Below are 121,896 nucleotides of genomic sequence, written 5' to 3'. Positions count from 1 at the left end.
TAGTTACCTCCCTTACGTAAGATTTATAAAGGAAGTCCCAGCCTTAGGGCCTTGTGGACTACGTCACTATATTTGTTTTAATTATAAATTGTTTGAAATAAGTAAATGTACTAAAATGGCACGAGCCAAGATGGCCGAATTTGTCTGTTTTAAATAAAATTGTTTATCACACTATTAATGTAATAATACAGAAGGATAAGCGGCACATGAACATATTGAAAATGAAATATAGTATATGAAAATGATAACAAATAATAAAATTGTCCAAAGTAATGAATTGTAAATAGTAAAAGTTGAATAAAAAATGAGAGCAAAACTCCCCCATTTAACAAATTGTAAACCATTTATGAAGTCAATCTGGTTGCTTACTAATAACGATTGAAAACGTTTTCTTAGGTTTTAATTTTACATCATATGATACAGATCAAAACACAGTTTTAGCATCCTGAGATACAGATCGAAACTCGAGTTGCTGCTTTTCCAAAATATCAAGTAATGCGCTAGGTTCATGTTCAGTTTAGTGGCACATTATACGGTTTTTATTAATGCAATTAACATATCTTTCTAATCTCCCAACAATCCTATAAATATTTTAATGCATCTTGTTGAGTTACAGATGAACAACAAGGTTAGCTGCCTCTCACATGAAGGCAATTAGATTTAGAGCACATGAGTATGAGAAATTTTTGTTTAGAATTACGTTTCTTATCTCCTATAATAATTACATTTGTTCCTGAACCCTTTACATGTAATTCGAACAAGCTGTAGGCACATGTATTTACTGTTGATATTGTTTTGTTGACAGTAGAATTTAAGAATAAAAAAAATAGTGATAGAAATGGCGTTTGAAGTAGATATATATTAATTATAAGAAGACAGTAACGGCCCTCGTAGTCTAGTTGTGAAGAGTGAAAAAGAAGTAAGCGAAGACGGCAAAAGGTTTACATTATCGGAGGGCAAATTCGAAAATATCTGTAGTAACACAAGGAGTAAGATAGGATTTAGAGAAAGGAAATAAGAGAGATATGTTTGTGTATCGTATGAAGTATTGTACGCAATGAGAGAATGACCGGAAAACTTTTTACTGATCGTGATTCCGTAGGAAAAGAAAATAAATTCAAAAAGATGTGGAAGGTTACAACAGTATGTCCTCTATCTCATGCGAGCAACATTTCAAGTACTTCTATTTAATTATTTATATGACAAATTAAGAAATTGGAGTTACCATAGAGTTAATTTAAGAGGGGAGAAGAAGATAATTAGAATATTAACTGTAGAAAAATAAAAAATAAAAATAAAAATCCTACTTTGAAATATGCAAAAGATAAAATTTGTGTAGTTTTGTCACCTCCTCCTTGGCGCGTGTGAAGTAAACTTGACGCTACATAAAAGACATGATGTATTAATATGTTTGTTCCTCATGTAGATAGTATGATTTTACAATTTGATAGTAAGATTTTCTTCTCTTCCCATCACTTTTAATCTATAGGGTGACAAAGAACTTTATACTTTATGTATCCTATGAAACAGGAATTTTTGTTCATATGCGCCAAGAAAGAGGTAAGTAGTACCTGAAAACTGCACGCGCATTTTATATCTTTTGGATGTTTCAGAATACGAGAACTTTAATTTACAATAATAGAGGTACATTCCATTATAACAATTAGTAGTTTGTTAAGACTTATTTGATAAAAAAAAAATGTCCTAATAGGGATGTGAAATAAGGTAAATGAGGAAAACAGATTTTAGTTGGTTGATGATATTCTAATGAATAATTGTTCCATCAAAAGTAAAAGGTTTCTGGTGAACAAAAGTGCATTGAAGGTTCTCAATTCTCAACAAGTGACTTATCTGCAATATCAAAATAATTGTGATAATATTGTAGAATATTTTTGTTGTTAATACTCAGTTTTAAAAAGTTCGTTACAACTATAATCTTCACGGATATACTTTTTTTTTTTTTTCAGTGAGAAAGGAAACTGTGCACCAAGACTCAACAAGTGAATTTTGCTCTAATGCTCTGTTTCAGTAAGTATAACATATTCCACATATTGGTTTCTTCTATCTAAACAGTGCACATATATCTTGCAATTGCATGCAGCATGACTTTTCTAGTCCTTTTTTATTAAGGCTATTAAGTTTTGTTCTTATCTCATAATATGTCTGTATTCAAACTTCCTTTGTAACAATTATAATAATAATGAAGATCAGTGATTTAAATCAGCTACCATTGATTTAATTCAAATTATCTTATCCATAATCGTTTTCATTTAAGCTAAACCTATTGCACTAAAAGAACTACTTACTGCTTGCAGACTAGCGTTTGATATTATGTTTAATATTAAGGTTAATGTATAAAATACAATGTCCGTAAAATGATGGTGCACTTTTTACCGGTCACAGGAAATCAACGAAACAAGATAGAAACGTAAAATCTTCACCGAATAAAAGGAAAACTTTCAAAGTGTTATACCTATTCAGTGCAGTTCGATGTGGCTTCCATTTGCTGCCCTACACACATCTAAACTTTATTCAAGTTCTTCCCACACACAGTTAAGGAAGTCTGGTGTAACACAGTGAATTATGTCTGTGATTCTCTGTTTTAAATGATTAATGTCGTTGATACCGTAGTAGCAGAGAAACTTGCAAACCGTTTGCTATCTGCTTGAATTGCAAGTGGTCCAAGCATACATCCAGCTTGATTGAAAAACGCAAGCATGCTGAAGCTGGATTCCAGTAACGAAGTTGCATGGGGGGAATCTTGCACTCAGTCTTCCATTCAAGTTCGATGCAAGCGTTTACACGACAAGTCAGTAGCCAATGAACGACCAGTGATGCTATGACGCTCTGAGAAGGGACTAAAGCATCGCTTGCAAGTACAACAAAAGGCAGATTGCATGAAAGCATGCGTTTCAAGTGCAAGCGTACAAAACTGAAAGCCAAGCACGCGCCACCCGGCCGAAACCTTTCTTGCTACTAGGGTAAGTTCACTGTATAGATGTTGCTTCCCATAACCCCACAAGTAAAAGTCTAAGGATGTCAGATCCGGGGATCATGAGGACCATGGCTTCATAGAACCCCTGCCTCTCCACCACTGGGAATATTGTATCCAGAAACTTACGAGATATGTCGGCATAGTGTGGAAGAGCGCCGTCATGTTGAAAGATGATAGCTAGAAATGGTGACACTGCATGAAAATCCAACGCAATTATTTGCCATCATAGTCTCTTCCGCAAAGAAAAATGGGCCTATCACTTTAGAATGCATCAGGCCACACCTCACGTTCACCTTAGACGTGTTACTTTCGTACTCAACATAGATATGAGGATTTTCAGCAGCCCATACTCGGACGTTATGGAGATGAACATGTCGATAGACATGGAATGTCGCCTCATCACTTGAAACAATCTTCTGCAGAAATCGTTCATCACTGACGATCTCATGTAGCATATCTGTAACAAACTCGAATCGTTTGAGTTTATCCGCCGATTTGATAGCATGCAACAGCTGCACTTTGTATTCCGAAGAACTCTGACGTTTCTTTAACACCTCATGAACTGTGGTCTTGCTTAGGTGTAATTGTCGAGCACACACACGCACAGATTTTTAAGGGCTCCTTAGGTAGCTATACAGGAGAGCCTCTTCAGATTTGTCATTTACCGATGGACTACCAGAACGAGGTTTGTCCCAACTAACTGCCGATATCCTTCAACTGCTTATCCCACCAAGTAATGTAATTCGTATGTGGTGGCGCTTCGTTGTACATGTGACGATATTCACTTTGCACTTTGTTCACAGTTTCAAATTTAGCAAGCCACAGGACACACTGAATTTTCCTCTGTACGGTCCACATTTCAACAGACATGGGCGTGGGCTGCTCCGCTGCAATGCAGTTCATGATATTGCGTCATCACCTGTGTGCGCACACGCATGCATATTATACTACGGGAACTTTGAAGGTTTTTCCTTTTATTTGGTGGCGTTTACACTTTTTTCTTCTTTTGTTGCTTTCCTGTGATCGGACAAAATTGCACCATGACTTTATGGACATACTATATCATCTTCTTAAAGTCGTCCGGAGAGTAAAGAACGTTTTATTTGAAAACATGCAGGACAAGTTGTGAGTGAAAAAGAGTTATTTGACACATGTCAGACAACTAACTACGTATCCAGTTACCATGTAAATTCAAGCATGTATCGCAGCGCAGTATTAGTTTTCATATACTGTCGTATTTCATTGCTATGAAGTATTCAGGGAGTCTGAGGCACCTTTGATCCTTGCTCTCAGCTCGTGTACGTGTTTAACCAATTCCCTGTACTTGTAGCTCAGTTTGAAACAGAGCGCAAGACACTGCAGATGTTTATCCCTATCAAGTTTTTCGCAGATAACAAAACATTGACACGGTCAATCGCCCCGGGGTTCTGAAATGTGGATTCTCTGTAACAAAATCCATCGAATCCATACTCTGGGGTTCGTGTACAGAACTTTTGTTTTCTGTTCTTTTACTTTTTTTATTTATTTATTTTTTTGTGTGTGGCTATGTAATCAATATTAATAATAAAGGGAAATAGTGCAATGAACGTAGAAGTAATATCAATACATACAGATAAAATTATTCCAACTATAATACATCATTGTTCCGTTACCTGCCTTTCATATTAATTATTGTTCAATTGTACAAAAAGACTTCAAAATTTATTCATTATATGTAGTGATACACGATAGTACGATTTAAATACATGCACACTTAATTACAATATTAATTACCAGCTTATTCTTCAATGATCATATATTATAGCTTACACACAGTAGATGTCATCTTTGGTTCGTAAGAAGGTTCTTGGAAATTGGTTGTTACCTTCTTTTTTTTTTTTCCTAACAAAATATATCTACAAAGTACGGGGAAACTTTGCCTGAAAATGCACATCAGACATCCTGAGAAGACAATTCAAAAACTCCTGGTGAAATATTTAATAGTGATGGCAAACACGTAGACGAGCTTTAAAATATAACATTAAATATTGTTCTTTAACTTTCCTTGGTCTAGACTTTATCAAATATTACATTTAATCCTCTTCTTAATACAATGATTGCATGAGATACTTCGAAGTACATACCAAAATTACGTGTCGAGCTCCTCGTGGCAATTTGGTCATCGTTTGCGTCTTGGGCGTGGGGGACATGGGTTCGTTTCTAAGCACAGGAGCTCATGTGGTTTGGTTTATACGTTAAGCTGTAGATCTACGTTTCATATAGTTTCGGTTCTGAAACAGCCCCTAAACCCTAATTCAAGCAACTAACCAACCAAATTTACGAACTGTTGTCCCATAATTCTCGTAGTTTTCAATTTTCGAGTTATATATTTCTGTTACTTTTCAACAGAACTCCCTTCCACATCTACGCGCCATTGCAATCTTTGTATTTTACCATCAAAATCATTTGAAAAGTCTTTGGGGTGAAACGGGGGGGGGGGGGGTTGCTTTACACACTAGAAAGTAACACTTCTGAGGGACTTCTTCACGCGAGACATCTGCCTCGCAATAAATTCTTCAGTTTTGAAAACAGACAGAGGCTACTGGAAATAGTACTTGGCAGCAGAGTAGATGAGAAACCACTTCAATATTCTTATCTTGTAAAATCCCTCTTCTTATCGGGATATCTTTTCTTCATCCAGCTCTCAAGGAGTCAAACGGGAACCAACCTTGGGCAAGTTCAAGTTATCTACTAATATTCTTTTCACGATGCAAGGAGAGAATTCTGTAAGGCTACATACAGGATGTCGAAGAATTTACGTAACTGTATTAGAAAACATTTTTTTTATTATTTTTTACGTTTTCTATTTTAAATGCTGGAAAGGAATGCCGTTTTGTTCTTGACACAAGTACACAGGACGGATCATGATGTTGAAAACCTTTTTCAAATTTTGAAATGTTACAATTAGAGCAAGAAATATTGTTTCAATTATGGAACACTTTGTGGATGATTAATGTGGAAAAAATCCTTAAAATAAACCCTCAAGAAGTTTGTAGGCAATAAATGTGAAAATCGCGATGGCTATAAAACCTTTGAGATCGATTGTCCGGGTGGGATCTTCCATAAGGTTGCGTAAATTTTCGAAGACTCTTTGTATCCTCAACAATTCGCTTTGTCTTTCATAACCATGACCTAAAAAGAATCAATGTATTCTGCGGTGTTTACAGAAATTGGGCTTCAGGACTTTGGCGGAACTTCAGTAGACCTCCCTTCTCATATATATCCACGCACAGACTTCTGCACAGTACAGTCAGTAAAGGCAATTTCTCCAGAAACATCCTTCAACTGGTAATGAATATCGACATCTATTTCCGAACATGTAGACAATAACGTTATTAGGTGTCTCTATGATGAAATTCACTCTTTCGTGCCTGTATCAAGAAAGATGAATTTATTAAGAATGAACACAAAAGTTTGAAAGTTTGCACAGTTGAGACTTTGACCTTATTATTCGTGTGTTAATTATTCGTGTTATTGTATTAATCTACCCTTATTAGTTTTTTAATTATAGCTAAGTGTAATTTGGGTACGCACCACGTACATACTAACTCTTTAGAGATTACATTGTATTTTAGGAAGAAACCAGCTTCTCATGAGCCAAGCAACAATTCGAAAACTCCTGTCACGTCACAAAAGAAGGGACTAAACATACAAGAGAAGCAACAAGAAAAACAGACGGGAACAAAAACATCCGAAACGAATATACGGAGTGACGAAAAGCACTCAACGAATATACGGAGTGACGACTTTGTGGCACGCAACAAGTCTCCGGTTAAGTCTGCCGCATCCGTTCAAGAAGTTGGTAAGCTACAAACCCAATCTATTAAATTAGTATAGAATATATATAACATAAAATTACCTGATAACAGACCAAAAATGGTAATTTATTTTAGGTTTTTAATAATATATATTAAATGTGTGTTCCTAGATCTCATTTAACTTTCTACTAACAACGAAAGTGTTAGAAATCAGCCATTTCTGGCTTCAGCATGTTCATTATAAAACAAAAGCGGTAATAGCAAAAAGCATATTTTTGCAGTGGACTCAGCGTCCGAAGAATAGGATCCAGTTTCATCCTTATCTCTTTAGTATAACATGATTTGGTGGAAACCTGCTACCATTTACAGTTCCAATATTGACCTCCGTAAATTAAAAGAGTAAGAGATAGCGAGATACGGATTTTGATATAGTTGTAGCGTCAGAAGAATATTTTATCTCCACTTTATTTATCTCTATTCAAACCGAAAATGGTAGAAATTAATCATTTTCGGTTTTAACGTTGATCGTCATAGAACAAAAACAACCATGGCCTTTGGAGACCTGTGATTTGGCTCGTAAATGTGAGGAAACGCCTGGAAAACAGGTGCCATCGTAGCAACGAGTCAAACTCTGGGGCTATAGATACTCGTGCAGTGTGGGTGTCCATAGTGCTCTATTTTGGACTATGCCATAAAAAAAATGATAACAGTGAGATGGACTTTGTGAGAGTATTGGAAACCAATTGAAAGCTCTACCAATATGCCCTTCTTTCTCTGAACAGAATAAAGAAAGTAACAAATGGGACGTTTTTCGAGTTGGTAATATTGATGAGTATGTCGAAGGTGGAGGATTCAAATTTGCATGCTGTCCGAGTGGGAACCAAATTCTTCATTTTACAAGTAGTATGTGCGTATTCCACAATTAGGAAAAGTCAAATTACAATAGATACAGTGTTATTTATTTGTTTGAACTTCCGTTAAGGAGGAGAACCATGTGAAAAGATGAAACGGGGATGGGACTAAGCTATTTCTTGGACGTTCCCCCGTTCTTCCCGATAGAGAGACTCTGCCATTCAAACATTGTAAAATAGCAAGTGTGAAGACATCGAGTGCTATCGAAGCGCCCGTCAAGTATGAAATACATGATGTAATTCTATTGGTTCAGGCAGAAGGGCATGATAAAGGTGCAATTCATTGTCGAATGTGTAAGCATTACGGCTACTTAGGGTTGCCGACTCTGGAAAATAAAATTACCGGCATCCCCTCAAAATTTCCTATAATATAGCCCTAAGTGTGAAGTATCTCTGTTCGGACTTATCCATGGGAGGGAAATGTACTATCAAGGATAAAAATTCATTAGCATCTGTATTCTGTATATCCTTAATAAAATCACTAGTAAGCTTAATAGATACATTGTGTTAAAAATGAGAAACTGAAGTCGGTATTGATATTTTTTTAAAAAATTTTCCAGTAACTGTCACTTCTTTAAAATTATCGAAACAGGTTAACAAAAGCATATTAATCCTTACGTGACAATTTTGAATTTGCAAAATGAAATTTACTCTTTAGACTTATGCTTCAACTACAGGAAATCCTTTTTCACTCTCAATAACTGTATAAAATTCCTTACAAGTACATTTCAAATTTTCCCTAACACAGTTCCTGTCATTTCTTTAATATTACCGTACCTGAAAAGATGAACAGAATATATTAATCGCTGATAGGCAATGGCGGAGCGTACTCTGAGGCCGGGTCTATCCTGTTTTCTACTGTTTTTTTTCTTTATCTTCGGTTTCTTATGAAATAAAGTCAATAAATACTTCAACATTTCTGTTTTTTCGGTAACAAAATAGTAGGTTGGAAACACTCGGAAGTCCTTTCAGTCTGAGCCTCACCAGCTCGCTAGACAGGTTTACAGGCTACGCTGCTCAGGAAGCGAAACTATTTTCGCCTTGGGATTGCACGCATTATTGGGAAGGTGCAAACAAAAATATACACAAAAATAAATAGAACTTAACTCTTGAAACACCCAACCGATCTCTATCAAATTTTCAGTATAGATGAAGCTCAAACCTGTGATGATTTTTATTATTTTACTTTGACGGTGCAACATGGGAAGGAGGTATATATATATATATATATAAATGAAAGTAACTGTCTTTTTGACTTCACCACTCTTCAACCACCCGACCGATCTCGATGAAATTTTCATCATAGATGAGGTTCAGACCTGAGATGGTTTTGTCATATTACTTTGACTGTGCAATTAGGAGAAAGGAGGGGGAGGAACATTTATAAATGATCGAAAACGACCGATATTAGTGTCGAGTCTGTAGTTTTCGGGGTCGCTGAGATGCACAGTGATACTTCTGATGCTGATTAAATCCAAATTCAGCACTGCAACTTGGGAAAGGTAGATATATATAGGTGGACAAACCCACTACACTTCCGATCCCATTTACATCCAAATTTAGCCCGACATTGTCGGGGAGGGGGAAAGGAAAATAAATAAAACTGTCAAAAATTACCCATATTAGTGTCGAATCCATAGTTTTCCAGGTCGCTGACATGAACTGTGACACTTTCGATCCTGTTTAATCCAAACTCAGCCCCGAATTTTGGGAGAGGGGAAAGGGAAATACATAAGGCTGATCAAAAATAACCCATATTAGTGTCGAATCCATAGGTTTCGGGGTCGCTGAGATGAACTTCCGATGCCGTGCCCCGCAACATAGAGGAAGGGATATATATATATATATATATATATATATATATATATATATATATATGTGTGTGTGTGTGTGTGTGTGTGTGTGTGTAAATGATCGACAGTGGCCGATATTAGCGTCTAATCCATATTTTTTGGGGTCACTGAGATGAACAGTGACACTTCCGATCCGTTTAAAACCAAATTCAGACCCGCAACTTGGGGGAGGGATATATATATATAAATGATTGAAAATGACTTATATTAGTGTGGAATCCATAGTTTTCGGGGTCGCTAAGATGAACAGTGATATTTCCAGTGCCGTTTAAATCGATGCCACTAAAAATGAAAACAGCATATTTCACGGGTACCGAACACATGAGATACGGATTTGTGCATTTCATTTTCATTTTAACTCAGTGAAGCGGATGATCGACGCTAGTATGTTATAAAATGATTCCTTAACACAGAGTAAGAAGTTTCTGTGTGGAATTATGTATTTCTGTTCGTGATAACTTGTCTAATTTAGGTATGTACTCTCAGGAGTTATTCAGAGTAGGGTTTTTTTTTTTTTTTTTTTTTTTTTTTTTTTTTTTTTTTACATAGGGCATGGTCTATAATAGCGTATAAAATATAAGTCTGATACATTAAAATATGTATAAATTTACAAGTGGTACCGTACAGGATAAATTAACTATATTTGTGTGTAATTTTAGTTGAGTTTTCCTTTTCATAGAATCAGTGGAATATTTACGATTTTGTTTCTGGGGCTTTGAGTGTTTCGGGGGGAACTTTGCTAACTTTATTTCTGGAAATGTGAAAACTCTGCAATATATATAAAACAATAAAAAGTTGCGATAAAATTTCGATGAGTGCTTAAGCCCGGAAGCCAGCCCCTTAGGTATGTCACAACATTAGATACCTTGCGTTGATTCAAATGAAGTTCCTTGTGAGCATTGACATGTCTAGTAAAGTCATTATTACGTGATACATTAATTAAATACAGTATTGTACTTACTCTAAAGTGGAAGATGCAAGTAACAAACACTTAAACAAGAAATTTGACAGCTAACTGTAAGAATGTACTTATTTTTTCTCTTCCTCTATTTTCAAATATGCAGGAAATGGAAACAGCAACTTGAGAGGAAATTCCCCTTATCCCCCCGCTGCAAATACCAGACAGATTAAAATATGAACTACACTTCAAGATATTTGTAGTGGAGCTAAATGAGAATATTCCATTAATACATATTGCGTGTTTTCCTCATGCAAATATTTGTTGAATAATAATAATAATAATAATAATAATAATAATAATAATAATAATAATAATAATAATAATAAGGACCTACTTTCAGTCTACTTTTGCTTATATAAGGCGACTAGAATCAAACTCCACCAAATCTTCTTACACACTTTTGTGGAAAAGTCACAAAAACTGTCACACATAAACCCTTGGAAATACAAACATAATTTTGTTACCGAACATGTTGTTAATTGTATTGTGTCATAGTGACAATATATGAACACAATCCAACAATAACAATTTAAAATATAAGGAATAATAGTTGAAAATTCGGATGTGGCGGGTTTTGATACTAAATGAAGGATTTGGCGGGTTTTGATACTGACATGACTTGTCTGATATTGAAAGTCAGAACACATGCTAAATTTATGCTTTTGCTTCAAAGGGAGTTTAAAACTAAGTACGATTTAACAATAAAATGAGGGAAAACCAACAATTTATGACATTATAGGATATCAATAATATCATGCAAAGTTGAAAAATACTTTATTGTGTTCTCAAAATTGGATTACACGGACATTAGCAATATTAAAACTAACTCAGATTTGAGAACATAATGTTGTTAAACCTTACGAAGAGTGGCTTTTTACATTATTTTTCTAAACGACATCAAGATTATCATCATCTTCTTCCTCGACTATGTAGGAACACACGATTTCTTTTGATTTTGCTTCAAAATAATTCGTTTGGATGGGCTAAATTTGAAATACAAATTGCCTGGCATCTTTTATACCTTTTCTACTTCTGATTTCCAATCTTTAACTGGTACTGTTACCCATACCTTATGAAATGCTTACTAAGGATGTTCTATATTGTTCTGGTCTGAGAATTGTGTCTTTCTGTTTCAAGTCTTTTTTTATTAACCCAAAATCGCTAAGCATTCTGGGAAGTTACATGACTAACCCGGGCATTCTTATTGGCTGCCGTGGATATGGCGGAGTTTGAAACCAAGGATGGCCTAGCTCTGTCCGCTGGCGGATGTTGAAACCGAGCCACGTTTTCAACATTGTTTTACAGTAGAATGGGTGGGTTTAGCACGAAGTAATGTTTTCTTTGAATTCAGCATGTTTAAAACTATAGGATAGTATGTATAAGTCAATTTGTATGAAAAATGGATTTGACGGGGTTTGATTCTAGTCGCTTGGTACATTCATTCCTTCTTGTTAAATTAAACAATAATAACAACAAAAATAACTACTATGTATACATGCACATAAATTCAATTCTAAACAGTGTTAGAAATGCAGCTAAGAAAGTTCTTTAAAATAAATAGATTTGGTAGTTTTTTTTTTTAAACTCAATAAGGAAAATATAATTCTGAGTGTAATTTTAAACATTTTATGATACATTAAATGTTATTTGTGTTAATAGTTTGTCGGGCCTACCCTACTTTTGGGATTACGCTTCGCCACTGTTGATAGATGATGAAAGGTAGAAACGTGAAACTAAACAATGCAAGAAACATTGTACTAACGAAATTCCTAAGAGCTATTTGCCAACAATCGATGGACAACTTAAATTTACAGCTATATTTATGCCGGACAATTATGACAAATTATACACTTCTGTCTCTATTGTTGAAAACAATGCTTCACAATAAAATCTAACTGTTATAAAATTTCTTATGTTAAATAAATGAAAAACTAATATATATATATCGCTGTATGTATAATACAACGGAAATTTGTATTTTTAAAGGTTGTGAAGACTGTCGAAGAATTTCGATGTTCGATGTTTTATTCTGAATTACAGATTTCAAAATACCGATCATAAAGGGGCTGGTAAGAAATTTTACCAGTCACCAATGTTAATCAAAATAACAGCAATATTTCCGGCCAGGCCGGTGAAATACCGGCCAGTTGACAACCCTACGGCTGTTGTAGGACTGTATGGAGGATTGTTGTAGGGACTCACTGGTTTGCACGACAAAGGTGGCTAAGGTTGGAAACTAGTGACTACAGACAACCTTGCTGAACGTGTGAATCGTGTGATTAGCAAAAGACATAGATTGTTATTTCTGAACTGTCTGCTGAGTACTTTAAAATTTTCGTGACATTTGAAGAATGGAGAAATTGAATTACATTTGGGTTTCGGGCACATTGATTGCACTCGATATGTTTTAGAGTTTGCTACTGCACAATTAATGGATGATAGAATCTGTCTGTCGGTGAGAGAGGTGATCCACGTTCAATGAACAATGTTGACTTCGTCATCTCACGTAATAACGCAAGTGAGATCAACGAGGTAATGAACATCCGAAGTAAAGTGCAGTTCGTTTCAAAACATATCGTTCTGATCATCAGAAGTCATTTCGTAGAACTCAGCTGCCGACATTTCCTTAAGGGTCTTTACTACAGCAAAATTAAACTACCGCTAATTTTAAAATTTTTCTGTAATATATTCAAACCAAATAAAAATATTGGAAAAGCAGAAACGTAGTGAACTAGACAACACGATTTTGCATGTGATACCTTTACCACAATTCACCTATCTGCTTTTGGTATGCCGCTATTTACAGAACCCGCAAAAAACGCTAAATCTATCTACAGTTGCAAATCGAAAGCAGATATATGAGTTGTGATAACGGTATTACATGCAAAATAGTATTGTCTAGTTCATTACGTTTCTGCTTTTCGAATATTATTTGATTTGAAGATATTACAGAAAAACTCTAAAATTAGCGGTAGTTTAATTTCACTGTGGTGAAGACCCTTAACACTGAATGAAGTACGAAAATTAGAAGGGCACCACTTAATTGAAGATATACTAGCATATTACAGTTATATCTCTTACAAAATTATAGCTTCCTTCAGAAGAAGGTATGTAACGAGGACTTTATGTTTTGAAACAGACTTTACCTTAGTATCAAAAACTAGAATCACCATATGACGTATTTCGAACAAGAAGAAATAGTCACAGATTAAAATATGACTTTTTAAATAGAACTTTATTCCGGGAAAAAAGTGTTTAAATAAGTATCACATCCAATTACGTAGATGGTTTTCGATAAAGACCATTGTGCTGTTTATAGGAATTTGATATTTAAAACAGTTTCAGAGATAGAAAAAGAATGATAAAATTTGATATATTGCTCAAAATAGTTTATTTAAGAGAATTTTTTAAAGCAAATTTTATTTTCTTTGCTTCTGTAGTATTATAACAATACTTTTTGCTAAGTATAATTACAAATTCTCGGAAATACATAATTTTAACCAATGTTGCAAACTTTGCGAGTGTTTACCATATCTCCAGAACTTCTTGAGATATCAGATTGCTGTAAACGGTATTATGATCTTCACATTTATTGAAAACAATCTCTGTAATAAAATGAGATACTTATCTAAGGGAGTTTTTAAAATAAAGGCTTTAAAAAAAAAACATCAAATTTTCAATCCCTTATGACTTTGTTTCTGTTTACTTGAAATCCGTCATATCGTAACCATAGTGTTAGTCACTAAACTATTTTAAATGTGCATTGCTACACACTTTTCACTTGCGTTATTATTTATGTAGAGGACTTCAAAATTTGGATATTTGTAATACTATACTTTGGATGTTTATAATATAGCGTCCTTAGTTTACAACAGTGAACAACAAATGCGATATTATAAATCTTCGTTTAACATAGCATATTTGAAATATGTAATAACTTGACGTAGTGCCTTTTAAAAAATATATATAACTTTATGTTGGGTTGACAAACTCGTGATATTACAGAGTATGTCAAACAATGTCCATCTGCGGATATTTGTAAAAGTTGCAACGGTGTATCAAGACAATGGTCTACCCTATATATATACGAGTATACTCACGAACAATTGAATTAGAGATTCTTGCAGCGTCTAGTACCCCTTTTGCTTTGATTGGGTCGATGCAACGTGGCATGACCTCCAAAAAACACTGGAAGTTTTGGGGAACTATACTGATCGATGCACAGCCTCCCATAATCCACGAAGATTGGTCGGAGTAGTATCTATGGCAAGAGCTTGGGATCTTAACAGCATCCCAAAGTGTTCGCAGCAAGCAAGCAAGCAAATGGGATTGAGTGATTGAATCCAGGATTCACCAAAGACCAGACAAGCAAGTTAACATGCATGGATTGCTTATTGAGCCACAATTTGGAAGTGATGAGCTGTAACATTGTCTTGCTATATATATAAATCGCCGGGAAGGTGCTGGAGTCGAACAAAGGAATGAACATGATCTGGCAGCAGGCATTTGTAACGTTCACCGATGAGAAACGTTGTCAGATACATCAGGAGTCTCATTTCATCCCATATGAACAATCCCATAGAAGATACCACTACCACCAACCTGAACTGTACTCTGCTCTTAAGAAAGATACATTGCCTTATGTGGTTGACAACGCACTCGTATCCAACTATTGGCATGAATCAACTGGTACCTCGACTCATTTGTCTAGGGAACATTTTCCATGCCTCTAGCGGCTAGTGGTGGTGTTATTTTACTCATGTCAGTTGTGCCTTGTAACAGATGTTGAACAGTGGTACTCTCGTGGGACACTTTCTTCTCTATCTTATTATGAGGAAGTAGTTCTGGATGGTATAGCTGTTTAGACATCGTTCTTGTCAAACATTAAATTGAATAGTGAATTGCCGCACTGTGGCCCGTCTAACAGCATTTCCATCTGATCTAGCCGACAGCGACCCTTATTAATGCGTCGTACACCATGACGTTAACCCTGCCGACGGTGTTTTTGGCCAAATCCATGTCTTCATAAGATAAAGCCAAGAGCCTGCCCATGGACAGCCCGAAGCCTGCACGACTTTAGAGATAGAGTAGCCGATAAGTCTAGTCGAGGCAATCTGGCCACTATATATATTAAAACACATTTCTGACCAGAACAAAATGAATTATTTAATAACTATACGATTTTTGTTACAGTTTCAAGGACCTAACGTCCTCTTCATCAGACATTGAGAAAAGACAGATGACAGCAAATCTTATATCTTCCTCAGCCGTTAGTTAGCATATTCATTTTTATAATTTTAATTGATGTTTTTATATATATAAAATTTAAATTTGTAATATGTAACAATATCATATAATTATATTGTTAATACATGTTAATTGTCAATGCAATTTTACAATTCTATTGATCTTTATATAAAATAAAATAAAATAACAGAAATTTGGAAATATTCAAAATGCACTAATAGCTTTTATGCATTTTTCTTTTCTATCACTTCTAAAGATTTCTCCCATTGCTCATGTATATTTATACCACTTGTCTAGCTCATTAAGTTCTTCTCTTGTTCTTTCTTTATTCTTCTCGCTTCCTTTTACTTCCTAATAATCTTTCTTTTTTCTCTTTCTAAACCTCTAGCCCCTTCCCAATCTATCCTATATCCCGTTTCTTTCACATGTTTGTAAATATCATTATTTTCTCTTTTCATTCGAACATCATATTTATGTTGTTTGAATCTGTCCATGAGCCTTTATCCCGTCTCCCCTATGTATTTCATGTCACACTCACTACATTTCACTTCATAGATAACTCCTTCTTCTTCCTCCTCTATATTGCTTTCCCTCCTTTTCTTTTTCTTCCTTATACACCTCAACAACGTTTCTTCTCCTTTTCTATATGTCTTAATACCTCGTTCTCTTAATAACTTCTTTAGCACTTCCGTCTTTTCTCCTATGCTCTGAATTCCATACCACTTCTTATTTTCTTCCTCTTCTTTCTTTTTTATATTTTCTTCTTTTTTCTTTCCTTTTATCTGTTCTATCCTATATCCACTATTTCTAAGTTGTTTATAGAAATTTTCCAAATCTTCCTTCTTTCCCTCTTCTTCACTATTGATGTTCTCTATCCTCCTTTCCATGTTCCTAATGAAGTTCTTTTTAGTTGCTCTGTCTACATCACTTCTCCAGTGACAATAAATACCTGCCCAACACGTTTTTTGATACCAACTGGTAATTCCTTTCTCACCTTGTTTCTCTATCTTCATATTCATAAAATTGATGGATTTGTTTTCTTCTACTTCTAATTCTAACCTTATACCTTTTTCTTCGTCTTCTATGAGTCCAACATATTTCTCCAGTTGATCTCTATTCCCTGTCCATATGCCTAAACAATCATCTACATACCTGCTAAAGAAGATTAACTTTTCCTTTGCTTCTTTTGTCACTTTTTTCTCCCACCTATTCATCACTATTTCCGCTAAAACTGGACTCAGCTTGGACCCAATGCTTAGACCTTCTTTTATCCTTACTAATCTTTCTCCAATTATACAGTAGCTATTTTCCCATAACGTCTTAAGCGCTCTTATAACTTTTTCTTTTTTCCATTGACCTCTAACTTTCCCTTCCATTTCTTCTTCTATCGCCCTTAAAACATAATCTCTTTTTATACAGGGTGTCTACTGGTCATGAAAGTCATGAAAAAGTCATATATTTTGCTTAGTGTTCATGAAAGTCATGAAAAAGTCCTTTATTTACCCAACTGGTCATGAAAATCTGAAATCTCAGAGTATATTTTTATACTTCATGCTTTAAACCTCATACTGCATGTACTGAAACAGTTGTATCAGGTCAGTAATTGTGAGAATTTCCCCCACCAGTTAGCTGGTACTTTACTGTCTTCCTAGCTGCTCCCCATTTCATCTTCTAGTCTCTGTAATATAGTAACAACTTTTTACTGTCCAACTTTCTGATCTAGGCCGTTGCAGTCACAAAGCCTTTGATACTATCTGTGCGAAATGCATCGTCACGAAGGCGAGAAGTCCTCAAAAGGCAAAAAGACACCTACGAAGAACAAGAGAAAGCGAAACGCACCATGTTGAAAGACTTAAAATGTTTGGAACTGAAACGTAAAGCTCTCAATGACTCAGTAACTTCAGAACTTGATGGAATTGATGTTCAAATTAACTCATTGAAAAAGAAGTTGAACTTGTGATATTCAATCAAGATGTCCATTTTTGTGTTCACTTTTTTTTTAAGTTTTGATGTGATACTAGTATGCAGACTGTGAGAAAAAAATATTTGTAAAAGTACCCTTGAAAAAAGAGAAGAAAGAAGGCATCAGACCCCATCCAGGATGAAGGTTCCATTATGAACAAATTCAGTAGGTCTTATCAGTATGTTTATGTACGCTAATTTCAAATATGACACGATGGAAAAGAATTGTATATTTACGTAATCAGTCTTTTCTTGTAAACGAAAATTATAAATGTAGAATTCAGAGTACATAAAATGCAGATAAAAAACCTAGCTGAATGTAACGGGACTGTTCACAAGATTTTTTTTAAATCTATAGAACCTGGTAAGCCTTAAACCTATACTTGAACCGCAATTAAAAATTTGTTTACTGCCTTTTAAATTGCTCTTGCATTTTAAAATTAGTTGTCAGCTAATCGACATTATGTACATTAGACAAATAAGAACATAATGTGATCTTCATCTTAACCGATGCACCACTGATGGTAGGGGTTTATTATTACTAATGGTAAATTTTTATCGCCATGGTCATGAAAATTTGAACAAAAAGGTCATGAAAAGTCATGAAAAAGTCATGAATTTACTTTCTGATATTCCAGTAGACACCCTGTTATACTTGTGAACATGGCTTTAACATCTACACTAAACATTAACATGTTCTCTTGATTCCACTTAATCTGATCTAGCTTCTTCTTCAATTCTTCCGTGTCCTTAATTCTGTATGTCTCTTGCTCTTCTCTGATTTCATCCATTATCTCTCTTAATTTTTCTTCTAGTGGTTCAAAATAGTTACCTCTGCAGTCCATTACTGGTCTTAGCTTAATTTCTTTCTTATGTATTTTAGGAAAACCTTTCATTATAGGAATCCTTCCTTTTTCATTTATCAACTTTTTAATCCCTTCTTTTTTCCCTTCTTGTACTATCTTCTTCATCACTTCTTCTTTCATGTCTTTGTTACCTACTTCCTCATAAGTTTGTTCACATAGCTCTCCTAGTTTTTCTTGGTACCACCTTTTCTCTAAATTACCAACGCACCTCCTTTATCCGCCTGTTCCACTACAATGTCTTTTCTTTTTCTTAGACTTTTCAGTCCTTCTTTTTCCTCTTTCCTTAAGTTAATTTCTTTCTTGTTCATATTCTGTCTAACGATGGATAATGCTTTTTTCCTTATTTTCTCCCTCTCCTCCTTGTCCTTTATATCTGCTATTGCTAGTTCTACTGTGTACACTAATTCATTTTTGTCCACTTCTTCTTCTTCTTTAACCTTAAATTTATGTCCTAGACTTAAGCACTTCTTCTCTTCTTCTGATAATATTATGTTACCTATAACTGCCACTCTGTTTCTATTATCCTTTTCTTCTCTCCAACCTAACAATCTTCCTTTGTTGTCTAATCTCATCTTTACTTTTCCTTCAAAACTCCTTTCCCATTCTTTAATTCTCTTATTACTGCTTCCCTCACAAAAATAATGAGACCTTACTTTATATGTTCTATAATTTGGTTAGACATTCCTTCACTTTTTCTCACTTCCTTAGTTCTTTTCCTTATGACATCCCATATCACTTCTTTCTCAATTTTCTTGACTAGTTTCTTGAATCTTATTGATTTACACATTAATCCTTTCTTCCTCACCCTTAGACCTTTTGGAGTAACTCCCTCTTCTAGACATCTTCTCAAAAATTTTATCTGCTGCATATACAATATTACCTTCCTCCTTATTATAATGTTATTAAATAATTCATTATGTTCTGGTCAGAAATGTGTTTTAAAATGTTATTGTGACTATCCAGAACCATGGAGTTTATATGTATATATATATATATATATATATATATATATGTGTGTGTGTGTGTGTGTGTGTGTGTGTGTGTGTGTGTGTACACACACACACACGTACGAAATACAATAATCTTCAGTATTTGCAACTTCATCGTTACAAAGTCCATGAGTCAGGGATTTCAAGGCAAGTTGGAACTATTTTAGGGAAATAATCGTGCATTATTCCTTTTCATAGTGGAACCCCTCTTGAAGTTTTTAAAATTATTCATATAAAGTTTCTTGAAAATTAACTATTTCTTATAGTTTTCGAAAAAATTTAATTCGTTAAATTAAAAACTAACAATTTGTAGTGATTAATTTAATCTTTAAGAATTGTAACGGACTAATTACAAGCCTGTTCAGTTCCCGGTGGGAGCTCATGTAACGTGAATCTCATGTTAACCTTTTAAATTCATGTCTCATATAGCCTCAGAGCTCAGAGGGACGTTAAACTCCAAATATAAACCAACCAAGAGACCTGTTCAGATCCTTCATTGCATTAGGTTCCACCTCATAGTCTCAGTGTTGAGAAGAAATACTAAATTACATTCAGTGAGTAAAATAAACAATGTGTAGGGTCGTAATTCGATCCTAGACCATGTAATAATTAGAATGGATAATATCATGTTCCTATGTTTCGTTATGTACTTCCTTTACTTTGAACTTAGTTATATATCTATTCTCGTCTCTCTCTCTCTCTCTCTCTCTCTCTCTCTCTCTATATATATATATATATATATATATATATATATATATATATATATATGTGTGTGTGTGTGTGTGTGTGTGTGTGTTTATTTATTTATTTATTTATTTATTTATTTATTTTGTTAGTTGCTGTAATTTCCAAACTTCGCAGACTAAATCTAGATGAGAATACTGCTTGGGATAATCAGTTGGTAGAATATGAGTTCACTCATGGACATGGAAATTCGTTCAAAAACATTTTTTCTCGAATTCCAAATAGCATCACCGACCAGGTACGTATTTAGAACTACTTGCGATATTGAGGTACTACAGAGGGATAATTTGTATATATATATATATATCCGACCAATTTCAAAACACTGTTGTCGTGTGAGTATTTATGCTAGAAACATGTAACCATCCTCATCATTACTGTAATGTGACGGGAATGTCAGAGCGTCGTGGTAATGCTAGTGAATTACCGCTGAAAATTATCAGTTATTAGGAAGGATATATACAGGGTGTAACAAAATGAAATCTGAAATGAAATCTTTAAGTTTTATGTCCCACGGTTATGCCGGTTAGGCTAAAGGAGACTGTGATTATGAGAGATGAGTGAAATGGTGGAATGAAGATAGTGGGAGGAAACGGGAGAACCCCGAGAAAACCCACGAGCACGATGTTTGTCTACCACAAAGTCCACACGGCGCGAGCTGGGATTGAAAGTGTGTAACAAAAATGTACGGCAAAATTTCAGGGGTGAATAGATAAGCAAAAAAGTTCATATGTGTTTTATGTATGTGGAGGGTACCACGGTGGACAGGAAAGGGTAATTACGTGTTTCTTTTTTTTCATTGGGATTTTGGGGATGGCATTTCTTCCCCCTTGGAGTACACTCATAAAATGCATATCGGCGGAAAGCTTCATCCTTCAGAAGCACATTGTTACTAAAATAATCTTTCTCGCTTAATTAGGATCTGAGTTATTGAGGTTCAAATTGAGTCACATTAAGGAGCGACCAGAATGTGACTATTTCACACCATAAGGCGGCTCAATGGCCTTAACTCTGTAACAATGAATTCCCCGTCATATGGTCATATGAACTTTTTTTTTTTTTTTTTTTTTTTTTTTTTTTGCCTGTCTTCTCATAAGAAATCCACCCCTGAAATTTTGCCGTACCTTTTTGTTATACCTTGTATATATCGTGGCTCATATAACCGAATAGTGAAACAGTATCTGAAAAACGTTCAACCTTAGGAATGCCTGCAGGTAAAGAGATCGTGGCAAAGCAAACGCAGGTGGGGCTCATCAACAACCATTCGCCAACAAAAGGGGCCCACTCGAATTTAGCAGCGAAAGTGTAGCCTGATATGTTTTGTGGAGTTCGCTGACTAGGAGGCCAGGAGATTCCCTTCCGAACGTGACATAATCCAGAGATTAAATCTGATGGAGTCCATTGTCAACCTTGTCATTTTCTTTGTCTTTTGTTGTGGTGTCTACATAACGGCCAGGTTCACACCCTTTTCCCTAGCTAAATTTCGAAATGTAAGACAAACTGTACGAAAGACATTTGACAAGGAAAAGGAGTCAACAATCAAATTCAAAGCATACTATCTCAATTCACCGTCTTAATTCAGATACGGGAAATTTTACGTCATAACTGTTTTAAACATTTTACGATTGAATATAAAATGTCATAACTTCGAGAGACGCGCATCATCATACATTAATGAAGATGTCTTCCATATTGTCAATTTTTTTGAGTTTCCCTAGTAGGTAGTATTGGAATTTTGTCAATTTGCTTTACTATTAATATATATATATATATTTCACCAGAAGGTATCTAGAAACTGATCTAGAAACTCTTGAGAGCAGTTAACATTTTTTGACAGCATTTACAATTGGATTTACAATTGGTAAAGCGACTGAAAATAAATATTTATTTAACAAACATTAAGAACGAATATATACACCGTTTTTAGGTGCCCATCAGGTATGAACTGGTTTCATTCCACGCACTTCCTAGAAAAGGAAAAAGAAAGTATTCCTGCGCATTATAATTATTGGTCACCACAATTAAACTGAAATGCAAGTGAGGACAGGTCAGACATAAGTACCCCAAACAGCTTCTATCTTTTACGAGTTTATAAATTATAGTGAAACGAGAGAAAAATACGACAGTCAGTCTGTAGGGCCATGGTAAGTAGTGGACATCACAATGATTCTTTAACAAATTTAAGAACTGCGATAAACCCCTCCAGGAACCACCACGCACGGGACATCTACAAACATAGACAACATACACTCGAGGTGGCTATTGAGGATAATAATGGCCGAAGATATGAGCCATAAGAGATGCATCCATTTATAGTATAGAAACCGTCTACCAGCTACCAGCTTGCGAGCTGTATAAAGTGGGACGATGTATTCCATATGAGTTGACAGTGGCTCGGAAAATACAACCAAATGCTTGTGTTTCATTGTTGTCTCGTCAGCGAAAAGATACGTTTCTGCACAGAGTGCTGACATGCAATGGAAAATGATTTCTTTACGATATTCCACGGTCTCCTTCATTGTTTGTTAGCTCCGTATAAATTCACTTACAAACAACCAAAACACCCGTTGCAGCAGTGAGTTATGCTTGTTTGGTGGGACTTCTCTGGATATTGTGCATCGCGGATGCTGGCGAATGAGCATGACGATCTATGTAACTGTACATTTAACCTGAAACCACAAAGACAGTGCTTGTTATTCTGCTTCAAGATAACGCAAAGCTACATGTCATCTCATTGTCCATCTTGAATGGGAGAAGTTAATGCATTCCTTATACCTCCTTATCACTGCACTATCGGATTACCATTTGTTTCGTTCGTTACATATCCACAGTGGTGCGAATCGCTAAAAACACGGACAAAAGCCATTTTCCGAGTCTTATATTAGAAATTCAAAATCATTGTAGAAATCATCTTTTGGTGCCTTCCATTTCAACTCAGGCAAAAAAATATAAAATTGTACCATCACCATCTCAGATATTGTTGAAACTTTTTTTATAGCAACTAGACATGTTTTTAAGAGACCCATATTTTTTTGTTTTGTCGAAAAAAATTTTCCCGCCAAGTAATGGACCATCAAAGACGGGGAGTACAATTTATGAATTGTAGAAGACATGGAAAATGGTCAATTTCGGAGCCTCACCATTCGGCTATGGAGACAGGTAGAGTTATAATTCTTGTTGTGGTATGTACATAGGGATATAAATAAACTATATTTTATTATAGTTTGGTTTGCGCATGCGTATCTTTTTGTACATAAATTAACAAATGAACGTCAATTTATCTGAAAAGTCGAAGTTTGCGAATTTTTTTCGAGCACTTCCGGTTCGAATTTTAAAATTCTGTTTTCACGGTTGGTAAGACCTAGTTACCCGCTTTCCGAAAAAAATTTTGTATCGCTTCTGTGGTCAACCGTTTTGTCGCAAAAAATTCGAGAAATTGTAAAATTTTCAAAAATCGCCATTTTTGGGCGCCATTTTCTCGAAAACACCATTTTTTAAAATTCTGAAATTTTGTCAGATGGTTCAACTTTACCTGAATAATAAACACACCAAATATCATTCTCGACCAATGCTTCATGGATTAACTGCAGCCTTTTAAAGTTAGCGAAGTTTCGCTAATTTTGATGTCACAGTTAGCAACACTGGGAACAATGAAAGTGCAATGATTTGATGATGTTTGTGGTTCACATTCATTAAGTGAAGAATAAATGGTTTTCTTGGCTGTTTCTTTTTATTATTTTGATTAAAAAGGCTCTCTGAAATAGTAAAATGAGCCTGCCTCTACTCCCCCGTTTTCTTAAACTGAAGTAATCTGAGGTGGAAATTACGATTACGAAACACACAAATTTCAAGTTCACTTACTTAAAATGGTCTTCGGAAACAAAATTTCACTGATTTTTTTTTTTTTTTTTTTTTTTTTTTTTTTTTTTTTTTTTTTTTTTTTTACATGGACCAATCATTTGCTTGGTTGTTGTCTTCTTTGCTAATAGCATGTAATCATACATATGCTCCAATAGATGTTGGTTCACTCATAACTCATCCAGGAGTGGATCTAGGGGGACGATTGCCGCCGCCCCCCAGAAGAAGAAACTTTCTTATATGAATACGCGACAAAACGTACCACCGACAAAACGTACCACTTACCCTGAGGGCTGCTTGTGAAGGGTTTTCTAAAACCACTTACAATAATGACAAGCGACAAAACGTACCACTTGCCTGGAGGGCTACTTGCGAAGAGTCTTCCAATCAGCCATCAAATAATGCCAGGCGACAAAACGTACCACTTGATAGGACGGTATATAAGTATCTATATATCGGCCAAAATAAGGTTAAAAGTTGAACAGATTGGTGGTGAGAAAAGTACCGATGCAAGGCCAAGACTAAGACTAAGACCATACCTACAAGATTCTCGCAACACCAAGACCATACCTGCAAGATTCTCGCCAGACCAAGACCAACAAGAATCTTGCATATGCAATATTTGAATATTTGCTGATTTCCATCACACTTTATCCAGGCTTTGGACCAGAGACGGATAGGCATTATTAGAGGGGCGCGGGCCCTTTCTCCCACAAGGGCCACCAGCATCTCAATGTCACAAATCAACTGCAGTTTTCTTTCTACAGTAAGTCAATAGTATTGACAATTGACAATTAAAACCTGATATTCTTTCATCAGTATATTATTCTGAATTGTTCAAAATATTATATGAAGTTCAAGGACAACGTATACTATATTACAAAATTAGCAGATGTTTTAGTGTACTAGTTTTTGATGCTACTGTATCTATCACTTTTGCATTCGAAATATTTTTTTTAATAAATCTTTTTCAATAGACATCAAAAAAATGTTTTCAAATGTTCCTGAGACATGGTACTCGTTAGCCTATTTTTAATGTATTTCAGTTTATTTCAATTTTGAAAAATTTCTTTCATATGTTACCTGAGTTACGGGCAAAGTCAATAAAATGTTATGCTGGAAACCTGGATAAGTATTACTGCACAAATTACAATTCTGCAAAATTAAAAAGCAGCACATTGGACAATTTTGCAACACATTTTGCATTCGCTTTCCTTGTAAACAAATGTATTTTCTCCTAATTCTGAATCACTTGCACCATCAGCACAGTTATTTTTTCTCGGTTGTGCTCGTCATCAAGACTGACTTTCAAGGATATCCACGTCCTTCAAAAGTCCAAGAGAATACATTTATAGCATCCTTGGAAACTTCTTAACTGAAGTTTTTCAGAAAATATGTAAGTTTATCGAAAGGCATGTCTGGAAGTTCTGTTACTTGGTTGAAGTGGCTAGGGTCCAAATAATCCATAAAGTACATTGCTTCTTGAATCTTGAAGAAATACTCAAAACTACCATGTCCAATATTGTGTTGAATGCTTCGATGCAGTACCTGGTCATTGGATAGAAGCAACTTCATCTTCATATTCACAAGAAAATCTTTGTTCATCTCTGAAGGCGAATTGTCGATAGGTCAATAGAAAAAAAGAAAACACGTTCTAAGTCTTCAAATTTGTTATTGGCAAATTCTGCAAAGCTTAATGCTGCATTCTTAACGGATTCAAAATCATCTCTCTACTCTTTCAGTTCGAACAGAGTAGTCTGCATCATCCGATAGGACTACACTAGCAGCACCCTCTATTTGGAGATAGTTTGACAGAGAGGTCGTCACTTGAAATATTTTAAGGAACATATCTGCTGTCTGAATTGTTTTGAACTTGAGAAGATCTTTTATATATCCTTTCGCTTTACACCTAGCTTTTGGTTTGATATTTTCTGTAGAAGCAATTTTCTTAATTGTTATTGTCAACTGTATATACAAAGCATTTTTTGGGTTCGAAAAATGACCAAACTTTTTCTGAAAAACAGTGTGTTTTCTACCATCTTGTTTCCGCAATAACTGTAAGACGCCTTTGTTAACATTTGATCTTCCAAATGTACATTCGCTGATAAGACTCACGCATAAATATCGCACAGTCATTCAGCAGAACAATGACACAGAATCAATGCAATTTTTTGTCAGCTCACATATGACATGATTGAGTATATGAGCGTAACACCACACGTGTAACTGAGTTTCTTAGTAGTTAAGCGGTTAGCGTATGCGCCTTTGTCGTGGGAGACCTGGGTTCGATTCCCGGCGGGAGCTCATGTGCTTCGGATTTCCCGTAAATCAGTATGTCCCGTCTCATATAGCCTCGCTGCTAAAAGGGCCGTTAAACTCAAAATCAACTGAATCACACGTGTAACTGATCATAGGCTAATTGAAAAAATCCGAATATTGTCCTTGCATGTTACTTGAGCCATCGGTTGAATTTCAAATACATTTCTTAATATCAAGGTTCAACTTCTGCAGAATTTTCAGCAGTAAACCGCAAGGACACTGGCCTGTGGTAGATATGCATTTTACAATGACAACAATATTTTGTTTAACAACCATTTTAACAACATACCGTAAAACAACAGAGCACTGGCCTGAAACTACTATATCTTGAGTAGTGTCTAATAGAACAGAAAATATTGAAGCTTGAGAGACTTCTTTCGAAATATCTTCTCTGATAAGTGTGCTGATAGCATTCAAAACATAATTCACCGCGTTTAGTAAAAGTTATGCGACCACTATCCTGCTTACTTCCTCGTATATGACTCTTCTCGGTGACCTTATCTAAATTACTTTTAAGCGGAAGATCAAATTTGCTTAAGAAAGGAATAATATCCAAAAAGTTTCCATGATCTATAGCTGTGTCTTTGAGTTTATAGGCTGCTACATTTCCTCTGTAAATGAGCCCTCTTTTACCAATGAGTTTCTGCACTTTGATAACTCGATACATTGTCTGTCTGTTCTTCTCAACCTTATACTGCCGTTGTTTTACCTGCTCACGAGGAAGTAGTTTCTTAACATGAAGCAGTACGTTTTGTCGCGGATTAAATATCCGAAATGTTTTAATTAGCCCATGACAGGTTGTAATTTATATAAGTGGTACGTTTTGTCGTGGAATAAATATCAGAAATGCTTTAATTAATCCATGATAGGTTGTCATTTATGACAGGTCGTCAAAAGTGGTACGTTTTGTCGGGACACCTCTTATATATATATATATATATATATATATATATATATATATATATATATATATATATATATATATATATATAACCCATCCCAGAGTTTGGAGCTCTTAAAAGTAGCTCTAAGTAGCAGTATTACAACCCCCCCCCCCCCCAGAAGTCCGTCCTGGATCCGTTCCTGCGTAGCACATTGTCGATAGTCATAAAACACTTATTTTCACTTCTCTTATGCTCTTCTGGAAACCTGTACCTTGCTGAAGGTTCATGTGGAAGCATAAACAGCACTTAAACTTCACGTAATTCATGATTTATTCATAATATTTCTGCTACGCACCACTGGTTATTATACATATATGTATATAACAAAATTTCCTTTTTGCAGATTTCTTAAATCTACACTTTGAATTGCAAAAGTTCGATTTTGGGGGAAGTATGAAGTTAGTTCATGGTGACCCGTTACTGCCATAAAAACTTCGCAATTTTCCGAAAGCCAAAGATAACTTCGTTGAATACCAGTTACCGGTCGCATACTTTCCCTTTTTTCTTCCGGAAGTCGTCGAATTCAGTTCCAGGTAACAAAACGAGAGTAATACCCGGAGTTTGTACTTGCACTATACTCACGAATTCTCCTGCGGTTTTAGTGGGGACGCGGTGGCTCAGTGGTAGAGCGCTCACTTCCAGTGGTTGGGGTCCCTGGTTCAATCCCAGCTTGTGCCGTTCTGCATTCCACCATTTCATTCATTTCTCATAATCACCGTCTCCTTTAGCCTAACCGGCATAACTGTGGAACGTAAAACTTAAAGATTTCATTTCATTTTTTTCTTCTGCGGTTTTAATATTGTGTATCTGTTTTAGCCTAAGGCTATGGCGCGTTGCCACATTCTTTGTCCCCCACTACCGTCGCAGAGACCCTTGCATGGCCGGTTTCACTGCAAAAACACTGCTTTATCGGACCTGTCTGCATCTCGAACATCTGAAAGCGATTTTTAAAGTGGGATGCAGCACCATCAGAAATCACTGACACGGTTTGGGAAATTGTAGACACCTATTTTCACGTATTCAAACCTTTTTCTATAAAATATATTTTCGCTTTTCTTCGAGTATGTTTAGAATCTTGTCTATGACTATGAGTACATCAGCCGAATTGTGTGTTTTATCGTCGTTTATTACAACAAAACTGTCAATTGTTTCATATTTCGGTGATAACTCTGAATTTCACTTCGCAGAATAACAGTCCAGTTTTCAACGAAGTCCACATGAAGTAAAATAGAATTTGTATCTTGAAATTTTATACGGTGGTTTTCGGTAGCAATTGATTCTCTTTGGATTTTCTTGATGTAGTCATGAATTACAATTCTTACAGTTAAACCGGCAATGTACGATACGAAAACAGAAAGTGGCACAGTTTTTGTTTTTTTTAACGAGATCATTATTCTCCCATATGGTATACGTAACCACTTTCATTTTCATCAGGATCAATAATTAAAGACACCACGCTTATTTCTTCCACTCCAGGACATTCACCACATTCTTGAAGAAGACAGCTGTCATTTTCTACGGATCATACTACTAAAGGAAATAGGTCACTCATGACAGCTTCAATACAGGTTGCACCTTTGATTTGTAGCAACGCAGTAGCAGCTAACTTAAAATTTGCACAATACACACACACACACACTTCCCTCTCAGGTTGCGGACTGACACACTTTAGTCGAATACTATAAAATTCCGAGTGACCCATTTTTATGCTGGGATTGTTCTGTTTAAAAATTCAGTAAATTTCTTTGGAACGCGTAAGAAAACGTTTCGATTTTTTTTTAACTTTTTGTCATTTTTCGATCACTGTAATGACATCGCACTTAATTGAGACTTTGTCTGGAGCATTCCAAATCATACTGAAGTAATAGTTTAGGCCTTTTATAGATCATCAGAATTCATTGGATGGCCATTTCAAGTAAACTTAAAATTTGTGTTTTTCGTAATCGTAATTTCCACCTCAGATTACTTCAGTTTAAGAAAACGGGGGAGTAGAGGCAGGCTCATTTTACTATTTCAGAGAGCCTCTTTGTTCAAAATAATAAAAAACCAGCCAAGAAAACCTTTTATTCTTCATTTAATGAATATGAACCACAAACATCATCAAATCATTGCACTTTTATTGTTCCCAGTGTTGCTAACTGTGACATCAAAATTAGCGAAACTTCGCTAACTTTAAAAGGCTGCAGTTAATCCATGAAGCATTGGTCGAGAATGATATTTGGTGTGTTTATTATTCAGGTAAAGTTGAACCATCTGACAAAATTTCAGAATTTTAAAAAATGGTGTTTTCGAGAAAATGGCGCCCAAAAATGGCGATTTTTGAAAATTTTACAATTTCTCGAATTTTTTGCGACAAAACGGTTGACCACAGAAGCGATACAAAATTTTTTTCGGAAAGCGGGTAACTAGGTCTTACCAACCGTGAAAACAGAATTTTAAAATTCGAACCGGAAGTGCTCGAAAAAAATTCGCAAACTTCGACTTTTCAGATAAATTGACGTTCATTTGTTAACTTATGTACAAAAAGATACGCATGCGCAAACCAAACTATAATAAAATATAGTTTATTTATATCCCTATGTACATACCACAACAAGAATTATAACTCTACCTGTCTCCATAGCCGAATGGTGAGGCTCCGAAATTGACCATTTTCCATGTCTTCTACAATTCATAAATTGTACTCCCCGTCTTTGATGGCCCATTACTTGGCGGGAAATTTTTTTCGACAAAACAAAAAAATATGGGTCTCTTAAAAACATGTCTAGTTGCTATAAAAAAAGTTTCAACAATATCTGAGATGGTGATGGTACATGCTCTGCCTGAATTGAAATGGAAGACACCTTTTGTAGCCAATCTACTATTGTAGAATGAAGTTATTCTTTTCATAATTATGTAATGGTCATTGTAATTTACTGTAATTCCTTTCGTCTATTGTATCCAAATACTTTTCCATCCGTTTCGCTACTCGAACCACTGTGCAACAGTTTCAGATCCTCTACAACAACGGTCTTCAATGCTTACACTGCAGCGCTCCATGCTTTGCCGCGTGCCCTCTTTAAAAATTAGGCACTTGAAAATTCGATTTCATATATATATGTATAGGGTGTTTCAAACCAACACCAACAACGTTTGGGAGGTGATTCCTGACTGCAAGATACAACAAAATGTATAGACCAACCTGGGTGCACAAATTCTTCCTTTCGGAGTTATAGGCTGCCGAAAACACGAAAAAATTAACTTTAAAGGTTCAAAGCTCCAATACTATGGGACCTACTGTAGTCGGGTCAAGACTTCACTTAGGAACTAATATCTGCGCTATCCAAAAATCCATGTTTCAGAATCCTGCTGTACTCACGCAACAATTTTTATAGATGTAGTTTGGCTACGGGCATATAATTTGAAGTACTCACCAACTACCTCTATAAAAATTGTTCCGGAAGTACCGCAGAATTCTGAAACATGGATATTTAGATAGGGTACATACTGGGACGATTTTCATCATTTTGCTTTGACGGTGCAATGTAGGAGGGGGGAGATATACGTGACAAAAATGAAAATGACTGTCTTTGTGGCTTCATCATTCTTGAACCACCAGATCGATCTCGATCAAATTTTCAACATGGATGAGATTCGGGCCTGGGACGATTTTTATCCTTTTACTTTGACGTTGCAACTTGGGGGAGGGGGAGAAGATATATATATATATATATATATGGGGGGGGGTGTAATCTATTATATAAAAGAGAACGCACAAATCCTTTGTTAGCTCATCACGCTAATACGGCTGAACCAATTTCTTTCATTTTTGGGGGGTTATTAGGATTTGGACCCTAGATGGTTTTTATCATATCACTTTAATTTTTAATTACCAGTGTCTTGAGATAATTGACCATTCAAGTGTCCATAACGTACAAATCCTTTGTTAGTTCATCATAGGTATAAAAATAAACGTATTTATATGCAACCCGCATGACCGTGTCACTCGGCGGGTTAACATAAATGACAGGCGATATAATGTTAACATTTACTTGAAAGCGAAAAAGTAAAAATTATCTAATTAACAAGGTTTATTGCGTTCCGGGGTGACCCCAGCGAAGCGGGGTGAACGCTGCTAGTATGTATATATAAATAAAAGTAACTGTCTTTGTGATTTCATCACTCTTGAACCAGTTGACCGATTTCGATCAAATTTTCAATATAGATGAGGTTCGTACCACATATGGTTTTTGTCATATCACTTTGACGGTGCAACTCAGGGCCCTCCCCTCGGAGAGTCATTTAAAAATGATCAAAAATTACTGATATCGAATCTATAGTTTTCGGGGTCGCTGAGATGAACAGTGACATTTCCGTTGTTGTTTAAATCCAAATTCAGCCCCACAGCTTGAGGGAGGGGAGGGGGAGATATACAAATAAATGGTCGAAAATGACGAATATTAGTGTCAAATCCACAGTTTTCGGGGTCACTGAGTTGAACGACACTTCCGATCCCGTTTAGTCCAAATTCAGCCCCATAACTTAGGGGAGGGGGAGATATATAAAAATGATCAAAAATGACCAATATTAGTGTCGAATCAATAGTTCTCTGGGTCACTAAGATGAACAGTAGCACATCCGATCCCGTTTAAATTCAAATTCAGCCCAGCAACTTGGGAGAGGGGGTGGAAGGATATATATATATATGAAAATGATCGAAAATGACCATTATCAGTGCCGAATCCATGATTTTCGGGGTCAATGAGATGAACACTGACACTTCCGATGCCGTGCCTCGGAACATGGAGGAGGAAGAGATAGAAAATAATCGAAAGTGACTGATATTTATTCTGAGTCCATAGTTTTCGGGGTCGCTGATATGAACAGTGACACTTCCGATGCCGTTTAAATCCAAATTCAGCCTCGCAACTTGAAGAGAAGGAGATATACAAAAATGATCGAAAAAGACCGATATCAGTATCGAATTCATATTTTTCGAAGTCACTGAGATGAACAATGACACTTCCGATGTCGTGCCCCACAACATGCGGAGGGGAGGAAGCAGATATTAGTCCGGATCCATAGTTCGCGAGGGCGCTGTAATGAATAGTGATACTTTCGATGCCGCTTAAACCTAAATTCAGCTACTTAATATGGAGGAGGAGGAGGGGAAAGAAATAAAAATCATCGAGAATGACCGATATCAGAAAGCGCTTTAGTAATAGTAAAATGTGACTGATTAAATGAACGTATTACTATTTTCTTTTAATTTAACCCACGGTACTTGATGCTAATTTGTAATAAAACTTCGAATATCGGTGCATCTCTCTTCATGATAGATGAATAGATAGAAATTTATGCTGGTGTTGTAATTAATTTCGATTTCATGTTTCGAGTCACGTTCGATTATCAGATTAGTCAGTTATTCTGATATTGTTCCATATTTGTCATGTATTTGTGTATTTCTTTTTTCATAATTGAACTACTTATAAGCACAATTGTGATGAACCTATATATATTTTGTTCATAAGGATACGGAAGAACCTTCACAAGCGAAAGGATCTAACAGTAAATACGCTACCTCGTCGGAATTAAAAAGGAAAGTAAATGCAACAACGACTTTGCAGGTCAATCCCGGTATTAAAAGTTTGAGTAATGAGGGAAGCGGAAATAGATCCCAAGTTCCGGAGGTGAGTTCTACTTGTAATTCTGTCTATTTCATTTTTCATTTCCATCGAAAACAATCTTGGCAATCAACAACATTACAGTAATTATTATTGTAGTATGTGCTATTAATATTATCCAAAAGCGCCTCAGTTGTTAAGTGTGCTTCTACCTTTCAATGCGATGTGCATTTTTGTGTCTATGTATCTGTTTGTCTCTTCCGCGACAGCGTTCATAAATTCTTTATTTTGATTAAATTTCGTATGGTTTCTTTGATATTTCATAATCAGGCCTATTAATTGAGGTTAGAATCGGTGAAGGAGGAGGCTTGAATGAAAAAAATGGACTTTGGTATTAGTTGTTAAAAATGAACATGATCTACATACAAATGTTTTCTATTGTAATGTCCATGTTCGAGCGGAAGGAATCATATTTGACAAATTGAAGATAAATTAAGTTGCTATATTTGGTTCTGCACAGGGCATACAGCTTTGAAACAATCAAAGTAATCTTTTATTGATGCTCGAGACTGTTGTAAAAATGATAGAAATTGGAAAAATTATTGCAGTGGTTTCCAAACTTTTTCGGATGACGTTGTATCAGGTTTTTTTTCTTCTTCTTCTTTCCAAAGACTAAGAATAAACGCTATACAAATTCTAACAGCGAGTGTTATTTCACGGTACTAAAAAGACTAAGATTAAATCCTATTAAAATTCTTACACCAAATGCCTTTGGCGGAGATATAGCGTATAAATTATTATTATTATTATTATTATTATTATTATTATTATTATTATTATTATTATTATTATTATTATTATTATTATTATTATCTCCACTGTTTTCCAGCAGACGATATAATAATATACGGGTTATCTAAGTATATCACTTGGCGCCTCTGTTTTTTCCTTTATTCTGGGGTTTGCAGAAAGTTTCTTACAGATCTTTGTGTGTCCACTATTACGCTCTTCTGTATTTTCTTTATGACTTTTTCTTCAATTAACTTACTTCAAGTATATTTTTCAACATCTTGTGGACCACCCTGTATTCGATATTACTACTTATATTATTTTCACAGTTTGTATTCCATTGTTCTTTTATGCCATTTTTTTTTCTCTGTGTGCTTTTTGCAGTTTTTTTTTTTTTTGTGTGTTTGGTGTTGTGATGTGTATAGAACAACTCTCCCTTCCCTTTGCTTATCACTGTGATATCCGGCGTGTTATGAGTACATTATTATTATTATTTAGGATTGCAGTAAAAATTCAATTGTATAAAAGTAAAAAAAAATCTTAATATATTTTTATAACTATATACTGGAAGTATTATGTCAAAACATTTAGCTTTCGAATCACGAACAGACTGTCGTCAGTGTGCAGGGAGATTTACAAAGCTTCCGTTACTATTTTGAGTATTTTAATGGAAGAACTAGTAACCAGGTAAATTGGAGGAAAGTTTCAAGAAAAGAAATAAAACACTTAATAAATAGATAGATAGATAACTGGATAAATATAACATCTCAAAATTTCGAGATGTATTTATACCTAAGAGAAGAGAAAAAACTCTGAAGAGCATGGATCGATAAATGTTTCCGTTAACATCAAGAAAGCTGTCAAAATTTCCAAAAATAAATTTCTTAACTGCTCTGATCTACAAAGATATATCTAAACGTCCTAAAAAGTTACATGTAAAAAAACATTATAAATCCTGAGAACTTTGCGGAGTCTACCCGACGAATTTTAGAAAATAATGTTTTACATTGTAATGATTTTCACCAATTCCTTAATTTCCTCTTGCAAAATTAATACGGTACTGAGAAATCTGAATCAATTACCGGTACTCATATTTTCGTTTAATACCCTCGTGGATATGGAGTACCTTTTTGTTTAATTTCCTATCTTTCGTAATTGGGCTCGTCCTTAGTGGACGCTCTAGCCGTTGGGCATGAAACCTTTACGAATATATCTGTTTGATGAATTAGGATCTAACTTGCTTATATAAGCTTCAGAAGTAAATATTGCTACTGAGTTAGTTATGTATCACTGAGAAAGGATGTAATGATACATGTGACTGATTTTCAGTTTTCTAAATGTGGTTGAAAATATCGCTCGCTGTTTTTCCAACTTTCTAGCGTTATTACTGGTATCTGGTTTTCGCAATCATTCTATTCCATTAAACGTGTACGGATTACGTGTCTCCCTTTCTACAAAAATAAGATTCTTTCATTCTCCTCCCAACGGGCAGTGTTGTAGCCTCTAGAACTGTGTTCAGTTTCCTGACCGGATTAGGTATATTATAATTTAATTTAAGTTTTCCGTAGTACTGTTCTTACTCTCAGTGGAGTTATGGTGCTGACAACTTAGGAAAAGTGTTTGAGAGTTGAGAAAAGCTGCGATGCATGTTTAGAATTAGTAGGAGAATCGTACGGTTCATTATAAATAAGTAATTGTCAGTATTTAATATGTAATTACTATAGTACATATTATTGATCAGCTATTTTTAATTCAGTTGCAGAACACAAATCAGCTGCAAGATTCTTCACGTGTGAGAGACAACTTGGAAAACAATACTCCATTTCATGAAACAGGTACTAGATTTTATAACAGATGATTAGACCATTTAAATAAAGTAGTTATACTTGGATGAGTAAGGAAGTTGATTACGTATTTGCGCGATATTTTAATGTATCAAGACTATTATTTCGGTTGCCTATCGCAACCAGTTTGGGTACAAAATCTCAATTAACAGAAATCTCTCCTGGCCAGAACCTCGCTCTACGAAATTACGCGTAGAACAAAATCTTGCCAGGACATCTCGACATGGTAATTTCTTCAGTGTATAATGTTCAATATATATCTGTGTATATAAACATTAAAATAAGATATAACCACATAAAAATATTTAACCACATTAATGGTAATATGCAACACTTGCTTGAAAAATAATTATCATAAATAAAGGACCAGATATAGTAAGTTATTTTAACATAATAAGTTATTTTAATAACTATACAGAAAAAAAGGAAGATAGCTTAGCAGTTAGGATGGACTATTTATCTTGAAACGTCCTTGTAACTCTTAAATGGATACATAAAACAAGTATGGAATTTTATAACATCTAAATATCTTTAATACCAAAAGGAAGATAACTTAGAAGTTAGGATGGACTATTTATCTTGAAACGTCCTTGTAACTCTTAAATTGATACATAAAAGAACTATGAAATTTTGCTATGGACTATTTATCTTGAAACATCCTTGTAACTCTTAAGGGGACAGACTACTAAAAATGATGCAAAAACTAACCATTTTTCTTTTGCTTGTTTTTCGTAAGTGAAAAGAGATAATGAAATGTAATTGACTACAGTAATAGATAATATTATACTACAACCGAAAATATGAATCAAAAGAATTTTCAGTGTTGCAATCCATAGAAATTACAGTGTGGCCAGAATATGAAATACCCAAAAATTTAGGTTAAGGCAGCGACTAGAAAAATGAATTCAACGGTAATCGATGACTTACTATGTTGTCTTGGTTCCTTGTTTACTACTTTTTAAATAATATTTCTATTTATTTTGTACTGTTTATTACAAAGTTATTTATTTTGTATTGTTTTTATTGATTTCCGCTTGCGTTATTTTGTATATCGAGATTTTGTCTTGGGAGTTTTAGCCAGGCGAGAATTTGTTCCGTGAGGTTTTGGCCACACGAGAAATTGGTTTGCGGGTTGTGAATGTCAATGTTTAGGCTACGAGATTTTATTTGTATACCCTGCATTCGTCTACAGGCCCATTTTAGAAGGCGCTGGGAATCCAAAAGTTCAATTTTATTGATTGCAAAGCTAGTATCCTTGGTGTGTAATGTCTAATTCTGAAATTATAGTATAGCTTTTACATAATTGAAATTAATAGAATCATTGAATTACTATTAATAGAAGCGAAATTATGATTTTGGAATGTTGATGTTTTGGTACAGAAATTTTGCATATATCCTTTACAAGTGGAGGGTCCATTTTCATCAGTTTGTACATTAGTTATTTCAAACTTCGGTTTACTAAAATTTTATTATATAAATTCAGAATCACACATCACACACCAAGGATAGTATGTAGCGATAAAAGACAACACATTTCGATTCTAACAAGTTTCTGAGGTGAGTCTGTACTAATGGTTGCAGATAGGCAACCAAAATAATTGGCCTGATAAATTAATTCACTGTGCAAAAATGTAAGCATTTTTGTGATTTTTATTTATTAAGATTGCACACTGCACGAATTTCAACTTAAAGCGATACTTGTTTAATTTGACTTCCCTTAATTAAGGTAGAAAAAAAGAAAAGAAAAAAGAAAATACGACACAAGACGAGTTACTAACGTATAGAGTAATAAAGTATATTCAGTGGAATTTCCCTTAACGGACACCTGTCAATAACAGACAGATTTTTGGGCCTGGTAAAATATACAGGTAAGACTGTCTTTTACGGACACACTCAGATTCAGATGTAAATAGCCTTTTCCACCGAACGTTCAAGCAAGGTTTTCGTAATGAATAAAAATTATCTTGAGTTCATATACCCTTTTCAGTTTAATAATTCGATCTGAGACCATGTAATAATTAGGATGTATAATATTGTGTTGTGTATTTTGTCAGGTAGTTTCTGTACTTCGTTATATTACTATTATTTATTGATTATTGTTATTATTATTTTTTGTTAGTTGATGCAACTTCAAAGTCTCGCAAACGTAAAGGCTCTCCTAAAAAGCGTGTGGCTCAAGATAAGGAGTACGAAAAATACCAGAACTTCCCTCATGGACATGGAAATGCGTTAGAAGGCCTTTCTATTCGAATGCCAGATAGTGTCATGGACCTGGTAAGTATTTAAAACTACTCATGTACTTGAACATTAATTAATGTTACGCTGCTACAGAAGGATGATCGGTTTATATCCGACAGACTTCACAGTGCTGCTGTCATGTGAATATTTGCGATGGAAACATGAAACCGTCGTCATTGTCTCAATGTAATGTATCTGCTTGCCGATGTCACAGTGCTAGTGAAATGCCACCGAAAGTGAACGGTTATATAGTTACTCTAATTTGACACACATTTTTCGTATAACAGACTAGTGAAACTGTCTGAAAAATGTTTAACCATGAGAGTGACGACAGCTAAAGAGATCGTGACCAGACGAAATCAAATGGGGACCATGCAGAAATATTCGCCAACAAATGTTTCTCACTCGAAGTCATTATCAAAAGTGTTCCCTGAGTTGCTTCGTAAAAATCATCGACTGATAGGCGAGGAGAATCCACATTCCGAACCTGACGTGATTTAGAGGTTAAATCTGGGGCAGTTCACTGTCAACGATGTCATTTGCTCCGTCTTTTTTATGAGTTCTATTTAAAGGCCAGGGTCACAACTTCCTTTCTCATCATATATCTGAACGTAAGACAAACAGTAGTAGAGATATGGGGTTTCTGGGACAATTTTCTTCTCCAAATGCTTTTTGAAATTGAATTTATAAATAAAAAATTCATAAACACATTTTACCAAAAAAATACTATGCTAAATTGTCTATTTTAAAATTAGATTAAATTATGTTTGATTATAAGATTTTCTGATTAAATATGTTTCCATATAAAATTCTTGATTTTGTTATCTTGAACATATAATTTTTTCTATTGAACAGCGCATAGATCTTTAGAGCTTATAAACCAAAACGAAAATACGTGGAAGCTATAACACATTACTACTCTATCTTTAGAACGTATATTTTATTTAAAAAATTTGAGACATATTCCTTGAAATACCGCCTAAATCCTGAGAATGTATTAAAAAATAAAAATAATATATGCTTTGGAATGTGTGTTTATCGTTTTCAAGACGCATACCCATACACAAATTGTTTTACTATGTATTTGCACCAAAACAGATGAGAGCAGTCTTTAACCAGTTAACGAAAAAAGAAAGGAAAAGTTTACTTTCTTGGTTACCCTATAAATGATCATGTTTCCTGCGTGATCTGTTCGTAATGTAAAAAACAAATCCTTACCTGTTTTCCAATTGTGTACAACCTAGAAAAATATAAAAACAAACAATTTGTCACATTATAAAATAACAATGATTGTCACAACTGACTGCGTATAACATGCATATGAGCCGAGATTTTTTTTTTTAATTCAAGGCATTCGCTGTGGAGAGAACGAAATCAAAATCTCTAACAGCTTTGTCAAGTGTTTACTTCGGAAGACATCGGCTTCTTTAGACTGGTATCATTGTACTTTCGCAAAATGTGTTTTTAAAGACATGCAGTGTTGTCATTGCACTCGATGAAATTATCATATTTACACCTAATATTTTCAGGGTGGAAATTTTCACGTACGTAAATTTCAAAGTGATATTTTCAAAAATAAAGATTATACTATTTTTCTAAAAAAAGGTTAGGTGTACTGGCAACATTAACAAAGAAATCTCAAATTATATAAACGTTAATATATCCGCCATTTATTAACATATAAAAATTCAAACGAATGTAGAAATTAGATTCAGAAGCGGAATTTCTCCATATAATGAAGGTTGCCTATATCTAATAAGAAAATTACAAAAATTTAAATATTTTTGTTAATTATAACGGAATTTCAAATACGTACTACTCATAAAATACCAAGGCTTTTATAGAGTAACATCTTTTTCAAAAGTAAAAAATAACCGCGTAAAACATTCCCGAAATTTTTGATTTGGTACATCTCGGCTACTTGAAGACCGAATTTAAAAATTTAAACTGCAATCAATATAAAATTAGAAGTGGAACTTTCTCGGTGTATTGATAGGTTCACAAGTCTAAAACTTCGAATATCGGTGTATCTCTCTTCATGATAGTTGAATAGATAGAAATTTTTGCTGGTGTTGTAGTTAATTTCGATTTCATGTTTCGAGTCACGTTCGATTATCAGATTAGTCAGTTATTCTGATATTATTCCATATTTGTCATGTATTTGTGTATTTCTTTTTTCATAATTGAACTGCTTATAGGCACAATTGTGATGAACCTATATATATTTTGTTCATAAGGATACGGAAGAACCTTCACAAGCGAAAGGATCTAACAGTAAATACGCTACCTCGTCGGAATTAAAAAGGAAAGTAAATGCAACAACGACTTTGCAGGTCAATCCCGGTATTAAAAGTTTGAGTAATGAGGGAAGCGGAAATAGATCCCAAGTTCCGGAGGTGAGTTCTACTTGTAATTCTGTCTATTTCATTTTTCATTTCCATCGAAAACAATCTTGGCAATCAACAACATTACAGTAATTATTATTGTAGTATGTGCTATTAATATTATCCAAAAGCGCCTCAGTTGTTAAGTGTGCTTCTACCTTTCAATGCGATGTGCATTTTTGTGTCTATGTATCTGTTTGTCTCTTCCGCGACAGCGTTCATAAATTCTTTATTTTGATTAAATTTCGTATGGTTTCTTTGATATTTCATAATCAGGCCTATTAATTGAGGTTAGAATCGGTGAAGGAGGAGGCTTGAATGAAAAAAATGGACTTTGGTATTAGTTGTTAAAAATGAACATGATCTACATACAAATGTTTTCTATTGTAATGTCCATGTTCGAGCGGAAGGAATCATATTTGACAAATTGAAGATAAATTAAGTTGCTATATTTGGTTCTGCACAGGGCATACAGCTTTGAAACAATCAAAGTAATCTTTTATTGATGCTCGAGACTGTTGTAAAAATGATAGAAATTGGAAAAATTATTGCAGTGGTTTCCAAACTTTTTCGGATGACGTTGTATCAGGTTTTTTCTTCTTCTTCTTTCCAAGAACTAAGAATAAACGCTATACAAATTCTAACAGCGAGTGTTATTTCACGGTACTAAAAAGACTAAGATTAAATCCTATTAAAATTCTTACATCAAATGCCTTTGGCGGAGATATAGCGTATAAATTATTATTATTATTATTATTATTATTATTATTATTATTATTATTATTATTATTATTATTATTATTATCTCCACTGTTTTCCAGCAGACGATATAATAATATACGGGTTATCTAAGTATATCACTAGGCCTCTCTGTTTTTCTCTTTATTCTGGGGTTTGCAGAAAGTTTCTTACAGATCTTTGTGTGTCCACTATTACGCTCTTCTATATTTTCTTTATGACTTTTTCTTCAATTAACTTACTTCAAGTATATTTTTCAACATCTTGTGGACCACCCTGTATTCGATATTACTACTTATATTATTTTCACAGTTTGTATTCCATTGTTCTTTTATGCCATTTTTTTTTCTCTGTGTGCTTTTTGCAGTTTTTTTTTTTGTGTGTTTGGTGTTGTGATGTGTATAGATACAACTCTCCCTTCCCTTTGCTTATCACTGTGATATCCGGAGTGTTATGAGTACATTATTATTATTTAGGATTGCAGTAAAAATTCAATTATATAAAAGTAAAAAAAAAAAAAAAAAATCTTAATATATTTTTATAACTATATACTGGAAGTATTATGTCAAAACATTTAGCTTTCGAATCACGAACAGACTGTCGTCAGTGTGCAGGGAGATTTACAAAGCTTCCGTTACTATTTTGAGTATTTTAATGGAAGAACTAGTAACCAGGTAAATTGGAGGAAAGTTTCAAGAAAAGGAATAAAACACTTAATAAATAGATAGATAGATAACTGGATAAATATAACATCTCAAAATTTCGAGATGTATTTATACCTAAGAGAAGAGAAAAAACTCTGAAGAGCATGGATCGATAAATGTTTCCGTTAACATCAAGAAAGCTGTCAAAATTTCCAAAAATAAATTTCTTAACTGCTCTGATCTACAAAGATATATCTAAACGTCCTAAAAAGTTACATGTAAAAAAACATTATAAATCCTGAGAACTTTGCGGAGTCTACCCGACGAATTTTAGAAAATAATGTTTTACATTGTAATGATTTTCACCAATTCCTTAATTTCCTCTTGCAAAATTAATACGGTACTGAGAAATCTGAATCAATTACCGGTACTCATATTTTCGTTTAATACCCTCGTGGATATGGAGTACCTTTTTTGTTTAATTTCCTCTTTCGTAATTGGGCTCGTCCTTAGTGGACGCTCTAGACGTTGGGCATAAAACCTTTACGAAAATATCTGTTTGATGAATTAGGATCTAACTTGCTTATATAAGCTTCAGAAGTAAATATTGCTACTGAGTTAGTTATGTATCACTGAGAAAGGATGTAATGATACATGTGACTGATTTTCAGTTTTCTAAATGTGGTTGAAAATATCGCTCGCTGTTTTTCCAACTTTCTAGCGTTATTACTGGTATCTGGTTTTCGCAATCATTCTATTCCATTAAACGTGTACGGATTACGTGTCTCCCTTTCTACAAAAATAAGATTCTTTCATTCTCCTCCCAACGGGCAGTGTTGTAGCCTCTAGAACTGTGTTCAGTTTCCTGACCGGATTAGGTATATTATAATTTAATTTAAGTTTTCCGTAGTACTGTTCTTACTCTCAGTGGAGTTATGGTGCTGACAACTTAGGAAAAGTGTTTGAGAGTTGAGAAAAGCTGCGATGCATGTTTAGAATTAGTAGGAGAATCGTACGGTTCATTATAAATAAGTAATTGTCAGTATTTAATATGTAATTAATATAGTACATATTATTGATCAGCTATTTTTAATTCAGTTGCAGAACACAAATCAGCTGCAAGATTCTTCACGTGTGAGAGACAACTTGGAAAACAATACTCCATTTCATGAAACAGGTACTAGATTTTATAACAGATGATTAGACCATTTAAATAAAGTAGTTATACTTGGATGAGTAAGGAAGTTGATTACGTATTTGCGCGATATTTTAATGTATCAAGACTATTATTTCGGTTGCCTATCGCAACCAGTTTGGGTACAAAATCTCAATTAACAGAAATCTCTCCTGGCCAGAACCTCGCTCTACGAAATCACGCGTAGAACAAAATCTTGCCAGGACATCTCGACATAGTAATTTCTTCAGTGTATAATGTTCAATATATATCTGTGTATATAAACGTTAAAATAAGATATAACCACATAAAAATATTTAACCACATTAATGGTAATATGCAACACTTGCTTGAAAAATAATTATCATAAATAAAGGACCAGATATAGTAAGTTATTTTAACATAATAAGTTATTTTAATAACTATACAGAAAAAAAAGGGTTAGGATGGACTATTTATCTTGAAACGTCCTTGTAACTCTTAAATGGATACATAAAACAAGTATGGAATTTTATAACATCTAAATATCTTTTAATACCAAAAGGAAGATAACTTAGAAGTTAGGATGGACTATTTATCTTGAAACGTCCTTGTAACTCTTAAATGGATACATAAAAGAACTACGAAATTTTGCGATGGACTATTTATCTTGAAACATCCTTGTAACTCTTAAGGGGACAGACTACTAAAAATGATGCAAAAACTAACCATTTTTCTTTTGCTTGTTTTTCGTAAGTGAAAAGAGATAATGAAATGTAATTGACTACAGTAATAGATAATATTATACTACAACCGAAAATATGAATCAAAAGAATTTTCAGTGTTGCAATCCATAGAAATTACAGTGTGGCCAGAATATGAAATACCCAAAAATTTAGGTTAAGGCAGCGACTAGAAAAATGAATTCAACGGTAATCGATGACTTACTATGTTGTCTTGGTTCCTTGTTTACTACTTTTTAAATAATATTTCTATTTATTTTGTACTGTTTATTACAAAGTTATTTAGTTTGTATTGTTTTTATTGATTTCCGCTTGCGTTATTTTGTATATCGAGATTTTGTCTTGGGAGTTTTAGCCAGGCGAGAATTTGTTCCGTGAGGTTTTGGCCACACGAGAAATTGGTTTGCGGGTTGTGAATGTCAATGTTTAGGCTACGAGATTTTATTTGTATACCCTGCATTCGTCTACAGGCCCATTTTAGAAGGCGCTGGGAATCCAAAAGTTCAATTTTATTGATTGCAAAGCTAGTATCCTTGGTGTATAATGTCTAATTCTGAAATTATAGTATAGCTTTTACATAATTGAAATTAATAGAATCATTGAATTACTATTAATAGAAGCGAAATTATGATTTTGGAATGTTGATGTTTTGGTACAGAAATTTTGCATATATCCTTTACAAGTGGAGGGTCCATTTTCATCAGTTTGTACATTAGTTATTTCAAACTTCGGTTTACTAAAATTTTATTATATAAATTCAGAATCACACATCACACACCAAGGATAGTATGTAGCGATAAAAGACAAAACATTTCGATTCTAACAAGTTTCTGAGGTGAGTCTGTACTGATGGTTGCAGATAGGCAACCAAAATAATTGGCCTGATAAATTAATTCACTGTGCAAAAATGTAAGCATTTTTGTGATTTTTATTTATTAAGATTGCACACTGCACGAATTTCAACTTAAAGCGATACTTGTTTAATTTGACTTCCCTTAATTAAGGTAGAAAAAAAGAAAAGAAAAAAGAAAATACGACACAAGACGAGTTACTAACGTATAGAGTAATAAAGTATATTCAGTGGAATTTCCCTTAACGGACACCTGTCAATAACAGACAGATTTTTGGGCCTGGTAAAATATACAGGTAAGACTGTCTTTTACGGACACACTCAGATTCAGATGTAAATAGCCTTTTCCACCGAACGTTCAAGCAAGGTTTTCGTAATGAATAAAAATTATCTTGAGTTCATATACCCTTTTCAGTTTAATAATTCGATCTGAGACCATGTAATAATTAGGATGTATAATATTGTGTTGTGTATTTTGTCAGGTAGTTTCTGTACTTCGTTATATTACTATTATTTATTGATTATTGTTATTATTATTTTTTGTTAGTTGATGCAACTTCAAAGTCTCGCAAACGTAAAGGCTCTCCTAAAAAGCGTGTGGCTCAAGATAAGGAGTACGAAAAATACCAGAACTTCCCTCATGGACATGGAAATGCGTTAGAAGGCCTTTCTATTCGAATGCCAGATAGTGTCATGGACCTGGTAAGTATTTAAAACTACTCATGTACTTGAACATTAATTAATGTTACGCTGCTACAGAAGGATGATCGGTTTATATCCGACAGACTTCACAGTGCTGCTGTCATGTGAATATTTGCGATGGAAACATGAAACCGTCGTCATTGTCTCAATGTAATGTATCTGCTTGCCGATGTCACAGTGCTAGTGAAATGCCACCGAAAGTGAACGGTTATAGTTACTCTAATTTGACACACATTTTTCGTATAACAGACTAGTGAAACTGTCTGAAAAATGTTTAACCATGAGAGTGACCACAGCTAAAGAGATCGTGACCAGACGAAATCGAATGGGGACCATGCAGAAATATTCGCCAACAAATGTTTCTCACTCGAAGTCATTATCAAAAGTGTTCCCTGAGTTGCTTCGTAAAAATCATCGACTGATAGGCGAGGAGAATCCACATTCCGAACCTGACGTGATTTAGAGGTTAAATCTGGGGCAGTTCACTGTCAACGATGTCATTTGCTCCGTCTTTTTTATGAGTTCTATTTAAAGGCCAGGGTCACAACTTCCTTTCTCATCATATATCTGAACGTAAGACAAACAGTAGTAGAGATATGGGGTTTCTGGGACAATTTTCTTCTCCAAATGCTTTTTGAAATTGAATTTATAAATAAAAAATTCATAAACACATTTTACCAAAAAAATACTATGCTAAATTGTCTATTTTAAAATTAGATTAAATTATGTTTGATTATAAGATTTTCTGATTAAATATGTTTCCATATAAAATTCTTGATTTTGTTATCTTGAACATATAATTTTTTCTATTGAACAGCGCATAGATCTTTAGAGCTTATAAACCAAAACGAAAATACGTGGAAGCTATAACACATTACTACTCTATCTTTAGAACGTATATTTTATTTAAAAAATTTGAGACATATTCCTTGAAATACCGCCTAAATCCTGAGAATGTATTAAAAAATAAAAATAATATATGCTTTGGAATGTGTGTTTATCGTTTTCAAGACGCATACCCATACACAAATTGTTTTACTATGTATTTGCACCAAAACAGATGAGAGCAGTCTTTAACCAGTTAACGAAAAAAGAAAGGAAAAGTTTACTTTCTTGGTTACCCTATAAATGATCATGTTTCCTGCGTGATCTGTTCGTAATGTAAAAAACAAATCCTTACCTGTTTTCCAATTGTGTACAACCTAGAAAAATATAAAAACAAACAATTTGTCACATTATAAAATAACAATGATTGTCACAACTGACTGCGTATAACATGCATATGAGCCGAGATTTTTTTTTTTAATTCAAGGCATTCGCTGTGGAGAGAACGAAATCAAAATCTCTAACAGCTTTGTCAAGTGTTTACTTCGGAAGACATCGGCTTCTTTAGACTGGTATCATTGTACTTTCGCAAAATGTGTTTTTAAAGACATGCAGTGTTGTCATTGCACTCGATGAAATTATCATATTTACACCTAATATTTTCAGGGTGGAAATTTTCACGTACGTAAATTTCAAAGTGATATTTTCAAAAATAAAGATTATACTATTTTTCTAAAAAAAGGTTAGGTGTACTGGCAACATTAACAAAGAAATCTCAAATTATATAAACGTTAATATATCCGCCATTTATTAACATATAAAAATTCAAACGAATGTAGAAATTAGATTCAGAAGCGGAATTTCTCCATATAATGAAGGTTGCCTATATCTAATAAGAAAATTACAAAAATTTAAATATTTTTGTTAATTATAACGGAATTTCAAATACGTACTACTCATAAAATACCAAGGCTTTTATAGAGTAACATCTTTTCCAAAAGTAAAAAATAACCGCGTAAAACATTCCCGAAATTTTTGATTTGGTACATCTCGGCTACTTGAAGACCGAATTTAAAAATTTAAACTGCAATCAATATAAAATTAGAAGTGGAACTTTCTCGGTGTATTGATAGGTTCACAAGTCTAAAACTTCGAATATCGGTGTATCTCTCTTCATGATAGTTGAATAGATAGAAATTTTTGCTGGTGTTGTAGTTAATTTCGATTTCATGTTTCGAGTCACGTTCGATTATCAGATTAGTCAGTTATTCTGATATTATTCCATATTTGTCATGTATTTGTGTATTTCTTTTTTCATAATTGAACTGCTTATAGGCACAATTGTGATGAACCTATATATATTTTGTTCATAAGGATACGGAAGAACCTTCACAAGCGAAAGGATCTAACAGTAAATACGCTACCTCGTCGGAATTAAAAAGGAAAGTAAATGCAACAACGACTTTGCAGGTCAATCCCGGTATTAAAAGTTTGAGTAATGAGGGAAGCGGAAATAGATCCCAAGTTCCGGAGGTGAGTTCTACTTGTAATTCTGTCTATTTCATTTTTCATTTCCATCGAAAACAATCTTGGCAATCAACAACATTACAGTAATTATTATTGTAGTATGTGCTATTAATATTATCCAAAAGCGCCTCAGTTGTTAAGTGTGCTTCTACCTTTCAATGCGATGTGCATTTTTGTGTCTATGTATCTGTTTGTCTCTTCCGCGACAGCGTTCATAAATTCTTTATTTTGATTAAATTTCGTATGGTTTCTTTGATATTTCATAATCAGGCCTATTAATTGAGGTTAGAATCGGTGAAGGAGGAGGCTTGAATGAAAAAAATGGACTTTGGTATTAGTTGTTAAAAATGAACATGATCTACATACAAATGTTTTCTATTGTAATGTCCATGTTCGAGCGGAAGGAATCATATTTGACAAATTGAAGATAAATTAAGTTGCTATATTTGGTTCTGCACAGGGCATACAGCTTTGAAACAATCAAAGTAATCTTTTATTGATGCTCGAGACTGTTGTAAAAATGATAGAAATTGGAAAAATTATTGCAGTGGTTTCCAAACTTTTTCGGATGACGTTGTATCAGGTTTTTTCTTCTTCTTCTTTCCAAGAACTAAGAATAAACGCTATACAAATTCTAACAGCGAGTGTTATTTCACGGTACTAAAAAGACTAAGATTAAATCCTATTAAAATTCTTACATCAAATGCCTTTGGCGGAGATATAGCGTATAAATTATTATTATTATTATTATTATTATTATTATTATTATTATTATTATTATTATTATTATTATTATTATCTCCACTGTTTTCCAGCAGACGATATAATAATATACGGGTTATCTAAGTATATCACTAGGCCTCTCTGTTTTTCTCTTTATTCTGGGGTTTGCAGAAAGTTTCTTACAGATCTTTGTGTGTCCACTATTACGCTCTTCTGTATTTTCTTTATGACTTTTTCTTCAATTAACTTACTTCAAGTATATTTTTCAACATCTTGTGGACCACCCTGTATTCGATATTACTACTTATATTATTTTCACAGTTTGTATTCCATTGTTCTTTTATGCCATTTTTTTTTTTCTCTGTGTGCTTTTTGCAGGTTTTTTTTTTGTGTGTTTGGTGTTGTGATGTGTATAGATACAACTTTCCCTTCCCTTTGCTTATCACTGTGATATCCGGAGTGTTATGAGTACATTATTATTATTTAGGATTGCAGTAAAAATTCAATTATATAAAAGTAAAAAAAAAAAAAAATCTTAATATATTTTTATAACTATATACTGGAAGTATTATGTCAAAACATTTAGCTCTCGAATCACGAACAGACTGTCGTCAGTGTGCAGGGAGATTTACAAAGCTTCCGTTACTATTTTGAGTATTTTAATGGAAGAACGAGTAACCAGGTAAATTGGAGGAAAGTTTCAAGAAAAGGAATAAAACACTTAATAAATAGATAGATAGATAACTGGATAAATATAACATCTCAAAATTTCGAGATGTATTTATACCTAAGAGAAGAGAAAAAACTCTGAAGAGCATGGATCGATAAATGTTTCCGTTAACATCAAGAAAGCTGTCAAAATTTCCAAAAATAAATTTCTTAACTGCTCTGATCTACAAAGATATATCTAAACGTCCTAAAAAGTTACATGTAAAAAAACATTATAAATCCTTAGAACTTTGCGGAGTCTACCCGAATAATTTTAGAAAATAATGTTTTACATTGTAATGATTTTCACCAATTCCTTAATTTCCTCTTGCAAAATTAATACGGTACTGAGAAATCTGAATCAATTACCGGTACTCATATTTTCGTTTAATACCCTCGTGGATATGGAGTACCTTTTTTGTTTAATTTCCTCTTTCGTAATTGGGCTCGTCCTTAGTGGACGCTCTAGACGTTGGGCATAAAACCTTTACGAAAATATCTGTTTGATGAATTAGGATCTAACTTGCTTATATAAGCTTCAGAAGTAAATATTGCTACTGAGTTAGTTATGTATCACTGAGAAAGGATGTAATGATACATGTGACTAATTTTCAGTTTTCTAAATGTGGTTGAAAATATCGCTCGCTGTTTTTCCAACTTTCTAGCGTTATTACTGGTATCTGGTTTTCGCAATCATTCTATTCCATTAAACGTGTACGGATTACGTGTCTCCCTTTCTACAAAAATAAGATTCTTTCATTCTCCTCCCAACGGGCAGTGTTGTAGCCTCTAGAACTGTGTTCAGTTTCCTGACCGGATTAGGTATATTATAATTTAATTTAAGTTTTCCGTAGTACTGTTCTTACTCTCAGTGGAGTTATGGTGCTGACAACTTAGGAAAAGTGTTTGAGAGTTGAGAAAAGCTGTGATGCATGTTTAGAATTAGTAGGAGAATCGTACGGTTCATTATAAATAAGTAATTGTCAGTATTTAATATGTAATTAATATAGTACATATTATTGATCAGCTATTTTTAATTCAGTTGCAGAACACAAATCAGCTGCAAGATTCTTCACGTGTGAGAGACAACTTGGAAAACAATACTCCATTTCATGAAACAGGTACTAGATTTTATAACAGATGATTAGACCATTTAAATAAAGTAGTTATACTTGGATGAGTAAGGAAGTTGATTACGTATTTGCGCGATATTTTAATGTATCAAGACTATTATTTCGGTTGCCTATCGCAACCAGTTTGGGTACAAAATCTCAATTAACAGAAATCTCTCCTGGCCAGAACCTCGCTCTACGAAATCACGCGTAGAACAAAATCTTCCAGGACATCTCGACATGGTAATTTCTTCAGTGTATAATGTTCAATATATATCTGTGTATATAAACATTAAAATAAGATATAACCACATAAAAATATTTAACCACATTAATGGTAATATGCAACACTTGCTTGAAAAATAATTATCATAAATAAAGGACCAGATATAGTAAGTTATTTTAACATAATAAGTTATTTTAATAACTATACAGAAAAAAAGGAAGATAGCTTAGCAGTTAGGATGGACTATTTATCTTGAAACGTCCTTGTAACTCTTAAATGGATACATAAAACAAGTATGGAATTTTATAACATCTAAATATCTTTAATACCAAAAGGAAGATAACTTAGAAGTTAGGATGGACTATTTATCTTGAAACGTCCTTGTAACTCTTAAATTGATACATAAAAGAACTATGAAATTTTGCTATGGACTATTTATCTGGAAACATCCTTGTAACTCTTAAGGGGACAGACTACTAAAAATGATGCAAAAACTAACCATTTTTCTTTTGCTTGTTTTTCGTAAGTGAAAAGAGATAATGAAATGTAATTGACTTACAGTAATAGATAATATTATACTACAACCGAAAATATGAATCAAAAGAATTTTCAGTGTTGCCATCCATAGAAATTACAGTGTGGCCAGAATATGACATACCCAAAAATTTAGGTTAAGGCAGCGACTAGAAAAATGAACTCAACGGTAATGGATGACTTACTATGTTGTCTTGGTTCCTTGTTTACTACTTTTTAAATAATATTTCTATTTATTTTGTACTGTTTATTACAAAGTTATTTATTTTGTATTGTTTTTATTGATTTCCGCTTGCGTTATTTTGTATATCGAGATTTTGTCTTGGGAGTTTTAGCCAGGCGAGAATTTGTTCCGTGAGGTTTTGGCCACACGAGAAATTGGTTTGCGGGTTGTGAATATCAATGTTTAGGCTACGAGATTTTATTTGTATACCCTGCATTCGTCTACAGGCCCATTTTAGAAGGCGCTGGAAATCCGAAAGTTCATTTTTATTGATTGCAAAGCTAGTATCCTTGGTGTATGTCTAATTCTGAAATTATAGTATAGCTTTTACATAATTGAAATTAATAGAATCATTGAATTACTATTAATAGAAGCGAAATTATGATTTTGGAATGTTGATGTTTTGGTACAGAAATTTTGCATATATCCTTTACAAGTGGAGGAGGAGAGTAGGGGAGGGTCCATTTTCATCAGTTTGTACATTAGTTATTTCAAACTTCGGTTTACTAAAATTTTACTATATAAATTCAGAATCACACATCGCACACCAAGGATAGTATGTAGCGAAGAAAAGACAAAACATTTCGATTCTAACAAGTTTCTGAGGTGAGTCTGTACTGATGGTTGCAGATAGGCAACCAAAATAATTGGCCTGATAAATTAATTCACTGTGCAAAAATGTAAGCATTTTTGTGTTTTTTATTTATTAAGATTGCACACTGCACGAATTTCAACTTAAAGCGATACTTGTTTAATTTGACTTCCCTTAATTAAGGTAGAAAAAAAGAAAAGAAAAAAGAAAATACGACACAAGACGAGTTACTAACGTATAGAGTAATAAAGTATATTCAGTGGAATTTCCCTTAACGGACACCTGTCAATAACAGACAGATTTTTGGGCCTGGTAAAATATACAGGTAAGACTGTCTTTTACGGACACACTCAGATTCAGATGTAAATAGCCTTTTCCACCGAACGTTCAAGCAAGGTTTTCGTAATGAATAAAAATTATCTTGAGTTCATATACCCTTTTCAGTTTAATAATTCGATCTGAGACCATGTAATAATTAGGATGTATAATATTGTGTTGTGTATTTTGTCAGGTAGTTTCTGTACTTCGTTATATTACTATTATTTATTGATTATTGTTATTATTATTTTTTGTTAGTTGATGCAACTTCAAAGTCTCGCAAACGTAAAGGCTCTCCTAAAAAGCGTGTGGCTCAAGATAAGGAGTACGAAAAATACCAGAACTTCCCTCATGGACATGGAAATGCGTTAGAAGGCCTTTCTATTCGAATGCCAGATAGTGTCATGGACCTGGTAAGTATTTAAAACTACTCATGTACTTGAACATTAATTAATGTTACGCTGCTACAGAAGGATGATCGGTTTATATCCGACAGACTTCACAGTGCTGCTGTCATGTGAATATTTGCGATGGAAACATGAAACCGTCGTCATTGTCTCAATGTAATGTATCTGCTTGCCGATGTCACAGTGCTAGTGAAATGCCACCGAAAGTGAACGGTTATATAGTTACTCTAATTTGACACACATTTTTCGTATAACAGACTAGTGAAACTGTCTGAAAAATGTTTAACCATGAGAGTGACGACAGCTAAAGAGATCGTGACCAGACGAAATCAAATGGGGACCATGCAGAAATATTCGCCAACAAATGTTTCTCACTCGAAGTCATTATCAAAAGTGTTCCCTGAGTTGCTTCGTAAAAATCATCGACTGATAGGCGAGGAGAATCCACATTCCGAACCTGACGTGATTTAGAGGTTAAATCTGGGGCAGTTCACTGTCAACGATGTCATTTGCTCCGTCTTTTTTATGAGTTCTATTTAAAGGCCAGGGTCACAACTTCCTTTCTCATCATATATCTGAACGTAAGACAAACAGTAGTAGAGATATGGGGTTTCTGGGACAATTTTCTTCTCCAAATGCTTTTTGAAATTGAATTTATAAATAAAAAAATCATAAACACATTTTACCAAAAAAATACTATGCTAAATTGTGTATTTTAAAATTAGATTAAATTATGTTTGATTATAAGATTTTCTGATTAAATATGTTTCCATATAAAATTCTTGATTTTGTTATCTTGAACATATAATTTTTTCTATTGAACAGCGCATAGATCTTTAGAGCTTATAAACCAAAACGAAAATACGTGGAAGCTATAACACATTACTACTCTATCTTTAGAACGTATATTTTATTTAAAAAATTTGAGACATATTCCTTGAAATACCGCCTAAATCCTGAGAATGTATTAAAAAATAAAAATAATATATGCTTTGGAATGTGTGTTTATCGTTTTCAAGACGCATACCCATACACAAATTGTTTTACTATGTATTTGCACCAAAACAGATGAGAGCAGTCTTTAACCAGTTAACGAAAAAAGAAAGGAAAAGTTTACTTTCTTGGTTACCCTACAAATGATCATGTTTCCTGCGTGATCTGTTCGTAATGTAAAAAACAAATCCTTACCTGTTTTCCAATTGTGTACAACCTAGAAAAATATAAAAACAAACAATTTGTCACATTATAAAATAACAATGATTGTCACAACTGACTGCGTATAACATGCATATGAGCCGAGATTTTTTTTTTAATTCAAGGCATTCGCTGTGGAGAGAACGAAATCAAAATCTCTAACAGCTTTGTCAAGTGTTTACTTCGGAAGACATCGGCTTCTTTAGACTGGTATCATTGTACTTTCGCAAAATGTGTTTTTAAAGACATGCAGTGTTGTCATTGCACTCGATGAAATTATCATATTTACACCTAATATTTTCAGGGTGGAAATTTTCACGTACGTAAATTTCAAAGTGATATTTTCAAAAATAAAGATTATACTATTTTTCTAAAAAAAGGTTAGGTGTACTGGCAACATTAACAAAGAAATCTCAAATTATATAAACGTTAATATATCCGCCATTTATTAACATATAAAAATTCAAACGAATGTAGAAATTAGATTCAGAAGCGGAATTTCTCCATATAATGAAGGTTGCTTATATCTAATAAGAAAATTACAAAAATTTAAATATTTTTGTTAATTATAACGGAATTTCAAATACGTACTGCTCATAAAATACCAAGGCTTTTATAGAGTAACATCTTTTCCAAAAGTAAAAAATAACCGCGTAAAACATTCCCGAAATTTTTGATTTGGTATATCTCGGCTACTTGAAGACCGAATTTAAAAATTTAAACTGCAATCAATATAAAATTAAAAGTGGAACTTTCTCGGTGTATTGATAGGTTCACAAGTCTAAGAATAATATAACAAAAATCGATTATTTTAGTTTTCGTCACTTTTATAATTATATAAAACATATAAAGTTTATATAAGGAATTAGATGATAATTATAAGTGAGTAAATTGATTTATTTATTTGTTGCTTTTTTTCTACAGCGGCGAGGTTAGGACCATATGACCCTCTCTTACACCTAACTACTAACAAAAGGTTGAAAACTATTTGATATAATAAATAAATAATAAAAAAACACGATACATTGGTTCACATTCCACACGCATATACATAAACAAACACACACACACAAGAACACAATATAAGGATAACTAATGTAATATAAAAATATATACATTGATAGTGGAATATTCTATTAACTTTGTTTTCAATTGGAAGTGATGATTTTTTAAACTCAGTTCATTGTTCATACTTTAGTGCAAACAAACATCTATTAATTTCAATTATCAGTTTGTGTTATCTTGAATAAATTTCTTTTGAGGTTACGTACAAACTTTTTTTCTTGCTTGGAAAGTTTTTTTTAAAAATCTCTCTCTTATAAGTTCATTTAAAAGTTAACTGGTACATATATATCCATTAGGAAGGTCTTTTAAACCGTCATAACGCATAAACAATTTATTTGTCTTCATCTCTTTTAACTCTTATTTTGTATTTTATTCTACCTTTATAGTAATAGGGTTTTATACTTCCTATCTAAATGCACTAATCCTCTTATCAGATTTTTCTTTAACCAATTTTCATAAGGTTGTCTCATTTGGTTTACTTTCCTCTAGATGTAAATTAATAATTCCTAAGTTTCCTTGTTTTAATTTGTGATGCCGTTACTAATTTATTATGTAGAAAATATTTTTAAAAAATTGTTCATTTTTATTAACATAAAATTCTAAAGTTGGACAATCATCTTTCAATCCAGTACATTTAAAATACAGCCCATTTTTAATTATCGGAACTATTATTTTATCTGGCATATGCTTAGTAAATTGAAGAGGAGAAACATTTTAATTTCATCATATTTGGCTAAAATGTTTTTCCCAAACTTACTTTTTTATCTTTTCCATCTTCTGAAATTTATATTCTTTATGTATTTTTAATTCTTTCAAACCAATAATCGTTTGTTTTTTTCAATATTTCCAATGTTACTTAAGAAATTACATATATTTTGCCATTATTTATTTTACACAAAATCTTCATTTACGACTTAATCTGCATATATATCCATAAAAATTGCAATATATATATATATATATATATATATATATATATATATATATATATATATATATATATATATATATATATGCAGATCTGCAATATATATCCATAAAAATCAATAAATAACACATTTCAACATAATTAAAATTCTTTAATCACTTTTGTTGGATATTAGGAATAAGGTTGTTGAATAGAAAGTGTTCATGAATTTGGAAAGTGTCTTATGAGTTGATAATTGTAATAGCCTGTGCAAATAATAGTTAATCGATTACGAAGATTTAGCGTATGATCGGAAGTTCGGTACAAATATGTAGAGGAATAAATGAGGAAGCTAATACTAGCACAGATTGAGAATAATGCGTTCACGTAAGATACGTTGTTAGTGATTAGAAAGATTCAGTGTTCACCCACTCGTGTAATCCTTACTAATATAGACTGTGATTAAGTACTTTTTAATTGATTGTACTACTCTTTCTGCCGTTCCGTTACTTTGTGGGTGATAAAAACTTTTTAGCTACTGTAAAATAATTCGGTATTTCAAAAAATACTTAAACACAGTTCACTCAACTAGAGAACATCGTTTACATTAGTAAGGGTTACACAAGTGGGTGAACACTGAATCTTTCTAATCACTAACAACATACGCTAAATCTTCGTAACCGAATTCTTCCTATTACAGGTAAACTTGATTTACACAATCAATCTATCTGTAATTCTAATCACATTTTTTTAAACTAACTATTATTTGCACAGGCTATTACAATTATCAACTCATAAGACAGTACCCAAATTCATGAATACTTTCTATCAACAACCTTATTCCTAATATCCAACAACTTTATCATGCTTTGAATCATATGTAAAGTTCTTCTGACAGATTAAAATCTCATAGCAAATTGCATTTTCAGCTATAGCTTCTCCAAAATCTAGGACATTTTTTTATATTTGTTCTTTTCTTTACAGATGCACGCTTTCTTCTACTATAATTAATTACATACATTGGCCTATTTTTAATGAATTCATCTGGATCATGATACAGTTCTATTTCTACACATTATTCTCTTAAATGTAGTATAATCTTGATATAGCTACGAAATGCGTTGCGGTGCCTTCCGCTACGCAGTTTCGGCTGCCTTTCACAAATTCTTGGATACAAACCTTTTTTAAATTTCTTATACACATAAAATTCTTTTAAAATTATTTTACATGATTCTAACATAAAAAGAAACTTCCTTAAAAAGTGCTACAACAATTCTCTTAAACATTCTTTTACACAATTGTTACATAAAACACACATGCTTACAAATTCTTACACATAATTCTTACATGTTTATCTTAGAATTTTTACAACTCTTCCACACAAGTTTCTCATAAATTTCTTAGACACTCAAGTTTTTTCTTAAAATTCCTGCAAACCTAAAACTCTCTTAAAATTCCTATGCAATGTTCTCTTACAATTTTTGCACACAAGTCACGTACATATATTCTTGTTTATACTTCCATGTCTATTTTACTAGCTTTTGTTTTTGAATTTTTCTTACAATTTCTTTTTAAAAGTCTTACTATTTTTCCCCCTTACAATTATTTTAATTTTTTATTGCAGTTTTCTAATTGATATGTATAATTTTATTTTTTTCTTTAATAAATATAGAGCCAGAAATTAATAATTCTCCTACCGTACATATAACTAAGTGTAATATAAGGGAATCTATGGGAAGTGTAAAAAGTACAGAAAAACGATTTAGATTACCATTTCTTTAAGAACATTTACAGCAAAACAATCTTTTAGATGATGTAGATCAGATAATTTACGCACAAGGAAAGGAAAAATAGACAATTGAACATCAATTTCGAGGTGTTCTGCGACAACATTATGTAAGTAAAAATAACCGATATTTCTGATTAAGAGCACAAAGAGAAAAACAACAGGTCCTCTTTTATAGTCTGACTTTGTGGCAGCTTTAATTAGTATTTAAGATCTAGATTTTCTAACTTTTTCCCTCGTTTTACACGTTTTTAAATCCCAAAAACTATTTCTCGTATCACAAGAATCCGCCAAAATTATTGGAGTTAGACAAACTGTGGACGTTGATTTTACACAAACTGAGAAAAGATATCCAGAACCAGTTCTATCCTATGAAGTTTAACTTTCTGATATAAAATTATAATATTTATTACAGAATTACCAGAAATCTTAGATATTATGATAAAAAGGCCTTGTGTCCATCTTAAACAAAAACTAATTACAACTTTCTTACAAGGTTACAAGGTAAAAAAAAGTGTAACATTTTTAGTTAATTTATAATAAAGATTATAGACAACCTTGTAAGAAAGTTGTAATTAGTTTGTGCGGAGAACTTAGAAACGCTTAGAAAGGAATCCTACCTTGTTTTAGACTTGGACATCACACAACACTTGGACGTGTTTATTAAGCAAGAAATTATTTTTTTTTTTATTTTACAGAGAATTACAATTATTGATTATAAGGGAAGTAGGAGAATAGATTTAGATCCATAGAAGTCGGAAGAAATTAAGGAGAGTTTAAAAATTATAGTTAAGGATGATCGTAAGAATCGATTGTCTTCGTTAGAATTCTAGAAACTGTCCTGAGAAAATTTATAACAAATTCGTCTTCCAACTCACATGGTCTGGTGTTTAGGAAGTAATTGGAAATCATTTAAGTGATTTTTTATGATGTAATCTTCGAGGGCGACCGAGGATTACAACAGACGTTTTCTTCTCGTCTTGCACAGGAATTTGGAATTACGATTTATAACGATTACACTAAATTTTGTAAACTACAGTAAAGTTTGATCCTGTTTGAGACTGCTTAATGGTATTTAAGAAATGGACCATTTTACAACGTTCCCATCCATGAAATTTGGGAAAAATTAGTTAGGAAATTGCAGAACAGTTGTGTAGTTAAGGAAGAGGCAAAACTTTTATAATATAACTACTGGGGAAATTTTACTGTTAAGAAATTAACAGGAGCCTGTGTTCGATAAAATGGCATTCCAAGTAATGCACAAAATCAAATAAATTACACTCTTTCTGCTTATAGTTTTAATTTGTTGCTTGTAAATTTAATACGTATTGAAAAACAGCAAAATTCCAGTAGCGAGGTAATTCTAGAACATTTGTGTTATTTAAAGCGTGGAAAAGCACTAATTTCTAGATCTAATTTTTGTTTAATTCTATTTGTTCAGAGATTTTCATTTCTAGTTTGGGTCTTGTATACCGAGAAGGCTAGCGTAGAAGTTCTTAGAAAACCGGTTAATTTATCACATTCTCGTAAAACGTGTAAATCAAAAGAAATTGAGCCTATTTTTATTTTATACCTTCGAGTAAATCTTCTAGAGACAGAGAATTACAAACATTAGCGTTAGGAGAGAGGCCCAAAACATTTTTGGATAAATATACTAAAGAAATAAACGAATATAAGAGATTAGAGACAGTATCCGTTTTAGCACAACAACAAGAAACAAAAATATTACTCTTTTTCCGAAAGAGATAACGAGAATTAGCCTTGTTTACAACTTTCAAAATATTTGCTTTCTTTTTAACGATTTCCGTTATTACGCTTATGTTGGTGCATTAGTAAAAGACACAAAAACTGGGGAGATGTCTGTTCGGTTTATAAAGGAAATTCCCCCCCAAAATTTTTTTTGGATAGCTACAGATGAAGAGTTTTTTTATTTTTTATTTGTCGTTATAATTTTTGATTATCACTGCTTTTTTAACATACAGCTCTGTTTTCGACTGTGCATCATTTTATGTGAAAATAGTACGTTATCTACAAGAATTCAAGTTTTTAAATTATTTATCGAGTATTTGTATTTACTATATAAAATACAGTTGTTGTAATCGAACAGTAAGAGAAGAAAAAGAGAAATTTAGTCATCGTTCTTATATTTTTTTTTTCTTTTAATTCCGTTTAGATAGATAGACAAGTTTGTAGGAATTTTCCTTTCCAAATGTTATAAACGGAGAAGGGAAGGAGAAGAAAAAGAGAACTTCTGTATCCTGCGTGGTTGAGAAATTTCTTTTGCATTTCTCTATAAGGGTAAATATGTCTTTAATTGCTGTAATGCTCTGGTTTTTACACGTTTTACAAAAATTCCATTTGTTTACCTTTAGGTGTGTGTCTTCCTTAAAACAAGGAGAGAAATAAAATTATATACCGAGGGAATTCTGTAAATTTCTAATTTCCCCCACTAACAAAAAAGAAAAGCGAACAGTATCGTGCAATATTAGATTTGCCAATAGAATTTTGTTTCGATCTTCTCATACCACATTTCCTGTGTTCCAACATTCCAAAAGGAAAAAGACAATAAGGTTCCTTATTTATTTTATTTTTGTGTATTTACGATAATTCCAGATACAGCTGAACGCCAGTTTACACTGGAATATCAAATAAATCTGAGATGAAAACATAATGCAATAATAATAATAATAATAATAATAATAATAATAATAATAATAATAATAATAATAATAATAATAATAATAATAATAATAACAATAACAAAATAACATTTAAGTAATGACAAGAAAGGTTGACAAAGCTGACTAAAGTTTATCCACTAAAATGACTTCGTAGTGCAGTTATGTGCAGCTTCAGAATTAAATAAATCTACGGGTATATGTGACATTTCGTTGTATAATTTAGGAAGCCTGTAGGACAGAGAACGTTGAACTATTGAAATTCTAGGTCGTACTATATGAAAAATATCTGTGTTACATGTTTGTCTGAATGGAATCCTGAAATACAAATCTGAGAGTAACGTTTCGGTAATGAATTGACCGTGTGTGAGTTTGTACAAATATTTGAGGTCACTGATTTTATGACGAGTGTCAGGTAGTTGAATATTTAGTGTTTGTAACAGTTCGTGTTTAGTCATCGCACGTGTGCGAGGTACTCTAAGATATATTATTGCAAGGAAGAAATTTAGAACTGAGTTTAGCCGGGATAGATTTGTAGGGGCTGCCATTGTGCAGATAGGTGAATACTATTCCATTTTAGGAGAAATTATTGCCTTGTAGAACGTTGCTAAGGAAGAGAGGTTCCGTATTTTTGTTAGTCTTTACAGAAATCCTAGAATGCGCATCGATTGCTTAGTGATAGTGATATATGTTCTGTCAAAGTTAGTTTTGTGTCAAAAGTACCTCCGAGATCCTTAGAACCATTGACTCTTGTGAATGGGCTGATTATTTTGTTGTATTAGGTGTGTACAATATTTTTCTCCAGGAGAAAGTTATGGATGAACTCCTTTTGGAATTCACTTTTAGGAGTCATGTGTTACACCAGAAGGAAAAATTATCTTTTTCGTTTTTAGTAGCGTGGAGACTTCTATACTATTCACTTTCCTGTAGATTTTGTAGTCGTCTATAAATAACAGGATACTGCTGGGATTCATCGCCGCAAACACGTTTTAAGTTTAACCACAAAATTGTGGCATAAAAATATAAAAAAAAATATTATCGCAAAAACATATCACAAAAAAAAAAAAAAACCTCAACGCCCCTAGCAATCCAACAAAAATCCAATTATAATCTAATTCCAATACATCCAGGCTCCTCCGAAAAAAACCTTTCATCACTTAAATAACCAAAACAACACCAATCATAACAAAATATCAAACTAATGCTCTTCCTTTATTTCTTAATCATATCTTTCTCTGTCTCACCTATCCCCCTCAACTAGTCATTTTTCAAAATTAAAACACAAGTTTCATTTAAATTCAATCATAATTTTACAGTTAAATACCATGTTATACATCAGTTTCATCCCCATTTTGTTGCATTCATTTAATAATTATTCTAAACTACAACTAATGGCACAGCACCGGCACAGTTGAGTTGAAGCGATTAGTCAGGTCATACATGTACAATATGAATAAAAGTGGAATGAGGGTGGTTAAAGTACACTTCCCTGTGCTACTCCGGCTGTTACAGGTAGAGGGTTAGAAATCGATCTTGCCAAGACGATTCTCTAGATGCGACCTTCTAGGTAGCTATTCAACAAGGATACGAGTGGCCCATAAATTCTGAGTTTATTGGATATTTTGTAAATTACACAATAATAGTTAATGGAATCGAAGGCTTAAATAAATTGAAATAGACGGTGTCAAGTTGTGAATATTGAACAGAAAAGGAAGATACTGGATGGCGTTCGTACCAATTTTAGCCAATAGAATTACTTTTCGTGTTTCTTGTACCACATTTCCTATATCCGACCCATGATTTAGCAATTTCTTGACGACGTGTAAATATTCCTTAAAAATTCCGTTCTCTGTCTCTTGCGTCTACAAAATACCTATAACATCAGAGAAAGATAATAAGAAAGGAGCTTGTACAAGTAACAAGCGCGTTAAATATTCGAGCTTTGAGCAATGTATTTTGTAGATAAAAAAACTAAGATAAAATAAAATAAAGGAGAAAAGTTGAACAAAGTCTCAGAAGAAGAAACTTCGCACATAATTCAGTCTTAACTAAATATTTAAAACAAGACTTATTGTTTTCTCTTTATTCTCTCAATCAGAAATATAGGTTATTGTTTCCAACAATATTGTCGCAGAACGGCTTGGAAATTGGTGTTAAATTGTATGTTTTTCTCACCTTGTGCGTTAATTATCTGACCTACACCACTTAAAAGATTATTATCGTGTAAACATTTTAGAAGAAATGTTAATTCAAATCTTTCTTCGGTACTTTTTACATTTAAAATAAATTCCCTATTATTTCACTTAGCTATAAGTACGGTAGGAGAATTATTAATTTCTGGCTCCATATTTATTAAAGAAAAAATAAAATTAAGCATATCAATTGGAAAACAGTAACGAAAAAATTAACAACAATTGCAAGGGGAAAAATAGTAAAAAGAAAGAAAAAAGTATTTTTTTTCAAATAAAAAAATGTAAGAAAAGTTCCAAAACAAAAACTAGTAAAAGGGACCCAAAAGTATAAAAAGGATTATATGTACGCGACCTGTGTGAATAGTGTTAATAGAGTTTTGTGTTTGTAAGAATTTTAAGAGAAACTTGTGTTAGTAAGAATTGCGTATAAGAATTTTTGAGAAAATTGTATATAAGAATTGTAAAAATTTTAAGATAAATTTATGTGAAAGAATTATATATTTGAATTTTCAAGAATATGTATTTTATGTAAGAATAGCGTAAAAGAATTTTAAGAGAATTTTGTGTGCGTAAGAATTTTAAAAATGCGAAAACGTACTGGGTAGCGGAAAACAGCGCAACCAAATTTCTTTCCTATATGCAAAGTTTTAACTGGAGTATTATTCAACTTTGTCCTGGAGTACGCTATAAGGAAAATCAAAAATAGCAACCAGAGCCTAGAGTTGAATGGTATTCACCAGGTTATGGCATATGCTGATGATATAAATTTAATAGGGGATGATAGGAGATCAATAAAAAGAAATGCACAAGGTCTTATTAAACGCTTGCAAGGACATGGGTTTAGAAGTAAATGCAGATAAAACTAAATACATGGAAGTTCGTCGGGATCGTAATACAGCAAATTACGGATGCGTTAAAATATCAAATAATAGTTTTGGTAAAGTGGATACATTCAAATATCTTGGATTACTATTAACAGACCAAAACCATATTCAAGAAGAAATTAAATGTCGACTAAAAGCAGGGAATTCGTGTTATTATTCAGTTCAAAACCTCTTGTTGTCGCGAATTCTGTCGAGGAATTTGACGCTTAAAATATATAAAACGATAATCATGCCTGTTGTTCTGAATGGTTGCGAAACATGGTCGCTTACTCTTAGGGAAGAAAGTAGACTGAGAGTATTTGAGAACAAGATCCCGAGACGAATATTTGAACACAAGAGAAACTGGAATGGGAAATGGTGGAAGCTTCATAACGAAGAACTATATAACCTATATGGTTTACCAAACATTGTTAGGGTCATCAAATCTAGGAGGCTTATGTGGGCAGGTCATGTAGCCAGGATGGAGCAAAGTAGGAACGTTTTCAACGTCTTAACTGGAAGACCAATCAGAAAACGACCATTAGGAAGACCTAGACGCAGATGGAGGACAATATTAAGATGAATCTCGCAGAAATAGAAATACGAAGTAGAAACTGGATCCAGTTGGCTAAGGATAGAAGTCAGTGCAGAGCTTTTGTCAACGCTGCATTTAACCTCTGAGTTCCATAGGCCATAGAGCTAGACTTAGTTTATATGGAAAGTTTTAATAATTTCTTCGATACAAGTTATTATCCGCAAAATAATAGATACGAACCACCATAAACAAGAAAATGGTAAAATGAAGGATAAAGGAGCGATTATAGAAGAGTTTATCGAATAAAAATAAAAAAAATGTACTCAATTAAATCACAAGAAATTGATCTAAGAAATAAAGACTAAAATAAGTCCGGTAAAGAAATATATTTTAAAAACCAAAAGGTACAAAGGTAAGAAGAATGTTGTATATGAAGAGTTCACTTTTAATAAATACAAATACTGTTTACGCAATCGAAAAGAATATTATAAAAAGATGAATTTAATAGAAGGTACAAGTACAAGTTATATAGTGTAGAAGTGAAAAAACTCGTTCTAAGTTGTATAGATAATAAGAGATGTGTTTGAAAGAAACACTTTGCTGTGGGGTCATTACAAGATAAATGAGAACTAAAGCATGTATGTATTTAGAGTTTAATAGTTTTAGATGTGTGATTATACAGGGTGATTCAGGTGGAATGTCACATAATTTGTGATTCTACATGTGAAAATAAATCGATAAAAGTTCTATGAACATGTGTACGATTTTCGATCGTTACTGAACTGGAGCGGGTTAAAGACTACACACATTCATGAATAATTATGAAAATAAGTGTGAATATTACTTACCGAAATGTGTAGGCGCCTTAGTTGACAGAATAATGGTGAGATAGATGACTGATCCATACTACAAGAGGTGTGGGGTTCTCCAACAGATTGCACCGCATCATTGTGAGCTACACGCGTACCCAGTGCGCAATCATGAGTTGGATCAGTGAGAAGTCGTGAGGCCGTATATGTCGTGCTTGAGTGTTGCACCGATTCACTGTACCAGACAAGTATCCCAGTATCTTAATAACACATTTCTTCAACGGTGGATTGACCGTGGCGGATCCATTAACTGGCCTCCCAGATCACTCGACCTAACCCCATTAGACTTTTGTTTATGGGTTTGGTTAAAGGGGTGATGTATACGCTACAAAGGTGGATACACGTAAAGAACTTATCGTTCTCCTTCATCCTATTCAACAACTTTATGGGCCTATGTTTTTCCCTATGTTTCCCTATGTTTTTACCAGCTCGCATCACCGACGCTGTTGCCCGCATTAAAGCCCGCTGAGATGATGTTTATTGTGCAACAGAACACACCCTCCAACGCGTTAACAAGTGCATTGAGATGGGTGGAAGATGTTTTGAACACCTCTTGTAGGATGGATCAGTCATTTGTCTCAGCATTATTCTGTCCACCACAGCGCCCACACGGCATTTCCGTAAGTAATATTCACATTTGTCCTCATAATCATTCATGGATGTGTGTAGTCTTCAACCGGCTCCAATTCCGTAACGATCGAAAATCGGACACGTTCATAGGACTTTTTCGGTTTATTTTCAAATGTAGAATCACCTAACAAATTATGTGACATTCCTCCTGAATCACCATGTATGTCATAAAGTTCTTTGTGATGTGCAATATTAAAAATAATTTGTTCTAAGTAACAAAATTAAGAATTTCATATGGAAAATTTTTAATTGAAAAATCTTGTAATAATTTATAATTTAATCTAATTTAATAATAGACAATTTAGCGTAGTACTTTTTCGTAAAATATGTTCATATAATTTTTATATATAAATTCACTTAAAATGGGTTTCGGTAAGTTTGTCCCACAAACCCCATATCTCTACTCCTACAAACTGTACGAAAGATACTTGAAGAGAAGGGGTGGGGGTCAACACTCAAACTCACAGCTTTACCGTCGTAATTCAGATACCAGAAAGTTTACAATTTACATAACAGTTTAACATTTAATCCTTGAACTTAAGTAAATCATAACTTCGTGAGACGCGAGTCACTGCATGTTGATTGAGATGGTCCTCCGTATTGAGAAATTTTAATTTTCTTGAGTCCCTCTTATCACTTAGAGTTGGAATTGTGGTGATAATTACTATTACTATTACTATTAATGTAATTTTATTTTCATTAGAAAGTATTGACTGATGTAGAAGCTCTTGAGAGCATTTAACATTTTTGACAGCATTACAATTGGTAAAGCGACCGAAAACAAATATTTATTTAACAAACTTTGAGAACAAATATATATATCCCACGCATTTTCTATACCCTTTGTTTCGAAGAAAAGATAAAAGAAAGTGTTCCTGCCGATTATTCGTTGGCATAATTAAACTGAAATGCAAGTGAGAACAGATCAGGCATAAGTACACCAAACAGCGTTATACTGGCTTTTATCTTTTACGACTTCATAAACTGGGAGAAAGCACTAGTGAAACGAGAGGAAAATACCCAGTCAGTCTGTAGGGCCGTTTTAAATAGTGGACATTTGAACGATGCTTTAACAAGTTTAAGAACTGCGATAAATCCCTTCAGGAAGCACCACGCACGGAACATCCACAAGCCATAGACAACAGACACTCGAGGCGGCTATTGAGGCTAATAATGACCAAACATATGAGCCATTGAGAGACATTCATTTACAGTTTAGAACCGTCCGCCAACTACCAGCATAGAACTGTACAAAGTGGGACGATGTGTTTCACGTGAGTTGACTGTTGCTCGGAAAAGTTGTGTTTCTTTGTTGTCTCATCAGGAAGAAGATTCGTTTCTGTACAGAGTGATGACATGGAATATGGGTTCTTCACGACTCCACGACTTCCCACATCCTTGTTAGCTTCACATGAATCCACTCACAAACAACGAAAACCATCATTGCGTGAGAAAGTTTTGCTTGTTCGGTGGAACTTCTTGGGATGTCGTGCATTGCGGATGCCGCCGCCTGCCCAAAGTGGTTAATGGAACTATATATAGATCGATTGGAACGTGTGAATGAAACTTGAAATCAAGAGACAGTGCTTGTTATTTTGCTTCAAGATAGCGAAAATCTATGTTGCATGTTGCAGAGGTCACTTTAGATACCAGTGTGTATGTTGGTTGGGAAGAGGTAAATGTATCACTCATATTTCCGTCATTGCATTATCAGATTTCCACCTGTTTCGTTCGTATCGCTAAAAACGGGATAAAAGTCACTCTCCTAACTATACATTAAAAATGCAAAATGTAGTAATCTTTTTTTGTAGTCAGTTTTCATAATTATGTAATGATTATTGTAATTTACTGTAATATCTTTAGTTTCTTGCATCGAAATAATTTGGTCCGTCTTTTTCTCTATCTGGACCACTGTGCAGCGGTTTCGAATCCTCTATAACAGGGTTCTTCAACGCATAGCCAGCAAAGCCCCTTGGTTTGGCCTGTGGCCTTCTGTTAATATAATCCGCGTTATATGATGGGTTTTAAAACCCCTGCTCTACAAGATGTCCCACGCACTGGCCGACCCTCAGTCTAATGACATAGATGGCATAGTGATCTATCAGATTTACTCTGCGTAGCTTCCATAGTTACTGACGTTCCACTAAACTCCATTACCGTTTAATCCAAATTTTGAGAACTCCTGCTGCTGACTAATTTTGTAGACCCAACGAACTTTTTTTTTATTTATTTATTTGTAACTAACAAAGTATTTCTATCATATCTAAATTTAGTAACATTTAAATTGTTAACAGAACCTTGAATGTTGATGTGTCTGTGTTCGTGATAATTGAATGGATGGAACTGTTGTAATTATTTCAATTATTGTTTTTAATTTCTGCTCATAGTTTGCCAACTTAAGAGCTGAGTGTAACTCGCTTGGTCTTCGAATCTTTGAAACATCACCGAGAAGTGAGTTGAAGAAGAAGGTTGACAATAAAACTGCGAAAAGACCACGTCTTGAAAAGGATCCCAAAAAAGAAAGGTTTGTTGAATCTACAACTTTTTTTATTATTATTATTATTATTACGACTAAAGGTTTTAACAGATGACAAACATTACGTAGTATTGAACTTTTATTTCGATGTTAGTGAACTCAATATTTCTGTAGAGTTGACTGGAATCTCCAGGCTGTGAATATTTTTTAAACATATATTTAAGCACTGCTTGTGTCACTTTAATAGAATAGAGCCCCATTCGCTGATCTAGATGCTAGCGTGTGTGTGTGTGCGTGTGCACATTTGGGGTACGGTGGTTCGAATTCGAGTCCCGGTTGGAAAGCATTGAACACATTACGGTGGCTCGTAATCCATTTTAAACGCATTACAGTAGTTATGTAGCCTCGATGGTGAAGATGAACGTTGAGCCTCATAAAAGCAATAACTTCAATATAATTTGTGTTTATATAATATGGTTTAACAATTGAAAGAGAGATCTGTTCTTTATTGTGTACGAGGAGAAATCGAAAAGTAAAGGGACTCGCAATTTCTCGCATTACGGTTTGGTAACACTGCTAGTATCCAGCGCTGAATTAGTGTCGTCTGCAACACTTCTATGCAACGTGTCACTCTTATTCCCGCGTTAGTGTAGCGGACCGTTAAACATGGCAGCTCCATTGTCGATCTGCACCAAGGAGGAAATGAGGGCAGCGATTCGCTTGTTGTTTGCGGAAGGTGTTAAACCTGCGAAAATTATTCGTCGAATGCAAGCACAATATGGTGACAGCTATTTATCGTGAAGCATAAGGCACAAAGGTTGGGCATCTCTCGTGAACATTTGGCTCGTTAGCGTCGCAAAGCAAGATGTACGACTGGATAGAGCACAGAGAAGAATTTCTTTATGTGTCGAGGAAAGATCGGGAAGGCTATCGACATCAACGACTGAGGACAATTCGAGTCGATGAGGGTATGGTTGTGGAAAACAGACGAATCACAGTAGACGGAATCGGCAATATTTTACATATCTGTCATGGCTCAGCGTATTCCATCTTATACGACAAGCTAAATTTTCGGAAGGTGTGTGCCGAAAGAATTGTCAGCGCAGTCTAAGCAGGGCTCCTAGCTGTCCTATTTTCCTATTTTTTCCTTTATTTTAGAAATTTGTGTATATTTGTTCTATATATATCCTATATTTTAATCTTGTTCTTTATTTCCTATATTTTTCAGTGATTAAATTATTAAAAGTTCAAGCCAAGGGCAGTTTCAATAATGATTTAAATTGCTACACATTAGCAATACGTTAAATGTGTCTTAGCATTTTTTTCTGAAGGGTAGTTACTAATCCTTACTATTATTTTTTTAATTTGCTTTTTCCTATCCTCCCATGTCCACTCTTTTTTTTTTTCCTTTGTTTTCTATGTGTTTATTATTTCCCAGTGAAGCTTAGCTGAAGAACCTTGCCATTTCTCCAGTTTCTTATAACGCAAACTGTGTTAGCATTTTATTTCAGCAGTGTGTGTAGCAGTATTGGCTAGGCATTGAGGTGTGTTGGTATTTACCAACATATCCCATCGTCTTCCAATATTGCTGTACATAATATGCAGGGTTCCCACGCGTCCTGGAAAACTTGGAATTAAAAGAGTGTCGTGGAAACGCCCTGAAAAAGTAATGAAAAACAGAAAAATGGTGAAAATCCTGGAAATGTCCTGGAAGTTATTTATGAACTGGAAATATCCTGAAATTATGTTGTATAACAGTTGTTACAAATGTGAATATAGTTTGCAGAGCGATGATGAATGAAATGCTATTGCATTACTTATTTCAGAGGGAAATACGTTGATCAAATAATTCGATGCTTAATTAGATTCAAATATTTTATTACAGAGAAATAAGTTATCGAACTTCTTTTTTCATTAGAAAGATAAGAAGTAATGAAAAATATTGTCAAAATAAAGCTCATCTCTAAATAAAAAGAACTAGAAAGATAGTAGAAAGGTAGAGAAACAGTTAATATTTTTACGTACATCGATTGAATTTACGTATTCAAAATTATATACGAATAACGACATGTAAAAAGTTTTAAACGTCATGATAATCCTGTAAATAAGAGTTAACTATTTCTTTGTCTTCTGAGGTAGTGCGAATATGTTCTGAATTCTAACAGTATTGGAGCTGTATTTTTTAGTTGTTTTTACTATTTTCAATAACAAATAGTTGCCCATTGGGGTGAAGGGTGTTGTGACCTTTACTTACAATACATTCATATTTTTTCTGTGCTTCAGAGCTTAATATTTTATTGTATAAACCAAACTATCCTATTTTATAAAGCAAACTTGTCCTATATTTTTTTAATGTCCTGCTGGGAGGCCTGTGTAAGGCACATTTGGCCCGTTATCGTCGCGAGGGAGATAGACTTTTACAGCAAATCGTTACTGTAGATGAAACTTGGTTACATCATCACGAACCGGAAAGTAATACTGCGAGCATGGTTCGGAAAAACCAATCATCACTAGAAAAAAATTGCAACCGATGCAGAAGTCATTGATGCGGTGTAAAATTAGTTACAGGTGCAATCGAAAAAACTTCTTTCCGACGGAATCAAAAAACTTGTGAAACTTTGGGAAAAGTGGGTTGAAGGGAAAGAGATTATGTAGAAAAATAATGTAGGTTTCAGTTTTCTATCATTAGAATTAATGCACCTTTCTCAAAAGTCCCTTTACTTTTTGACTTCTCCTTGTACATTCCTCCGTCGGGGTGTAGCTACGGGGAACATTTGAGTACCGGACATCCAGCAAATTGACTCTGTGTCCGCATAAAAATTAGTAGACTGTAATCGTCTTCGATAAGACTGATCAATTTTAGCTAATAATAATTGGAATAATATCTTGCTTGAAGGGTCTGCCTGAAGACAGGTTTTAGCATATTTACCTAATTGGAATAATATCTTGCTTGAATGGTCTGCCTGAAGGCAGGTTTTAGCATATTTACGTAGAGTAAATATGGAAAGAATGACGTAATACCAAATAGATCCACTAGGCACGTGCCTAGAGGCGAGAAATCAATTTTTACAGAATATTTTCCTGAATGATAGCCAGAAATCAATCTGCTGGAGGAATTCTCCTGTTAGAAACATTCACAATTTGCAATATTATTCTTTACCATTGCAAAAGTTAAACAGCTACTGAAACGCCTTATCATCAAATCTTGCTTACATCACTCTTAAGGAATCGTTTAATTTTTAAATTAAAAATGAAAACAGAATCTATTGAGCTAAAGACAAATGCCAACAATGTCCAGCTGAAAATAGTTTACAATGAGTTTACAAGTCCTATATACTGGTCTCTGACTGATAATGTACGAAATGGATGAATAAAGAATAAATGAATGAATTGAACTTTCCGCGTGATCGTTAAATGTAAGTGTTAAAAAAAGAAAAAAAAGAAAGAAAATTCAGCATTTTATTTTTGAGACTACAACAAACTTGTACGCCTTTTTGTATTCGTTGTGCAATACTACGCAAGTTTAACGAATATTCTGTTAATTTCGTAACGAATGTTTGTGCTCTTACTCATATTTGAAAGCATTTCAACACAAAAACGAATCGATACTCGTGAAATTTTAAAATAGTTTTTCAACACACACGAATCAAATTTTACATACATCCACCACTAACACAATGTAAAGTCATTCTGACAAGGTACATTCACGAAATTTCCCCTCGCGACTCGTATAAAATTGATTCAAATGCAAAGTTCTCCGTGGCCCAATGTGTATTGTACTAATTTTCGCGGCCCATACCGGTAATTTGCAATTTATGGGCTTTCATATATATCCGGAATTCATACACTACTATAAAGCTGAAACACAAAATTGCTTTTAGTTCCTTTAGATATAACTGGGCCTGAATGTGAGCATATGCAGAAAAAAATGGATCAAATACTGCTTCTCAGATACATATTACCAGCCCGGCCGCCATCTTGAATCCGTCATATTAAATTCAACTTTCGATTTTTCAAATGGAAATAGGTGCAAGTGATACGTAAAATTCATGTACAACTTTCTCAGAAATTCACTGGTGTAGTGAGTTTTATCGCAGCTAGTGCCGTTTGCAAGGTGTGCATGTTAAATGTCAGACATTCCACGAATATTGAACCAAATAGAAAGTTGTTGTGCAATGCCCTGTGTGTATATGTAATTTTCTACGTGATTAATCGTTGATGAAATATTCTCTGAACGCACATACATACAGACAAACAGACGGATTTACATTAGGCATTTTGACCGTAATACAATACTTCCTTGTTATAGTATAACATGGAAGTATACCAATCATTCACAGAAATTTAATACGATTATGACACCAATGTCGTAAACAGTTTGTTTATACCTACAGTATTTTTCCAGTTAAAAATTATTTTGGTTTGTCAACATCAAAAACGTAAGCGTAACTGATATTACTCTCCAATGTCTATTCGCGAAGTGCTCGGAGGTATTTTATCTGCCAGGAGGTATTTTTATAAAACATTCTGCTTACACTTTCATTTTAACCATGCTAAATTGACATCATATCCAGTACTTTGAATAGATGAGAAAACAACGAAGCCAGCCGAAACAGTAAAGTTTCTTGGTCTTCTGATAGATAATAATTTGTCCTGGTCTCAACATATTGCAAAATTATCTCATGAATTACCCTCTATAATTTTCCTAACAAGGTCACTTGTTCCTATTTTAAGCAGAAAAGCAGTGTTAACAGCTTGCCATGCACTGTTCCACAGCAAAATCAGATATGGAATAGCCTTTTGGGGTTCATCCACTGAATTTAAGAAAGATTTTATACTCCAAAAGAAAGTGATAGAATAATCACCAATATTTCATAGAGTACTTCTTGTAGAATGCTATTCAAAGACCTAAATATTCTTCCACTTCCTTCATTGTATATATAAGAAACATCCATTTTGGTAAGCAAGAAACAAGAACTGTACAAAAAGAACTCAGGTAAAATGGATATAATACGACAACAAAGTCACATCTCTAAGTTTTTCTTCATAATATCACTTTGTTTTCGAAAACAATTGCATACAAAGGTGTACAACTTTTTACCTCTTTGCCTAATCAAATTTAGTCTCTTACCAAAGATTTAAGTTTCAAAAAGTCAGTATGTACTCCGTTGCTAAATCACTACTTTTACAGTGTGGAGGAATAGTTGCAAACTGATCTAGGTTCTGTTAAGTCGTAATTTTTGTGCGAAGTATATTTTTCTATTTTGTATTAAAAAAAATACCTTCTGTACAAGGAACCACAATATTTTATCATGTTTTTCTATCATCTAGGAAATATAGTAAAAATAGTTATGTTTTCAGTATAATGTGAATATATATTTGTATAATCACATCATTGACATGTTCTATACCATATGGCAATCAGCAAATGTAAATGGTATTGAACGGAATAAAATTCAATTCAATTCAATCGACTTAGGGTCATTGTTTGGTGTACTCCGTTGCTAGTCTAACATAAAGTTATTTTCTAAATGGCACTATGACAGATTGTGTTAATTTCATATCTACATATTAAAGGAAAACACATAATACCACATTTATTGTTCATTGTTGCAAACTAAGGACGCTCCAGTATCACAAACATAAAAAAACAACTAAATTTTGGAGCACTCTACAATAGTAATAATGTAAGTGAGACGGACGGGGCAATGCACATCCAGAATGCCTTAGTGCCGAATATTATGATCATAATATGAGGTATCTTGAATAAATAGGACCGAAGTTACAAGACTTTGAAAATTTGACTTTCTTTGAAAAGTTTTCAGTTGAAAACTATTTAGGTAAGTATCAGATCCAATCATGGGAATGGTTTTCAAACGATGTAAAGATAATACGGTTTACAGTTTACAAGATTTTGACAGTTCAAACCGTTCGGGATATACGTTAACATTGGTAAATTTTGCAACATTGCTTAAATTATGTAATTGCTAGTTTCCACAATTACATATATATATACGAGGCGCATCCAGAAAGTAAGTTTCCCGCGCGTCCCATAGCTAGGAAACCGTATGTTGCGCGAAGCGACTGCGTGTACGTGAGAGAGTAGGGTCATAATGTGGCGCATGAGCCAGCAGAACTTTCCTAATTCTCTCAGTAGCGTCGTGGCAGTGATTGAAGATTGGCGTTCCTATTCCAGCTCCTGCCGCATGTGAAGTGCGAGCAGTGATAAAGTTTTTGAATGCACAGGGCATAGCACCGATTGAAATCCATCGTCAGCTGTATCGTTGCAAAAATGTCAATGCTGACTCTGTGCGCCTTGCTTTGTGCTCTAGGGTCAGTTGCTTCAACACAAAACTTCTTGAACAACAGACTCCGTGACAGTGGTGTGCAATAAGGAGCGGAAACTCTGCAGGAACTGCTTGCTCATTCCGTTAGGCCCATGGACCTGGCAGAGCTAACGATGGATTTCGATTGGTGCTATGCCCTGTGCATTCAAAAACTTTATCACTGCTCGCACTTCACACGCGGCGGGCGGGAGCTGGAATAGGAACGTCTATCTTCTACTACTGTTGCGACGTTACTGAGAGCACTAGGAAAGTTCCCCTAGTGCATGTGCCATGCTAGGACCTTTCTCTCTCACGTACACGTAGTCGCTTCGCGCAATATACCGTTTCCTAGCTATGGGACGCGTGGGAAACTTACTTTCTGGATGCACCTCGTATATATATATATATGGTGTTCAAAAATAACACAAAAGACTTCGGAAAATGAATCCACACAAGAGAACATTGAAAAAATTACAAACTAACAAATGGGTGTACAAATTCTAATTTTGGAGCTATAGCGTCCCCCTCCTCTCCTCCGAAAATTGGTAGGAACGATATGAAGAGGATTCTAACTCGAGAACGAAATGTGGGATCAAGGTCTCTTAAAAGAACATAGTGATTATTTTCAGCCTAGATTCCTTTAATGTACCAGAGGATATGAAACAAGGACGGGAATGGGGTAAGTCTTGAAGCTTACATGGAAATTCATGAAGTTGTGTAGAAAAGAAACCTGATGTGTCAGGAACAGAAAACATGCACACATTCAATATTGAGTTATACATTAATGGAATATAAACTTAAAATAATCACTATCTTACTTCATCCAACCTTCATACCACATCTCAATCTCAAGTCGCGCCCATTCTTATATTGTTTCTACCATTGGTTAGTGGACTATAAGTCCGAAGTGACGCATTTGTACATTTGTGTTGGTAGATATTTCTTTCACGTTTTCGTGTGAGAATTCATTAAAAAAAAGGAAAAAAAGTGTTCATTCTGAACACTCCGTGTATTCTTTTCCTGTGTGCTGAGATTTTCATTTTCTATTTTTCTCTTCATATTACAATACTCATTTCACATTAATTTTCATAATATTTTACAGAGTTATTCAAAAAGAAAGAACGGATTTCAAACATTTATTTCTTCCAAACTACAAAAGATAGAAACATGATTCGCACGTTACTTGATTAAGAAAAGCTTACAATTTAAACAGCCTGGATAGAAGTTCCAATCACGGCCGCATTGGCGCTGTTGTTTGTTGTTGTTTGTCTGTAGTGAAATGGCGGCGTCACCACAGGAGAAGTCTTTTTATGTGCTACAATTGGCAAAACTTGAGTCCATTGTTGCAGTTCAGCGACCATTTCGCCGTCAATTTAATAAACAACCGCCGCATCACAAGCAAATTTACGAGTGGCATCGAAAATTCGTAGAAGATGGTTGCATCTGCAAAGGGAAAAGCACGGGACGTCCACGCACATCGAACGAGAATGTCGAGCGTATTCGTACACTTTACGAAAGAAGCCCAAAGAAATCCACATCACGAGCAAGCAAAGAACTTAACATTCCTCAACCAACGGTATGGCGAGCTCTAAAACATCGTCTGCACATGAAGCCATACAAACTGAAGTTATTGCAAGCATTGCATCCTGACGACCACAACAAATGGTACGAATTTTGCATTAGCATGTTAGATGATATGGAAGAAGACAATTTTGCTTATCGATTAATTTTTTGCGATGAATCCACTTGTCATCTTTCTGGTAAAGTTAATCGCCATAACGTTAGAATTTGGACAAGTGAAAATCCTACGGCAGGTATTCAACATGAAAGAGATTCACCAAAGATGAACGTCTTCTATGCGATATCTGTAACCAAAGTTTATGGGCCTTTCTTCTTCATGGAGAACACTGTGACAAGATTAATCTATCTAGACATGCTTCAAAACTGGTTATTTCCCCAACTTGAAGATGATTCAGATGACTTCATCTTCATGCAAAATGGTGCCCCGACTCATTTCTCTAACCACGTTCGACGTTACTTGAATGACACCATTCCAGGACGTTGGATTGGAAGAGGAGGAGCAGAAGATCAACTTTATCGCCGGTGGCCTCCCAGGTCTCCAGATCTCACTCCGTGTGATTTTTATCGATGGGGTTACGTAAAAGACCGTGTTTTTATCCCTCCTATGCCTGATACTCTTGAAGGTCTACGACATCGAATTGTTGAAGCTGTGAATTCGATAACTAGAGACCAGCTGATTCGTGTGTGACAAGAAATGAGCCACCGTTTTGACATTTGTCGTGTAACACATGGTGCTCATATTGAATGAACACCATAATTACTAACAATAAATTGTAAACTTTTCTTAATCAAGTAACGTTCGAATCATGTTTCTGTGTTTTGTAGTTTGGAAGAAATACATGTTTGAAATCTGTTCTTTCTTTTTGAAAAACCCTGTATAATAACAATTAAAAAACAGCCGAAAAATAGACCAACAACTATTGTTACTGTGGTGTGGCACCATCTATTCTCTCAACATCCTTCTTACTTCCTTAATTGTAAGTTTTAAAGCAGGGACGGCTTTAGGATTTTAATTTTGGGTAGGCCCACTTTCTCGTTTAAGGATATTTATACACATTTGATTGATTAATGACGGTAGAAAATTACTTTTACAGTAGTAGTTAATGCTATTTATTAAATAATTATCTACAATTAATATAAACAGTGAAAAATATTGTATATTTACTCTTTATTGTATATTTTAGCGTTTATATATTTTTCAAAATTTTGGGTAGGCCTATTCCTACCGGGCCTAACCGCTAAAGCCGCCACTGTTTAAAAAATCTACAAAAAATGCATTAACTCATCAGCGTAAATCTAGATACTAACTTCGTTAAGTAACACTTTAACATGTAAATAGATGAAATGGGACACCACTAGGAGTTACTTAACTCTTAATTAAGTACATCAAGCAGTAGCTGATTGATGGAGTGCCGGACTGGCCATGTTGGCTACTTGACGATCGCCAAGGGCCCGAGGAGCTCCGTAGGGATCACGAGGCGCACGACCTGTAGGCCTTGGTCGAATTTTCTCGATCGCAAATGCTTTTTTCAGTCTTCCTACCAAAAATGTTGCGGATGCCTAAGTTCGTCTTCTCGAAAGAAATACTCGGACCACCCTTGCTTATATCAGTACGGCCCGTGAGCCGGTAAAACTTCTACTTAGCGAAGGCTCCCTCTAGTCCATAACGGCCCCTTGCGCTTGCTCTCTCATGTACTTAAGTCACATATGAGAGGGCATTTTCTAAATTAAAAATTGTTAAAATTAGACTAAGATCTACGATAAGTCAAAACCATTCGTCACCTTTACTTTTTATGTTTAGAGAAAAAGATATATTCCAGTATGTAGACAAAGGAAAAGTAATTGATTTGATTGCCTCATCAAATGAAGAACTGTCAAAGTAACTGAAATAACTTCACGATTACGTTTGACTGTCTCAGTATTATTGTAACCTTTTTGGGGATCTGTTTTGTACTACATATTTATTCAATACTGGAAATATGTTTTTTCCATTTATGTTTTGGAGCTGACGTGTTAAGTTTATATGTAGACAGGGGTGTAGCCAGCAGGTTTGTGTAGGAGGAGCCCGTCGTTTTTGAGGGGGAAAGGGCAGCTACAATGTACAAGCCAAAAAAAAATGTGTAGCTGCTAGTGCTTTTGAGGCCTGAAAGAAAGGAAAATTTGGTTTCCTTCTGGAAAACTAAAAACACTATTTTAACTTCTTCTTCTTCTTCTTCTTCTTCTTCTTCTTATTCTTATTATTATTATTATTATTATTATTATTATTATTATTATTATTATTATTATTATTATTATCCATGCTTAATCAAGAACTACTGCCTGGGACCAAACGCTATACTTTTGTGCATAACTATAAAGGTAACCAAGAAAGTTCTGTCCCTTTTCGTGGAGGTCTGTGTTCAATTGGACCTCACACCGTGAGTTGAATGCGAGTGGAGATAAGGCGAACGTCAGTTGTTGGTGTGGGTATATCAAACATGCTACCTGGTTGTGGCAATTCAGATACACAGTGAACTTACATAAAGACAGAGGGAACATGGGACATCGACAGAGCGTCATAAGAGCATGTATGCTGAACGAGTTCAAATGGAGGTCAAACGCCGCTGTAGCGGGACAGAAGATATGCCAGGCCTTTGGTGAGGGTGTCGTGACGACGCGGACAGTGCAGTGATGGTTTAACAAGTTTAAGGACGATGACGAAACACCCGAAAACACTACGTACCAGAAGACCAACACATGTACAAAGAGGACTGGGACTACAATTCAGTGTGTGGAGAAACTATTCGGCAGCACATCCATCAACTTGGGAAGCACTACAAGTTGGGTCGATGGCAACACATGTTTTGACTCCAGAAGGCAACGCGACAGTCGCCTGTGTTTATTTACTGTTTCGGATTCATTTCTGAACAGGGCGTTGACATGTGATAAAAATTGGGTCCTATACGAAGCTCCACGGTGCCGTCATCATTGGTTAGCATCCCATGAACCGATTTCAAGACAGCCGAAACCAGCACTGTACCAGAAGAAGGTCCTTCTGTGTGTATGGTGCATCGTTCATCGGGAACTGCTACCAGCTGGTCAGAGTATCAATGCAACTGTGTAGTGTCAGCAGTTGAGCTGTGCTCAAGAACAACTCAAAACTCTGGAGCCATCACTTCTGAATTGCAAATGGGTCCTCGTTTACGGGACAACGCTAAGTCCCACGTGGCTAGGATGACTCAGGACACCATTCTTCGCCTTGGATGGGAAACAATATTGCAACCACTATATTCCCCGGGTATTGCACCGTCCGATTATCATCTGTTCCATTCTTTGGACGTCAGTTCAAATCCCTAGTAAAAGTCTAAAATGCAGCTGATAGCTTCTGCGTTTCACGGCCCACCAAGTTCTACCGCGATGGATTCCATGGCCTTCCAGAACGTTTTCAGAAGGTCGTCGATGCTGATGGGGACTAGTATTGATCTTCCAGGCTAGGTGACATATCGATGTTCGAAGGTGATGGGTGAAAAAGCGAGAGAACTTTCCTTGCTTACCTTTGTATTTAAATTTAAGACCTTGTATACAGAACCTATCTACACAAGATTGATTTTCTTCTAAATTTCACTTAATTTCTTTACGGTTTCCTAACAAAAATACTTATTTATTATTCGTGACAAAAAAAAAAAAAAAAAAAAAAAAAAAATATTACACTGAGTAAAAATAAAAGAGAGAGCGAATGAAATCCAAATTGAATAAAAACATTGTTTCTCACCAAATTTTCCATCCTCTATGTCTTTTAAAATACCTGTTAAAGCATATAAAAATATACTGTACTTACAAATCAGTTTAGTACCTTTGTTTTATGGCTGTATTTGTAGTACCTTGTTAAAACGTTTGTCTTCAAACTGTCATATATAAATCGCAGTAAATTGTGTTACCTGCTGTCACAAAAAAAGTATTCTATTTTTCGATCGGTATGGAAAAACAATATTTCTCCATACTATTTTACCGTAAATTATTAATTGTCAATAAAATTTGTTACTTTTAAATTAATGAAGCGAGATAATTTTACTATGAGGTTTTAAAAGCTGGTCATTTGGGGGGGGCAGGAAACCATTTGGTGGAGCCTGGCCCCGATGGCCCCCCCTTGGCTACACCCCTGTATATATATATATATATATATATATATATATATATATATATATATATATATATATATATATATATATATATATATATATATATATATATATATATATATATATATATATATATATATATATATATATATATATATATATATATATATAATTATGGGTGGGGGTCTTTAACGACTGGAGCTAAGGGATCTCAACTTGGCCAGTCCGACACTGGATTGATGTAAACAATATGTTATGGTGTAGTTCGTAAATAATGTCTTAAGAAGCAATTTTATAAAATATTTAAACCTTGTTACATTTGTAATTAAGTAAGTTTACAGTTGATTGAAAGTTAACAAAGAATGAACATGTGTTCGTGCTTCAAAAGGCGGTTTCGTGTTCATAATACAATTACCAAGATGTCATTAAGTTATTGTTTTCTGTCTGGGAAATAATGAAAGACAAAGCTTTTATGAAAAAGAAAAACGGATCCGTAGCGCTTAGAAGAACGTATTACTTCTCATAACTATTCATCCAATAACATTAGTGATGTGATATGTTCTGTGCTTAAAAGAGATAACTTGTACGCTGAAACTGATGAAGGAACTTTGACCACTTGATTTAGTTAACTAATGTGATGATAGAATTCGTAATAATCTCATAGTTTCATAGTTGATAAATGCAAGGTAACCAGAAAAGTTTATTATCTTGTATTTTGGACTGAAAACGCAAGTTGAAAGGAGCCAAAGTAACGAAAAGAAAAATGAAACAACAGGAAACAAGTTAAATACAAACATTTTTACCTTGTATTCGAGTTAAGATTGCTATATTGTTTAAAATGGCGTATTTGTGGAAACTTAAAACTGATTGTTGCTTTCCTTTATTTCTTTGACATTACAGCAACAGTTTTTGGTAGCTGAAATTACAAGTTCTCGCAATTACATAATTTAAGCAATATTGCAAAATTTACCAATATTAACGTATCTCCGGAACAGTTTGAATTGTCAAAATCTTGTAAACTGTAAACCGTATTATCTTTACATCGTTTGAAAACCATTCCCATGATTGGATCTGATACTTACCTAAATAGTTTTCAACTGAAAACTTTTCAAAGAAAGTCAAATTTTCAAAGTCTTGTAACTTCGGTCCTATTTATTCAAGATACCTCATATTATGATCATAATATTCGGCATTAAGGCATTCTGGATGTGCATTGCCCCGTCCGTCTCACTTACATTATTACTATTGTAGAGTGCTCCAAAATTTAGTTGTTTTTTTATGTTTGTGATACTGGAGCGTCCTTAGTTTGCAACAATGAACAATAAATGTGGTATTATGTGTTTTCCTTTAATATGTAGATATGAAATTAACACAATCTGTCATAGTGCCATTTAGAAAATAACTTTATGTTAGACTAGCAACGGAGTACACCAAACAATGACCCTAAGTCGATTGAATTGAATTGAATTTTATTCCGTTCAATACCATTTACATTTGCTGATTGCCATATGGTATAGAACATGTCAATGATGTGATTATACAAATATATATTCACATTATACTGAAAACATAACTATTTTTACTATATTTCCTAGATGATAGAAAAACATGATAAAATATTGTGGTTCCTTGTACAGAAGGTATTTTTTTAATACAAAATAGAAAAATATACTTCGCACAAAAATTACGACTTAACAGAACCTAGATCAGTTTGCAACTATTCCTCCACACTGTAAAAGTAGTGATTTAGCAACGGAGTACATACTGACTTTTTGAAACTTAAATCTTTGGTAAGAGACTAAATTTGATTAGGCAAAGAGGTAAAAAGTTGTACACCTTTGTATGCAATTGTTTTCGAAAACAAAGTGATATTATGAAGAAAAACTTAGAGATGTGACTTTGTTGTCGTATTATATCCATTTTACCTGAGTTCTTTTTGTACAGTTCTTGTTTCTTGCTTACCAAAATGGATGTTTCTTATATATACAATGAAGGAAGTGGAAGAATATTTAGGTCTTTGAATAGCATTCTACAAGAAGTACTCTATGAAATATTGGTGATTATTCTATCACTTTCTTTTGGAGTATAAAATCTTTCTTAAATTCAGTGGATGAACCCCAAAAGGCTATTCCATATCTGATTTTGCTGTGGAACAGTGCATGGCAAGCTGTTAACACTGCTTTTCTGCTTAAAATAGGAACAAGTGACCTTGTTAGGAAAATTATAGAGGGTAATTCATGAGATAATTTTGCAATATGTTGAGACCAGGACAAATTATTATCTATCAGAAGACCAAGAAACTTTACTGTTTCCGCTGGCTTCGTTGTTTTCTCATCTATTCAAAGTACTGGATATGATGTCAATTTAGCATGGTTAAAATGAAAGTGTAAGCAGAATGTTTTATAAAAATACCTCCAAGCAGGTAAAATTCCACCAAGCACTTCGCGAATAGACATTGCAGAATAATATTAGTCTGTTAAATTAGTTAGATTTGTTACATTTGATTACCCTTATAAAAACCATGTTGCGACTCATTTAAGATATTTCTTACATTAAAATATATGTATTTATGTACAATTAGTTCAAATATCTTCGAAAATGCATTGACAAGAGATATTGGCTTGTAGTTGCTAGCATTCTGTCTATTACCTGATTTATATATCGGAACAACATACCTTGCTTCCACATTGAAGGATATACACCTACGTAATGAAACGTTAAGAATATTTGCCAAACTAGTTAAAAGTTCAGTTGCACAAGCTTTTATTACATAAAAAAAAAATATTATTTGGACCTGGAGTAGTGTTCGGTTTAATTAGTTTAATTGCTTGCATTACATCTAATTCAGTAAGGGTAGGAATTCCGATTAGGATACTATTACTAACGATATTCTCAGGCAATACCTTTTGACCTACGTCTAAGTTAAAAGCTTCATAAAATACACTCTTAAATACTTCAGCAATTTCCACAGTGTCTTGGATTAGCACACCATTATAATTTATTTGCTTTGGTACTTGTTTACAGTCAAACTTCTTAAAAATGTTCCAAAAATATGAGCTGTTCTTATAAATACTATTTTCTAAGCTTGAATAATAAGATTTCCTTGCTTCAATGTATTTCCTTTTTACAATTTTCTGTAGATCTGAATGTCTCTGATACCATACGTTATCATTTGTTCTTTTAGCTTTAACAAAATATTGAGTTTTTGTTTATTAATTCTTTCAGTTCTCGCGTCATCCATGGATCCTTATATTTTTGTTTACAACAAATTGACTTCTTAATTACATGCTCGTTTAATACAGAATAAATTAAATTATATAAGTGGCCAGTGGCTTCATTGACACTGTTACTGCAATAATTTATTACGTTAATTTCCCTAATGTCCTTGCAAATACCTAGGAAATTTGCTTGTTTGAAATTATGTGTATCGTACTGAGGAACTGGACCATATTTGCCACTAACTATAATTTTCCACTCGAACATAAATGGGGGATGGAAGCGGTCGACTTTAGCCAGTGGTGGGATGTCAAAATGCATAAATGCATAATGTCATAAATCTAATACTCTTCATTATACTCTGATTATTATGATCATATGATTTGTTTTTCTGGTTAAATTTAAAATATTGCTTAGTTAGAATATTTTTTCTCCTTTTTTCTTCGAATAATAATTATCAGTTATGTTACCTGAAATCCAATCTATACCTCCTGCGTTAAAATCTCATAAAATAATTACATTAAAATATTTCGTCAACATAAAAGAACATAGCCAGTCACAGTAATTACTAAAATCTTGAAGTAATATGTCAGGAGGGAAATAAACTAAACATAAAATCAATGGAGTACTGTCAGGAATTAAAATTTTTGTTATAATAATGTCTTAAGGATTCGTCAGGAGGATTAAGGATTTCATAAGAATATTAATTTTTTATTAAAAGTAAACAACCGCCCACCTTTAGACTTGTTTCTGAGGGTTAGATTTCTATCTTTTCGTATCACACTATAGTTTCTGTAGATTTGAGAAAGATAACAGTTTTCCTTTCCATACCACGTTTCTGTTATACAATAAAAATCATAGTTCTCACAGTTTATTTCGTCTGTAAATTCTTTTTCTTTTGTGTTCAAACCATTAAAATTTTGATACTATAGTTGTAAAGATCTCGCATCCATTGATTATTATTATTATTATTTACAATTTATTACAAATGAGGGAAAAAAAAAACAACAGAAATTTCACAGTTATGTTCAAAGAAAAAAGTTACTTCCGAGAAGCTCTATACTTAACCGTCGTAATATTTCAAAGAACTAGTTACATGCTCTATTCTTAATCTTTTTCGTTGATCAAAATTTACCATCAATGGGTACGAATAAAAACCATTAAAAAATAGATGTTTTAAGTTCTTAAAAATATTAGAACACTCCTGCTTAGCTTATATATATATATATATGCATGGCACGAAATTTCAGGAATGGTTAATGGCGAACTAAAATTTCAAGAAATGTGATCCCCTTGAAGAGTTTGTGACTACGCCACTGGCGTAAATAATTAAAATATATGCAACCAGTATCATTTACATCTTGGGTTTTGGTAAAAATTCGACTTACGCAAAGAGTCCTAAAACGATCTATTTACGTAAGTCTAGGATTGTTTGTGAAAGGAAGGTGAAAGAGGAGTTCGTGATTGTTAGTTTGAATATTCCAGTCTTTTTCTGCACACTCAGACCGTGAAATTTTGTTTAGTTTTATATTAAAATATATTTCTTTGTTTGTGTGATCAATACTTAATGCATTCTTCTCTTTGTAGGCAATACCGAAAAAGAAATCCATAAAGAAGCAGTGAGGGGATACGAAATTGGATGAGAAGTCTTAAGAGGCCAGTGTATTTAATTTTTTATAATATCGAATAGTTGTCTTTATTTTTAATACATAATTGTCTTACCACTGATGTTATGATATCATTATGTTACCAAGAGTTTACAGGTGCTTATTTTTTATGTTTTTATTTGCGAAATTATATCTTTTTTCAAATGTTTTAAGTATTACTATTCCTATAGAGGGATTGCTAGTAGTAGCAACCTTTTACACTTTTTAGGGTTGTTCACCAAATAATTGAGAAAGTGTCAACGTTTGCTTTTCCAATATTTCGTTCAAACGGATAGTTCACGCATTCCGTTGATGAATACCAGATGATGTTTGCAGGGGTGTTCATGGGTGGGATTTAGGAAGCGGGTTGCATCCATGAGATTATTTTTCGTGAAAAAAGCACACTTTTCCATTGTAAATGATACAACCAATGGACTTTAATTGTATCATAATAATATTTTTAAGAACGTTAACTGTGACGAAGAACTTAGCAAAATAACATTGTAAAATAATTAATTGTCACAGCAGCACAGAAGTCACTTTCTTTTGATTGAAAGGACAAAATTGTGGCGGGAGACGTCAGCAGATATACTCCGATTCGCTTTAAAAACAAATGGTTTCCGTGTGTGAGGGTATGGAACCTTACAATATTCATCAGTCATTTCTCGCCGTCTATTTTTCTAACATTAAATGGCACAACCAAGATGTGAAAAATCCTAAAATAAATAAATAAATTAATATAGAATACAGAGATTTTAGAAGAGAATTCACAAAATCTCCGCCATTAGTTTACACTTAGCGTATTTTGTTTAAAACACATGAAGCTACAACCTTATCAAGTGGCAACTTAGGGAATATTGGATGTGATATCAGTAACGGAAAATAATTTGTCTAAATTGTTATTCTAATTATGTTTTAAATGCTAGAGGAGATAGTTTTTGCTGATAATGTTTGAAAATGTTAAGTTTTATATAAATAAGCGTGTTCAGAGTCAGCTTTTCTGCCAATTTATTTGTTTTTTATTATATTTATTTATTTGTCGTGGATACAATTTGAACATAATAAAGCACTCTCATTTCCAACCCTACCCGATTCGATCTACCGATTCCCTCCAGAGCAACGAAGTCCATCAGCTCTGGGTCAGATCAGTACTTGGATGGCTGACCATTGGAGACCAGGCAGTTCTGGCATTGCGGCAAACATCCAGCATATTAAAAATTGTTGAAGTTATCCCTCGTTTTCAGCAGCGAGGCTCTATGAGACGTAGAACCACATTATAAGGTGGAATCCGAACTTCCACTCATGCGTTCTATCCTCTTCCGCCTAGAATCGAACACGAAACCATGTGCACCGAAAGCGCGCGCTCTAGCCACTATACCAGCATGGAGGGAAGCCTAGTGAACAATTTGAAGAGTTACTGTAATGAATGAAGCATGGATTCTGATCAAGGAAACCTTGAAGAAGGGTGATGATACTAGCTACATTCTGATAATTAAATTTCCCAAGTTAAAAGGCATTGGTTGTGTAGTTTAGTCGATTTGTAACATTTTTGTTGTTGTTGTTGTTGTTGTTGTTAAGTTTAACGTCCCATTCAGCAGCGAGGCTATATGAGTCGTGGACATACTGATTAACGTGGAATCCGAACCATATGAATCGAACTCGCCGGGAATCGAACCCGGGCCTCGCACGCCAAAGGCGCGTACGCTAACCGCTTTGCCACGGAGGAGCTTTTGTAACATTTTTACTGAACAGAATCAAGTACGAGTTTTCTTTTACCTAATAACGTTCGAACTCTTTCAGTGAATTTCTCAGTTAACAAAAAACGAATTGTTATAAAAATATTTCAGGCAAACAAGTGAATAGCAAAAGAATGGAATCACTGGTTTATAATTTATCAACTACGTTTCGATGGAGATATTTTTGGGTGGGTAGTTAAAGATAATGTTTACTTTTATTTATTAAATTCCGTCTAGTCTCCCCTGCTATTGCGCTTTGTCTAGCGTCCTCTGGCGTCGCTACTACCCCAATCTCTACTGTTAATCTTTGTTTTTTTCCTCTGTCTCTCTCTTTCTCTTTACGACATTTTCTTCCTCGCAGTTTTTGGAGCTACTTCAGCTCGTTCGGTTCTTTGTGCTTAACAGCAGACCGTAATTTGCTCCTCTTGTTTCTTAATTATATACTTTAATTTGTATTTAGTTATCATATTTTATACATAAACACTTACATATTAGAGTGTATCTATCTATCTATCTATCTATCTATCTATCTATCTATCTATATCTATCTATCTATATATATATATATATATAAAATTATGCTGGAACAGCACATATCAGAATTATGCTGGAACACACACACACACACACACATATATATATATATATATATATATATATATATATATATATATATATATATATTAGTTTTTTTTAGCGGTACGCAACGGCGCAACGGTACCTTTTTAATAAGAACGAAATATTTTCTTTTCTAAACGGAACTGAACTTAATTAAACAAACCAGTATGAAAATTCTGTTCGGACTCAACCTCTGTACTTTTTCCCAGAAAAGCCTTTACTCAGTTCCTATTTTGATGTATCCAATTAATTGTTTTTGTTCATTATTAGGAAGAGGATTAAGTGAAAACATTTCCTAGATTTTTTCGCAAAGTTTATGCATTAATTTAGTAGAGGTTTGTAGAATATTTTGGTACCATGACTAGTACTCTGAATAACATTATGTGAACAATGTACTGTATGTGTGTTGTTATTGAAATTCAGTATTTGTGTGCGCCTTTTGAAATAAACAGTAGCAGCTTACTTTCGCCCGTTTACGGAAAGAGAAAGAAAAAAAACAAGAAAAAACACTAAGAAATATGTATTATCAATGCGTTTATTGTATTATAAAATTAAGATGCAAAAATCAGACATTTTAAAAGGATCTTTATCTATATGTACGTAAGAGTTTTTAGCTACAACACTGCAGTGATATGGTACTGGACATCATCATCATCATCATTATTATTATTATTATTATTATTATTATTATTATTATTATTATTATTATTATTATTATTCATAAAAACGGTGTGTGTGTGTGTGTATATATATACAGTATATATACTTGCGCCAAGTGAACTTTGTGGTGGACAAACACCGTGTCCGTGGGTTTTTTCGAGGTTCCCCCGTTTCCTCCCACTTCCCTCATTACACATTTCACTCATTTCTCATCATTACACTCTCCTTTAGCCTAGCCGGAATAACCGTGGGACGTAAAACTTAAAGATTTCATTTCATTTCACTCATTTCTCATCATTACACTCATACAGAAAGAGAGAGAATTATAATATGTCATAATAATACAATGACTTGTTCATTCTTATTTGTAATTATTTTTTATTTTTGTTTATTTTATTTACTTACTGTATGCAGTTTATTAACATATTGGTATGGTTTTCTTCTATGCATCCTGGGGTCCCTGGATTGATTTTGCTTTTTTCATATTCTTTCCCATAAGTGTTATTCTTTTTCTGCACTTGTTTACACACACACACACACACACACTGTGTTGATTCCTTTCAACACTGCACTCCCGACTTCTTGTAACTCTCTTCTCAATACTTTATCACAACCAGATTTTCTGGATTAAATTTTCTCAATGTTTTCCTTTCGTTTTCGTTGTTTTGCCCCCATGTTTCTTTAGCACTATAATTACGCAAATGTACTCAACACACACTATTATTTTTGTTATGATTCTTAATTCGCTACACTACTTACGTTATGGAGGTTTGAGACTTAGTTCTGTTCGATTGAATTTCTTCGACTTGCCTTCCTCTGCAGAGCTTAAACACCTTGTTACAGTTTTCTTTGCATTTTTTAGATGATGTTCAACCCTGGTTATGTCAAATAAAATTATATCCTTCAGTGCTGGACTTCCATTGATTGTCTTCTGCTCCTAAGTCATGATGCATTCAAATATTATGTTTTCTGGTGTTTGTTCTTCTACACACTGACATTCTTCGTTGTCTCTTATCCCTATTAAAATGGTTCCAGAAAATCCACGACCACTTAATAATTGTATCATTCCTCTGTCATGACTAAATTTGCCCATCTTCGGTCTTTCTTTCACTAATAAGTCAAAAACTCATCTCCCTTTTGTTCAGTTCTCAAATCCTTCTTGCCACTTTTCCATTGTACACATTCCCATCTCTTCTTTTCCTCTTCCGGCAGGGATATATACTCTTTCAGATTTCCATAAATAAGGATATTATTCCTTTTATCATATATAGTGATACTAGGATAATTTTCTGTTTGCTCCCGTTAGCATTACCAGTACCTTTTTACATGTTCTCTATTTTTTTATTCTGTCTGGTTCTGTGTGACCACATACTTGCACTATACTCCATTATTGATGTTACAATTGTTGTATTGTACAATGCTATTCTGTAAGGTAGTTTATATTATCTGTTTGCTATGGTAATAATCTTAATGATAATGTTCTTTGTCTTTTCTGCTGTCATTTTAATATGATGTTGAAAGTCTCATTTCTTATCCAATCATAGACCTAAATATTTGAACATTACTCAATTTTTCAATTTTTATTGTGGAATTTCTTTTCAGTTTATTACCGAATAGCATATATTTGGTCTTATTCGTTGAAAAATTAAGGTTGTTTTCTTTCACACAGTTTCTCATAGCTTTATGGCCTTTCTCTTCAACTTGTCTTCTCAAGTTCCACTAATTACAATAGCCACATCATCTGCTTATCCTACTACGCCTGCTACTTAATCCGTTTGGTTCAAGGATTCTAAACATGGTTGTATTACGATCTTTCAGAAGATAGAAACGCAGACAGATCATTCGGGACATCCTTTCGTAGTAGTTTTCTGTATTTTATATCCGGGGCACGCATGTTTGATCCTATTCATTCAGTACTGAACTATTGTTTCATACAAGTATTTAGATCTATTTATTTTTTGTAAGTTTTCAAAGAGAGAAGGTCACCATAAGTTGTCGAAGGCTCCAGAATATTTACAAAGATGACCATTATGTATTTTTCGTTTAAAGCTTTTTTTTTTTTTTCAACGATTTCTTCTACTCTATTTATAACATTCATTGTAGGTTTAGGTTTTCTTAATCCATACCGTAAAAATAAGTTATAGTTTTGTAAAACCAACCTATTTTTAGTTAATCTGTTAACTATTGTTTCCTCAAAAGTTTTTCCTTTAAGAAGACAGATCGACTGTAAGATTTAGTTTCTGTTCTATTTTTATCGTTACTTTTTTTTTTTTTTTTTTTTTTTTTTTAGCAGAATTATTACGTTAGATTACTTCCGTGGCGTTTGAACGCTTCCTTCTTGAAAAGAGGTACTTATAATCTACATAGGTAAGGGATCACATTTCCTTCTGCTTTTTGGTGTGTGTGTGTGTGAATGAGTGATTACATATATATATATACACAAACATACATACATACATACATATATATATATATATATATATATATATATATATATATATATATATATATATACATGCATACATAACATACATAATGCATTAATACATACATGTACACTTGCATTACATACATACATACATACAACAATTACATTATACATATATTACATACATATATGTATACATTAAATTCATACATTTTATATATATACTTGCATACATTCATACATATATAATACATTATATACATACATACATTACGTACATACATACATACATACATAAATACACTACATACGTGCATACATACATGCATACATACATACAATCATTACATCATACATATATACATACATTACATACATACATACAGTACATATATACATACAGGCATACATATATACATGAATTACGTATATACATACATTCCATACAATACACATATGCATTACATAGATACATTGGTTACATACATACCTGTACATTACATACATTACATACGTACGTACAGTACATATATACATGTTGCGAAAAATTCTCACAAGCCGTTCAACTTATAGAACATACATATCTTACATATATACATACGTACATACATATGTTACATACATACATACATACGTACGTACATGCATACATACATACATACATACATACATACATACATAGATACATACATTACGTACATACATTACATCCATTCATACATACATTACAAGCATTATATACATACATACTACATTAGATACATACACACAGTACATAGATTACATACATACATTTATGCATACTACATACATACATTACATAGATACATGCATTGCATACATACATACATTACAAAGATATATTACATACATTGTATATATTACACGCATACATTACATGCATACATACATACGTACAGCGTTTCTTCGACTTTTTGCAACAGTTACTTATTGACTACGAAGAATGTATAATGGAAGAAGAGTTAGGAAAGTCAACATTTCGTCGTTCTGCAAAAATTCAGTTGTGTTCTTCATTATAAACTGAATGTTATATCTTGAGATAGTTAAACTACAATGCGCAAGTGAGCTACTTCCGTAATTTTCACAAACACAATATGGAAATTATAAATACACCACTCTCTAGCTGGTTTCGTTGTTCGGAGTGCAAAAATTATCACTTATCTCACCTAGAAAATGTGCAGATATTTAAGGCATTAAAGCATTTACACCTGATTAAGGTCTTTCGCGTCATGTTTCTTTCTTTCTTTCTTTGCAATAATGACTTATTAAATATAACCCGCGGAGAATTATAATAACGGAAGAAGTGTTTGAAAACTTAATATTTTCCCGTTCTGCAATTATTGAAACATGTTTATCAATATGTTCTAAATTTTATTCAGAGCAACAATTTCTTAGACATCTTCACTGGAGATAGAGCTTTGAAATTTTATCGCTTTGTACTTACTAGAAAGTGGATGAAATATTTAAGCCAATTTAAAATGTATGCACCGAGTTAAGGTCTTTTGTTTCGTCATACTTTTTCTCTTTCCGCAATAATGAAATATCTCATATTTGTTGCTTCAAGTATATAATAGATACTTTGAAAACTTACGATGTCTGCTTTCTGCAACTTTCCAAATATATTTTTCATTATAAATTAAAAATTATTTTCAGGCATTCTACAACAAGCTATTTCCAACAATGATCACAATCAAATAATGAAATTCAACATACATCAATTCCTAGATACCTTTACGGGGTATAATGCAATAAAATATCACAAATTTCTAATAGGTAATAGGATAAATTATAAGCTTTTAAAAATCAGTACACCTGGTTGAGATCGTCAGTTCGTTACATTTCCCTCTCTTAGTTTAAGTGCTATGTATCATGTTAACTACCAAGAGTGAGGAATGCAAGTAAAATTTTTCGAAACTCAATTATTTCTTTGTTATGAAATTATTGAAATGTGTTTTCCAATAAAACTAAATCTCATTTTAGGCTAGTTTCACTACATCTCACTAAAAGTTACTTACTTACGACAATGATCACGAAACAAAATACCGAAATTGCCGCCACACTATTCGTTAAATACCTTGACTACGGATAGAACTGAAACGTTTCATATCTTTTTATTAGAAAACGTAAGAATTATTTAAGACAATTTGTAACATGTACATCTGCTCGAGGTCTTCAGTTTTGTCATATTTCTTTCTCTTCTCATAACAATTACTTACTCGCTGTCAACTATAAAGAATGTATAATAATGGAAGAAATGTTCGTAATTTGTTCTGCATTTACTGAAATGTGATTCTCAATACAAACTAAATCTTCCTTTGAGAGAGGTGGATCCCATTTCAGAAAATAGAGTTGCTTCTACCACTGGCCAGAAACATCATCGAAATTTCAGAAATACTATTCCCTAGATATCCCGGCTTGGCGTAGTAGTACAAAATATCTCTGGATTCTAGTATAAAATTTATCAGGTGTAAGCTGAATTTGAATGTGTACACTTTGATAAGGTCTTTCTTGTCATGTTTCTTTATCGTTTCGCAGCATTGAACTATTAGTACCAACATTGTTCACGACAGGAAAAGTTCTCTTAAGCTCAACATTTTACGGTTGTGTAATCACTGGGACGTATTTTTGATTACGAACTAAATTCTACCTTGAGAGACCTCAAACATATTTCACAACAATGAGCTACTTCTAAGAATTCCTGACAAAATGTATCTAAATTCCACACATACAACTCCATTGATATCTTTATTTATAATAGTATTACAAAATTTCACAAATTTTTGCTAAAAAAATAGGCGAAATATTTAAGCCCATTAAACTGTGTGCACCTGGTTAAGTTTCTATGTTTTATCATATTTCTATCTCTTTCTGCAATAATGACACATTTTATATTAGATACTAAGAGTGTACAATGGAAGGAAAGTAATTGGAAATTCAAGATTTTGTCTTCCTGCAACTATTGAAGCGTGCTTTTCCTTATAAAATGAAAATATTACTTTAAGATCGTATTCCACAACGATCAACCATTTCCAACACGAGTCACAATCAGAAAAATAATTCAATGCATATTGTTCCCTAGAAACTTTCACTAAGGAAAGTGCTATAAAATTTCATAAATTTCTACTACAAATTAGGTCTAATCAAAATCTGTGCATCTGCTTAAGATTTTCAGATTCATCATACTATCTTCCCTTCCAGGTTCAGTGCCATATATCACGTTAGTTACGTGGAATGTATAATGAAATAATTCCAAACTAAACAAATTTTGTAATTATTGAAATCTATATGTCAATAAAAACAATATCCAACTTTAGATAGATTCAAGTCTTTCAAAAAAAAAAAAAAAAAAAAAAAAAAAAAAATTACTTTCAACAATTGTGACAAACAAGATGTCGAAATCGGAGTTATACCATTTGCTGGATATCTTCAATGCCGATAGTGCTGAATAATTTAATCTCCTTCTACTAGAAAATTTGAAAAGTATTTAAATCTATTAAAGAATGTACATCATGTTAAGGTCTTCCGTTTCATCATATTTCTCTCTCTTTTTCAACAATTACTTTCTCCACATCGGCCACAAAGAATGTATAACAACGAACAGTGATTGGAAGTTTAAAATTTCGTCGTTCTGCAATTATTGAAACGTGATTTTCAGTATGTTCTAAATTTTATCCTGAATAAATTCCACTCCATTTCACAACAATAAGCTACTTCCAACAATGATTACAAAAAATGTTGAAATTTCAGTTGTACATGCTGCTCCGTAAAGGATAACCGCGTTCTTTACTGCTGTTTTCATGCAAAAATTTTCTAAGTCCATCTTCAGGTATCTTCGGAGAACAGTTAACCAAAGCCGCTGATTCGAACCTCCAAGCGAATCTTAGCAATCGGGAAAACTAGCGCAGATGTGTTGCTTTCCTATTTAAAATATAATAAGACTTGTTGTAATGGTATTAAATGTTGAAAAATGTAGCATTGATTGAAATACATAATAATACAATATCTCGGAACTATGTATTCACATACTCGTTTTGTAATGTTGATTTCCATACGTAAAAGAACATTTCCATATGTAAAAGAAGAATGAAAGCAATGACATCGAACATTATTCTCACCTGTGTAGTAAAATAATAAACAACGTAGAAGAAAAACAGCGTTTGCAATGGATATGAATGTCATTGTCTCGAAAGGCAAGTTATATTTCGTTAGAAGGTGCTAGCTTAAACTGGTCATATTACCTTCTTGGTAAACTGTTGGAGTTCAAACCGTAAAGTCGTGAGTTGGATTCCCATTTGGATCAATTCTTTTCGTATGAAATTCGATTTTCCGCAAATCATGAAAAGTTATATAAAATGGCTATTAAAATACATCAGTTGTGCATATATTCACATAATCATTTCAGTTAATAAGTAATTATTTAGTTTAAAATATAACATCTAACGTAGGTGTTCACAGAACATCGGTATAATATATATGAATGTTAAATACAAATTAAGACAATCGTTTAATAGCAATAAATAAATTATGGAGTATATTTACTTGAAGCTATTTGTCATAAAGAGGTTACTTCTCAATATTCTCATTACAGCATTTCGTTTACGTTCTTGAAAATTATTCCTAAATGTAAGGAGAAGGAACAAACACAAAAGATCCAAAGTTGGATTGTGGTTCCAAACAAACAACTCAATAGAACCAAAACGCTCACAAGAAATTCCTGTTCCCCAAAGGTCACGTCAAGAGACTGAAATTATCCTTATGAAGCATGCCAAACGGAAAGCCTTTAGATAGAGTTTACATTCAATACTGATATGCTTTTGTAACATAGAAGTGGTGTTGCCTCGGCGTCTCTCTCTCTCTTCCTATTATATATATATATATATATATATATATATATATATATGAAAGTGTATATTTCAACATAATGTCTAGAGCAATTAACCATATTTCTTGCGGTATGGAAAAGAGTACTTTCGGGTTATCTATGGAAAGTAAGATACATATACGAAATGCTAGAAAGAAAAACGATCGATATTAGTGTCGAATCCATAGTTTGCGGGTCGCTTAGGTAAATAGTGTCATTTTTAACTCTGCTTAGCTCCAATTAAGCTCCCATTAGCACCGAGGGTGGTTACTTGCGGGCGTGAAAATATCGAAATCGACCGATATTAGTGTCGTATCGTAAGTTCTCACTGTCGATAAGTTAATTGTAATGCTGTTTATGACCAAATTCAGCCCCGGCAGTGGCGATACCCTGCTAGCTCTTCTAGGGAGAGGCTGACGTCAAAATGATATAAAAAAGGCCGGGTATTAGTTTCGAATCCATAATTTTTGAATCGCTTAGATAAAGTGGCACTCCATATGGCATGTAAGTTAATCCTCCATTAGCACCCGGAAGGAGTGTGAAATTTTGACATGTAAAAGTAATTCAAAATGACCAATGATCAAATCCATAGCTTTCGGGGTTCCCAAGTTCATTGGGATCAGTGCTGATTACCTTTAAGTTCAGTTTGCAGCAAGGGTAAGATCCGTTATCACATCTACAAAGGAGAGTCAAAGTAACATATTCAATGATTCAAACAACTGATATTAGTGTAGAGTCAATAGTTTCGGGATCAGCGAGATAAATAGCGACACTTCTGAACGAACATAGCTGGATTTTGAATTTACAGAGGCAGCAAAGAAGGCATTGCTTGCACGAATCTAAATATTTTAATGTTTGTGTTTAAATGTATATTCCAACATAACTGCGGAATGTCTGAAGCAATATTTACGAAACGTGGGAGACATATTACTTTCAATCTGAGACGAAAGTATTGTGGTAGTAGTTTACCCCAATGTAAGGAAGTTGGGAGTTGTGACATGCAAAAATAATGTAAAATAATGTAATGTAATTAGTGTGTTATCCATAGTTTTCTCGATTGAGATAAATAGGGATTATCTCAATGGCGTTTACATCCAAATTCATCCCAATCTTTACAGGATGGCGTCCTGGGAGAGCTGAAACATAAAATGTCAAAAATTGCTGAAATATTTGTCGAATTCATTTTTTTAGGGATCGGGAAAGCGTTTCTAATAACTTTGGAAGGTAGTTTGTATCCATTTCAAGATGGGCTTTTTAATCATATAGAATTCTAACCGTCACAAGAAATGACCATCTCAACTAATATATGTATCAAGCTAACCTTTGCAATTGTTACAAAATGTGTAGGTGTATGTTTCGTCTTTTAAATGAAATAAGACATCTTAGAATCAGAGATGCTAAGATCAAATGGGTCAAAATTTGTGAGTAGGTCAGTAGATCGAGGATCAATAGGACTTGACCTACTGTGACCCACCACTCACCGTAACTCATACTGAACCACCGACCAATTTTGCTTAGTGCTTTGTACACAGCATCATCTGAACACCGGTGAATTTGTCTATGTTTTACTTTAAGACCTCCATTTTTCTTCTTTTTTGATTTGTTTCTAATGAAAAAAAGAAGTTCAGACACTTCTGGATCTTGATATTTGGAATCGTATTAATATCAATAGGACTTACTACTTCTTCTTTGAGATACAGCGTGTGGGTTTTTAGAAGAGCTAAATACTGGAGAAAGATATTTTTAATTACCTGTAATATGTGAATTATTATATAAAAATCGAAAGTAACAATGCGTGATCATCACGGTCAAACTGCAAGGTGAAATGAAATTATTTTGGTATATAGTTAGACCCCAATCCCTGCTCGGGAGTTTTCATACACGTATCGTTTCATTCTAATGTATATCCTAAGGGGGGAATGGGAATCCGGATTTTTGCGAGAAGTTCATTATCTCACAAGCTGTTCAACTTACAGAGCTGAAATACAGTATATTAACTCTTTATTGAAAATAAACAGACCATATCCTAGCATTTTTTAAATTCTCTTTTATGGGGTTGGTGTAGCATTTTTTATATATTGTAAATTGGTAGTTGGTTGATCTGTAAAAATAATCGAAAACGATCGATATTGAAAAACAAGATCTACAGTGCCTCGCCTTTTGTATCTACTGCTTTCTATTATAGTAATTACTGAAGCTTGTTTTTAAGATACGGATCCAATCAATCCATAAAATTGTGAAAAAAATGGACATAAAATTCGTAATGTAAGTTTAATTACACTGGAATTTTAAAAGTATTTGCTTACTTACTTAATTACATGGATTTTTCCCCTTTAGTTGGTCTACTTCATCTTGATTTGAGACTTCCAAATTGCATCCTATTTTCTGCTGAAAAGTATCTCTAAGCCAACAAAGAAATAGTTATATATATGATAACTTTAAATTTATCGTAATTTGGACCATGGCAAACACTTTACCATTGTATATCGTAAAGGCCACATCCATCGATAATGTGACAGAGCGTTGCTTGAGCTCAACTCCGGTGAGTGATAAAATCACGATCTTGTTTTGTTAGAAGTCTAACCCCTTTAGTCAGTGGAGAGGAGGGTGTGGATCATTTGTCAGAGTTGATGACGACGTGGGTCGGATTTGGTCACAATGGGTCAGAGTGATTCATAGTGAGTGGTTAGTCAGAGTAGGTTACGATGGGTTGTGAGTCAATGGGTCACGTCGGGCTGTGTTGTAGGTCGCAATGGGTGGTCAGTCAGTGGGTCGTGGATCAAATTTTCATTGACCCACGGCATCTCGGGTTAAAATTGTACTACAGGAGAGGCTCTGTAGGTGCACGTCGGCGATTTGGATCAAAATTTCTACTTAGATATTACCCCACCAGAAAGCAAAAAATCTGAAACGGTTCACGGTAGCACCTCATAGAACTCGAGATATATATAGGATATTGTCTGATTGGCAAAATTAAGGCCTCAATTATTTATCCCTCTACAATCGAGGTTTTGTTCATCGATCCGCTCCAAAGACGGAAGAACACGCGCTAGTAATCATAAGGTTAGTGGTCGTCGCCCACACCGGGGTATTTTTTATTTAGTGTTTTCTAGACTCACCTGAATATAAAAAGAAATAACGCATATAGGCGATTTAACATATTTTGTTAAAGTATTTTCCAATTCGTTGGCGTTTCGTTGTCTCTCTGCCGCTGGTGGTATAATATTCAAAAGGAAAGTGGGGCGGGCGCGGATCGTCGCTATGGTGTCGTCAATTGGCGTTTCGTTGTCTCTCTGCCGCTGGTGGTATAATATTCAAAAGGAAAGTGGGGCGGGCGCGGATCGTCGCTACGGTGTCGTCAACTTTTGGCGAGAGGTCGATTGTTGCCCTTCGATGGTATACGGAAGCTTACGGCATGGGGCGTTGTATCTAAAAAATAAGAGAATAAAGATGCATGGTATTCTTGAAGTCCGTTGGCACCCAATAAAGTCTGAAACGGTGAAACAGATGTCAAAGCCGGAAAACACGTATTTCATCATTTCAAAGGTATCCCGTATTGAGGTAGAAACATTTGCCCATTGTTCTCAGGAGGGTTGCAGGTGAGGTCCAACTCAAAATTAGCAAATGGCAAGGGGAATCAAGTAGTGTATCATTTAAGAGTATTCCTAAAAGAAAGAAAATGGTAAAAGTCTCGAGTCTCTGTACTTGTGCAAAATAGCAAGCGTTCAATATGTCAATAAATCCTTCATTGAATACTTCATGGCCACTTCTAGAAATGTGAAACTGTGAAACCGATGTCAGAAAACGTAAACGCTTGCCTTATCATTGCAAAACTATAAAGCACTAAGGTAAAATGAAAAGTACCTCATTGCATCAGTAATGTTAAATTCTACGTTCCACGTTTGTGTCATTTAGGCTAAAGCAGAGAATGATTAAGAATTATGAAATTAAAAGTAGAATATTGAAAAAGGATTTCTGAGGCATCAATCATGCTGGGGCTAGCCCTTATGTAGCTAAGTGATTGTAAAAGATAGAGGCAAAACAAACAAAACCAAACAGTGCGTATTGTCAAATTTTATGCGGTTTCTTCTACTGGTAAATAAACACATCTTGCCCCAGCATTCCTTCCATTTCTATATTCTACCATTAAGATGGGGCATGATGTGTTTGTCAGTAGACGAGACAGGTTGGCATCAACTTTGCCAATATCAACAATTGGCTTTTGTTTGTTTTGCTTTTATCTTTTCCAATCACCTGGCTACGTTAGGGCTAACCACAGCATGATTGATGGCCCAGAATTCCTTCCATTTCTATATTCTACCATTAATTTTATAATTCATAATAACCCTGTCCTTCAGCCCAAAGGACACAATCGTGGAACGTAAAATTTTACATTGGTGATATAATAAGCCTACAATGGGGTACTTTTTTTTATGCCTTAGTGTATTGTACTTTTGCAATAAGACAAGTATTTACTTCTGATATCGGTTTCACAATTTCATATTTCTAGAGGCGACCACGGAGTATCGTATAAAGGATTTTTTTTACCATCTTGAACGCTCCTATTTTGCGAAATTTTATCATAGAGACTCGAGACTCATACCATCTTATTTTTTTCAGCAATGGTTTTAAATGATATACTACTTGATTCCCCTTGCCATTTGGAAATTTTGACTTGAACCCCGCCTGGGAACTTCCTGGGGACTCTGAGGCAAATGTTTCTGTCTTGATACGGTGGTGAAATACATGTTTTCCGGTTTAGTAATCTATTTCACCGTTTCAGACCTTTAGGGGTGCCAACGGACTTCATGGATATCATGCTTCTTTATTCTCTCATTTTTCAAATACAACCCTCCATGCCGTAAGCGTCGGTGAACGACCGATGGGCAACTATAGATCTCTCGCCAAAAATTGTCGGCACTGCAGCGACAATCCAAGGTGGCCCACTTCCGTTTTGAAAATTATATCACCAGAGGCAGAGACGCAACGAAACGCCAAGAACCACAAAATTAGTCCCCAAAAATATGTTAAATTGTTTATATGCGTGATTTGTTTATATTCAGGTGAGCTTAGAAAACACTAAAAAAAAGTACTCCGGGGTGGCACGAACCATCAACCTTGGCGCATATCCTGACTTCGCCACGCAAACGACCAGCAAAACCTCGCCTGTGGGCAGATAAATAACTAAGGTCTTAATTTAGCCAATCAAAGAATCCCCTATATCTCGAGTTCTATGAGATGATACTGTGAACCGTGTCAGATTTATTACTTTGTGGTGGAGTAATATCTATGTGCAAAATTTGAGCAAAATCGCTGACATGCAACTTCGGAGCCTTTCCTCTTTAGTACAATTTTCACCAGAAATACCATGGGTCAACGGAAACTTGACCCACCACCCATTGTGACCCTCAACATACTGACCCACGACCCACCACCCGACGTGATCCATTGACCCACCATGACTCACGACCCACCTTGACCCACTCTGACTCAGCACCTACTATGAACTCTGGCACATTATGATCAATTCCGACCTACCAAAACCCATCATCAATCTGACCCATGATCCACGCTCTCCTCTCCACTGACTAAAGAGGTTATACTTGTAATAAAACAAGCAGTGAATTTATCACTCATCGGTGTTTGAATTTCTATTGTCAATTTCTCAAGCACAGTTCTGTTACCTTATTGGTGCATCTGACTTTCACGATAAACAACGGTGAAATGTGTTTGTCTTTGTCCAAATTACGATAAATTTAAAGTAATCATATGCACCCGAACTAAAGTTGGACCACACTATGTAATTATTTCCTTGTTGGCTTACATATTCATTTCAGTAGAAAATAGAATGAAATTAGATCTAAATCAAAATAAAATAGACCTGGTGCGAGCGGTCCCGGGTTCGATTCCCGGTGGAGCACTCGGTCGAAAAAGTGTAAAACGCTCTTTCAGGCCAGCCACACTCAATGAGGTTTTCCTGGACTTTCCTCATTCACACCAGGTAAATGCCGGTGTGGTACCTAACTTATAGGTCTCAGGCCGCTTCGTTCCTTTCTCAATCCTTTCTTCCTTCCCTTTCCCGGATAGTGTGCTCGCCGAGGTACGTCGTCCCTCAAACGTGACGGGCTAAATGGCCTTAGATGACGAGAGCTCAGAAATCTGAATCCTAATCTCTAAATCCGTAAAATAAACCAATTAAAGGAAAACAAACTAAAATTTCCATAGAATTAACCATTCCGTACAAATTTAAAATTCCTGTGTTATTAAGCTTACAGTACAAATTTTATGTCCATTTTTCTCACAACCTTGTGTCTTGACTGCCGTATGCTCTGAACGCTCCATATATTAAACACAAGATTCAGCAATTAGTATAATACAAAGCAGTGGATATAAAAAGCGAAGAAGCATTGTAGTTTTTGTTTCTCAATTTTGTTTCTCAGTATCGATCGTTTTCGATTATTTTTACATATCAACCCACTACCAATTTTCAGTATATAGAAAATGCAAGAAAATTTAAAAAATACTAGGAAATGTTATTCTTAGTTGAATGGCTTGTGAGATAATGAACTTCTCGCAAAAATTCGGACCCCAGTCCTCTTAAGGATATGTTATACATGTAATGAAAGCGATACGTGTATAACTTCCCACTTAGGATTGGTTCCAAACTATATACAAAAAGTCATTTCATTTCACTTTGAAATTTGACCATGGTGATCACGCAGACATAGTTACTTTCAATTTTTATATAATAATTCATATATTACAAGTGATTAAAAATTCCGTTAGTTACGGCCTCTAAAAATTCACAGGTTGCGTCTCAAAAGCCAGGTAGTAAGTTCTATTGCTATTATTACAATTGCAATTACAAAGTGCCTGAACATATTTTTCATTAGAAACAAATAAAAAATAAAAAAGTTGAGGTCTTGAAAATAAAACGTAGACAAATTCACCAGTGTTCTGAAGATGCTGTCTGCAATTCACTGAGTAAAATGCGTGGTGGGTCGTAAAGTGTCAGTGGATCAGTGTGAATCACGGTGTTTCATGGTTCGCACTGGGTCAAGTCCTGTTGACTCACGATCCACTGACCCACTCACAAATCTTGACCCATTTGAAAAAATGCTCCACCAACCTATTGACCCACTCCATCTCTGATTTTAACATGTCTTGTTTCATTTAAAAGATGAAACACACATCTACACATTTTTTTTTCTTGATTTCGACGGTTGGTTTGATACCTATACTATTTGATACTGTTATTTCTTTTCACGGTGAGGAATTGATATGATTAAAGGCCCATCTAAAGTTGGTACAAACTAATTTTCAAAATTTTTAGAAACGTTTTCTCGACCCCGAAGACTATGAATTCGACAAATATTTTAGTAATTTTTGACTTTTGATTTTTCAGCTCTCCCAGGACGTCATTCTGTGAAGATGGGAATGAATTTCGATGTAAACGCCATTGAGTTAATCACTATTCATCCCAGCGACCGAGAAAACTAAGAATAAAACACTAAGATTAGTCGTTTTACATCATTTTTACATGTCACATCTCTCAACTTTCATAACTTGTGGTATTTTACTACCACAGTAGTTTCTTTTAACACTCAAAGTGCTATGTCTACCATGTTTGGTAAAAATTACTCCAGACTTTACGCAGTTGCGCTGGAGTCTTCATTTATACATAAACATTAAAATATTTAAAGCTGTGCAAGCAACGCCTTCCATGCTCCTCCTGTAAATTCAAAATCATGCTTATATGTTCGTTCAGAAATGTTATTTATCTTTGTTATCCCGAAACTGTGGACTCTATACTAATATTAGTCGTTTTGAATCATTCTATATGTTACTTCCTTTGACTCTCCTTTCTAGATGTGCTAACGGAACTTACCCCTGCTGGAAGGTGAATCTAAAGTGAAAGATCATGCAGGAGAACTACTCCCAATGAACTAGGGAACGCGGAAAGTTATGGATTCGACACTAACATTGGTCATTTTCAATTATTTTTACATGCAACTATTTCACACACCTCTTCAGAGTGCTAATGAAGGCTTCTTTATCTAAGCGACCGCCAAAATTATGGATTCGATACAAAGATCGTTTTTTTTTTTTTTTTTTTTTATCATTTTGATGTCAGCTCCTCCCAATCTCCTAGGAGTTCTAAGAGGGTATCACCACTGTTTGGGTTGAATTTGGTCTTAAATGGTATTACAACTGCTACCAATTATTTTGGCGACGCACAATGGGACAAAACCGTGCGTACCGTCTCAAAAATCTGTAACGTTGTTGTTGATTGAAGTAAATAGCTGCAATTTGGTATGTAGTATCTCTAATGTATATACTAGCAAGTAAAGGCTTATTCGTTGTTGCTTTGTTAGTTATAATATATAAAAAAATGATACAAAAATAAAAATGACACTTTTTCGTACAAGAACATAGTTTACTTAATGTATTGAATGATAAGTAAACAGTTTTATGATACGAGTATTACACTATTATTTCGTATTTTGTAATCAAATAATGGTTTATTCATTGTTGCTTTGTTATGTATAATATATAAAAAATAATACAAAAATAAAAATGACACTTTTTCGTACAAGAACATAGTTCACTTAATGTATTGAATGATAAGTATACAGTTTTATGATATTACACTATTATTTCGTATTTTGTAATCAAATAATGGTTCATTCGTTGTTACTGTGTTATTTATAATATATAAAAGAAATAATACAAAAATAAAAATGACATTTTTTGCGTACAAGAACATAGTTTACTCAATGTATTGAATGAGAATTATATAGTTTTATATGACACTATTATTTCGTATTGTTGTTAATATAACATATGACAATAACCTATAATAAATAACAAACATCTATTAATCCACGACATAAAAGAGACAAAAATAAATGTATGTACATACTTCAATTTAAATATCTAAGAGGTTCTTGGCTTCATCTAACAGTTCCTTGGAAACAGTGACTGATGGTTTTCTGAGACTGGATATGTATGTATCTGATGTAAATAGAAGACCATGAAATACGTCTTCATTCGTTGCGGACCTAGTGCACTTTCTAGCGTGATATAATATGATATTTTTGTAATCTTTATTACGCGATTCTTGGGCATCCTCAGATAGATTACCAATAGGCAGAACAGCAAAATGTCTAATTATACTTTCCCCATGTATTAAGATCTTATGTACTGAAGAAGGCATGTTATACCACATATATTTCGTTACGTACAATTGTGCAGTAGCGCGAGTATATTCACCAAATTTTTCTGAATTCACAGCAATACCGGATGCCAAAGTCTGAAGAATAACATAAAACATTTTAATAAGATCCGATACAACTCCTGTAATTTCTGAAGAACAATAGTAGTTCTCAAAAAACGTCGAGATGTATTGCCGTCATTGCTGTTTCCACCTCCTTGCCGTGGTTTATCAACGTGCAAGCCCATTCGGCTTCGAAAGAGGCTTTGTACAAGTTTCTTCTTCTCTGCTTTACTTGTTTTATCTTCCGGAGTTCTCGCAGCCCATTTTTGAAACGAAAGATTATATGAAATATGTAAAATTAACTCCATGCACATAATCCACGCATGCAACGTAGATAAACCGTACTCGTAAGCATTCATATGATCTGGCTTTGATTCAATCTTCTCCAAATTATTCATCTCGCTTGGTTTAGCCCTACACACCGTACACACAGCTCCAGAACTTGTGTCAGTTAGAACTTGTGTAACTTTGCCATCCACCATAGTTAAGAACAGCTCGTGACTTATTTCAATTACCTGGTCCTCCTTGTGTATCTTAGACGTTTCCAAATTATTAATTTGACCACGAATATCACCAACCACCGAACGGGTTTTCTCTGGCGTTTCTTTTACAAATACAATCAGAATTGGTCGGCAATATCGAATAGAAGAGCAAGCCGGATTTTGCCAAAGAACCTCGTTTGTTTCAGTATCAGTCAGCTTTATTGGTACCAAAGACGCTACAAATAAGTTTGCATCTGAGACTAAGTCGCTTTCATCTGTTAAAACTTGTTTATATTCGCTTTGTCCCGATGAACCATCACATCCGCATTTGGTAAACAATTTAAGATTTCTTCTTGTTGGGTTGTAAACATTTTCAATGTTTAAGATACGGGCACTCGTGTGATCCAGCAAATCTTGTAGATTTACTTTAGCGCCTGTATCGGTTATTTCAATGCTAGAGGATGGAGGATAACACATTTTTTTTGCGTTTGTCAATATACTATATGATGGCAGTATATCGAGGTTTTTGCTAATCAGACTTGCTCGAAGTAATCCGTATTGTGATTTTGAAAGATCTAAATCAGCAAAAAGACTTAAAGCTTCATACGCCGTCAAATATGTTGCATTGTGAGTTTCATGCAACAATTTTTCCTTTATGATCTTTTTTTTTTATTTCTATCACAATTCCGCATCATTGCAACAACAGAAGCTTCGTGGAATTCTCCTTCAGACCGCAAACCTTGAATGTATGCGTTATGTACATACTCGAGTCCATATTCTTGTATTAACTGCATATTCTTCCTTTTTTTAGATTTATCTGATAGATCTTCATAACACTTTGGTGGTCGTCCAAGTTCTCCAGATGTAGTAGGTGTGATATCCATTGGTACTTCCTCGAATTGTACCTTAAATTCACCGTCCAACCACTTTGAATTTTTATTAAAGAAACGTTCTTTGGTTCGGTTCAATTTGGTCCAGCGATCGTTAAAAGCTGATATAAGTGATTTTTGAATATGTTTCACAACTAATTCACTTTTTGCAGACGTCAAATGGTGATGATCTTCTAAGTATTTTTGAACATCTTTTCATTTTGTCCCATGGTCAATAAAAATGCGCATAATACCCGTCGAGGCAAAACAAATTCACTCATTTTGTTGTTTAGATACTTCGCAAATATTGATTTTATCGAGGATGGTGAAGCCTGTAAGAAATGAAAGTAATACATTAACCAGTATTTCCACGTTACCTAAACTTTAGTTTCGTTACTAATAGACAATATTATTTAACAATAAAATGTCAAAAATCATGTATTTTCCAAAAATCTCATAAATCAAATCTTAAAATAAATTTTGATAAATTTTTCATTTTTCCCCCATCAGGCATTTTCGGTCTCATTTTAAGGGGGGCAGATTCGGGCAAAAAAATTTTTTTGCCATGACTTTTATGTGAGCTGCTTTATGTGATGCTATCAACATTATGACATAGGCAGACATCGCTAACTGTCAAAAGTCTATTTAAAGTTTCTAATATGGATAGGATATTGGATACTATACAACATAATTGTGTACCTCTCCAGTTTTTACATAATTGTCCACTTAAATACTTTTTACATCAAGTACTTAATAACCATTCTAACCATATATCACACTTACCGATTTGCATTGACATAATGAAAATATAGCCATGTAAACTGGTGGAATTCTGTTCTACATAATCGACATTATTTTAAGCGTCAATTTGCAAGTCCAGTTTGGTTAGCAAAAAGTGTGCAATAATCTATTTTACATTCTCTATAATATGTATTTGACATTCAGTGAGATATGTGCATTACCAAAATATTCAATATCGAACATTCCCAAAACCTATTTTTGAGACGGTACGCACGGTTCTGTCCCACTGTGCGACGCTGAGAACTTACGATTCGGCACTAATATTAGTCGATTTCGATATTTTTACGTCCCTACATACCCACCCTGCCTCCTAATGGGTGTTCAATTGGAGTTAAGCGGAATTGAAAGTGACATTACTTTCCTAACCGACCCCGAAACTATGGATTCGACAATAATATCGATCGTTTTCTAGCATTTTGTATATCTATCTCACTTCCCATTGCTAAACCGACAGTACTCTTTTCCATACTGTAAGAAATATGGTTAAACATATCAGAATTATTTTGGAACACGCACACAGACATACGATATATATATATATATATATATATATATATATATATATATATATATATATATATATATATATATATATATATAAGAGAGAGGAAGATGGGAAGAACGAACAAGGCATTACGACTTCGATGTTACAAAAGCATATTTTAAGTATTGCACTGAAACTCTATGTCAGGCCTTTCGTCGTGCCATTTTTCATAATGACAATTGCAGTCTCTTCACGTGACCTTTGGGTATCAGGAATTCTTGTGAGCGATTTGATGCTATTGAATTGTTTTTCTGGAAAGACGATCCGTCCTTGGATATTTTCTGTTTGCACCCTCTCTTTACGCCTAGGAATATTTTGCAAGAACGTAAATAAAATGCTGTAATGAGAATTTTGAGGAGTAACCTCTATATGACAAAGAGATGCAAATAGATACAACAAATAACTTATTTATTGCTATTACACGATTGCTTTAATTTGTATTTAACATTCACATTATATTATACCGATGTTCTGTGAATACCTACCTCAGATGTTAAATTTTAAGTTAATAATTACTTATCTTCTCAAATGATTATATGAATATATATACAACTGATGTATTTTAATGTAATTATTTTATATAATTTTTCATGACTTGCGTAAAATACAATTTCACACAAGAAAAAAGAATTGACCCAAGTGGGAACTGAACTCACAACCTTACGGTATGCACTCCACGGTTGAACACTGAGCTAAGATGACCACTCTAGGTTAGCTCTTTCTAACGAAATATAAGTTGCTTTTTACGACAATGACATTCATATCCATCCCAAACGCTGTTTTTCTTCCACTTTGTCTATTATTTTACTACATATGCTAGAATTATATTCGATGTACTTCCCTTCATTTTTCTTTTACATATGAAAATGATCTTTTACATAAGGAAATGTTCCTTTACGTTTGTAAATCAACATGACAAAACGAGTATGTGAATACATAATTCCGAAATATTGTATTATTAAATATTTCAACCGAAGTTACTTTTTCTACAATTTATACTATTCCAACATATCTTAATACTAAAGAAGAAAAACACATCAGCACAAATTTTCCCGATTGCTAAGGTTAACTTGGAGGTTCGAACCAGGAGCTCTGGTTTACTGTTCTCCGAAGGTACCAGAAGATGGACATAGAAGATATTTTCCTCAAAACAGCAATAAAGAATGCGGTAACCCTTATGGAACAGCATGTATATCTGAAATTTCAATATATATATATATATATATATATATATATATATATATTTTAATCATTATTGGTAGTAGCTCATTGTTCTTAATCGGAGTGGAATTTATTCAGAATAAAATTTAGAGCAAACTAAGAAACACTTTTCATTAATTTCAGAACGACGAAATTTTAAAGTTCAAAGCATTTCTAGTATTGTTACACCTTCTCCGTAGTTGACATGGAGAAAGTAATTGCTTAAAAAGGGGAAGAAATATGATGACACGGAAGACATTAACCTGAGGTAAATGTTTTAATAGATTTAAATATTTTTTTCAGATTTTGTAGTAGAAAGAGATTAAGTTATTCAGCGCTATCCGCATTGAAGATATTCACCAAATGGCATAAGTCCAATTTCGATATCTTGTGTGCTACCATTGTTGGAAATAGCTTTTTCTTTTTATCTGAACAATTTGAACCTATCTGAAATGAGATTTAGTTTTTTAATGAAATATAAATTTCAATAATTACAATACTTCTTGAGTTTCGAATGCTTTCAATATACATTCCAACTAACTAACGTGATATATGCCACTGAACCTACACGGGAAGAAAATATGACGAACCTGAATATCTTTAAAAAAAATGTACAGATTTTGATTAGACTTAATTTCTAGTAGAAACTTATGAAATTTTATAGCTCTCTCCCTAGTGAAGATATCTAGGAAATAATATGCATGTAATTGCACTGTTTTGATTGTGACTATTGTTGGAAAGTTTCGTCTTTGTGAAATGCGATCCCAAGTAAGATTTTCATTTTACAATGAAATCATGCTTTAATTGTTGCAGAACGATGAAGCATTGAGTTCCCAAAGACTTTCTTTTCATTGTAAAGTCGTAACATCTAATATAAAATATGTTACTAATTCGAAAAGAGATAGAAATACGACGAAACGTTCAATCAGGTACATAGCGTTTAATAGACTTAAACGTTTCGTCTATTTTGTAGCAAAAATTTGTGAAATTTTGTAGTACTATTGCAAATAAAGATATCAAAGGAGTTTTATATGTGAAATTTAGATACTTTTTGTTACGATTCTTGGAAGTAGCTCATTGTTGTGAAACAGGATGGAGGTATCTCAAGGCAGAATTTAGTTCGTGATGAATAATTCATCCCAATGAATACTCAACCCCAAAATATTGAACTTTTCTTGTGGTGAACATTGTTTGTAGCTAATATTTGATTGTTACGGAAGGAGAAAGAAACCTAACGAGAAAGAAGACCTTAACAAAGTGTACACATTCAAAATTAGCTTAAATATTTGATAAATTTTCTAGTTGAATGTAGAGGTATTTTGTAGCACTATACCAAGCCGGAATATCTAGGGAATAGTATGTCGGAAATTTCGTGATATTTCTGGCGAGTGTTGGAAGCTCCTCAATGTTCCGAAATAAGATCGACCTGTCGCAAAGAAAGATTTACTTTATAATGAGAAACACGTTTCAATAATTACAGAACAATATACAAACATTTCTTCCATTATTATACATTCTTAATAGTTGATAGCCAGTAAGTAATCGTCACAAAAAGAAAAAGAAATATGGCAAAACAGAAAACCGTAAGCAGGTGTACATGTTTCAAATGTGCATAATAGGGGGCGCGGTGGCTCAGTGGTAGAGTGTTCACCTCGGGTGCTTGAAGGCCATGGTTTGATCCCAGCTTGCGCCGTGTGCACTTTGTGATGGACAAACACCGTGCTCGTGGGTTTTCTCGGGTTCTCCCGTTTCCTCCCACTTTCTTCATTCCACCATTTCACTCATCTCTCATCATCACCGTCTCCTTTAGCCTAACCGGCATAACCGTAGGACGTAAAACTTAAAGATTTCATTTTTCATTTTCGAATGTGCCTAAATAATATCCACATTTTCTAATAGAAAAGATACGAAAAATTTCAGTTCTATTAGTAATGAAGATATTTATCGAATGGTGTGAGGGCAATTTCGATATTTTGTTTCGTGATCATTGTTGGAAGTAAGTTATTTTTGTGAAATGCGATAGAACTAGCTTAAAGTGAGATTTAGGTTTTCATTGAAAACACATTTAAGAAATTTCAGGACAAAGAAATAGTTGAGGTTCGAAAAACATTACTTCAGTTCCTCACTCTTTGTAGTTAATATGATACATACCACTAAAACTAAGAGGGAAATGCAAGGAATTGACGATCTCAACCAGGTGTACTGATTTTTAAAAGCTTATAATTTATGCTATTATATATTAAAAATTTGTGATATTTTGTTGTATTATTCTCAATAAAGGTAATTAAAAAATGATACATCGTGTTGAGTTTCATTATTTTGATCATGATCCGTGTTGGAAGTAGCTCGTTGTAGTGTGATTTGAAGGTAATTTTTTCTCATAATGAAAAAGACATTTTGAAAGTATCTGAAATTCGATGTCGCAAGTTTCCAAAGTCTCCATTGCATTCTTGAAAACTAAATATATGAAATATTCCATTATTCCGGAAAAATAAATTATGGCGAACAAAAGACCTTAACCAGGTGCACACATTATAAATTGGCTTAAATATTCCACCCGTTTTAAAGTAAGTAGAAAGCAACGAAAATTTGTTGCACTATCTCCGGTGAAGATGTCGAAGAAATAGCACTCTGAAAGTTCAATCTTTTTTGCATTGTTGGAAGTAACTTATTGTTTTGAAATGGAGTAGAATTAATTCAGGATAAAGTTTAGAACAAACTGAGAAACACGTTTCAGTAATAGCAGAACGACGAAATGTTAAGTTTCCAAGCACTTATTATGTTGTTATACATACTTCGAGCTGATATGGAAAAAGTCATTGTTGAAAAACGGAAAGAAATATGAAACCGAAGACCTTAATTTGATGTATATATTCTAATAGATTTAAATATTTTCCAGATTTTCAGGTAGATAGATATAAAATTTTGCAGCACTATCCGCACTGAAGGTATCCAGCAAGTGGTATAAGTGCAATTTTGATATCCTGTTTGCTAACATTGTTGGGAGTAGCTTTCTTTTTATTTCTTGCAATAACTTGAATCTATGTAAAGTGATATTTAGTTTTTAATTAAATAAACATTTCAATAATTGCAATACTTGTTGAGTTTCGAATGCTTTCGTTATACATTCCACGCAACTAACGTGATATATGCCACTGAACCTACAAGAGAAGAAAATATGACAATGCTGAAGAAGTTAAGCAGATATAAAGATTTTGATTAGGCTTAATTTGTAGCAGAAATTTATGAAAATTTTTAGTACTTTCTCTAGTGACGATATCTAGGAAATGACATTCACTGAATTGTTTTATTTTGATTGTGACTATTGTTGGAAACGATTCATCTTTGTGAAATGCGATCTCAAAATAAGATTTTCATTTTACAATGTAAAACGGGCTTCAATAGTTGCAGAACGACAAAATAGTGACTTTCCAAAGACTTTCACTGCATTGTGCACTTTTAACATCTAATACACAATATGTATTTATTGCCGAACGAAAAAGAAATATGACGAAACGTAAACCTTTACCAGATGCACACCGTTTAGTGGGATTCAATATTTCGCCTACTTTGTAGAAAAAATTTGTGATATTTTGTAGTACTATTACAATAAAAGATATCAAAGTAGTTTTGTGTGGAATTCAGATACTTTTCGTTACGATTCTTGGAGGCAGTTCATTGTTGTGAAGTAGGATGAAGGTATCTCAAGGTAGAAATTAGTTCGTAATCAAAAATACGTCTCAATCACTACGGAACCCTGAAATGCTGAGCTTAAGAGCACTTTTGTTGTCGTGGACATTGTTGGCAGCTAATAATTTAATGTTGCGAAGCGAGGAAGAAACATGACAAGAAATACCTTAAAGTGTACAGATTCAACATCAGGTTAAATATTTGAGGAATTTTGTAGCAGAATCCAGAGATATTTTGTAGTATGCCAAAGCCGTAATATCTAGGGAATAGTATGTCTGAAATTTCGATGATGTTTTTGACAAGTGTTGGAAGGAGCTCAATTTTATGAAATAGGATCAACCTGTCCCAAAGAAAGATGTAGTTTATAATAAGAAAAATCTTCAGTAATTACAGAACAAGTTTTTTTTTCATTATTATACATTCTTCATAGTTGGTAGCAAATAAGTAATTGCTACAAAACGAGAAGGAAATATGACGAAACACAAGATCTTAAGCAGATGTACATGTTTTGAATGGGCTTAAACAATTCGCATGTTTTCTAATAAAAAGGTATGAAATGTTTCAGTTCTATCCGTCGTGAGGATATTTAACGAATGGTGTGAGGGCAATTTTGGTATTTTGTTTCGTGATCATTGTTGGAAGTAAGTTATTTTTGTGAAATGTGGTGGAATTAGCTTAAAGTGAGATTTAGGTTTTCATAGAAAACACATTTCAAAAATTTCAGAACGAAGAAATAGTTGAGTTTCAAAAAACATTACTTCAATTCTCCACTCTTCGTAGTTAACATGATACATACCACTAAAACTAAGAGGAAAATGCAAGGAAATGACGACCTCAACCAGATGTACTGATTTTTAATAGCTTATAATTTCTCCTATTATCTTTTAGAAATTTGTGATATTTTATTGCGCTATTCCCAATAAGGGTAACTATGAAATAATATGTGTTGAATTTCATTATCTTGATTTGATCTAGCACATACTTCGTAATCAAAAATACGCCCCAATGTTACACAACCGCGAAATGTTGAGCTTAACATCACTTTTCTTGTTGTGGACGTCGTTGGTTGCTAATATTTGAATGTTACGAAAGGAGAAGGAAGCATGACGAGATAGAAGACCTTGACGAAATGTACACATTGGAATTCAGCTGAAATATTTGATAAATTTTCTAGTAAAATCCAGAAATATTTTGTAGCACTGTGCAAAGCCGGAATATCCAGGAAATAGTATGTCTAAAATTTCAATGATATTTCTGATGAGTGTTGGAAGCACCTCGATTTTCTGAAAAAAGATCGGCCTGTTCCAAAGTAAAGTTTAGTTTATGATGATGAACATTTTCATTAATTACTGAAAATATCACAACCTTTTCTTCCATTATTATACATTCTTCAGGGTTCCAACTCGTCCCGGAAATCCTGGAAATGTCCTTGAATTGATTTTGTCCTGGAAACATCCAGGAAATGTCCTTGAAAATGCATTTCTGTCCATGGAATTTACAGAAATACTGAGTGTTAGATGTTTCATAATTATAATGAAGATTTTAATCAATTGCTATTTTGTTTGCTATTTCTGTTTTTGTGCTGAATAATAATTTGTCATGATCCTGTATGTGTGGGTGGTTGGTGGGCTTTCTTTCTCCCAACAGGGTGGTTGACTGGGAGAACTTCTCTCTTTTTCTTTCATCCACTAATCCTTCAACCCATTTTTGAGTACTGTCTTCACTGGCACTCTTCTCCAGAAACTGTGCTTTGTACCAGTATCAATCCTCCATAATTAGTCTATTCTGGCAACAGTACTTAGTCTTCAGTGAAATTTCATATGAATGCTACTTGTGACAAAGTCATATCTAGATGAAACTCAATTCCTTCCTATACCAAAGAAACTTTAAGTTTTCCTGAATTGTTTAAGTTGTTTAAATTAGGATTTAATTGGAAGATAGTGAGGAGAATGTCAAGTGTTGAGCAAGAGGAAAAAGATAGGTGAAAATGTACAGCAGCTGCAGAGAAAGAAAGGAAATTGATGGAAACAAGTGAAGGTTTGGAGACTGAAGCAAACCAGCTTGCACATGATCAGAGCAGAAGTCTTGCTTTACTTTATTGACAAAGTCAAATGCTCCGTAGAACAGCTTCGCTAAAGAAGAAATCACACAACTGTGTACTCAGTTGAAAAACTCTCTTTGAAGGCCATTAGTTTTTTAAAACTTAGTCTTTATTAGAGAATATTGACTGTTAGTGGTAAAATACAATTCCTTCCCCCCTCCCCCTACTTGTATCTGTTACATTGTCACGCAATCAAGATTCCGTGTACGAAAAATGGATTTTTGTTGTTTGTGAATTTGTTCGGTGCACAATTAAAATGTCCTATAGAAAGAGTAAAAATAGATGTCCTAGATGTGGGTGGATCGGGTGTCTATAAGGTAAGTCGGAGGCTCTAAAAAAAGCAGCACGTAACGCTCCGATTCGTGTATGTAATTATTGTGTATTAATACTGTACTTGAATTATTATTCACTGCATAAGCTACTGTACTTTTCATTTCATTTCTGTGAGTTTTGAACCTACAGTTGCAATCTTGGTATCCCTTCCTGTTTCACAGTCCTAGAAAATTGGTGATTTATCCTGAAAACGTCCTGGAAATTTTCTGGGGAAATAGAGTGGGAATCCTGATTCTTAATAGTTGATAGCTAGTAAGTAATTGTAATAAAAAAAGAGAAAGAATTATTACAAAATTGAAGACCATAACCAGATGAACATGTTTCGAATAGGCTTAAATAATTCACACGTTTTTAAATAAAAAGATATGGAACGTTTCAGTTCTATCCGTAGTGAAGATATTTAACAAATTTTGTGAGGACAATTTAGTATTTTGTTTCGTGATCATTATTGGAAGTAAGTCATTTTTGTAAAATGCCGTGAAACTAGCTTAAAATGAGATTTAGTTTTTAATGGGAAACACATTTCAATAATTTCAGAACGAAGAAATAGTTGAGTTTCAAGAAACACTACTTCCATTCCTCACTTTTCGTTGTTAACAATATACATACCACTAAAACTAAAAGAGTGAAATGTAACGAACTTACGATCTCAACCAGGTGTACTGATTTTTAAAATCTTATAGTTTCTTCTATTATCTATTAGAAATTTGTGATTTTTTGTTGCACTATTCCCAGTAAAGGTAACTAGGAAATGATATGTGTTTAACTTTATTATTTTGAATGTAATTATTGTTGGAAATAGCTCGTTGTAGAGTGATCTGAGCCAAAGTACATATTATTATATAAGGTAAGCACCCCAGTCATGGACACTGTTAAGAGCACTTTTGACAAAATATGTTGTAGACCGAAGAGGATTGTTGTAATCTTGTTGTTTCGTAGTGGTAGGCATAGTTTACACTTACGTCTATTAAATCGTAGTCATACTGCTATAGAAACGAGTAGAAAGTACTATTTGAGTTGGACACCCAGTTATGGATATACAAGGGAAGTCAGCAAATATTGACGTCTAGCTACTGAGATGTAATTTAATACGTAACTAATATTTATGCGTAGGATTTTATTTTGCACTTGAAAAACATTAAGGAAAACCTGTACTTGAGTGACAACGAAACTAAAAGAGCCCAATCTTCATAGGAAATTGTATGTGTTTGGGAACAATTGGTGAAAATAAATACCACTTTTGTTATTGAAAAAATAAACAATAAAGCAAAAGACTATTCTGAAAGGTACCGGTACCATTTTCCGATACAAATACGAAAGAAAAATTGTTTAAGGATTGTTTTTTTCTCGGCCTCTATTTGGAGTTCCCCTTATTACGTTCCATTTTTTTTTCTGCGCGTCGCTTATCTTCTCTCTTCAACTCCATCATACGTTTTCTCTGTAACTTCTCCTGTTAAACCTGTTAAATTCTGGCTTTCTCTTTAAGTTTTGATTCGCTATACATTCGGTATTATTCAGATGGAACAACTGCAGCAGTTTTTTTTTTTTTTTTTTTTTTTTTTTTTTACAACTTCGGTTTGTCCTCGGGCCAAAAGAGGGCCTTTTGAAAGGAACTGGAACATCAGGATCACACCATACTGAATTGTGGGATGTAGATGATGAGGAAGCAACTGCTGTTGGTTCCGAATTGTTAGCTTCCGTGGTTTCTGAGGAGGTGTCCCCTGTGTAGAATTCCGTCATCAAGGGAGCTGCCGCACAGACGTCTGGATTTCTGTTTTTTTTTTTTTTTTTTTCTGTAAATGCAGAATAATATTGAGCAGGCATGGGCATTGTTTCAGAGAATAGGAGCAAACTATTTAACGCGTCATCTGCTGCTGGATTTCCGGAGTGACTAGAGCCCAACTCTTGACTAGTCCGGAGTGACTAGAAAGATTCATCCACATCTGCTTGTGTTGGATTTGGCAAAATATTGTCGTGTGTAGGTGCGGGAATTTCTTGGACAAGTTCAGCAGTATCATCCATATGAGTTATATCTTCGGTTTGCACTGAATTGTAGCTTTGAGACTTTAGTTCCTTCCAAAGATAAAACAGAGTTGTATCCTTGTTTCGTTCATTCCATGGTTGCATGTCCTACAAACAACGTTTAAATAGTAATAGCTTTTCTCGTGAAATTTGAGACTCAATAACTGTTACAGCTGTTCTGAAGTCGCTCGTTAAAATAACATTTATTCGACATGAGACAAACATATATTTGACATGTTTTCCTTTGGGATCTCGTGCCGTTGGTAGGAGTTCATTTTTTAATTGTATTTTTCGCTTTTCGGCAACTGTGGCTCGGGATACTGACAAGAAGTTGTATAGGACCTATTCGTAAAATAACATCCCGGCATTTGTCCGTTTGAACTCAGACATGGAAATAAATGGCTCAATTCAAAACTGTAATATCTAATCGGGCCGTTTGTTTGTATGTCTGTTTCTGAGTTCCAACGGTGAAATACCGGGATATTTCACGAATAGGTCATATACAACTTCTTGCCAATATCCGACATCCCTTCATTGCCTTACGTTCAGTCAAAGTTGCCGAAAAGCCAACCATATAATTCATATTTGGACTCTTTATGGTGCTCTATCAACGGAACGAGGTCCCACAGGAAACTGCCAGATACATTTTTGTACTCTTTTGACCTCTAGAATTACCTCCCAAGCATTGTAGTAGTTATCTTGAATCACCCTGTATATACGAACTAGTATTTGCGGAAAACTTCCATAATTGGACCAAAGTTGCTGAGCTACACTAGTAATACATACCCACTGTCCATTATTGGTAAACGTCACAAGCTAACAATTTCTTAGTACTTTTGCAGTGAACATTTGTGTTATTAGATATTTTCAAATTCTACTAGTAGTGGACGGAGCGTGTCCAACATTGGCAAATAGCACCTTTATTTTACCGGTCATGGACACCCCTAATATTGACGGTTCGAGTTTATTAATATACATTTTTGCCACACTTATGCCTTTCCTGTACCATTATTAGTGCGTAGAAAAACACATTTCAATTTGTTCATAGCTTTATTATAGCAGAGCTGAAAAGTGATTTCCTACCTTATTCAACTTAACACAGTGTGAAAACAAGCCTGTGCAATCGACACCACAACTTTATCATAACTGCAGCGTCCGTAGATCTAGCAGACGACAGCAAAACGATCTTGATGATTTCCAACACAATGCAAACTTCGCAGCGTTACTAAATGTCTTATTTTTCACACGTTTTTTCCCAAGTGTCCATTACTGGCGGCGAATTTATCCGTATCCATGACTAGGTGTTTACCTTACTTAAAACAACGAATATGAAATATTTAATTATTGCGATATATATATATATATATATATATATATATATATATATATATATATATATATATATATATATATATATATATATATGTATGTATAGTGAAACAAAAGACTTTAACCAGGTGCACAGATTTTAAATTGGATTAAACATTCCCCGCATTTTCAAGTAAGTAGAAAGCGACGAAATTTTGTAGCACTACGAAATTTCGTAGCACTATCTCCAGTGAAGTTGTCGCAGAAATATTAAGCTGAAAATTCAATATTTTCTGCAATCATTGTTGGAAGTAGCTTATTGTTGGGAAATGATTAATTCATAATACGTTTCAGTAATTGCAGAACGACGAAATGTTAAATTTCCAAGCATTTCTTCCGTTGTTATACATACTTCGTAGCTCATATAGGAATAGCCATTATTGAAAAAAGGAAAGAAATATGATGAAACCGAAGACCTTAATCTGATGTACATGTTTTATAGATTTAAATATTTTTCAGTATAGTAGAAAGAGATTAAATTTTTCAGCACTATGCGGATTGAAGGTATCCAGCAAATGGGATAAGTGCAATTTCGATATCTTATTTACTACCATTGTTTGGCGTTGCTTTTTTATTTTTTATTTATTTATTTATTTATTTATTTATTTATTTATTTTTTTTTTTGTAATAACTTGAATTTATCTAAAGTGATATTTAGTTTTTAATGAAATACACATTTCAATAATTGCATTACTTGCTTAGTTTCGAATGCTTTCATTATGCATTCCACGTGCCTAACGTGATATATGCCACTGAACCTACAAGAGAAGAAAATATGACGATGATGAATATCTTATGCAGATGTAATGATTTTGATTAGACTTAATTTGTAGTAGAAATTTATAAAAATTTATAGTACTTTCCCTAGTGAAGATATTTAGGAATAATATGCAGGAAATTGTATTATTTTGATTGTGACTATTGTTGGAAATGGTTCGTCTTTGTGAAATGCGATATCAAAGTAACATTTTCGTTTTACAATGAGAACCATCCTTCAATTGTTGCAGAACGATGAAGTATTGAGTTTCCAATGACTTACCTTGCATTGCACACTATTAGCATCTAATATAAAATATTGTCATTATTGCCGAAAGAAAAAGAAATATAACGAAACATAAAAGCTTTACCAGGTGCACACCGTTTAATGTGCTTAAATATTTCGTCTATTTTGTTGCAAAGATATGTGAAATTTTGTAGTACTATTACAAATAAAGATACCAAAGGAGATGTATGTGTGGAATTTAGATACTTTTTGTTACATTTCTTAGAAGTTGCTCATTGTTGTGAAATATGGTGGAGGTATCTCAAGGTAAAATTTAGTTCGTAATCAAAACTACGTCGAAATGACTACACAACCGTGAAATGTTGAGCTTAAGAAGACTTTTCTTGTGAACATTGTTGGTAGCTAATACTTCAATGTTGCGAAAAGAGAAAGAAAAATGACAAGAAAGACTTTAACAAAGTGTACACATTCAATATTAGGTTAAATATTTGAGGACGTTTGTAGCAGAATCCAAAGATATTTTGCAGTATGCCAAAGCCACAATATCTAAGGAATAGTACTGTATGTCTGAAATTTTGATGATGTTTGTGCCAGGTATTGGAAGCAACTCAAGTTTATGAAATAGGATGACCTGTCCCAAGGAAACATGTAGTTTATAATAAGAAACATTTGCATTAATTACTGAACAAACTACACGTATTTCTTCCATTATTATACATTATTCGTAAAAATGAAATTAAGTCTTTGAGTTTTACGTCCCACGGTTATGCCGGTTAGGCTAAAGGAGATGGTACATTATTCATAGTTGGTAGCAAAAATGTAATTGCTAAAAAACGAAAAGGAAGTATAACGAAACACACTCTTAAGCAGATGTACATGTTTTGAATGCACTTAAATAATTCGCACGTTTTCTAATAAAAAGATATGAAACGTTTCAGTTCTATCTGTACTGAAGATATTTAACGAATGGTGTGAGGAAAAATTCGATATTTTGGTTCGTGATCATTATTGAAAGTATGTCATTTTTGTGTAATGTGGTAACTAGCTTAAAGTGTGATTTAGTTTTTAATACAAAACACATTTCAGAAATTTCGGAACGAAGAAATAGTTGAGTTCCGAAAAACATTATTTCCATTCCTCACTCTTCGTAGTTAACATGATTCGTACCGCTAAAACTAAGAGAAGGAAATGCAACGAACTGACGATCTCAACTAGTTCTACTCATTTTTAAATCCTTATAATTTCTCCTATTGTTCGAAATTTGTAATATTTTGTTGCACTATTCCCAATAAAGGTAACTAGGAAATGATATGTGTTGAATTTCATAATTTCGATTGTGATCATTGTTGGAAATAGCTCGTTGTAGAGTGATCCAAAAGTTCATAAAATATTTAGTTCATAATTAAACAGATGTTTGGAGAGTTGCAGAAAGCCGACATCGTAAGATTCCAAAGTCTATATAAAAACTTGAAAGAACAAATATAAGATATTTCATTATTGAAGAAAGAGAAGAAAATGTAGGAAACAAAAGTTACACACATTTCAAAGTGGATTATTAAGTAAAAAGCGATGAAATTTTGTAGCATTATCTCCACTAAAGATGTCTACAAAATGGTACACCTTGTCTCAAAAAGGTTGAGCGCATTCTTTACTGGTGTTTTGAGGCAATACTTTTCTAAGTCCAGCTTCGGGTATCTTCGGGAAAAAGTAAGCCAGGTTCGAACCTCCAAGCCAGCCTTTGCAATCGGGAAAAAGTTTGCAGATGTGTTTTTCTTCTTTTAAATATAATAAGACTTGTTACCAAGTGTTTAAAAAAGCAACATTGATTGAAATACTTAATGATACAATATTTCGAAACCTTTTTTTTTTTTTTAATGTCAGCACATGCTTGTTTGCCATTTAGCTCTCCATACGTAATGGAACATTTAAATACATTAAAGAATCTTTCCATATGTAAAAGAATGCTCAAAGTTAAGAAATAGAACATAATTATCGCCTGAGTACTAAAAAAAAAGTCAAAGTAGAACAGAAACAGCGTTTGTAATGGATATGAATGTCATAATTATCTTGAGATCCGTTATACATCGCTAGAAGCATAATTCTAGAAGTCCTTGGGCTAGCTCATTGGTAAGCTGTCGGATTTCAAATCATAAGGTTGAGAGTTCGAATCCGGTTTAGGTTAATCCTTTTTTTTAAATTATATTTTCCGCAATGCATGAAAAATTATATAAAATAATTACATTAGAATACATAAGTTGTGTATATATAACATAATCATTGCAGAACATAGTAATTATTATGTTTAAAATATAACATCTGAGATAATTTTCACAGTAGGTCGGTATTATATATGAGGATGTAAATACAACTTAAGAAACTCGTTCAATAGCAATAAATAAATCATGTAGTGTATTTATTTGCAGCTATTTGTCATATAGAGGGTAATTCTCAACATTCATAATACAGAATGTCATTTATGTTCTTGAAAAGTTATTCGATGCATAAACAGAAGGTATAAACAGAGAATCCAAAGTCGGAACGCTCACAAAAAAATTCATGAACCCCAAAGGTCACGTGAGCAGACTGGAATTGTCCTTATGAAGCATGCCACAGCAGAAAGTCTTTACATAGATTTTCAATTCAATTCCTGATATATGCTTTTGCAATGTGGAAATGGTGATGCCTTCAGTCGCTCTCTCTCGCTCGCTCGCTCGCTCACTCTCTATTTATACAGAATATAAAAGTGGATTTATGTGTGTATTTCAACATAATTCTGATATATCTAGAGCAATTTTAACTATATTTCTTACAGTCTGGAAAAAGAGTACTGTCGGGATACATATAAAAAATGCTAGAAACGGGTCGATATTAGTATCGAATCCATAGTTTCGTGGTCGCTTAGGTGAATGTTTCTACTTTCAATTCAAGTCCAACTAAGCTCCCATTAGCACCCAGGGTGGTTACGTAGCGACATAAAGATATCGAAATCATTCGATATTAGAATCGAATCGTAAGTTTTCAGCGCCGCTAACAGTGCAGCATTTCCCATTAGTCCACAATAGTCCACATTTCACATTAGTCCCATTGCCTAGAGGGCAACATATTTGCAGAGTGCAAAGTTTAAAACTTGAATAATATTTTATTTTTTTCCGTATGAAAAAGTTATAAATCAAGAGAAAATATACTATTTCACGAACAATCCTCTTTTACTATTCTAATATGTTTAATAATAGCGTAAGAAATCTAATAGTAATTCAGAACATGTTTCACAGTTGTTATTTTTTGTTACATAGTTGTAGCTGTAGCATGTAGTGAGTGGAATTTAACTGTAATAAATTCACTAATTAACCATATTCGAATTAAGTTTTATTTTTAAGTTCGGGATGAAGGGGCGGAGAAATATGTAGTTATTGGGGGCACCGAGCTTTTCTACATTTTACTTTCAAGATCTCCATTTTTCTTTTGTCATTT

The 121,896-nt window shown here is 33.8% G+C and overlaps 2 protein-coding genes across 2 annotated transcripts; one reads left to right on the top strand and one right to left on the bottom strand.

Annotated features, from left to right (window-relative positions):
- Positions 1-8,457: 8,457 nt before the first annotated feature.
- LOC145679403 (uncharacterized) lies at positions 8,458-18,712 on the bottom strand. Its single transcript, XM_081749985.1, has 3 exons — positions 18,372-18,712; positions 16,759-17,156; positions 8,458-8,480 (listed from the first exon to the last, which is right to left on the bottom strand). The coding sequence occupies exons 1-3, from the start codon at positions 18,710-18,712 to the stop codon at positions 8,458-8,460; spliced, it is 762 nt and encodes a 253-aa protein (XP_081606111.1).
- Positions 18,713-19,709: 997 nt separating this feature from the next.
- LOC145679402 (uncharacterized) lies at positions 19,710-85,327 on the top strand. Its single transcript, XM_081749984.1, has 13 exons — positions 19,710-19,728; positions 20,418-20,563; positions 32,957-33,115; positions 35,595-35,673; positions 37,802-37,956; positions 40,158-40,316; positions 42,785-42,863; positions 44,980-45,134; positions 47,334-47,492; positions 49,960-50,038; positions 52,181-52,335; positions 67,436-67,572; positions 84,353-85,327. Exons 1-13 carry the CDS (start codon positions 19,710-19,712, stop codon positions 84,375-84,377), a joined length of 1,506 nt encoding a protein of 501 aa, XP_081606110.1. The 3' UTR covers positions 84,378-85,327.
- The last annotated feature ends 36,569 nt before the right edge of the window (positions 85,328-121,896 follow it).

The sequence above is a fragment of the Thermobia domestica genome, chromosome 2 (assembly GCF_964235325.1).
Source record: "Thermobia domestica chromosome 2, izTheDome1.hap1.1, whole genome shotgun sequence".
Lineage (NCBI taxonomy): Eukaryota > Metazoa > Arthropoda > Insecta > Zygentoma > Lepismatidae > Thermobia > Thermobia domestica.
Note: the sequence above shows the minus strand (reverse complement) of the source record. Positions and strands in the feature narration are given on the sequence as shown.

Coding starts and splice junctions, on each gene's coding strand:
- LOC145679403 (XM_081749985.1), bottom strand. CDS start 18,712: ATGAAAGAAGAAGTGATGAAGAAGATAGTACAAGAAGGGAAAAAAGAA. Junction 17,157..18,371: donor ATGTTCACAAGTATAACAGG/GTGTCTACTGGA, acceptor TTATGTTTTAAG/GGCGATAGAAGAAGAAATGG. Junction 8,481..16,758: donor TATGAAGATAGAGAAACAAG/GTGAGAAAGGAA, acceptor TCATCTTTTCAG/GTACGGTAATATTAAAGAAA.
- LOC145679402 (XM_081749984.1), top strand. Junction 20,564..32,956: donor CAAATAGCATCACCGACCAG/GTACGTATTTAG, acceptor TTTGTTCATAAG/GATACGGAAGAACCTTCACA. Junction 67,573..84,352: donor AAGGATCCCAAAAAAGAAAG/GTTTGTTGAATC, acceptor TTCTCTTTGTAG/GCAATACCGAAAAAGAAATC.